The sequence below is a fragment of the Polyodon spathula genome, chromosome 3 (assembly GCF_017654505.1).
Source record: "Polyodon spathula isolate WHYD16114869_AA chromosome 3, ASM1765450v1, whole genome shotgun sequence".
In the NCBI taxonomy this organism is placed as follows: Eukaryota; Metazoa; Chordata; class Actinopteri; order Acipenseriformes; family Polyodontidae; genus Polyodon; species Polyodon spathula.
This window is the reverse complement of record NC_054536.1, coordinates 65,356,740-65,500,918: the sequence shown is the minus strand read 5'-3', so window position 1 is coordinate 65,500,918 and position 144,179 is coordinate 65,356,740. Positions and strand designations below refer to the sequence as shown.

General features: G+C 36.7%; 1 protein-coding gene across 5 annotated transcripts; it reads left to right on the top strand.

Moving 5' to 3' along the window:
• Window positions 1-53,923: 53,923 nt before the first annotated feature.
• LOC121313323 (zinc finger protein 516-like) lies at window positions 53,924-115,139 on the top strand. 5 transcript variants are annotated; one of them, XM_041245729.1, is made up of 6 exons: window positions 57,238-57,491; window positions 87,970-90,022; window positions 95,030-96,508; window positions 107,333-107,437; window positions 110,220-110,287; window positions 113,389-113,596. In XM_041245729.1, the coding sequence occupies exons 2-6, from the start codon at window positions 88,177-88,179 to the stop codon at window positions 113,428-113,430; spliced, it is 3,540 nt and encodes a 1,179-aa protein (XP_041101663.1). In that variant the 5' UTR covers window positions 57,238-57,491; window positions 87,970-88,176; the 3' UTR covers window positions 113,431-113,596. The 5 variants fall into 5 exon arrangements, with proteins under 5 accessions (XP_041101661.1, XP_041101660.1, XP_041101663.1 ...); XM_041245728.1 differs by lacking the exon at window positions 113,389-113,596 and adding an exon at window positions 113,620-113,775 and having other exon boundaries at window positions 57,239-57,491; XM_041245727.1 differs by lacking the exons at window positions 57,238-57,491; window positions 110,220-110,287; window positions 113,389-113,596 and adding exons at window positions 53,924-54,002; window positions 113,620-115,139.
• The last annotated feature ends 29,040 nt before the right edge of the window (window positions 115,140-144,179 follow it).

Genomic DNA, 144,179 nt, shown 5'->3' with positions numbered 1-144,179 from the left:
ATGGGCCCAACACTTTAGATGTTGCGTTTATATTTTTGTTCAGTGTATAAAATGCGTACCTATGCTTTCTCTATGATTTATTACACTTTGGTATGCTTTTACTATGGTCAACCTTTAAGTATATTTAAAATTAATTTTGATATAATTAGTTATCTAGCGTGCAACAGCCAGATTGTTTTTTTTTTTTTTTTTTTTTTTTTTTTTATGTTCTGAGGAAAAACAACTGTGTCTTTTATTAATACGCACCAGTGGCATCTAATGCACAGGTGTACATTGCCAGAAAAAACTATTGGAAACTTGATCCAAAGTGGCAGTTCACTAGATGGCGCTGGCTCCTAATTAAGATTCTTTGGCTGATCTTGCCTACATTACACTTGTCTATGGCAGGTGACTTGGGACTGAAGAGCTGCTTTGTTAAGGTGAAAGCACCTTAAGAAAGACTTATCAAATTAAATTAAATCTGAAGCTACTTGCTCTTCATTTGTTTTTGACTCACTTGTACTACCCAACATTTTTTAATTTTTTTTTATGAATATAAGTTGATACGGTTTTCTATTGTCAGAAACAGTTAAAATTCCAGACCCATAATTTTATGTCATTAATCAGAATGGTTAACATAATATTTAAATAAAACGCCTATTTTTGGTACAGTGATATCAGTGAAAATTATGTTAAAGGAAATCCATATTTTCTTATGTCAGCATTTATTAACAGTGCAGTACATCTAAAGTGTTGCAGCAGTGCATCAAGCTAGAATAGACTATATAGAATAGAATATAGAATATACTACATATACAGACTCATGTTCATGGCAATAATTGTCTAGAATTACACTCATATCATGTTATTTGCCCTGTGTAAAAGCTAAACTTAAATGGATATCTGGAATTGTATTCATATTCATATTGATGAGACAAGTTTAACTATTTTAACTTATGTCTTGTTACAAACGTAAAATGGTTTAAAAATAAATAAATGATGTATGCAGCTGCTATTCCTGTCCCTTAGAGATTTTACTTTTACAAACTAACAGCTGCAGTTGTTACAGAATGGACAGGAAACACATTTACACACCCTTTGTGGTCATCTCAAAGAACCACATTTCAAAAATCTAGTTTTTAGAAGTGGTTAAAAAGTCAATTTTTCGCTGGAATAGCCAGTAATAATATAAGCAAAAACAATGTAAGAGAATGACAGAGAACACACATAACAGGATACTAAACTGGAAATAAAATACATATTTTTTTTAAAAATAGAGATTTTGCAGCATTGTGAAGTATCCTAAGTGTCGGCACTTTTATTTTTTCATTTACAATACAAAGTGAATAGCTGTACCTTACAAGCTGACCGAACTTTCTTTTTAAATCAGCATTGATTTGTTTAAGACACCATTTAAAATGAATTGTGCAATAACTAATTCTCCATGACTGGCTGACATATTAGACTGTGACAGATTTGTAAGTCTTTAAAACTGGAGGCTGTTTGTGGAACTCTGATACACTCTTGGTGTATATAAAGATTAGACACATAAAATGTGCAGAAATATCATTGAACTACTTCATGTCTGAATCCTCTCGCTTAGATGGTGTTGTGATGGACAGCATGCCAACAAAGCTATGGTACACAGTGCATTTACTGTACAGAGGCAAATCAATATACAATACATTCAACAGAATAAACACCCCCAGCACCAAGTTCAAAAGGCTGAAAATATTGCATAACATGACATTATTTTACCTTGCTAAATGACAGCTGTGTATATTTATACATTTTGTTGCAATGACTTATTCTAATATCAATTAAAAACGATAGGTTGCGGATGCAACCCTGGTTCCCTGAAAGAGAAAATAACCATCAATGTATGGGACATTGCCGTCAGGCAGTAGGGATTGGCTGAGCTTTATAGCAAAGCTGCCGACAGGCCTCTGAGCAAGCTGCCATGTAAGCCCGCCCCCCTGGGAGCTTACTATACGCAGCGCGCAGAGACGAGAAGGCTTCTGGAGCGACCTCACGGGTTGATGGTTATTTTCTCTTTCAGGGAACCGGGGTTGCATCCGTGATCTATTGTTCCCTTTCAATTCGAAAATAACCATCAACGTATGGGAACAGTGTACCCAAGCCGTCGCGAGGGAGGATTCTCGGCAGTAGGACAGACTTACGCCATAACGAAACTGTGTAGGCAATACATCTAGGCATATGCGGAGCTGAGCCTTAGCGTCTATGCCCACAATGACACATGTCCTAAGGTGGGATATGAAACACTTACATTGGAATCCTGAGGTGCCATAGAGTGTAGTACAGATGCTCCAAATAATGGAGCAAAGGAATCCAGCACGTTCAGTCTGTAAAAAAAAAGGTATGTAGTTCCAGAGCATTGATGTGGGCTGACCCCCAGGGTCCTGACCACACTCCGCGGGTCCCTGAGCCGTTCCAGACTGTTCCCCAACCTTGGTCGGAAGCGTTGGTCGTAACCACTTCCCTCCGGAAGATGGGACCCAAGCGAACGCCCTGGCGGATGTTTGACGGAACTTTCCACCAGCGTAGTGCTTCCCAGCAGGTTCGGGATACCGTCAACCTGCGGTGTTTGTCTCTCCGCGGATGTAACGTGAAGGCATTGAACCAGGCCTGTAGAGGTCTCTGGTGTAATAAGCCCAAGGGAAGGGCTTGTGAGGTGGCAGCCATCAGCTCCAGCATGTGCTGACACAGCTCCATGCTGATTGTTTCTCTCAACCTGAACAGGGAGAGACACCGTTCCAGCGAGGCAACTCTTTGTGTCGACAGGGTCACTTCCATGGACACTGAGTCCAGATGCAACCCCACAAACTCGGTCTGTTGGCTTGGCACGAGGTGGCTCGTCTCTGAATTGACCTTCAGACCCAGCCGCTGAAGATGGTTCGTAACCATCACTGTGTGCTGTGCCAGCTGCTCCTTCGACAGCTCGCAGACGAGCCAGTCGTCCAGATAATTCAGCAGTCGGACACTTTGAGCCCACAAAGGAGCTAAAATGGCATCCATACATTTGGTTCGAGCAGCTAGAGACAGACCAAATGGGAGGACACAAAACTCGTACACCCTGCTCTGGAATGCGAAACGCAGATACTTCCTGTGACCCGGGCAGATGGGAACGTGAAAGTACGCATCTGTCAGGTCCACGGTGGTAAACCAGTCGCCATGTCGGACTGACTGGATGATGTGCCTGTGCGTAAGCATCCTGAACGATAACCGCCGTAGGTATCTGTTCAGTACTCGCAGATCTAAAATAGGGCAGAACCCGCCGTCCTTTTTGGGCACTAGGAAGTATTTGGAATAGAACCCCTGGTCGATCAGAGCAGGGTCTACTTGTTGAATGGCACGCTTCCTGAGCAGTGCCTGTATCTCCGCATTCAGAGTTGAGGATTGAACAGAGTCCTTCACTGCAGTTATGACCACCCCCCTGAAGGGGGGAGGCTTTAACCGTAACTGAAGGGTGTACCCAGTGGAAATGGTCTTGGGCACCCAGATGTCGTTGGCACACTGTTGCCAGAACTAGAGCTGTGGAACAGTATAGGGGTGGGCTAATAGCTGCCTGGGTGTCTCAGGGCTGCTTTGGCTGTGCACGCTCACGAGGGGCCTGGCCAGAGCCACGAGGACGTGACCCGCCACCTCCTCTAGGGTACCGTTCTACGCGCCGAGGTTTTGTAAACCCAAGCCGTACTGATAGACCTGAGGTCCACTGCCCGACCAAACGTGTGTCCGGGAGTGATTGGAGCGTCCAGCAAGGGGGTCTTGTCAGGCTCCTGCGCTCTCGCCTGCGAGAGCCAGAGTTGTCTTCTGGCCACCACCATTGAAGCAATGCTCCTGCCCTGAGCCCGCGCGTTAAGCTGGGCCAACCTTACCAGCAGCTGGCTGACTGTGCCTAGCTCTCTTCTAAGGGCCGCAGAAGGGCACTCAGGTAGGTCTCCTAATTAGCGCCGCCTGGTAGACTGTCAGTAGACTGGCTACATTAGACAGTCTGACTGCCTCCGTGGCCGAAGAATACCCTTTCTTAAGGTGTACCTCTGTGGTCCTGCACTGTTTATTAGGACACGCTGGGTCCTCAATAAGCCCAGACAGTGTCAGTGTTTTCACCAACGCGGCGAACGCAGCGTCCACCAGTGGAAAGGATGCTAGGCCGGCCTCGCTGGCCCCCTGCATAGTAAAAGCCGAAGCCTTGCGAGACATCGCAGGAGCAGAGGCCGGGGCCCTCCAAGTGGACTGCACCTCTTTAACAAAGTCCAGGAATGCTGGGAGCATCCTGGACTGATGGGACTGGGCTGAAGGCGATTCAAACAGAGATCGCCGGGGAAGCTCTGTCTGGGGCCAATCAATACCCAAGTGGCAGGTTGCTCTATCGACCACAGACCACATAGGGTCATCAGTGTCCATCAGCTCGGACTCGGCGTCCTGGTCTGAGTGGTGGGAGGCTACCTCAGCCTCTACACTGTCCCCTTCCAGGATGTCAGAAGCATCTCTGGAGACGGCATCTATATCCCAGTCCTTCTGCGGCTGCATCGGAAGGGAAACATCCGATCGAGGTTGTGGGGGGGCCACTGGTTGGCTGGAGACGGGTCCATTGGGCTGCTTTGGGGCTCGAGACACTGCAGTAGCCAAAGACATAAGAAGGGACTGCTGTCCCATCATGACCTCCATGAACTGGGACATCTTGGAGGTTAATTCCGCCACCTCAGACTTGTCTGTGCGTCGCCTGTCTTGACGAGGGGAACGAGAGCGTCCTCTATGTCGAGGTGATCTGGAGTGCGACCTAAACTCCCGACGAGGGCGTGCCCTAGAAGGGGAGGGGCTGCTAGCCTGAGCGCGTCTGGTGGGGGACCTCTGACCAGCTGTGACCTGGGAGGTCGGGCTCGTGGAGAGCTGCACCACACGAACCACCGTAGTCATCTTCTTTGGTGAAAAGGGGATTTTTTTTTAAAAAAAATTATGGGATGCTGCAGCAAGTGCCTGGTGTACTGTGAGAGATACTGTAGGGAAAACCGTACAACTACCACGCGGTGGGGAACACACAGCAGTGGAAGATTTATAGAGGGCTGCAAAGCAGACTCCACACACACGCGGTCTAGCCAGGCAAGACTGAGGCTGCATTATGCGCATGGCCAAAGCCAACAACGCGCGTCCTAAAAAAAAAAAAAAAAAAAATATATATATATATATATATATATATATATATATAATATAAATATATATAATGAAATAATAAATATTTATAATAATGAGGTTAAACAAAAATGAGACCATGAGGTTAAACAAAAACGCGATGCTGAAGCAAAGCGTGAAGGATATATAACGTAATATATAAAAATATATAACACAATTATATAACCCAAAACCAATAATAATAGCATAACTGAAATAAACTTGGAGAAGGGGCAAAAACCAGCTTCTCAAGCCTAAGCTTAGTGAGTGCAATCAGTATTAGCTCTAGTACCTACCGTTACCGATGCTGAAGACAAGAGGAAGAGAGTCTCTGCGCGCTGCGTACAGTAAGCTTCCAGGGGGGTGGGCTTACACTCCAGCTTGTGCAGAGGCCTATCGGCAGCTTTGCTATAAAGCTCAGCCAATCCCTACTGCCTGACGGCAATGTCCCATACGTTGATGGTTATTTTCGAATTGAAAGTGAACACTATTTTGTGACTATTCTCTCCTCTGAAATATATAGTTGAGTATTATGAAATATGCCAAGAAAATAATTAAATATGTTTGAATGGTTTTCTTGTCTTCTCGGTATAGTCCCTAGTCTATATACTGGTATGAAATACTACCTGACATTATAACATAATTCCAAGCTGTGCAATTATAATATATAACAAAATGGAAAGCCTCACATATGTAAACATCTTGAGCAGTGAGATGGTTTTTCAGGCTTGTGACAGAGACAGAATGCTTCTTGGTGATAAATCTCCCTCCCAACCTGTGAAGGTGCTGTGTAAAGGGAACAGAGTGCCCTGGACTGGATGGCCAGACAATTAATTCTCAGGGTTAGACGGAAGTCGGCCAACTAGAAAGGGGGTGGAGCTATGGTACACTAAATCATCGACATGGGAGGGAAACGATGTGGCAGCCGTGGATTGGAGGAGCGGTTTCAATCGTTAACCAAGGGGTCATGATTGACGGTATACAAAGGGACGTAGCGAAGTGATCTGTTCCTTTGTTATGATTAACGTTAACTGGAAGGAGAACTGTATTGTGAATCGTAAGTGTTTTGTTTGCTTTTGTCGTGTCTAATTATACTTGTTTGTTATTAGACGGCTAATACAATCCGGAGCTGTCGCTACAGGCCAGCACAAACCCCGGACAACACTGCACTTTGTTTCACGATAAATTGTATTTGCACCACGAGCACTACAGCACTCACTTTGGACTTGTCACCGTGTTTATATATTGTGGGTGTATTAAAGACTGTGTTTATTGTTTCAGGACTGAACCCCTGGGTTAAACTGAATAGTAAACAGCTTTGTGTACTACCATTCATTATTATTTACCATTTGTCATCAGACTTTGAATTATAAATAAAATATCCTTGCACCTGGATTATCGTTGTCTGTCTGTTTATTGATCACCACGTCACTCCTGCACCTGCACACTGTTAACCACTTTGCCACAAGGCGTAATTTTAAACCACAGAACTTTCAATCACCAATCAGATGACTATGGAACATTTACATAGAATGCCAAAATACGAACTAGAAAAAAGGAAAAACAACACAGAAATGTGTAACCTCTTCATTGAAATGTTTCTAGTAGCAATAAACAGAGTGTTTGTCTTTATTATAATCAGTACCTTTGAAAGTAATTACTGTACCTGGGCAGAGAATGAGCACCAACCTGTTAGCCTATGGAAACTTATGATGTTTACAATCATTTGGAGTGGTTTTGAGATTCCATAAATTTCCACTGGTTGTGCAGTTCTGTTTACTGTGTAGATTGTATATGTGCAGTTTTGAAAGAAGAGCATGTTATTGCAACTAATAAAAATGACTTTGGGTGAAATTCGTGACATAGCATATAATATGTGTTACATGATCATGTTATGAAAGAAAACTAGAGCATTTTAGTAACAGAATTAAAGAAAAGACAACCACAAAGGCATCAGAACGCCTAATCCATTATGCTACACAATTTATGCTGAGAATCCAGAGGAAATTGCAGGATTTAGCGCCAGTGGAAGAGTCCAATCGCACAAACAAAGGCGTGGCCTAGACATTCCTTATATACAGTAAGTTTACTGTGGTATACCAAGGTAAAATCATTGCAAAGCATACAAAAGTATGGTAAAGCAAATTGTAAAGTAAGCAAAAGCATGGACAATTATTGCTTTTGAGGGTGTGATAGCCTGTAATAAATTATACTAGTTAATTACAGCAATTACAAGAGTTAGCCAATGCATCACTCATTGAAATGATTCTGTGGCTTCAATTCAGGAGAGTAATGTGCACCTCAGTGTCACTAACTAATTCTTTCAAACACTGCTGTTATCGCTATAGTTAAAATGATATAATGCAGGTATATGTGTATAATTAAGATATGCCATCATTCAGAATAACCACAATACCTTTCTATAGCTAATTTATTCTACTTTATAACATATAGAGGGAGCTGGTTTGTTCCCTCATCCATGTGTCAAAATGTGGAACTGCATCACTGTTCCAAACTTTCAGTATCAAATATTAGCAATAATCATTCCATACATCACAGTGCATTGTTCCTGTTTATTTTTGCTCAAGGTAAGCTCTGAGCATCTCAGTATAGCTGTCTCTGGAGTGATCCCATTGGTATATCTCTAAATAGCACTCAAATCTATCTGACCAGAATCCATCAAGCTTAGGTCATGTCCAGAAATGGTGCAATAGAGTACCCCCATCACTTCTGCATTTATCATGTGTGGGGGAAATTAAAGGGAAAAGTCTATGTAGTTTTGTTTTAGAATAATGAAGTCTATGCATCACCTTGATTCGGATCAATTGGTGTCTAGCATTGACAGAGCAAGAGTGTATTCGTATCAGGCTTTCCTCCCATACCTCCTCTGATATCAGATGCTCCATCCTCCCACATGCTTTTGATAGAGTTTATAGAGTTATCTATTTGTTTAGAAAATATATCTTAGAAACACGTAATACATTTTTTTTTTTTTTTGCATCAGGGGGGCCTAACAAAAGTTTATATATTTCGGGATCTTTTGGTTTAGTTTCAAATTGGGGAATGTTTAGCCAACGAAATTCCTTATTTATAAATATCTGAAGAAAAGGGCGGCATGCCAGTTGCATTTTTTCGCAGCTGGTCAAGCGAGACCTATATACGGCTATCTATATGTAGATCTTTTAAAATAGTTGTTCCCAATGTTCTCCATGTCATAAAAGCAGCATCTGACTGTGATGGGAGGAAAAGTGGGATTAAAATATATTGGGCTGTGAATTGACACATCTGATAAATTAAGAGCCACCTTTATCCGTTTCCATATCCTCAGTGAATTGTGTAGCACAAAATTATTAGAATTTATTATTTTATGCGGTGTTTCCGTTGAGAATAACAGTGCTGGAAACAAGGTTTTAGTATTGACGTTTGCCTCCACAGCAAGTCATGAGGGAGTCACTGAGGCTGCACAATCAGGGAGGTCATGCCAGTGTACCAGAGCTCTTCAATTGGCTGCCCAGTAATAATGCTGGAAATATGTAAGCCATAGACCCCCCCCACATCTTTCAGCTTGCACAGATGTTTTTAGTTTTTTTTTAGTTATTCGGTGTGCCTTAAATCCCCAAATGATTGACATTACTATAGAATCCATAGTTTTAAAACATGGTTTTGTCAAGAAAATTGGTAAATTGTGGAAGAGGTATAGCAGTCCTGGTAGAGAGACCGTTTTAATGGCATTTACACGTCCTGTCAGAGAGAGTGGCAGTATTCACCACTGCTCTATGTTCTTCTTCAGTTTTCTCTAGCATTGCCAAGGAGTTTAATTTGAATATGAGTTTAGGCTCTTAAGGAACTGTAATTCCTAAATGGCTCATTTTGATTCCATGCAATTCTAAAAGGTGTTGGCTCTAAAAAATCTATCTATATTTACAGTGAGTGGCATGAATTCCCTCTTCTGCCAGAATTCCCCAAATGTTTTAATGAGATCTAGCAAGGGAGGGGGGGGGGATATATATTTCGGGTTGTGATATGTATAGTGGGATATCATATGCATATAAAAAGACATGATGTTCAGTTTTTCCTGCCTGTAAAGCTTTTATGCCTGGATGTTTTCCAATACTCATTGCTAAAGGTTATATTGCTAATGCAAATAACGGTGGAGAAAGGGGACATCCCTGTCGTGTGCCCCTGTATAAATAAAAAGTTGCCGATTTGTGAGAATTGATGCAGCTGGATATGCATGTAATGTTTTAATCTACTAAATGAATCAGTCTCCCAGCCCAGACTCACCAAGCGCTGTGACTATTTATTTCCATTCAACTTGGTCAAATGCCTTTTTTCTGCGTCTAAGGATAAGACTGCGTCTTTCACTTTTGTTTTACATGCTTTGTGTACACGATATTCAGCAGCCGTCTCAAATTGACAAAAGAAAACCTATTTGGAATAAATTTTGTTTGGTCAGGGTGAATAATAGATGAGATGTATTTGTTTAGTCTGATTGCCAGTAATTTTGTAAATATTGGTATATCTGAATTTAATAATGATACTGGATGACACAATGACATATTAGTTTTATCTCGGTCTTTCTTTAATAGTAGGGAGTTGTTCGCCTTGTATAATGTGGTAGGGAATCTCGAATTGCAAAGAGAGTTTTTTTATCATTATTAACAGCAGTGGGGCTATTTCGTTGTTATATTTCTTGTAGAATTCAATGATGAATCCACCTGGCACAGCTGTTTTAACAGTTGGAAAGGTTTTTATTGCGTCTTGTCGGCCTATTTCCTATGGAAATTAAGGGTCTGTCTGGCCATGTCGTCCAGCTTTGGCAAATTTAGGGATTTTATAAAATCTGTATATACTGTATATAGTTCTGAACAGAATTCTCTGCAGCAGTCATTAATGTATTTAGGGTTTATCACCACTGTACCATTTTTCATCTTAATTCTATGAATAGCCTTTGCCGCCTGTACTCCTCTCAGTTGACTCGCTAATAATTTGTGAAGTTTATCTCCCAATTCAAAGTGTTTTTGTTTACTTTTGATTCAAATATTTCTAACCTGTTCTGCAAGAATGATGTTATATTCATATTTAAGTTTAATTATTTTGTTTAAAGTAAGAGGTGACTGAATTAATCCGTGCGATTGTTCTAGTTCTGAAAGGCTGTGTCTATGTCTGCAAGTCATTTCCGTTTTTGTTCTTTTTAGAGAGGATTCATACACTATTATCTGTCCCCTGAATGTCTCCCATAGCGTAGCATCTAATACATTCTAAGTGTCATTAGTCTCTAAAAACAGAGACATTTCTCTACTCTGTAACTTTAATGCATAGTGTAACTGGGGCATGATCAGAAATCAAGATATTGTGATATATTAATTGGGATCAGTTTAGAATCTGTTATAAAATAATCAATTCTCGAACATAAATTATCAACTAGTGAGTAATCTCTATCAGCGGGATGTTGTAGTCTTCAAATATCCACTAAGTTCATGTTTTTTGTAAGATTGCTCAGAACAGTATTTGAGTTGGATTGCGGAGCAGGGCAGGTGGAAAGTCGGTCCAAGTGAGGATCTAATAGACAATTAGAATTCCCACTAATAATGTAATTATTCTTGGAGGGATCTGGCAATAAGTGAAAAACTTTCCGACAAAAAAGATGGATCGTCGATGTTCGGGCTGTATGTATTGAGAAGAGTAACATGTGCTGAGTATAGAAAACCAGATACTATTCTATTACGGCCATTGGGGTTGCTCGCTGTTCATGTGTTTAAACAGGACTGTTTTGCAAATATGAATCGCCACTCCTCTTGCCTACTGGAGAACGTAGCCTGAAAAACCTGTGATATCCAACGGCACCTCAGCCTGCTGCACTCTGTATGCTTGATATGTGTTTCTGCTAAATAAAATAACACTGTCAACTAAGGTTTTTAAATAAGCACCTTACCCCTCTTAACTACGTTCCATAATGCTAAAGTAATTCTGCCATGGCCCGATACAGTAGCCTGATTATGTGACATGGTTCAACATAGCAAAGAACTCGACAGTAATTTTTTTACAACAAATGAAATCAATGAAATATCGACAGAGTAACCATTGGAACATTTTAACATTTAATAATATCCCCATAATAACTCCCCTCCCATTCACTTCCCTAAATGAAGTGAAATAAAGAACCCTACATAGTTTCATATAGTATACTCACAGCGTCTCCCCCCTGTTCCCCTCTTGCATGAAATTTCAAACATATCCATGAACAATTATCGAATAGCCTTAACATGTCCAAACATATATCAGTTATTTGTCCTTTAGATTAGTCTTCAACAAACTTAAATGATGTCTCCAATGGTAGCCTGTTGTCCGAAAAATACTGCATTTCTTGAATTGTAAAAAGTTGCGAACATTTCCAGTCTAAGTGCTGAAAAGACAAAGCAAAATCAGACATTTATCAGTTATAAATCCCCTAGGATTCTTACTTTCATTCCTCAACAGGAGCTGATTAAGTGTTATCCTTCTGGTATGTGTCTCAGAAGCCTGGCATCCAAGAACTTCTCAGCTTCATGAGGTGAACTGAATAATGCAGTGTCCGTTCCATATATGATCTGCAGCTGTGCTGGAAATAAAATGTTGTGTTTTACAACACCTTCTCTGAGCTTCTTCCTGACTGCATCGAACATTTGTCGTTGTTTCATAACCTCTAGAATGTAGTCAGGGTAGATGCAAATTATTTTACCTTTGTCGTGTAGAGGGAACTTTTGACATGCCAGCTGTTAAATCTAGCTATTTCTCTTGGTAGTAGTGGATCCTGGCAATCATTGTTCGAGCTACCTCCACTGTTTTGGGGCCCAGGGAGCGGTGTGTCTTCTTGACCACAAGTGGCTTTTTAAAATTTTCCTGTCCCAATAGTTTAGGAATGAGCTCCATTACAAATTATGTAGGCCGGTCGTTTTCAGCCCCCTCTGAAACACCGACTATTTAGATATTTTGTTGTCTTGACCAATGTAGCAGGACGGCTGAGTGGTGACATACCTCAGACCAGGAAGCTGACAGAGACACACAGGCAGGTACTGCGAGTTGACAAGATGGAAGCATTCATTCAAAAGCTTAATATCTGGTGTTCAGGTGTGCAGGATGGCAGTTTTGAAATTTTCTCTCTAATGGCAGATTTCATGAGAGAATATTAATTATGTGAGTTAAAGGACATCAATTCTGTCGCACGTGCAAGACCTACAAAACCAGCTGTGGCATTATTTCCCTCAATTTACAGCAACAGGTAGCCTTTGGATAAGAAACACATTTGAAGAAGATGCTGTTAAATACGTAGCCTTACCCCCAGTAGTGCAGGACAAGATCATAAATTTATTGTGTGATAACACTGTGACGCTTACTTTTCCAAAACAATTACTTTGTGACTTTTGATTATCTCGGAGCATGGAATACTCAGACCTAGTATACGAACCCATGGAAGTGCTTGTGCCTTTTGCATCAACATGCCTTTGTGTGTCAGCGTTTTCGAATCTGGTTGCAATCAAAAGCAAATACTGTAACCGTCTCAATGCTGAAGGCGATCTGCGAATGTGTATTACTAGCAAAGACCCTCATCTGAAAAGCAGGTGCACCCATCACAATGAAAAGGTAGGATATATTGTGTTTTTGAATTGTAATGTTTTTTGCTTTTTTGGAGCTGAAAATGTGTAGATTATAAATGAGTCTTTAACTGGCAATACACCTTTTAAAGTGTGTGATTTAAATGTTTTGAAATCATAAACGTGTTTAAAAATATAGGTATGTATGTTTACATTTTACTTACCATACATGGAAATTGGGGGTCGCAAGTTGTTCACCCTCAGAAAAAGGGGGCCCCAGACTGAAAAAGTTTGAGAACCCCTGGTCTACATAAGCCGCAACCAAGTGTGAGAAATGTATGTTGCTCAGATGTGTTATAAATCACAGATTAGCTCACCACTTAGCACATGTACATAGGCCTTGTAATACTGTACACTCTTGGAAACATGCTTTTGTCGAGAGTTGTAGATTTAGTTTTAATGTAAGTTTCCACTGATAAAAATGTTAATTCTGGAACAAAAATGAACACGATTGCTGTAACTAACGTTAGCCACGATTACATTGTCCATTTTAGGACATCTTCAGTCGTCACCCTTCCTCGAGTCAATCCTCACCCTTCCTCGAGTGAGTCATCACCCCTCCTCAAGTCAGTCGTCACTCCTCCTCGAGCCAATGCTGACCCTTCCTCGAGTCAATCATCAGGCGTCAGTTCTCCTAGAATTTTTGTTTTTGTTTTTTTTCAGGGGAGAGCGAGGGGTTGGACGGAGTTATCTGAATCACCCAATCAAACAAGAGCAAAAAAACTTTTGGTGCTTCCATTAGATGAAACAGATGTCAGTGTAGCTGCTGATTGGTGCATGCGTTTTTACCTTTTTTCAACATTTAATATGTATGCTGTAAGCATTTAAAAAAATACTTTAAAAGTTACGATGTGCAATTTCATTATTTGAATTTGTTTGAATTTAAATTGTAAGGCAAATCTTCTCAGCATACGGCATCAGACATAATTGTTTTTGTTTGTTTTTTAAATTGTTTCAATGTATTTTTTTGTTTAATTAAATTTTGTTATGTGAAGCACTTTGAGAGGTCTTACGTGAAAAGCGCTATATACAAATAAATTGATTAATTGATAACCCCTTCATTAATCATGTTTTGGTTTAATAAAGTATGTGTTTCTGTAGAAACTGGGTGAACCCGGAACGGCAAAACAAACTTAAGTTTGCATTTTTTCAGTAATAACAAAATCATGTCTTCATATTGTCTTTTTATATTCTGAATTCTGAATTTCTTCACAGACACAAATGTCTACTTTCTAATGCTTTTCTTCAGAAAATGATAGATTGTTTTCTGTTATACAAAAAACAAACAAACAAAAAAACAGTTATGTCTGATATGCTGAGAAGATTGGCCTTATAGTTTAAATCCAAACAAATTCAAATAATGAAAATGCTTACAATATGCATATTAAATGCTGAAGAAAGGTAAAAATGCATGCACTTATCAGAAGCTTCAATGACATCTGTTTCATCCAATGGAAGCACTAAATGTTGTTTTGCTCTTGTTTGATTGGGTGATTCAGATGACTCCGTCCAACCCTTCACTCTCTCTGAAAAAAAAATTTAAAAAAAATCTGAGGAGGACTGATGTCTGATGATTGCATGAGTGTATAATTGCAGGCTTGTGATGGCCTGTGGTGGCTTAGCTGTGGTGGCCTATGCACGCGCAGCTTCAAAATACGTCATCGCTGAATACGCCACACCCCTAACATGTGACAAGTGAAAATTAATCCTGGAACCAATTTCTCTTTGCTCTGCTAGCCTTGCTCACTCCTTGTGTTGTGAAACAAAGAGGTGGAATGCTTCAAGAATTTAAAGTACATTTTAAAAAACTATGACTATTATATGTATGGTTATACTTTTCAATGAAACGATCATTGAAAAAGTCTTGTTTATATCTTTTACGCAAACATCCCAAACGTGTAGGCTGCTATATCTTTTTTTGTACTTGCCAAATTTCAAAGAAACATCCCAAACATTATTATTATTATTATTTAGCTAACACCTTATCCAAGGTGACTTCAAGTGTAAAGGGTAATACAAGTTTGTATTCAATAAGCCATTTATGCAAAAAGTACAAGTTATAAACAAATACAACATGAAGAAGTGTAAAGATAGGCTATGGCTTGGCAAAAATACACCTTCCCCACCAAGATTTGAAAAGTAGAAAGCTGCTGTTGATTTTATTTCCATTTCAAATGTCACGCCTATCAAAGCACAACTCCCTGACGTATTTTGAAGCTGCTCGCGCATAGGCCACCACAGCTAAGCCAACACAGGCTCTGAACCTGCAATTATACCCATCTCGATGATTAACTCGAGGAGGGGTGACGGCTGAGGATGTCCTAAAATGGGACAACTTAAATGATGATTGTTTTGATTTTAACACTACTTTATTATGTATTGGCTCATGAATATTCATGACACAACATTAGGAGTTGTCTATTGTGTCCAAAGTTGAGACCTTCTGCTTCCTGTGTTGCTGTGGTAAAAATTAGTTCACCACCTACTTGGAGACTGCTCATATGTGAAAGTTTATTTATTGAAATGAACATAAGAGGGCCTTGCCGTCTGTAGGTAATTTAAACACTACTAAATAATACAGCTATACAGTTGATATACATCATTTTATAAAACCAATATAATTTATGCAGTCTAAAAGATCCAGTGGTAAAAATCAGCTGTATAGACTTTAAACCACTTCAACTTTACAGTAAAATATAATTCCTCTGAGACTGGTTACTACATATTTCTACAAGCCTTCTGTGTGCTCTACTTTATTAGAAAACCAAAATTATATTCAGAGTCCAATCTGTTCCACTTTGCTGAAGATCATTGTGGTTGTTTGTACACAAGATTCCTCCCCTCTTAAAAATGTATTATCATTACATCATGGTGTGAGCCAATTGTTTGTGGTGTGAGCCAATTATTGTTGTTATTGCTCAAGGATCAAAACAGAAATTAAAATGAGTATTGCCTTTTTTTTTACCAAATATTTGTACTACCTGTACATACCTGATATTTTCAATATTGACTTATAAGGAAAAACCCTATATTCAAATATTTTTAAAACTATATGGTAATAATACCTTTAAATGTACAACCTTAGGTTTGAACCAAAACATTAAAGATCCTTGACTTGAGTTTCAGTAGTCACTGGCCATGCAACCTTGAGCTCCTTGTACATTAGTCTTAATCATGTGTTTCGGCTCGCTTGGCCTTCCCTCGCTTTCAATGGTAATGGCAGTTGTAATTTTTAATTGTATTGAGTACTGGTAACTGTGTTTCATTAATTATTTAGTTATGGTATTTATAAGTTACAGAAGAACTAAAAGCTCAAGCAACAACCTTGTGCACCCCAACACTTGCGTGAACGTTTTTAAGCTTGATTATAATCATATTAAAAGTTTTGTTGATAATTTTAATCAGAACTTTCACTTTATCTGGAAGAATTATAAGATACAAAAAATAATATTTAGTTACCTGGAATCTGGTATTTTGAATGTACATTGTATTGCTTGTTTGAATTCTTCAGGTTATAGAGTCATTAGCCTGATGACTTTTTTCAGATCGTTTAGAAAAAAACGTTACTCTGTGCAAATAGACAGGTCTAAATTTGTGAGCCGGTTCCTCTAATATGCAATGAATCAGATTAAATCAAATTTAGACTGGTCATTGGGGATGTGCAGAATAAGAGTAATAAGAGATAAGAAATACATACAGTAATCAGTCCCTAATATAGAACGTGTGTGTAGTATATTGCCCCCTTGCTATAACGAACCTGTGGGGGTCCAAGCCTTTTGTTCATTATATCGAGGGGTTCGTTATAGCGAAAGGACAATCAAAATGAACGATAAACTGTTAGAGTAAGTTAGATTGTGAATAAAAGTAGAATTACATGTACCTGTTCATCTCATGTATGCAGTATTCTGCCTTCACTTTATCCTGTTCATTAAAGAATTAAAATGCAAGCAGAAAACCCAAATTGAAGCTAAACTTTTTTTTCAAAATCAATCTGACATGAATCTTTTCAAAGTGCACCAAATCTTAATCCAGCATGCAAGAATCCCAAACTGAGCTTTTATTCCAAATCAACCCGACATGAAAAGTTCCTCAGATCCTCAAGTTTGTTGTTGTTGTTGTTGTTTTCTTTAATCAGTTTTGCTTTGCAGCATGGTTGCTGAACAAAAGTGCATTTAGACAACCTACATTCACGACTCGAGTACTTCTTTTTTAAAACGATCAATATAGTTTCCATCTTTGTTACAACGTAAAGACATTTTCATTTCAGTGGTTAGTTAAACAGTGTGTGACAAAAGAGTAGACTTCACTGAAGAGGTGGCATCTCATGCGCACAGACCAGGATGTTGACAGTGTGTGTTTTTTTATTATCTTTTTTTATTTTTTATTTGGGGTCCAGGGGCCAGGTTCGTTATATCCGAAGGTTCGTTATAATGAAGGGCTTTATAGCGAGGGCATACTGTAGTATTGTTTTTGCATTGATGGGCTGTTACCCCATCTCATACAGTCCTTGCTTAGATGAGCCTGTTTGACTTTTTCTCCACTAGGCCCCTCCACTACATCCCAATCTAAATAGCGCAGAGTTGCATTGGCAGTGTGTCTTTTTCTGAAACATAGGGGGTCCTTACACAGATGTCATGCCACAGGAATCGCCTTCTGACTAGTCATGTTGGTTGCTGCGAATGCTTGTATGGATCAAGTCCAACACAGCAAAACCCCCCTCTTTGAGACAGTTTGCAAAACAAATGCATAGGCATACCATAAGCATTAGTGTACCATAAACACCTTTAATTTAATAGGTGTTCTTGGAGGGAACATAAAAGAACAAGTCAAACCAAGAAGCTCATAAAATTTCATTACTGGTACATTTTAAATTAATAAATCTTTAAGGAACAGCCTTTTAGACAAATAATACATTGAGTTTTGTTAAAATTCTGTTTGTTCAATTCTCAATACCAACAAAATGGAAACATAAAAAAAACAATACCAAACAAAAAAAGGCAATTACTAAAGGACAAACACACCGATCCAATACTTAAGAAAAGGGAAATAATGTATTAAAGAGCTTTAAGAGCTTTCTAGCAAACCTGCCTTTAGATTATTCTGGATTGGCTTCTGCAGTTCAGCTCAGTTGAAGACAGCATGTGCTTGGGTAAGCATTAACTTAGATCCTGTTCCCCTGTAAGAAGGGAGGAAAAAGATAAAATGAGACTACTTTATCGTGCAATGTTTAAGATTATATGCATGTGTTGTGTGTGTCTTATGAAACCAGAACATATTATGTTTTTGTTCTATGGAATATATATATATATATATATATATTATATTTTATATATATAATATATATAGATATATATCTTATATATATATATATATATATATATTTTATATATATAAAACATTTTATTTATTTATTTTTTACAATAATAGAGTCCAATAGTCCAAGAAGCGCTAATGGATTTTCTAAAACAAACACTAGTCACCCGCAATAGAAGAACCGTCATTAAACAGTGCCTTTTATTTGAAACATTAGTCAGGGCTATGCTTTGTGTACCCTGAGGACTGGTCACTTTAACTATTTATAGATGCACAAACAAATGAAATATTGAAATATGAACATTGCATTGCTGCAGTCATTGTCTTCTTAAGTGGTAATATGATAAGCATTTGCCCATGATGACTTTTAGTAAATGTGAGGTAATGTGACTTCTATTTTGTTTCTGACATCTTAATAGGCTATTTATTTTTAGCAGTCATTTTTAGCCTTGTGACGAATTACAATAACAACAGCCTTTACAAAAACACAATTGATACAAAAGTATACTGTAGCAGCATATAGTGTATAAACTGTAAAAATATACTATAGCAGGATAGCGTCAAGAATGAGGCTCAGGTTTGGAAATCTGCAGTGAGAGTGCAGTTGCACAAGTTTATTAAGACAGGGTCTTCTGGTTTTTATTTCACCCGAGCTCTCAGTTACTTAATAGAACCAACTATTGGCTTAATTAGTCAAGATTAACATGCATTACAGATCTTTAGTAAAGACACCTATACAGCCTGGAGCATTGGGGCTCTCCAAGACCAGGGTTCGTGACCCCTTCTATAGATGTTTTTTGTTTTGTTTTAGTTTTTTTTTTGAACAGCAATTTCTGTGTGTGTGGTGTTTCAACATTCAAATTAATAAGGTAATGCTTTTCTTCCAATGACTGAAGCTGGGCTTTAAGGGCTAGTTTTACTAAAAGTTGCACAATCAAGTTTCTAGCAATCACAATGTCCAGACAATCAACACCAGATTGTGGCCAACCTTGTTCTAATCAGCCCAAAAAGTTTGTGCAGTAGATATCACACAAGGTAAGTATTAATACAGCACTATCTCATGAAGTATAACGAACGTGGATTTGTTGTGGCCCCCAGTTGCTCAACCAGTAATGACACTACAGTGTGGATACAAGCTTGCTGGTTTGAATCCTGGTCCTGCTGAGCTGCAGATCTTGACTTGGCTTCCACAGGGACTGCTGCATTGACCTTTGCACTCCAGTGGGTTTATTTTTAGTTTACAGCTTCACAATCCTTACTGGTCATGAACTTTAGGTCTGGCAGGTGGGAACACAAGATTGACAGTGGGAATGTCCACTGATCTTCAGTCCTCCTGATCGCAGCAGTGTGGTGAAATTTGAATTGGCTAAGAAAAGAAAATACTGATAGTGTTAATCCAGCATTGATCCACATGTAGGCCTCTTACTGTTAATTGGAGACCAGAATTGCTAGACAGTGACAGTGTTTCTCTAGAATTTTTAGAACTATTGCTTTCAGTATTGTATATAAGTGTCCAAAAAGCATTTATATTCTCAGGACAAAACAAAATGTTTTTTACACTTCTGTTTTGTAATATATACAGTATATAAAAAAAAAAAATTCTACATCAACTGTGTAGTTATTTTAATGCTGGGACAATTATTAGAACATTCTAAACTACAACTAGTCACAAAATCTGGATTCAGTTTTACTTGAATTTCTAGCCACGGCAATGGCGAAAACCTACGCATGTTGGTTGGTAACACAAGCAGGTATGTGTAAGCGTGGAGCTAAAAAATGACATTACCTTTTAAATGCTGATAGAAACTTAAATATATTTTAAATCAGGTCATGACGTTCCCTTAGAAAAAGGTTATCATGGTTTCCATATGGCAGCTTTACATTTTATCAAGTCTTAAACTAATCTTCATTTCTGTACTAAAAAAACAAGACAATGTCTAGATGAAAGAGATTAGGAAGTAGGAGTTAAAATATAAAAGAGAATGATGTATTCATGACCACAGTCTAGTCATAATCAAACCAAATTTGTATTTGCCCAGTTAACAAGTTATTTTCAGTTAGAGTTGCAGGCTTAGTTTCAGGCTGAATTAATTAAATTAGGGATGGTTTTAACTGGAACGTGTTTTATTTTTTGGCAGTGGTGCTCTCTGAGAGCACTAAGGCCAATCTGACAGCAGAGGGTGCTAATAATTAAAATGGAAGTCAGGAAAGGAAGTGAAGAATGAGTCCTGCCAGATAAGATCAAAATAGCTTCAACAGTCAAGTAATTCACCTTTGTAACACATTGGCCTCTGCAAGTTTCCTGATCTCAACAACAGCGATAAGAAGAAAATCTTGGCGTGCCTTCTTAAACAGCAGATTGAGATTTAAAAAAAAAGGTTTTGTTCAGTCTACTGCATAGTTTACATAAAGTTTCATAAAGTAAAATAAAACTGTTATTGTTTCAGAACCAGTACAATATAGTCATTGTTATATGTTTGTCTTTATTTGCTGAGATATTATGGATGTTTTTAACAGCACCCTAACTGTTCAGGCTGGTTGTGCAGGTTTTCAGAAATGTAACTTTGGAAAGAGTGCTCACTTATTCTTTATATCACTGGAGCAATCATGACAAATGACAAAAAACTAGTCAGTGCATAAAATGTAGATGTTTAATAAAAATAATAAGGGTCGGGCAGCTCCTCAAGTAATAGTATCAAAAATATTCATGGCAGCATGAGGACACTTTGGAAAGCAAATAGAAGGAATTACAACAAGTGGGTATAGTGGGCAGCCCAAATGAAGCCTTTATTCAATGCCATCTGACAGGAAAGATGCATTAGTGGCATCTCTACACCCGTATGTGTGTAGCTGATATTTGCTTCCTATGTTGCCATGGTGGACCAAAAGTCCACTACAGCTTCCCTTGTTTATACATTTTTTGTTTTTACAAATAGTCAATATTTCTATTGATTGCCTTGAGCAAATGAATGCTGTTATGTGGACATTGCAAATTAGGCTTCAGAGCTGATTTGGGAAACCTATTGTTATTGCAAGGATTTTTTTTTTTATTCTTCTTATTATTTTTCTTTCTGACAGAGTTGCTCAAAAACTCACTAGATTCAGTAGGTTTGTAGATATTTATGGGAAGATGGAAAATGCTAAAGAACTTATGTTGTAGGTCACATGGTTTGGCCACCATATTGGATTGAAACATAAAAATTCTTCTTTCGAAAACAACTTATTGTAGAGTGCTGAAAGCTGGTATAGGTGTTGAGGGATTGTCCAAAATTAACTGGTGTTCGTAAGAAGCTGATAGGTTGTGTGGTATGGAGACCATGCTGCATGACGTCATAATCACACAGTACAGACGTCATAATCACAAACTACAAAGATCTTCCCCCAAACCGCTAGTCCGGTTGAACCAAAAATTGGCACATGTGATCCTTATGTGGTTATCGTTAAAGGTTGTTCAAGGGATGTTGCTACAATAATAAACATGGCGGCCACATTGGATGCCATCATCAACATACAAAACTGGCTAATAATTCCTGATAGAGTGCAGATAGGGCCATGGTTACTATGGAACACATATAGTAACCCATGTATGCGCTATCAAAAAATGTAATTCCCTGTGACCTTTGACCTCTCAAAGGTCAAATGTAAAACTGACTCATAATAGAGTGCAGATATGCAGAGGGATATGTTTAGTATGGAAGTGTTTGGTACTAGTACTACATTCTGCATTATTTACTAAAGTGTTTGGTACTGGTAATGGTACTGGTACTGGAGGATGAAAAGTAGCTGGCAACTCTAGTTAGGCTTCCATGTTGGCTTGGGAAGCCTATTGTTATTGTAAGGATTCTTCTTCTTCCATCAACTTTAAACTGCTCCTGTTCACTCGCAGTATAACCAATCAACATTAATCTTGGTAGGTATCATCCCGTTCAGATTACAGTTCATATGAAAAAAATTGCACACCTGTATCAACCAAGATGGCATCCTGACGCAATTTCTGGAAAAATTGTCTTCTTGGGAACAGGTGAACTGATTGATGCATATGTCATCAGCAACAAAACGCACTTCAAGTTTTCTAAGTAGAAGTTGCTGTGATAATTTTTACTATCGAAATGGCTGCCACAAATTTTACCGAAACACACCCCTAACAGGAAACTGTGCTTATTTGAAAGCTGTTTGACCAACAAACTCCAAACTTGGTAGACATAGTCCCAGTGAAAATGAAATACAAATATGTCAAAATGGTGATGTTGTGTAAAACAATATGTGCGCCAAACGTACATTTATGTCTTCAATTCCAAACTGCCTCAGTTGACAAACAGTTTACTTGACTAACTCCAAATTTCACAAGCATCAACACTGTCACTGTATCAATACAACTGACTCTTAAAAATGGTGTTGACCAGAACAAAAATGGCCGTCTGATGCATTTATTTTTAGAAACCTTCCGAAATCCTCTTCTTGGGAACCGGTAAAGTGATTGATCTGACACTTGGCATATATAATCAGCAACCAAACCTCCTTCAACTTGGTGAAGCAGAAGTTGCTGTGATAAAGTTTATTATCAATGGCTGCCACAAAATTCGCCAAAAACATGCACCAAACAACAAACTGCTTCTGCTCAAAAACCATTTAACCAACTTACTCCCAACTTGGTAGGCATCATCCAAGTGACAATAGAATTCAACTATAGGAAAATGGTGTTGTTTTGTTAAACACAATGGCTGCTGGACCTACATTTTCTAATTAAATTTAAAACTTCTTCAGTTTAAAAACGGTTTACTTGATTAACCTCAAACCTGAAAACCATCATGCCTGTGTCAGTGTAATTAACATTTTCAAAAAAGTTTTTTGTGTATGAACCAAGACTGGCACATTTTTTTGAAAAAACTTTCAAAATCTTGGAGAACTGGTGAAGTTATGAATTTCTTCCAGTAATTGCTTAAATGTTTGGTACTGGTACTGGGGCTTGGGAGCCATACCAAACATCAGACTGCTTAACCAACTAACTCCCAACATGATAGGCATCATCCTGGTGATGACAGAATACAAATATGACAAAATATTGTTCTTCTGTAAAACAAGATGGCCACCAGACCTATGTTTTCTTCTTCAATTAATTCATTATCAATAGAATTAATATTAGTAAAAATGGCATTCTGCACTATTTGTCAAAGTGTTTGGTACTTGTACAGGTTCTGGGCTTTTTACATTTTCACTGGAACTAGTTTTTCATGAAAAAAGATCTTGGGTAAGGCTCTATGTCTAAAAATATGTGTTTCAATTACCAACTGTTTTGCATGACTGACTAACAAGCAGTTGTTGGAATTTCCAGCAGGGTGTGGTGGTTATTTTAAAAGAACAGACATGAACATTGAATTTGGTGTCTGGTCTTTTTTAAACATAGCAGATTAAAAGATAACCTGGCAGCATCTGGCGATGCAAAAGAGAGACCACTTTACTATAAATGGATATTTCTTTTGTTTTCTGTCAACTGTAATTATGCTGCATGCTCTTAATTTCTGGGTAGCAAGAGTGGCAGCTTAATTCCAAATTTTCATACACAGTTAGCCACATTGACTAAAAACTATTATTTACTTTTAGGAACTTCTGTGATTTAAATCTGCTAATACATACTGTTATTATTCACTACCGTTTTACTGAGGTAAACTTTGTAAAATCAAAGCAAAAGGCAGTAAAGCATTGTAAAACTTTAGTGAAAGTCTGGCAAAGCGCAGGTATTCACTGTGAATCATAGGGATTAATTGTAATAAAAAAATAAAAACTTTGGTTAACTATGGTAAATGCACAAAATATACAATGCAAATATTCAGAGGTAAATATTTTAATGGGGCTGATGTTTTGGGGAAGTTGACTGTGTACTTTGTGTACCCCGAAACCATTATGAAAATGTAAGCTATACTGGTGAACTTTAAATTAAAGTAAGCTAATAGAATATAACAATGTACTGTATTCTTCTACCATAAACCTGTAAGATGTCAATAAGTCCTATCATATAAACACTTCATTGCAGCTCACTCTAGAAGCTCCTTTACCCAAGCACCACCTCAAAATGACCTTTTAATAATGGGGGTTATTCAAATTTTTCATCAGTTCCAAGAGGCTGAAGATCGGTGTACATCCCGTGCCTGGATGATGAATGTGCGGCTCTGTTGAAAGAGTACGAAGATTCGGACCAACTGCTGGACTCATTGGATGCAGCCAGAACAGCTTGCTGGGAGGAATCGACAAGTAACCTCGATTTCACCCACTCAAGCAGGAAGGCATGGAACTTGATCCACCGACTTGGTACATCCCAGAAACCTCCTTCATGTAGCCGCCCAGGAGTGATGGCAAACCAGATAGCCACTCACCTGATAGAGGTTGGCAAAAACCCTCTCAAGAAACAATGGAAGAGACGTGTAAGAGACGAGTGACGCCAACTCCACCGAAGGAATAGTGGTCAGGTCTTCTGAGCAGGAAGAAGTACATGTGATCAAGTCCTGGCTCTAGCTACCGTCATCGAAAACGGTTTCCAGCGGAAGTTTAAAACCGGCACTGTTTTCTTGGATTTAACTGCAGCGTACGACACTGTCTGGCGCACAGGCCTCTTGTTAAAGCTGGCAAAATCCTTGCCAGCTTGGGTTCCAGATGTCGTGGAGTTCCTGCAGCGAGACCGGAGGATACGAGTACACATGGGTGAAGAAGTGAGCAGGTGGCGGATTCAGCAGAACAGTCTCCTACAAGGATCTGTTCTCGCACCCACTCTCTTCAATGTGTATGTCTCGGACCTTCCTCGTATAAGATCTAGCAAGTTCATGTATGCGGACGACATCTGCTGTGCCACTGGAACTGGAAGAGCGTCTCAACATCGATATGGCAATATTATTCGACTACTGCAAAAAGTGGCGACTCCAACCAAGCATCACAAAAACTGTCTCAGCAGTTTTCCATCTGCACAATGCAAGTGCTTCACGGGAACTGAATGTAGTCCTAGATAGTAAACGGCTTAAGTGCGATCACAGCCAGTTTACCTCGGTGTTACCCTGGATCATTCACTGACATTCCATGACCACCTGATAAAGACAGCCGCGAAAGTCCGCACATGAAACAACTTGCTGAGTATGTTGGCCGGCATATCATGGGGAGCACGAACACCAGTCCTCCGGTCCACAGCCCTTGCTCTCTGCTACTCAACAGCTGAGTACTGTGCCCCAGTCTGGTGTCGCAGTTCGCATGCAAAGAAAATTAACACTCAGTTGAACTCTGCAATGCGGACCATCTCCGGCACTTTTCGCTCAACTCCAGTCCAGTGGCTACTGGTGCTGAGCAACATCACACCTCCACACATTCGGCGCAAGGAAGCAGTGGTCAAAATCGTCAGCAAGATCCAGGATAACCCGGCACTTCCATTGCACGACTTTATCCTCCATCCACCAAAGGTGCGTCTGGAATCTGGACGTCCAGTCTGGCTGTGACTTCCTGACCCTGATTGGTCATCAACAACCCAGTGGCAAGAGGAGTGGTTCCAGAGCGACAGTCACAACCAATTCCTCATTGCCGACCCAACAGACCACCTGCCCGGCTTTGACCTGCCACGCCAAGATTGGACTTTACTCAATCGCTATCGTACTGGTCACGGTCGGTGTACGGCGTGTCTTTATGACTTGTAGACAGCCCACTCTGCTCATGTGGGCAGAAACAGACAATGCTTCATGTTGTGGAGGACTGCCCACTGACAAGTTTCCTGGGTGGACTCCGTGCTTTACACACATCTGTTAATTCAGCAGCTGCTTGGCTGCGCAAGAACAGCACACGCTAAGAAGAAGATTCAAATTTAACAAGTCAAATATGGCAGTGAAGTTTTTGGCAGGTTACATGTAAAATATACAAATGCATTCACACAGCTCCTGGAAACAGATTAAAAATTATACTTGACTGGCCAAGTCAGTTGGTAGGGATACCATCCACTACAAAAAAATATATATTGTCCCTTTCTTTAAGATACATTAGCTACCTTTGTTTCTAATGGGGATTCCTTTTCTTGACAGGAAATAAAATTATTAAAACTGAAAGAATGAAACAAAACCAGTGTTCATATTGTTATTTGCATGTAAATAGAGTGTGTGTGTGCATTAGATAAAGGGGAATCCCACAGCAATGTATTTTTGATTTGAGTAGGTTTTGAATATTAAGTATACTTTATTTCATTATGTAATGATTTTTGTTTTCAGCAACACTGAAAATGATATGTTGAAAATTATCTAGGGCTGCCACAGGGTGTTATAATTCTTCTGTAATGACCATTTCTCAATTTTTCCACCTAGTTTGAAATCATTAGTCTGTATTCATAAAGCTGATTGCTGTGGTACCTCTTCTGTTGTTCATGCAGTCTGTATTAATCTGTTTTAGTGAACACACCTACAGTACTAACTGTACTTTTGGCTACTATATAATATGCATTTAATATGGCATTTACTGTGCTACTATATACACACACACACACACACACACACACACACACACACACACACACACACACACACACACACACACACACATACAAGAAGAATGTGCCTGTGACCATAGGGATTTTGTTGTGGAAGACAGCAAAGGAAAGAAGGTACAACTTAAGCATGCAAGTACTGTCAAGTTGCTACTATACATATTTTGACAGAAAAAAATTCAAGCATTTTGAAAAGTAACCGAAAACACTAATTTCATACAGTATATCAAAAACGAAAGACCTGAAAAAAACGATTTACATAAAAATCAAATAGCTAAAAATAAACAACGAAAAATACAATTAATAAAACCTGCAAAACAGAAGCCCTAATTATACAGAACAGTAGTGCAGTAGCGTAGTTTGGGATTGGTGCTGGCTTTTAGTGACAAATACAATTATTAGTAGACTGACAAAAACAAAAAACACTCAAGGTTAAATCACAGTTCTCTTTTTCAGGTCCTATCGTAACTATAACAAGAAGAACAGATTGCTTCGCCACATCCCATGTATCCTCCAATCCATGACTGACACATCGCCTCCCACATTAAGGCTGACTTCTGGCATTGTGACTCCGCCCCTTTTCTGGATGGCCGATTTCCAACTGACCCTGGAATGAACTGCCAAACGCTTTGCACAAGTTCTTAACTATAACCAGAGGGTTAAGCCGTTTACTGGTGACCAAAACACTTGTTCCCTAGAACAAGTCACACACATTACCTTTCTTAAGGTTTGTCTCAACACAGACCTTCACCTTCACCTTCACCTTCACCTTCACACAAACTACACTTCCATGTGCTGCCCAGGTTATATACACCTGTCTCCCAATTACAGGCAGGTGTCCTTAATTAAATTAGTGCCAGGTGATTCCCATCATGGCCACAAAATACACCTTTCTCCTTCCAGCCTTATTTTAATGAAAGTTTCTACTAATCTCAAATAACTTTTGACCAATAACTACATTTCATAGCCCTTTCACCTTCATGAAAGTACAGGATATTTGCAGTAGAGAATGCTTCAGGCTTTGTCATTTGCGTTTCCTTGACACATGAGTGCACATATAATATACTGAAGCAAAGAAATGACATTCCTTCTCTGACTAACAAGATCTAATTCCTTTTGGGGATCAATTTTCTATATCCTGCATAACCATTGCAATGGATTTTTCAAGATTAATTTGTAAATGGCATTTTCTTATCATATATCAGAGGCCTAGCTAGGAATAGACCTTTACTTAGGCAAAAATCAAATTTTTGTCTAAAAAAACCCTGCATATCCTGTCTATGTTACGAAGGTGAAAGTTATCAAACTATAAAGCCTAGAGACTATTAATGCAAATTGCAAAGCAGTATCTCACTAAATCTTTAGCCAGTGACCCAACTTGGATGATGATTGAAATTTCATGACCCATATTTTTTCTAAAATTACCCTATGCACACTGTCAAAAATATGTTATTTCAAGGACAAGAAAAGTAGAATTTATACGTTTTTGCATGTGCGGCGCCCGGGCACTGCACCTGTGTCGAAGAGGAAGAAGGGGAGTTGTCGTCCCCTGAAGAAGGGGAAGAAGCCCTGCCACCTCCAGTGCCACAGTTGCCATGGCCAGAATACCCACACCCCTGCCAACGATATGACAGGAGAGCAACTGGGGGTCAAGGAAGATGTGGGACTGGCTGTTGGACCCTGAGGAGAGCATGAGAGAGGACCTCCCGAGGGTGTGACCTGCTGTGGGCCTGAGATGGGGATCAATGGGAAGCCTGGGAACAGCGACACCACCCCGTCATCTTGTCCCATCAGGAGGAGCCACGTCTACTCCAGCTCCATAGGAAGTAGGCACGTCCAAGCCAGGGCCCAGAAGAGAGCCGCACCAGTCCCCCGCGAATGTGGTAGAGCTGCACCAGTCCCCGATAGAGGGAGACTACCTGCTGCTTCCGCCTCCCCAGCCAGAGGAAGGCCACTTGTTGCTCTTGCAACTACAATCAGACGAGCTGAAGCTACCTCCAGAGGGTCAGCTCCTGTCGTCGCCTGCCAAGGGTAAACTCTTGCCCTGTCCTGCAACGCCTAGGGCTGCCGAGCCTGCACTGCCTAGGGCTGCCACGCCTGCAATGCCTAGGGCTGCCATGCCTGCAACGCCTAGGGCTGTTAAGCATGCAATGCCCGTGATAAATGGAAGGATCGGCCGAGCCAGGAGCCAGTGCCGCCCTGTGTGCCAGAAAGGGAGGAGCTGCCGTCCTGCAGGCCAGAAAGGGAGGAGCTGCTGTCCTGCGTGCCAGAAAGGGAGGAGCTACAGTTCTGCTTGCCAAAAGGGGAGGAAACGCTTCCATGGTGCCCCACCTGTGCCGAGCCAAGGCACTACACCATATGTTGCCCCGTTCACCCACCCCTTCAACCATCTGCCCAAAAGAGGAACGGGAAGATCAGGGAGGTGAGCAATAGGACCTGGCCGATGCCAAGCCTGCACTGTCTGGATATGCCAAGCCTGCACCACCTGGGGATGCCAAGCCTGCACCGCCCAGGGGATACCTGTTCATCACCACCCAAGGTTGTTGGTCCTGCACCACCTTGGGATGCTTGTGGGAGGCATGCTGGTGCTGCCTATGCAGCCAGGAGGCCAGTTCCCATCGCCTGGGTGTCCTCTGCTGCTAATTTCCGGGGATTTGTTGTTGCCACAGCTGGAGTGCGTTGCACTGCTGGCAGCATTGCCACTGTTACCATTGGCGCTGACAGCGTTGTCACTACCAGCATTGCCCGGGCTGGAGTGCATCACACCACTGGCAGCATTGCCACTGGTGGCTGCACATCTGGAGGAGACAGCATTTCTCCCCAGAAATGTACCAGCTGTACTTCCGGGCATACTGGATAACACTGGAAATCGACACAGGCCAGACTCTGCCACCGCTGGCAGGATATCAAACACCACACAGTTCAGCAAGCCACTGAGCTGGTTGTTACTGAGGTTGTTCCTTGATCATTTTTAAACATTATCAATTTACTTTTGGCATAAAAATATAAGTAATCTGAAACTAAAGCACCCTACTTAATCCTATTACAAAAAAACCACAAACACTGTCAGCTGTGCAGAAAAAAAATGTGACTAGTTAGCATAATCAGCAAAGTCTAAGATGACTGGGTGTAACCAATAGATTGCTTTTAATAAAATGTATGTCCGTTAGTCGTCACACAATAAATCACTGTGACTTGCTGTGGCAAAGTGCCCACCCCTGTGTATTTTGTGTTGTGTGTTAATGTTGGTGTATAGTCATTGGTACATGGGATATAAACAGGTCTGTGTAACACGAGTGTTTAAAATGTATATTTGTATTTAGGTATGAGGAGAGAGAGAGAGAGAGAGAGAGAGAGAGAGAGAGAGAAATGTAAACTATTTCAATTGCTATGAGTGCTGGAAGGACCAGCACCATACTTGTTTTGTATAGCGTTCGTCCACCCTGTTTTGTTAGTGTCTACTCATTTTGTTTGTCTGTTTATTTTGGCCGCAAGTGCCGTGTCCTGTTTTGGTGTCAGTGTTTTTGTACAACTGTTTTATTTTCTGGTAATAAAAAACCACGCAGCAGCGCATTCATTCATTATTTTACTCGCAGTGCTGTGTATTCATTTCTGTGCTGACATCACCCACTACAGCCGTCTTTGGGACACTTGCATAATGCAAACAGCTTTTTGAAAGTGCAGTAATTCGTTTACAGCATTTTTAATAAAATTCAAGGATGAAAAATGGACGTCAAGTGCCTGTTAATAAATTGAGCTTTGTTTCAGAATATGATTAACCTTTACTTTTTACCTTTAGAAATGAACAGTGGTAAAAATTACATTTAATATGTCAATGGTACTATAAACCATAAATCAATATTTAAGTTTAAGGCTGTTTTGATTTAAGGCTTGCATGCAAAATAAATATAATTAAATGAAAAGACCTAACCATTTTTTTTAATAAGTAATAAATAGAAGTGTAATTGATAAATAATTCAGTGGACTAATGTTTTCACCTTGTTGTGTTATGGTGTATAAGGAAGGAAGTTGAAATGTTTGTCTACTAAGGAGCTTATCCAACAAGCCAGCAACTGTAATGGATAGTCTTCAGCTCAACTACTGTCATAATTCCTGTGTGAAACAAAACACAGATGTGTGTAATTTAATTATTTTAAAAGATTATCGTTCCTTCTTTACATTCAGCCTGATTTGTCCATTCCTTGTTAATTACTTTCTTGGTGGTTATCTAACTTTAGAAAATATATCTATATTTTTTTTATTTCTTGGCATCTCATTGGCTAGTACTCTTGGCAGGGGGGTCCATAAACTTTCAATAGATGACCAGGAAACAAAAAGTACCAGCTTAAGTGCCTTTTCACCTGGACAGATATCACTGAGCCACCTACTAATCAAGTTTTGAAGCAAAAAACTGGTTTCTGTGATTTTTTGTAGCAGTTACCCTTTTTCTAAACACAATAAGACCCTCCAGGGTGGACAGTCTGGTATTGCCCAATACTGCCAATCTTGGAGGGTCTTACTGCTTAATTAATGCCACAAGACAAAGCGTTAGCTACTATGAACAAGCAAGATAGGAACGTAAACAGAACAGAAGACATGGTAACCAGATAACAATGTACTGTATAGTACAACATAGTTATCATTGTTTTTATATTACGCTCTCTACTACATAATTTTAATTGGTAACACCCTATTAACTGGATCAAGAACTGATATGCTTCTCTTTACTATGTATCAGAAATACATTGTTCATCAGACAGCAGCCAATAACAGAACAAAAAATCTAATTCTCCACATTTAGGGGTAGATTCAATCAAATAAAGTGTTGTTTTATTACCTTCTTTGTTTCCCTGTTTTATGGGCTATTCAATAACATTTCAAAATTTCCAGACTACCCAGAACACAACTGAACACACATTTACAAAAAGTGTCAAAAACACGGCTTAACATTCTATAGGCCTTGAATTTAAAATCCATATACACTTCCTCTGAACATTTGATTGAATGTAATTACTGAACAGGGAAATAACATGGTTGCCGTGGTTTTTTTTAATTTTTTTATTATTGAATTCCCCCTGTAGTCAAATTAAGGTGATTTTTTAAAAATGTATTTTTGACACAAATAACAAGATGTGTTTAATGTTGTAATTTTTCTCGGGGATTTCAGCTACACTCTTCTTGTTATTTATTTCTTTATCCCCCCCCCCCCCCCCCCCCCAAAATGTGATATATTGGCCCACTACATACAATAACAATAGTGAAAAAAGACCACAGTATATCAGGTTTGTAAATCTCATGGTGTCACTATCACGTTCCGATTATTACAATAGACCATTTTATATCTAGATATCTGTCTGTATACAGTATGTATATTGTGCATAATAAATAATAGATTGACAAGAACTCAGTGAGCTAATAACTGGAAGTCAGTGAAAATGCATGGTTTTCTGCTTTGCTGTAGGGTCAAAACTGCCTCTTGTTGCCCTACAAATCAATTAGCCACCCCCATCTCTTCTGACAACATATCTTCCCTCCCTTTCCTGCACACTGCCTGGCTATTCAGTTGCTGCAAACATATATATCAACTAAATGCTATAACATGCTGACCGTATTCTCCTGGGCAAATAGAAATGTGAATTATTGCATGTTTTTGTGGTTTTACAATTCCTATTCCTTGCCTCTAATCTGATTAAAGGTACATGCAAGCACAGATGAAAGCAGATATCCTATGATGGATGACGATGGACAAAAAGACAATTAGCATGAAAATGAGGGTGTGTTTTGCACAGATGCAAACATTTTGGAATCCCCCTGTTTGCTTGATATAGAATCTTCCTAAAATTGAAAAGCTATGTAACATAACCACAAATATATGTTCAAACGTTTATTTTTTTTTTAATTAAATGTACCAGAGCATAAGAAAAACTGAAAAACTCTTTGAGGATTAGTGTTTTCCCCTCACAAACGGCTCTTTAGTGCATGAAAAGAGAGCCACAGGAACAGCTGATCAGTACCTAGTGTTATGGTGATGGAATTATGCCAAAGTATTTTTTATTCTTCATTCTGCATTATATGTATAGATAATATGTAGGTTCCCATGGGATGTGAGAATTTATTCCATGACTAAGGAAAAGCTCTTAAGCGTTCAAGCCACAAATGAGCTATGAAAATCGTTCATGTGAGCTGGATTAAATAAATCCCCAGGAACAAAATACAGATTGTATTCACACAAAAGGCTATATATATATATATGTGTGTGTGTACAAATATTAGGATAATGTTTCAATTAATTGTATGTGTTTCTCCTGTACTAAGATGGTTTGGAGGTGGGGGTGGAGGGTTGAATAAATTAATTCTGTATTCATAATTGATATTACGAAAACCATTAAGGGATGGCGTCTACCAAGAGGGTCTGAATATTCCTGTAGAAATTTGGTGTGCAGCTCTTTTAAATGTTATCTGGAGGATAAATGGTGGTCATATTGAACAGGTAATGCTACCTCACTTATATGTGTAGCTACTGTACATTCCACCCTTTGATTTTCTGTACTCTATAGTCCACAGAATCTTGTTGTTCATCAGCTTCTTTCCGGTCCTTCACCTGCTGCTTCTGTGTGTATTGTTTTTACCACAGCAGCAGTGTCAAGTGGCTAAGTGACTTTTACTTCATATAGGGCAAGTTTGCTCTTTTATTTCACTCCCATCAGGTAACAATAAAATGCAAAGCTAACCAGGCTCCTTATTTTCACCGGCAGTCAAACAACTGGTGCTTGTTTCTGCATACCAATGTGAGTATCAGGAGCAGATTATAAAATAAAAGTAACGTTCCTGTATAAAGTTTATCTCACTACTTGATTGTATTACCTGCCGTATTCTGCCAACACCTACTTACCTCTCATATTACCTGCCCTATAAATATGACTGATAAATGATAGTAATGTCTCCTCATCGAACTTTGAGAAACATTGCTGTTCTAATTCATGCTTTGGGTTTATGACATAGACAGAGACAATGACATTATATTAGCTTAATTGTTTTTATTCAGTTCTACTTCTAATATGTGTAAGTGACTATAATGCATTATTTTTGTTGTTGTTTGGGAAGGTGCCATAATTATTTCTTGTCAGCATTGTCTCCGAACACAACCCACAATTTATCATTATACATTTGTTTTTAAATGTGTTGCATATGTTCTAACTGATTTAATAATTATTTAGTTAAATATTAAATTAGCCTTACTAAATAAATCTTTATTAGCCTATTTAACAGAATAAATTGTACAATTCAAAATGTGTAAATTACAAGGTAATTTATGCAGCACAGTATACAGTAGTTAAAAAATGAGGTGTTAGGTCATTTGAATCTGTAGTTTCCATCTCTGATATGAATAATAGATACACAAGTGCAGTTTCCATGAGCATTCTAAAGACATGTTTTCCTTGTGTTGGGTGGGGCATGCAGAATGGAGGTAGCTTTAGCTAGCTTACCTATGGTATTGAAACAGGACATTGAGTGCAATTTTATTGGAATGTAGAAATAGGAGATAACTGATCAATAACCTCTTGCATTTGTGGTTGGATGACACACTGTATTTGCACTTACAATTAAGCAATATAGAAATGAGAAGTTTATTTTTTCCCACTCCATTATTGTTTTGAAACTTTGTTCAGTTAGGTTTAAAGCTACAAGAAGCAAGGGAATCAAAAAGATTGATGCCGGACAAAACTGTGGGAAGTCCATGCAGGCAAGTACAAGCCAGTCCCTTCCTCCACTATAGGACTGGATTAAGTGCTTTCAAAGTAACATATGGAAACACTTTATTGCTGGCCACATATTAAGGAACTGAAATGCTGCCTAATCTTGTACTAAAATAGCATCTGGTCATTTCATGACTGACAGTAAGCCTTTTTTTATTAATATTAATATTATTAACTATGTATAGTAACTGAGACACCTGTCTGTAACGTTTAAATATCTTGAGATTGATAAAATAGGTTTGTCAGGGTTTTATGGTAATTCATTCAGATGTCAATGTCTTAACCACAGAGGCATGCAGCACACAATGTTAAAAAACAACAATTTGACCTTTGGGTGACCTTCCTCACCACACTGTTACTGAAGTTAAAATACTGTACCTGTCTTTCAGCTGTTACAGTGCTTTTAAAATGACACTGTACTAGTAGCAAAACAATAAATTGCATTCATTATTTAACTGATTATACAATATCCATCATTGACAAAATCTAATGGTTTTGCACTTGAAATGCAAAGAGAAGTTTTGCGAGTTGTGGTTTTCCAGTGTTTTCTAACAATAGACCTTCACAGGGGCTTTGAGAGAATCACTGAGATTCTCTTTCCGGTTTTACATGGTTATTGACAAAACAAAAGACAACTCCCCGGAGGCCATTTTGAAATAGATTGTCGAGGGAGAGACTGTTTGGGACACATACACACAAACACACACACAAAATAATCACAAAGCATTTACCACCATGCTAAGGTTTTTTTTTTTTTTTTTTTTTTTTTTTTGGCAAAACGAAGTGTTAAAGAACTAGCAAAAATATAGAAGTTTTAAATTAAACTTTAACATCAGCATTGTGTTTCATGAAATTAATTAATTAATCAAACAGCAACCCTCTAATTTACTGGAATTTTTATTTTTTTTTTACCCTTTTTAAACCTTGAGTTATAAAACATTTCCAGCCCAGTTCTTAATTTGCCCATTAGCACATAACCAGCTTTCAAATAAGGGGCCTGATAGATGCAAGAAAGCCTTGTTGCTTCTTCTTTCCACCTCAGATGATTCTGTTACCAATGTTCACACATTGCACACAATAAAAACATTTTAAAATGCAATTGGTTTTGAACACCCTTTCACACCAAAAACAAGCCAGATAATAATAGGGGCTGTAATTCAAATGTTCTATGTATCAATTTCCTATTGAATTTTTTTTTAATTTTTATAAAACATAAGAGCATTTACAAACAAGGAGGTACTGCAGCCCATCTATGCTTGTCCAGTGCTGGGCAATGACATGCAAATTTGACAACAGTATCGTGTATGTATTTTGATATCGATAATAATCTTCCGAACACAAAAACACAACTGCACTATATATATATATATATATATATATATATATATATATATATATATATATATATATATATATATATATATAGTGGCAGACTAGGGGTAAAAAGAGAGAAAAACGTAGTTCAGGGCCAAAAGACTACATCCCCCAAAATGCTACGGGAGAGAGCCAGGACGCGGTTCACCTGGCTCTAATTAGGAATGAATACCACCTGCCTGCGATTAGCGGGCTGGTTTATAATAGAAGGAAAATGTAGCATAGCCTTACGGCTGAGGTTTGTTTTGCCCTTTTAAAATACAGACCCAGACACAAGATTTGCAGCTTTAAGCACTGGCATAGACATTTTATAATTTACAATAACAAAAAAAACAAACAAAAAAAAACCTAATTCCGTTTTGGAGCGCTAACGAAGCTCATCTAAAATCCACTGCTTTCTCTGCTCACAGCTCCAGAACCCCCCGGACACTTTTCAGTGCCCGCCTGAATCACTACTTTCTCCGTTCACAGCCCCAGACACTTTTTAGCGCCGACCGGAGTCCAAAGCTCTCTGGTTGCATGCCAGCTCTGGTAGGTCTCCCCCTGGCTCCTTCTGTTCGTACCCAACACTTTCGTTCCATCCCACTTCTGATCACAAATGTCCGCTGGGAAGAAAAATAGCCAGACGACAGCAGCAAGATCACATTCTTTAATAACACAGCATAGCACAGCCCCGAGCTGCTCGCAGGCAGCTCCTAAATAGGGATTCCCCCCGATCCCTATTGGCTCACACACACAAGGGCACATTTAAATATACACGATCCAATCGCTCAGACAGGAAGCAATTGACTGGCGGAACCGAACTCAAATCACAGACCCCTATCTACATGTGACTCCCCAAGCAGCGTGCAAGCACTGCCTAGACACAAAACATGCTTCACTCACAGACTCATGCAGGGTGACACACAAACACACACATACTATACATACAGAAGCAATAACATCTATTCATAACTAATTTCACACCTACTCATAATAACTCTGTAAGCATTTTTTGTTTGAATACTATTGTAGTTAACATAATAAATTTGCACTGAAGTAATGAGTTTGACCATGTTTATAAAATGCATAGTTTACAGATGAGTTTTTACTATACAGTACCATACTGCTCAATGCTTTTCCAAGCTGCTTTCTTAACTGTACAATGCTTTTGCCATGGTAAACTTTTAAACACCTATTTTAAATCTGCAAAATAAAATGATGACAATGCCCCCATACAATTAACAGCTGTATTATTCATGTGTTAATAAAAAAGCACATTGAAATTATAGTGGACATCTTTTGGATCATATTAAGTTGAGAAATGTGTACATATAAAGGTGCCATTTTATCATTATAAAATGATGGTGTCTAAGGGTTAAAAATGAATACCTCTTGCGCTTCCTGTTTATTAATCCATTTTGTATAAAATTAGGTTCTTCTATAGAGAAAGGGGGAGAGAGAAAAAAAGAAGATGAATGCTTAATTTGCACATTCAAAGCTGATCTCTAATCCTGTTTTAAACTGTAGTGGCCCCTGTTACTTGCCTATAAATAGAAATTCAACAACCTGGCCTGGTTGGTTTCAACTGTGCAGTGTGATATTTTTACATGCTTTGTTCAGACATCTTGGCACAGTATCAAAACCAAATAATTCCTTGTAAATAGGTCTATAATGATGTGCAGCCAGTACCTAAGAATTAAAAAAATGGCCTATATATTGATATCCAAGTTGCTCAATTGCATTTTTTAATACTCCAAATGTTAAGGATTTTGTTTATATTTCTAGGTGTTTCCTGTTGAGGTGTATTTAAACTGATAAAGGCAACAGTTGGCCAAAATCTCCCATAATAAAATAAATAACCCCCAGTCTTTGTCCATGGTTGTAGTTTTTAGTAGGACTTCCTACTGAGCCTCATCTGAGTTCATTAAAGGGTTTAGTAGGCTGGGATCTGCTTATTCCTTGTGAAAGGAGTTGAGCTATTTCCAACCATAAAGGAAAAAAAAAACCTAATGATTAAACTCATTACGCAATTTCAATCCTTCAAATTCTAATCCTTCAACCCCAGTCATTACTGTGGTGGAATATCTCTGCTGAGCAAACATTTTAACACTTGCAACAAAGACTGTACACAAATGACTGTGCAAAGGTGGCTCTGTGCGACACTAATTGGTTTTCCCTTTTGTGTTGCTGTGAAGATCCAAAATATTAAATCAGCAAGAAGGAAAACATAGATCACACACAAGCGCTTATTATTATTATTATTATTATTATTATTATTATTATTATTATTATTATTACATTTAACTGTACTATTTTGTTATTTTGGAATTTACAATAAGTGTCATGCAGTGCAATATTAAACCCATATGACTAATACCTTGTTTAATGTTTCACAACACAAATGTCTCATAATGACTTTTGGTGTAGACAGTTAAAAAATACCGGTACTCGGTCACATGATTTGCCAAATTCTATTCTAGCTTGGGAAACTCAGATGTTTGTCAGATAGATTATTTATTGACAAGCCATTCCTTACAAATTAAATTTACCCACACAAATTCACTTTCACTCAATTTGCTGTTTCATCAACAACAATAAACCATTCGAGAAGGCATTATCTTTTGTGGTTCCCAAATGAAAACTCAAGCTGGTTGTAATTGAATGCACACATTTATCTGAAGCACGTGTTTGAGAAGTCAGTTATTTTTAGCAAGGATGTTAATTATTTTTACAGGTGACACAGAGTGCACATTTGTATATGCAGACATTAACAGAACCATTAGATGAAGAAACTGAAAGTAACTTTTTATAGTAAAGGACTCTGTGTAGCTATACAAAATAAGTTGTTGGTCATGTGACTGTTATGTAATCTGCTATATCCTACTTTAGTTGGGAAATCACCATAACAAAATAAACTGTAGTTGTATGTATCAGACACATTTTGCTGTGTGTTTGCGACGTGGCATACAGTATGTGTTAAGCTAACCAGATACTTTTTTTTGGACTAACTGTGTTATTTGTACTTGTATGATTAACTCTTTTAAGTACTTCTAAGAACCGTATGTCAAAGCAATTATTCCAGTCTTTAATGAATTCCTATTTTTAAAACACCTGTTCATTTTAAAAACCTAGAACCAAACAACTAAGTAATATTATCCAACTTCTTTTAAGCAGTCTGCAGTTGTTTTGTTCCTAATTTACATACTGTATACTATCTATGCATGTGTTAGTAGGACAATAGTCTAGGTTAATTTGACATTCTCATAGGGCAGTTTAGAATCCACTAAATTAAATAGTCAGTCATTTTTTTTTTAAAAAAGAAAAACTAATATTGTGGCAAAGATTGTCACACACACACATACACATAAATATCAGTCAGTGTACAGGGAAATCACAAAATAAAATGACACCATAACATGTGTATGTATGTTTATTGTAAGTGCATACACTATCCTTGTTCATTCCTTGTTGGAGTGTGTGCATATTTTCTTGCACAGTATTTTTTGTGTATTTGTATTTCAATATATATCCTTTAAACATGGTATACTGTTAAGGTATATATATAGAAATAAATCATGTTGGTTTGCTAGTTTGCTACTCCATCCATTATTATTAACCGCTTAATCCTTTACAGGGTCGCGGTGAGCTGGACCCTAACCCGGCAGACACAGGGCGCAAGGCAGGACTACACCCTTGACGGGACACCAGTCCATCGCAGGGCACCACACATAGAGGGCAATTTAGACTGACCAATCAATATGAACCGCATGTCTTTAAACTGGAAGGAAACCAGAGTACCCGGAGAAAAACCACGCGAACACGGGGAGAACATACAAACTCCACACAGACAGACCCCCTAGGCCGGAATCAAACCCAGGATCCTGGCACCACGCCACCATGCCACCCTAGTTTGCTTCTGGTAGATGAAAAAAATATGGTTTATGCAACAACACAATGGATTTAGTTTCAGTAACTGGGGAATTACAGTTACAGAGAAGTAATTAGAGATTAGGGAATAGAGTCAGGTCTTTCAGAAACACATTTGCAAAACTGAAGCTTTCATTAAATAGCAAGATCATGCATATTTACAAACTAGACCATGTGGAATCAAAAACTGTTACTTTTTTTTACATCACTTTTCTTTTATTTGTTTCACATTAGGCATTGCAATTTACAGTGTCCCACAACCACACAAGTTTTGCACTGGAATCCTTGGAGTCCATCTATTATTCCACAATTTAGCATATTGTTAACTTCACTTCATCAGGAATTTAATATTCCCTAAAGGTAATTTTAGTTGCAGGGACAAAGCTTCCATCCCCTTGAAACAGAAAATAAGTTGGTAGTATTAGTTACACTAGGTTTAAAATGCGATGACTACACATGTGAATGACAGGCTTTATGTATTGGGGTTGACCTTTATATAGGGGATACAGAAAGTGATAGAGAGAAACGTGAGTTAGACTTTTAAGGAAGATTAAAAAGCTACACTGTCCATTTTGTTTTGTACACCTAATACTATGTACTCTCCCAATTAAGACTTTTGAACCCAAAATAACAATTAATACACAACCCTTACAATAGGAGTACATGAAAAAAGCACATTCCCAGTAACATATCATTCCAAGTACAGTATCAGTTATTTGTCTAATAGATTGTTTGTTGTCAAATAGTTCCTTTCAAACGAAATGTACACACACAAATCCACTCCCACTCAATGTCCTGTATCATCAGCAACAACAAACCACCCATCAAGAATGCATTGCAGTTTGTGGTTCACAAAAGGAAACTCAAGCTTGTAATAATTTCATATGGGGGACATTTAGTTGACACATTTGTTTGTCAGGTTACAAGACTAACATTTTTGAGGAGGTTACATGTGACATCAGGTTTGTTATAATTCTTGAATTAACGTGTAAATCAAAAATACTGTCTTGATGATCTGTATTCATTTTTAATTTTTTTTTTTTTATAGAAAACAGCAACATAGGCAATATCTTTTACATGAGCTGCAATATGTAAGAACATAAGGTAGAAGACATTTTAAAATCTGTATTGGACAATAAGGGACCCCTTTTAGGTGGGGAAGTTTATAGCCCGTTAACTGATATAACATCATGTGTTATTGTGAATGTATTTACATTAATTAAATCATGCAGAAGGAGTAGAACAGTTGCACTAGCTCTAGGCACTAGTGGTAATTTCTCTTGAACTGTTGTAAAATGGGGCTCATTGTAGATGCCCCGAGGGGGGAAACTGCAGATGTTGTGTGAGAGAAAAAAAAAAAAAAACACACTTTCAAGCTTTTTGTACAAGCAAGCATCTTGCCCTCAGAAGGGCTCTTTATCATCTTATCATAGGCTTCGGTTACATGTAAAAATAAGTCTCAACTTTTTGTCACACTATTTTGGTAGCAGAGTGCTTTGTACATAGGTTTAAAATCCATGTATTATTTGTTATGCATTTTTTGACTACATATATACTTATATGCACATTATACACTTTATATATATATATATATATAGTTTCCTAGAGAAGGATAGTGTCAGAAATTCTTATCCTTTTGGTAATCTACGAACTGAACTAAAATCCAGCGCTCTAGGTAAATGATAAAAAAATATCCAGTCAAAATGTTTAGCAGAGTAGGCCTACATTTTCAAAATGCTGTTAGTAATTCTACAACATACTAACCTTCTTGCCCAATAATAATAATAATAATAATAATAATAAAACTGAATTCCAGAGGTATAGTGCAAGGCTCTATTTTTTGTCAGATTTCCAAACTTTTCATACTGTGCATACTGCCCAGACTAAGCTACCCAGGCATTTTTGTAACTTCCTGAAACTTCGTTAAGCCCCATATTTGTCTTCGTTAATTTTTGTATAACCTTGTATAAAACACCTAAACTATAAATAACTATCATTTTAGGAGTCACCTGTATATGGCAATAATCTAAAATGTTGAATAAATTATGTCACATAAGTATGCTTATTTATTTATTTATTTATTTATTATCAAATAAGATTGCCAGGGATACTTTTAGTATCTCTCAGCTGTTAATAAAGACTTGCTTAGTACAGCCTTTAGTTATAGTAGAAAGATGTTCAATGTTACATCACAAATGGAATCTTCATTGCTAAAGTCTTGTTAACATATGGTACAACTTTCAAAACGTATTGCCATGCAAAAAAACTGTTTACTTTGTGCTGCTTTTTAGCACGAGAAAGTGGTTTAGTCACCCTTTCTAGCAGTACCATGTTTTGGTCGCTCACTTGCTATAGTGTGAGGAATATGCATGGGATGTGCATCGCATTCTCGGGATAACGGAGAGAGAATTTTGAGTTTTTAACTGCATGTAAACCAAATCATTGCCTGACCTAAGCTTCCATTGCGTACATGCAATTAACTTATTTTGGCTTGTGGGAGGAATAGTACATCCATTTGCATGCACAGGCTTCAGGATTTTTTTTCTTTTGTGGACTATTGCTACACTCTGGAAATGCATCGTTCTTGTTTCGTGATGTTTGCAAAGCTGATGTTTTATTAACTAGAAAAATAACATGCTTGCGAGTCTATATAATAAAACACACCCTAGCATATAGCATTTAGCTAGGGATGTGTAAAATTGTATTTGACCACTATCTTCTTTTAGCTAAACACTAGTTTCTCTAAATGTTCTGTCCTCCAGCTCTTTACGTTAATTAGCTCCAGTTCTGACAAAGATTTAGCTCAGCAATGCTTTTTAAGCTTGCATAGTAAAAACAAACCCTTAGCTGTGGTATAACATTTACAATGGCTTGTTTTTATTACATTAAATCAACATATGCAAATATTACGCATAAAATGCAATAGATAAACTTCTGCATCCTGGTATCTTTGCTGTGGGCCACACGGTTGCAACTAGACTACTGGAATGGGTAGGAACAACAGCAGCATAAAGCGAATTAGCTACCAGGAAGCAACAGCAACTTGTAGTGTTTGTTGTCTTTGAAATAACTGCACACCAGCATTCCAAACTGAAGTACAATATACAAGCAAAGAACCAAAAGAACTTACTACAAAATAAGGGAAACTGATGATAATTTTGCTAGTGCTAATAAAAGGTAACACATTTTTAAATGGTTAATTTTAAAACCTTGGTTATACTTTGGTAAAGTTGAAAGAACTGCAGTAGTGTAACTGCAACAGACAGTTGTTTCAGTGTGACACCCTTTTAACCACAATCTAGAACATGTTCTTGACAACTAAACTCTCAGAAGTTTTCTCATTTGACCCCAATAGTGCTGCAGCACCATGGTCCCACACAGTGTTAAAACAAGATTAACTATTTAAAAAAAAAAAGAAAGCTGTATAAAAATTAGATTTAAAATAAGTAGTCAAAGTGGAAATATACAAAACGGTATCCAATACATTTTCATAAGAAGCAAACACAGCAGCACAAGCATTTCTCAACACAAACATTTATGACAACATTAAAGGAAGATACCTTTTGTAATTTTACCAGTTTCATTTTAACTACAAATATCCAAACAGAAAACCTTCCTGGGGAACAGTGTGATTGAACAACTTGCTTTACACTTTCATGCTGCAAACTAGTCAGTTTGGTTAATGTATTGTATTATGGGTCTGGTTTGTAATTAAATTATTTGAAAAACAGGTATACCTTGTTCTTTGTTTGATTTACAAAAGAACAGTGACACACTTTTAAAACCACAGATGAAAATATGTGAATCAGTCACAGCATAGGAAAAGTGATTCAAATGATTATATTGTAATTTTTTAAAATATGGTAACTGTAAAATATGTAATAAAAATTGGTTTCACTTTGGATATTAATAGACTTGACTGGAAATCCAGTGGGACTGCAAAGTGAATCATTAACCAGCGTGTTTAATAATAACTATTCAATAGTATTGGTGTTGTACATAATGGAACCATAAAACCCCAAATGGTATTTCATTTGAAGATATGTGGATGTGCAAGGTACACACCACCCCTGTGTGTATTTTGTATTATTATTATTTAAATGTATTGTTTAGTGTTTAAATACACAATGTTTTATTATTGTTGTTTTACAGCATGGATATGAATGTGACTGTCTCCAGATTGATTAATTTATTCCTAATCTGGAGACGGTCACATGTATAAAAACCTGCAGCTTTGGCTGCATGAGGTTGGGTGTTTAATGATGAAATGAGAGAGCGAGACAGTAAGAACTAAAGAAATATAATAATTGATACTTGTTTGTTTGTGTGTCTCTGTTTGGGGATTTATTTTATCCACTGTGGCATTTTGTTTTGTTACTGAAAAGTGTTTTTATGTTCAAACCTTTTATTTGCAATAAACTCGTGCTTCATACCCCAGTACTGTGTCCAGTCTCTTCCTGGTCTGACGTCACCCACAAACCTATCCTTTTCACAGGGCCCTTTTTTATTTTGTGTTTCGCTCCCTGAGTCATTAATAATAGGAACCTTCCTATTGTATTTAGTATGATGGGCATGAGAAGGGCAAAACACATTTAATATTTTTACGTGGAAAAAAATATATTGAGGCAGCATAAAAAATGTGTTTTGGAGCCATGAAAAAATATTTTCAAACCATATTGTCAGCTGTTTTCTATTTTCCAGTCAGTTGCATATGGATTTCCTATAGGACTACCAGCTCCTTAATCAGAACCTGCTCCTCAATCTCTTACCATTTAAAGAATACTTTAAGACCAGCAACATTTTTTTTTACTAGCAACCTGCAAACATGGTACACAGAATGACTATAATGTAGCATGGAGTGAATGTAATTTATTAATAAGCAAATTCATGTTTAAGCACTAAAGGCTATGTAGGTAAAATGAACATTTGAATTAGTACCATGACTGACACCAAGAAATTAACTTCATTTAACATCACAGAATCTGTGTGTCTACATTAATTAAAGTTTTCATGAATAATACTTATAGAGGATTACATGGTGGTCAGCTAATACGATACTATAATACAGGGGCCAAGTACATTGAAATATGTCATTCCAGTTGATAGGTGACGTATGTGAAGGGTGTAGATAGGTTATACCCTCACCATGAACATAGTATCCTTTTCAGATTCATACTCGGTATTAATGAATCATATTTTAAACGGGGTCATTCCTCCATAGAAACACACTTTAAATTGGTGGTCTCTGGTGCTTTACAGTATGCTGAAAAAAGAGGCAAATCAGCAGCTGACTAGAGAATAAGAAGGTGTCCTGTGAATACCATAGGCTATAGATTTGTCCACTGAAAAGGATTCTGGGAATGTCTACAACTCCAGGAGTAGGTTCATGAACGTCCCTAAGAGGTTTTTGTTGCTGCAAGCCTTTGAATGGCGCTGGGGGTTATGGTCCAGGACCTTTTTTTTTTAGAAACGGAAAAGTTATATTAACAATTCAAGATTATGTTAAGGAAATGTTTTAATATTAGTTACATATTTTTTTTTTTTTTTTTTTGCTTAAAGGGTAAATACTCCAGAAGCATCCTGGGGAATGAATGATTACACACAGAAGCATTGTAGAATTGTTTAGTTTGTGCATAGTTACTCCTGAGCCAGGCATATACCCATACTTTTTTTAAAACTGCAGGGCCATTACTAATCAGTCAATTCCATTTTTATATGTTTTCTGCTTTTATAATGTTTTTTTGTGCTGTAAAAATATTTTGTGCTCTTGAAATATTTTTCTGCTCTGAAAATATTTCTTATGGTCTTGAAACATTTTTGGTTCCCTAATATGGTAATATAGATTTGCATGCGGTTGAAAAGTGTGCCTAGTTTGTGATTAGTTTTGTAAGGTTAATAGTTCCTCTGCAAACGTGTTCCTTTTTGAAGTAGAGTTAACTAACACTAGAGTTCATTTCAACCTGATTGGGACACTATATCATTAAGCTAGATGACTCTTTTTAGAATGTGTGCATTTAATACTGAATAAAACCAAGCCTTTAGAAATCAATTGTACCTCTGCTTTCTTTGTATGGAAAATGATTACCTAAGTCATTAAAACTACAGGGGAAAAAAGCACTGGGATTTTTCTGAAGCCATTACTCCAAAGTAAAGATTACATTACAGGTGTTTTTATACTTTTGAAAAAAAAATGGTCGCAGCAAATTCAGTAAGAGATGTATTTTGTTCAACACAAGTAAATGACCTTGAATAAGCATCTGTAGGTCATGTTTCTAAAGCGTTTACTCTGAAATTGTTTTTTTCTTTCTTTTAAAGGTATCTCCTGCAATCCCAAGCTATTTGTAACATTAACATTTTGTATTTAATTTACAAACTGGTGTAAAGGTTTTGAAAATGTTACCCCATCTGTTTGAAGCAACCATTAATGTTTAATTTATGGTTAACTATGTACTATTTAACACAGACAATTTTATTGTGATAAGAATAATTTCCTTAATGGCTGAAATGTTGTTTTTTTAAAAACAATTTAAAAAAAAAATGAGTGAATCATTGTTTCCCATCCAAAAAATGGAAAGCAGAAACCAAAACAGCCTCCTCCCCACTGGTGAACAGACACTATGCTGTAACTTGACACATTACAAAAAGTCTTTCTCTCTATACATTGGTTTTTGCCTACAGCTGCTAAAGCTCCTTCCCCTTTGAAAATGTTTTTTTTTTTTTTTTTTTTTTTTTAAATAAGGCTTGTTTTGGGCATATTTGAAAGAGAAGCTAGGAAAAGAGAGTCTACATATTGGTAACATGATAAGCCCATTATATTTAACAGTTCACAGAACTCACTTCCTGTCTAAAGGTTTAAAAACAGGATATTTGTATTTAAAAAAAATCAATGGGTTAGTACCATGTTAATGAACCATTGTTCAGCCTGCTGTTTAAAATACATTGAAGATAAAATTAAATAAAGGAATGTACATTTGCAAATTTATATATATATATATATATATATATATATATATATATATATATATATATATATGCTGCTTTGGATTTTTTACATTGTTGTAGAATATTAACAAATATTAACGTAGGTATGTTAACACACCATTATATACATCCAACAAGTACAGTTTATCCGTTTACAAGAAGGCATCGATAACGAGTATTCCGGTTGTCAATCCATAATTAAACAGTTTTTTAAATTAATATACTGTATTTTAATAAAGAAGCATGTAAAAAAAAAAAAAATAATAATAAAAAAAAAAAAACATTGTTAATTTAAGGTTTTCCCTAAATGAGTCCCATTATCATTGGTTATTTGATTATCATTGAATCAAGCAGTTATGCCTGTATATTATTTTTAGCATATTACTTGTTGCAACGTGGTTTCTATTCCATATTATTAGACAAGATGTCAACTGTGTTTGGAACAGTGAGGACACATCTAAAATGACAGGCTGTATGGGTGCATCAGTAGTAACAGACTTCAGTGAACACAATGTGATTAACAGAAAAGAAAAGGCTAACGTATAGAAAATGGTTTATCTGGCAGTTTTTAAAGACAGTATGTTAAAACTTACTAAACATAAATATTTAAGAAATGTATCTCAGGTTCACAGTATTTCAGATGCCTGCCTTCCCCTCATCAGTCTGATCTTGGTTAACTAGTCACGGAAGCATATTAAGGCTAGAGTATTATTGATTGTCATTGTTCAGGGATTATTTAATTACCGTGGCATAGAGGTGCATTTGCTGTGTCTGAAACCACACTATTGTGGCTATGTACTAACTTTACAGTATTTTAACAGAAGGCATGGTACTACTTAGTAGAATATTATTGGTGTGCGGCAGCTTTTAGTCTGGAGTGAGACAATCAGCCGCGAGGTCACAGTATTGGTAGCAAGACTATTTAGGGCATTTTCTGCACAGATTCAGCTCCTTTTTTGTGGGTCCTTGGTAGGTGTCTTGTTTTTAATACTAATTAATTGTTTATATTTTCATTACTGAGTGTGGCAGGGCAGGGCCCTGTTTGTAAATATTGTTGTGCGGTGATTTGTTGGTGGTTGGCAGGGATGGGGTTAATTTCCTATCCCTGCCAAAATACATGTGAGAATGTGGCTGGGGCTAATTGAATAATTGATAATTAGGCTCCAGCCACATGTTATAAAAAGGGGGAAATTACTTTGTTTGGGGGAGGTGTTTTGGGGTGAGTGTTAGTGTGCTGGTTTGTTACGAAGTTCGATGAAGGCTCTGCCCAGCCTGAACAGTTTTTTGTTTGTCCTTTTATTTTTGGCTCTGTGAGCAGTGTTTGTTTGACTTTTTGATTTTTTTTTTTTTGTGGATTAAAACAGCGCAGCAGTGCTTTCACTACAGTTTTATTGTCTCCGAGTCTCTGTCCTCCCGGCTATCCTACCACACTGAGTCAATCATAATTATCAGTAAAACGGGTCTACATTTGCTTATATTCATCAGTTACTATGTTAAAATGAGCTTTGTGTGTCCCTTGGGTTATATTTGTATGTCATATCAGTATTGCTAACTATGTTGATGATGATATGCATAACTAGGAACAAGAACACACACTAGTTATATAATATAAAGCCACCAACATACTAGGTATTGTTTCATCCAAGAGAAAAATACCAATGATTATTAATTCTACCAAAAGAAAGCGCTCATAGCTACATCTAAAAGCATAGAATTCACTTTTCAGCAGGACAATGACCCCAAGCACAAGGCCAAAGCAACATGGGAGTGGCTCAAGAACAAAAAGGTGAATGTCCTACAATGGCCCAGTCAAAGTCCTGATCTCAATCCCATTGAGAATCTGTGGCACTATTTGAAAATTGTGATCCACAAGCGTCGTCCAACCAACCTGAACAACCTGGAGCAAATCTGCCAAGAAGAATGGGTCAAATTCACTCCGACACTGTGTGCAAAGCTGGTACATACTTACCCCAAAAGACTTAAAGCTGTAATTGCAGCGAAAGGTGGCTCTACCCCCCCCCCCCCCCCCCCCCCCAACTACCCATGAAGGGGGTTATACAGCTAATTAAGTAATTCCATACATCTGATGTCCTGCACTTCCTAGATTTACAGAGAGTGAAATTGCCCACACTGTATGAGCTACTGTATGAACTAATCAAGGCCCCCAATCTCTACTGTTGACAGGGAAACCTCATGCACAGTAAGCAGCCACCGCAGCCTTGGAAGATCAAAGTGAAAGCATCAGATTTTAAGTTTACCCAGTAGTGCACAACTGTCAATCCTCTTCAGCCCTTGCACTGCTTGCTGTCTCACCTCTCACACTCAGACTGTCCTTTAAATCCCCACTGTACCACCTCCCAAGACTTTACAGGCTTTTCTGACACTATTGGAATGGCCTCGCCATCAATACCTTTGGTGATGACGATACCTTTGGTGATGAAGATGCTCCTTGACTTGCGGGCTTGAACTGCATACTTGCTCATCTGATGTTATGTGCTAGTTTGCCAAGTAACCAATTGGTGCAGGCTACCATAGTAGTCGTTGTGGTCATCTCATCCATGTATACTCTAAGGGGTGGCAGTCTCGTGCCAAAAGCAAGCCATTCTCCTCCCACTATGCATTTTGAAGCTCTAATAATGACTTCCACTGCCATAGTGAAGGCCAGTGGAGAAATGGTGCAACTTGCCATGATTCCAACTTCGAGAAAGTAAACTTGGTAAACTTGGGAGTTGGAAAACAACTGCAATTCCCCAAAACAGTAATTATTTCCTAAGAAAACTTAACTAAACTGTTTCTCTTAACAGAGAATTTCATGAAATGTAATTGAAAAAAGAACTTGACTGAGAAAACGTATGTCTTAATAATGCCTCCCTCCACCCTCAATACAAAATCATATGGGTGTATTTATCAGCTTAATTCAATTGAATTTGCCGACAAACACAGAAACAGAGAATGACATCAAAACAACAACAAAAAAAAGCTATCATTAAAATTTTAAATAATGCATTATGGGTAGAATTAAAGCTCAACACACAATAGAAGTCTGTTAGCTTGTAACACTGCTATACTAGCAGCTTTATTTAGTGCTTAAATGTACAAAAGTTTACAAAAAAGGCTAGCTCTTCTTAAGCTTGAACATGCAATTTATAACATATGTCTGCTGTATGTAGTAGAGAGAGTATAACTGCTAATCACAGAATGACACAGATGCAAGTGTAAGCAAGTTTCAAGAGGGGGATGGGTTTGTTTGTTTCCCGGGAGCATAATCTCTATTTGGGGAATGTATACAAACCAGATTGTCAATCAAGGCTGAACTATAGGACGCACCAAAGGAATGCATAACTTTTTGCCTTTGCTTTATTTTATGTAGTATTATCTTAATCAAATAATAGTTATTAATCCATTTTTCCCTATTACATATTCTGTGAATGTGCTCAAAAATGCATTTGAACTGACAGCATCTGCCATTATTTGATCCACCTTGAAAAAAAAAAACATTTATTATTCAGAAGGTTATATTAAAATTAAAGAATAAGATGTCACTGAGTTTTCATTCAATGCAAAGAAAGGAATTTAATAAAAAAATTTAATAATTTAGGGGCTGGGAAATAAGAAATATGTTGTGTAATGAATGATCATAACCTGAGGCCATTTACTTAAATACAGTATAATACATTACCAAAACATACTTTGCCAGCATAGTTGGCCTTGCTGCACTAAAACTTACAGGCTGTTTAGTGTAAGCACTGGGAATATGTTATTCTTGTATGAAAAAAAAAATCCATATACAGTATAGCCTACACAGAAGGATCTATTTGTGTTAAAAGGGATTTCTTCCTTCAAAATTACAGGCATTGTTGCCCTGCTTCTCCACAAACATGAATTAATCATGTTAGACCTGTAAGCTTCCTTCCACACACAACTGATATTTTGTTCAGAAGAAAATAATTTACCCTACGAACTAACAGTGTCATTTGAATAGCTCCACAACAAATACAGGCATTTATGGGCTATATATATAGGTATATATATATATATATATATATATATATATATATATATATATATATATATATATATATATATACACACACACACACACACACACACACACACACACACACACACACACAGTGGCTTGCAAAAACGTATTCAGACCATATAATTCTCTCATATTACCGAATTACAAATGGTACATTGAAGTTTCATTGTATTTGATATTTTATTTTTAAACACTGAAACTCAGAATCAATTATTATAAAGTGACATCGGTTTTATGTTGGTAAATATTTTTAAGAAAAATAAAAAACTGAAATATCTTGCTTGCATAAGTATTCAACCCCTGTGCTATGGAAGCTCCCAGTTTGCACCGATGAAAGAAATTGCCCTAACGAGGACACAATTACCTTACCATTGGCCTCCACCTGTGAACCATTAAAGTTGCTGTCACATTTTCTGGATAAAAACTCCACTGTTGAAGGATCATTGGTAAGGCTGTGAATCTGAAGGAAAATGAAGACCAAAGAGCATTCTATAGAAGTTAGAGATAAAGTAATACAAATGCATAGATTAGGGAAAGGGTACAAAATAATATCCAAGTTTTTGGATATCTCAGTGAGCACAGTTGGATCAATAATCAGGAAGTGGAAGCTGCATCACACCACCCAGGCACTGCCAAGAAAAGGCCGTCCCTCAAAACTCAGCGCTCAAACAAAAAGGAGACTTGTGAGAGAAGCCACAGAGAGGCCAACAATCACTTTGAAGGAGCTACAGAGTTCAATGGCTGGGAGTGGAGTAATGGTGCACCAGTCAACCATATCAAGAGCTCTGCATAACACTGGTCTGTATCGGAGGGTGGCAAGAAAGAAGTCATTACTGAAAAAGTACCATCTGAAATCGCATCTGGAGTTTGCCAGAAAGCATGAGAGTGACCCAGCTGCGATGTGGGAAAAGGTTTTGTGGTCAGATGAGACCAAGATAGAGCTTTTTGGCCAAAACTCAAGCGCTATGTGTGGTGCAAACCTAATACTGCCCATGCCTCAAGACACACCATCCCTACAGTGAAGTATGGTGGTGGCAGCATCATGCTGTGGGGATGCTTCTCATCAGCAGGGACTAGGCATCTTGAAGGAAGAATGGATGGAGCAAAATACAGGAAAATACTGCAAGAGAATCTGCTTCAATCCGCTAAAAAACTGAATCTCGGGAGGAAATTCACTTTTCAGCAGGACAATGACCCCAAGCACAAGGCCAAAGCAACATGGGAGTGGCTCAAGAACAAAAAGGTGAATGTCCTACAATGGCCCAGTCAAAGTCCTGATCTCAATCCCATTGAGAATCTGTGGCACTATTTGAAAATTGTGATCCACAAGCGTCGTCCAACCAACCTGAACAACCTGGAGCAAATCTGCCAAGAAGAATGGGCCAAATTCACTCCGACACTGTGTGCAAAGCTGGTACATACTTACCCCAAAAGACTTAAAGCTGTAATTGCAGCGGAAGGTGGCTCTACCAAATATTAATGTATGGGGGTTGAATACTTATGCAAGCAAGATATTTCAGTTTTTTATTTTTCCTAAAAATATTTCCCAACATAAAACCATTGTCACCTTACAATAATTGATTTTGAGTTTAAGTGTTTAAAAAAAAAAAATATTGAACAGAACGAAATTTCAATGTACCATTTGTAATTCTGTAATATGAGAGAATTGGTCAGGGGTCTGAATACTTTTTCAATGTATATATTGTACAATGTATACCACTGCACAAAAGAGCCGGCTCCTTTTCAAGGAGTGTATATCGGGCTTATGTCTTTATATGTGATTACGTCACCTACCAGCCCTGCTGCTGCCTACCCCCATGCACGCTACAATAGATAATATATAGCGAAATAGGTTAACGTAGGCAGGCGCATCACACAGGGCAAGGCAAACCACACACAGCGGACGCGAACCCAGGACCTCTCACACTGAAGCATAGCGCCAATACCACTGTACAAAACAGCCGGTGTCTTTATATGTGATTACGTCACCTACCAGCCCTGCTGCTGCCTACCCCCATGCACGCTACACATATATATATATATATATATATATATATATATATATATATATATATATATATATATATATATATATATAATACAAAAATGTTTACTGAAAATGTGCATTTGTTCCCTTCCCATCCCACTCAGTCAGGCAGAGACCTGCAGCGACCTTTTGCAGGAATGCTATTCAAATTTGTAAATCAGAAACCTGTCATGAAGAGAAACTATAGATATTCGCAAATACTTTGTGTGTGTGTGAGTGTGTTTTGTTTTGTTTAACAACAGAATGTAGTGCGTAAGGTTGTAACCTTCGTGTTTGTTAAAGTAACTTTATTTACTGTATCGACGGTACGTCTTAAGTAACAAAAACGACATTGCTAGCTAATTCGACGTCATCATTTAACACGAGACAAACACAAGTATACTCTCCATGCCTAGTCCTTAATAACGTCTGGTAACATGAGCTTACAAATGCTTCCTTAGTTCCCACTGTGAACGTCAGAAATATTTTAAGGTCCCCATTAAACATCACATCACCATTTTATTTTTTAAAGAGGGATAATGTAAAAAATTTAACTTTAACTTTAACTTTGATTTAATATTTTACCTTTAAAAAAAAAAAAAAAAAAACCCCTATCATATTTAAAGCCTGCTTTTAATGCTTCCTTAAATGTATTCCTTTTTTTTTTTTTAAATGTCAGAAATACTTTTTGATATGCATGGGTCTTAAAACAAATAACAAATGTATAGCACAAGAACCCATTGTAAATGCAATTCAACGCATATTTACAGTCATTTCCAGGATACAAAAATGATGGCAAATCTAAGAATAAAATGTGTCAGTTCTATTAATGGCATATTATTTTTTGAGTGTGACACATTTTCAGACAACAATACTTTCCCTACATTACACGAACTTTGTTCTGATGAGACAACAGTGTGTGTGTGTGTGTGTGTGTGTGTGTGTGTGTGTGTGTGTGCGCGCATTTAATACGGGAGAAACCATTGTTGGTTCAGGTGTAAGTTAAATAACCCTAACGGCAACAAAACAATGCATTATTAAACATCAGTTTAAATGGCATAACTATTCAACGATATTACTAGTTTTGTGCATTTATCTTACATCCACGATGTTAAAAGCGGCTGCTGGCAAACTGTTTTTACCAGACAGTTCGCTTCTGATTTAAAGAAATCCCCTTTGGAAGAATGGAGCAGGCGCAGGCAATCATGGGCAGATCTTTCCTTATACAGCGCATGGTTTCACCTTCAGCTTCTTTATCCCTCTGTCCTTACTGAAATGTTCAATATACACAAAGGTAGGTTTAAATATCGAATTGCAATAATGACGTTATTGAGCGATTGAAGCTTAATTGAAATATGGTTACGGGCGCTATTAAGTAATTATCACTTTGAGCAATGGTAGCAAAAAATAAAATAAAATAAACTTTCTATTGCTTTAACTAAAAACACATCATTAAACTGTAGCTGTGGTTGAGAATGTTGTTACCAGTAATAATCCTTCTGAGAGCGGTAGAGTTCGTAGCAACGGCGCTATTTTTACATTATGACATGGAATGGGTTTCAGTACTTTATTAAAGTACATATGTTGAGACAGTGTTGATGTCTTACGGCAACCGAACTAGAATAGCCCTTTTAAAATTATTAAGGGACACCAAATTTAATTGATTCAATATGTGTATGCAATGTATTATGGTTATTTATGGAATTATATTACCTTCAGTTGTATGCATTGGACTGTAAAAACAAGTGAAGAAGACAGTTTGTAAAAGGAAGCTGGAGGTTGACAGATCATAATTTTAATAATGACGGTGGACGCTAAAGTAAAGGGACTGACCAAATAACATGTCTTAATTTACAGACATGCTAAATGCATGTAATAATACGTCACCGTGGAAACTCAAGCTGTAAAAAATAATGGAATTAGCTGTATGCAAATTCTAAGGAAGTAAAGTATTCTGTATGATGTTTCAAAGAATGATAACCAGTAATTGAAAATGTTGAAAATGTTGTGACTTGATGTCTAATTTGATGGAGGTTTTGGACGTTCGCATTAATCTTGCAGGCAAAGTCCTGTATGTATTTAGATACATTTGTTGTGAGCTAAAGGATGAGATATTGGAGTTAGGGTTGGTATTGAATGGCAATCAGTCCTTGTTTGCTCAAAAAAGCAACCCTTGTGCATTAGGTATGATAATACATCAGGGCAGTTTTATTTAGCTGACGCCTGGATGTTTTATACGATAGGCGACTCTTATAAATAACCTACTGAATTACATTTGTATGCCGAATAATGCAATTATGCTTTCTTAAAGTGATTATTGGCAAACGGAATGTAGTATAATATTATTCAAATGTATGTTATACACCGTATATAAAAAAACATTCTAGCTGTTGTTGTCCAAAGGCTAACCATATGCATACAGTAGATTATTATTTATAACCAAGTCATTGTTCGGTTACATTTTTCTGAGAAGGCGTAACCTGTGGAATTTGTAATGCAAATACATAAACGCCAGTGGGAGTTGAGGGAGAACAAATTAGCATTTATAAAGTAAAAACTATTTCAGATTTTTTTTTGTCAAGGCCATTTAGCTGCTCGAAACACGTCACGCGACGCTCAAAATTGATATTGATGTTGCAATTGATGAAACTCGGCCATCTCGCGCTTACAGGAAAAAACAGATTACAAGATAAACATCTGTCATTTAACAGGACCGTTTATCTCTATCCATAAATAGGTCAGACCATTTAAACACATTATTTTAGTTTAATGTCGTTATTAAACCTTAATTTTCTAGCAATTATTTTTCCTTAAGAAAGGTTGCTTTGTGATAAAATGTCATTTCTCTAGGTGATTATTACATTATTTCAAACACATTTGGGGATCAAGTAAAGGTCAATAGACCCTTTGTTATCGACACCCTGGTATCACTTTATTACCTTTGCATACTAAATTTGTTTTTGGAGATTGAGAGCACGGAGGAATACTAAAGCAGCAGTTGCCTGTGTTTACTTAAATATGCTGATTCTGCATGCTGTCTAGAAAGATTAAAGAAACGCAATGTAAAGAAGTGCATATACCGCCTATTCAAGTGAAAGACCGACAATACAGCCAACAATGCTGATTGCTTCTAATACTCTTTACTGTGATGTTCAGTGCTGCCTGACTGAAATACTAGTACTTGCTTTGTGGGAATTATTTCACATCCTACACGTCATAAATCAATATTATTGTAAAAGCTGAATACTTATTCAAACGAGGTGCCGTTAATATGTTGATTTATTATATATCAAGTTTTATGACCGCATGATTCCAGCAATCGGGAGGGCTGGGTTCAAAGTTCCTATAGATTCAGGGAGTAATCGAAAACGTATGACCACTGCCCCTTCATTTTTTTTTACTTTTGTGGAGACAAGCTCCCTTGGGCTCTTTCTTCTAGCAAGGCCCTAGTGTGGCCCTGATACACGTAGAGGAAGATGCATTGTTGGTAATTATTGTTTCTTCTTTATTGCGAATAACAGTAACTCAATTCAGTATTTATAGCAAATAATAATAATAATAATAATAATAAAAAAAATGTAATAATAATTAATGTTTTTGTAACATTGGTTAGACCTACGGTGAAGAAATGAGGTGTCGAGGAGTACATTTCAGGTCACATATAATATTTTTAAGTAGAATGTGTACAAGTCGTGATGCATAGCTAAGCTTGTAAGACTTGTGAGCACAGTACATTATATACTTTATTCAACAAGAAAGCAAAAACGATTCTGTGCCTGCGCAGAGCAGCTTGTTGTTAGGCTATGAACAAGGCTGCTGACCATCAGAACCAGACATATTGGTATAATGGCCATTTCGGCACCACAATGGACTTATTCAGTAACATAATGCTGTTCCAGGAGAACTCTGGCTGGGTTTTGCTCCTTGAACACCTCTGCACTCGCCCAATTGGCCTGTACTGTATGCTGTGGGCTTGCACTGCAAGAAAGCACATTTATCATGACCAGTTATACTAGAGACTAGTTTTAAAATGAGAACAAAACTTAATTTACACTACTAAAAGCAATACCAATACAGTATATTTATGTGTGGTATTGACTGGGCTCTAAGCCAGAAATATGTTATTTTTTCATTGACTTTAGCATTGGATTAGTATTTAATATTTTACCCAGGCTGACTTTGTAGATCTTTTTTTTTTTTTTTCCTAATGTATTAAAACATGACTACAAACGCTCTGTGTACAACAAATACATGTTAAAAACTGATTCGTGGAGATGTTTGGTGAGCAGTAGTTTATTTGAAACCACATACTGTATAAAGTCTGAAGCAGTGGATATAATTTTGGTTTATTTGTTCAATACTGAGCTGGGCATTAGTAGTTACCTGGCTGTAGCTATGATTTTGATTGCTCTGAGTCAGTGTAAGGGGTGGGACTTGAATTGTACAACTTTTGGAGTGACTTGTCCTAGCAAAAAGGCCGCGGGAACGTCACGCAGTCTCATGTACTGTAATACAACAAGTGAAACAGCAGGGGAAAAAGAGTACCAGGAAAAACAACCTAACTTCTAACCTTTACATGCAGACAGAACACAGCAGGAATTTACCAAACAGTAAGAAACATATATCTTTTTTACGATAATAAATAAGTTAGACTGTTGGGAGACATTTCATAACGAAAAGTACAGACGATAGAGTAACTCACTAAATAGGTCGATATTTAGATACAATACATGGATTTTACCCGTAGAGACCCCTTTGTCTATTGCTGAAGAGGCGGTGCTTGGTAAGATCATTTACTTTCTATTTTTAAGCTTGTTTGTTATATTTTGAGGGGTTGTGTTATGTTCGTTGTGATAGCGTTCATTTCATATAATACTGAAAGTAAACAGTTATCAGAATAGAGCTGGTTTGCTATGTATGAAAAGGTGTCCAAATGTGTACATTCATATCTGTGAAGTAGGTGTTCAGATGAGATTAGCATAGCCTTCGTTTCTCTTTATTCATTTACTGGGAGGTGTCCTTAAATATAACACAGGTCGTGTTTTATTTGTTTACTGTATTGTTTGTCGAGGTTAAACTAAACGTAGGGCAATAATTAAAAAAAATCATAAATTAAGCTCACTATATATATATATATATATATATATATATATATATATATATATATATATATATATATATATATATATATATATATATAAACTGGCATACATATTTGGAAAGGAGCTGTTTGCCAGGTATTAAAAACAACAGCGGATATACTGTAGAGCAAAGCCTTTGAAATTGATATTTTGTTAACTTTTTTTTTTTTTTTACTACAATCGCTTCTTTCTTTTATTGATCACGTTTTACATATTATGTTATTTCTACTGTCAGTGTCTACATAAATCGCTCTCCCCTGATCTTGCTTTTTAAGCAATACAGTAACCTGTATAGCTTAAAATACTGAATATATGTACTGTGGATTAAAAAGTAGTTGGGCTGTGCTAAAAGGTAAGTATAGAATTTCATAGTTAAGAAAACATATTTTGGGATTTCAAATGTAACACCCAATGAAGAGTAATATGAACTGGTATGCTTGGGAACAACTAAAGTAACATGTCAGCAACACAGCCCTAAGCATGCAGTAGATGATTCCATTCTCCTTATAAAGGGCCTTTCACTGGTTTCTTTCTGTAGCTTTTTAATATGTATAGGAGCTTGTGCTCTAAGTTGGAGAATCCTAAAAATGTAAGTGGATATTGTACAGGGCTCTGCTGAACTGTAAACAGTAATAGTTTACAGAATGAAAGTCTGCCTGGTGTACTACCATTGGTTTTATTTTCTATTTTAAGGAATGCTGGGTCTGTGTTGAAGAGACAGGTGAAGTTAAATGTAATTTTAAATCTGCTTATTTTACACTGCCATTGAATATGTGGTACTTACTGTAGATTGTTTTAACATGTCTGTTAGCAAGTTTAATATATATATATATTTTTTACTAGTACAAAGTTCTGTTCAAATATATCTATGATAATCAATAACGTTTTCTTATGAATATTGATACTTGAATGATTTTATCTTGTATATTCTTCTATGTGTCTTGTAAGTATGGTACACGACATGTGCGGTGTGACATGTTATTGTAATATCTATGCTATCACCAACAGTTTGTGTTTTCTTATTCACATCACATACTCAACCAAGCTTTACAACACACTTGTCGAAACAGGTCTGGAAAAGAGTCTGTAAAGGTGCAGCACATTTAATTAAATGAGTGAATTAATTTAATGGAATATGCATTAAATGCCAGTGGCAGGTGAGTTAGCCATCAACACAGCACATTAAGTCTGTCAGGTCTTGAGGAACAAGGAGAACAAAGATATTGATCTCCCGAGCAATACATGTCCTGTTTTAAAAAGCCAAGATAGATGTATTGCATCTATTGTGGAAAAAGCTGTCATATTTCTGAATTTGTTCTGAAGAATGTTCACTTTGAATTTGTATTACTGGTGTGCAGCTTCCTGGTCACATCAACGGGAAGCTGTTGTCCTGTAGAAATGTATCGCCTTGAGGCAAGCAAGCTGAAACTATAACTGCATGGATACTTTTTAATAATTCAAGTGGTTTCTTAAATTTAGCCTCCTTATTTCTTTCTCCTACATTACATCAACATGCATACAAAAAGTATGGTGTAGGCCTACACTGATTTTGGATAAACTATTCTTACTGTACCAATAGGATTGCAATTATGTTTTTTTCTATGGGGTGCTGCCCTACTTTTGATTTATACTTTCTCTTAAGAGGAAACAGACATCTCAAAAAATTAAACAGGAAAACCTTGACGGAACCTCAGTTTTTTAGACATGCAAGTATGTGCCTTGCCCTAGAGTGATTTGTGTGTACCCTTTTATTTTTAAGCAATGAGTTGTCATACTTAAACATTCAATTTAAACTATTTTTAAAATTGCTGTTAGAATCTGCCTGAATAACAAGCTAACAGTAAAAACTAATATTATTATTCTACACTCATGTTATTACTGCAGCAGTATAGTTTAGAAGCAGGTATCAAAAACTAAATCCTTTAATAGCCCGCAAAACTTTATGGGGAACTACGTTTGACTCTATATTGCAATCTTTGGTGAAACCCTTAATTACTCCTTTTCACGGTCTGGGTCACTTGATTGATTGTCCAATAGTAGTTTACTGGATGATACATTAATTACACTCATGAAACTTTCTCAAGTACACATAGTTTCCTATTTCCATTGAAGATAAGAGTAAATGCCAGTAGTTTTAGTTTGGTATATTTATGATGTTGTTTATTATGTAAAAATGTATGGGATTCAAAGGTATGTGCACGCCTGTAGCGTACCTGATTAAATATGCTCACAGTTTTAATAGAAACAGAACAATGGTACGAATAAAACATGCCTTATTTGGCCCCATAAATAGTAGCATTAAGACCCATTGAAGAGTGGTGTTATGTGCTTTTTGGACCCTGACTGAAATATCATTGTTCAAAATGTATTTCTAACTGTACTTTCATAGCAATAGAATGACTAAGATCAGTCTAATGTTTTTGCAGTGGGGGATTCACACTTTGAGTAATAAAAAATCATTTTCACTCTTTCTAGTAGCAGGTGGGCACTGCTGTCTTGTTTAAATGTTTGCACTGATCAGCTGGGAAGGTTGCACACCAGTTTTGAATTGATTTTCCAAAGAAACATTATGATAACACTGAGGTGTGGTGATCGTAATTTAATTTATGAAGGACGGTTTTCCAGTTATTTACAACTAGGCCCTATAGATTCCTATTTTGATAACATATTTTTAGATTTAATTTAAAGAATGTTGAATATATTTAATTTTGTGGTGTACAGTAGGTGCAGTTGTTGCTTTTTAAATAGATATGTTGTTAAGATTGCTTAAAAAAGCCATTAGAAACAGCAATTATATTAAGGGTAGTCATTGTAAAAGAAAAACAAGTAGGATGGTCAACTTCAGGCTGACACTACAGTTTTACACTATATTAAGAGGCAGCATTTCCCTAAGACAAACAAAAAAGTTGTTTGTTACTTTAGTTTCAGTACGATTTAAAGATGACATTGCTACTGCAACACTTTTAACTCTCAAACTAAATTAAAATAGTTTATTAAAATGCAGTCACTTTTTTATAGTAAATATGCAGCACTCAGGTTCTTTCCATGGTTAGATAACAATAATAAAGGTTTGAAAAGATAAGTAGTATCACACCAATTCAGGGGTTTCATTGCTGTATGTGTTACACATGACCAAACGACAGTTGCTGACTGAAGTGATCCAAGAAGGGTAAGTAAACTTCATCCTGTGTTTGAATAATTAAATACTGGGTGTGGAACACTAAGAATAGAATTGCTTTCTACAGGGGGTGGAGGACTGCACAAGTCAAAGCACATTTGAGGGGAAGAAATAGGATGGCTAAGGCTTATCAATATGCTATGTGCCCATTAGAAATTATAGTTGTAACTATTTAAATAATATTGAATGGAAGACTAGGTAGTTTATGGAAATTACTGTTTTTCCGTAAATGTGCATAAACAAACCAAACATTCTGTATTACTGGAACAAATTACAGTAGCTTTAAGAAAAAAAAGGTTTGTGAAAGTTGGAAGATAATATTTAGAAATGAATACAGCTTGAAAACACATTCCTGCCACCCTTTCCTCATGGGAACGTAGCTGTGATTAGCATTAAAAAGAACATGTTTAATTCAGGCTTAAGATAGGAAAAAAAAAAAAAAAAGATCTATGTAGCTTTCATGCAAAGTTTCCATAGTTTATGAAAGTGTACTTCAGTACATAAACAGGATAAGACAGAACAATTGATTTGATTGCTGCTTTCAGTATAGGATTGGGAACTTGGAAGAGTAAACGATGCATGTGGGATTTCACAGCCACAGTACACAGCTTGACCCTTTGTCCTTAACAACTAGATGATAGAAAATCTTTCAGAGGGACTTTTTAAAACAGTTGCCCTTTATTTTAGATTCTGTTTTTTTAATGTATATTAGTATTTTACAAGAAAATATGCAAGTGTAATTTTCTACCCCCTGTTCAGAACTAAATTAAACAAAGCCATTACTGTAATTAATTCACAGTGTAGTCAAATGAGTTTTTATTACAGCTGAATGGCCTTTCTATCGCATTCATTTAAAAACTATTACAATAGTACTTTAAAATAAAAATAAAAAAAAGTCTTATTCCTTACATTCTGGTATACAGAAAAAAAAAAACTAAGTAAATAATGAGTATGTTCACCATTATGAATACAGTACTACAAAAAACCAAAAAAAAAAACTAATTTAATATCTGTTTATTTGTGGTTCCTGGCAGGCTTTCACATTTTCTTAAGCAACTGAATTATGGTTTGAAACAAAACAGAGCTTATTTCCAACGGGACATTCAAAATGAAATTGTAAGACATGATGAGAAAATATAAGCTACTGTGGAATGAAGTCATGCTAATTACATTGGGATATGCTAGTCATAACTCTGGGCTTAAATAAAATGAGTGGATGGATGGCTACTTATGACAGTTAATGAACGCTGAAGGATATAGTCCTTAATAAAGCATTCAATTGTGTGTTACAGTACATTATGATGTGAGGTACAGGATAGGCATACGGAAGCAAAAGTTAACAAGTCTAAAAACTGGATGATTTCAAGATGAAAGAAAGCATATTTTACATCAATGAAAAAGGCTTTACATCTTTCCTTTAATACATAATGAAGTATATGTTATACATTAGGAATTTCATGGGATTTTTGTTGTGCAAAACAAATGTGTGTCTGGGTAATATTGTACCTTCTGTAGGTTTCACATGCTTCTCCATTTTAAAATGATCTGTGGTCCAAAGCATGCATCAGCTTAATCCTGTTATTGGGGCCATCGTCTTTTGATCCGTATGGATCAATACAAAACATGTCCAGTCACTATTGAATAATGTTTCATGCAAAAAAATAAATAAAAAATAATAGAAATAGCCTGGATTAATGGGTTCTGGTGGGGATTTAAGATGGTATATACAAATTGCCATGTTGATACAGGAGCCAGGACCTATTGGTCTTAAAAGCAGATTGGTTGATCAGCGTTTTCTAGGTTGAGTGGGGATTATAGAGTATTTTGTCCCAGTTTGGTGTAGGCTTTTATCATAGAATCTAATATAAATGTAATGTGCCACCCTCTCCATCCAGTAATTTATTTATCTTATGTAATAGATATTATTATTATTATTATTATTATTATTATTATTATTATTATTATTATTATTATTATTATTATTATTAATAATTTCAATGACATAGTTATATAAATACATATTTTATTAAGGCTTACATTCTTCACTTGAAATAAAATTGAATTTGTTATGGACTAAATTTATTTTTAATTAGGAAAGTTTTTTTTAAGGTGAATGTAAAAACTTTATTTGATTTGTAGGCACAAAAGCAGATTACCAAGTCTGCAGCCTTTCATATATGCAGGATCTTCCAGTTTTACGTTTTTTCAAGTTGATTTTTGTTACAAATGAATTATATTTATTGAAGTAAATATGTGAATAAATACAGTAGTAAAACTGCTACTGTAATAAATTATGTTGCTAAAAGGTGTAGAATTATGTATGCCTGATCATTGAAATATAAACTTGATTTCATGTTTACTTTTGATCAAATGAATGTTTTGTTTCCTTATTTCCGGCACATAGACTGCAGTGTTGTATGTCTCTCAGATACATTGTTAAATTATATACAGTATATCTTTTAAAATAAAGAAACTGTTAATTCAGTTGGTGACTCTGCATTAGATGGCATATATTCAATCATCAAAGAGCATTTGTTACAGATTTTGATACCTTTATCGGTCCTCAATATACCCAGTTGTTGTTCTGATTAGGTCTGATGCAATAAAGGGATGAAGACAATATGTATAGGCTTTTTAAATAGTTTCCCAAAGTACAATATCTCAGGATAGATGCTCCATTTTAAGACAAAATATGTTCAAGTTTCAGTACGTTTAGCCACTTTTGCTTTTTTTTCTGATCTTCTTCAATGCGGAATGAGGAATAACTGTGTGTGACTTGGAGTGCTGACATCACCGCAGCCAGACAGTAAGGTGTTAGTGGGTGTAAAGTCAGGATCAGTTGATGTGCTCTCATTCCATGCATCGGCAATTGAAAGGAGTGCTGCAGTAATACACTGTGCAGGAAATGAATTGAGCACATTTGAAACATGTGGACATGCCATGACATCATCACACGAATCAAAAACGAATATAGCAACGTGCGCAGGTCAGACAGGTTACAGTAGTAGATACAGTATATAACTCGTGTGAGATGTCACTTTTTAAAAATAAAATAACAACACAGTGCCTTAAATGAGTTGTTCCCTGCAAATCAGTTACAGGTGTCAGTAGAACCAATATATGTTTGTTTGTTTTTTGTTTTTTTTTTTGGGGGGGGGGGGGGGGGTTAAGAAAGAAATGGCCATGCAGAAACAAATTGATTGTTTTTTTAAAAATGTAAATTAATTGTACTTGTTCAGTCTCCAAAATGTTTAAAATGTGTTGGACCTATACAATTGATGTAAGTACTGGCAGATATAATATCAGTACTGTTTGGATCATTAAAATAGTTGTAATAGATTTTGTTTTTCATGCCATATATTTTATTTGAACAGCAGAGTATTCAGATACAATCATTTGGATAAACATAATGGTAATATGGAATGCCTGAGCTCCATGATCCTACAACATTGTGATGTCTAAATGCCTGACATTTGGTACTGTATAAGCTTAAGATCCAGCACGCAGGCAGAATTGCAACGGGCTGTCAGCTTTTTTCCAATCCCAGATGTCGCTAGTGCACTGTATTGATTCGTGAGAGATTCGTCTCCAGTGACCGTTGGATCTAAGTTTCATTACAGAAGGGTTGCACAAACATGAACATCATTTTAGCCTTTTCTGATGAAGAGAGAAAAAAAATAAAGCCTTGCATGAAAACCTTTATTGCTTATTTTCTTTTTCTTTTTTTTTTTAACAATGTCTTCAGGTCGTCTTTATTTATCTAGAAAATTAACAGTTCATTTTTACTTTTAAGGACGTCTGTGATTGGGATATGTAAAACAAACAAAAGAGAACAGAAAATATTGCTTCATGTTCTTCAAATGCTTGTGCCATACTGTGGATTCAATTGTTAATTGTTGCTTCAGAGTCAAGAGGGAGGAAACCTGACCATTAAAAAAAAAAAAAAAAAAAAAAAACTTTCAGATGTACAAGAGTGGAAAAGTGTTGCATTCCTGAGGCCACATGAGGGCATCACATTTTAAGCATACTGGTTGAAAGGTTAATTGTTTTTACAATTAAGTTTTTTTTTTGGAAAGTAAATGGCCACTGTTGACTACATAAAATTCAATAAAAAAAAAAAAAAAAAAAAAAAACTGTAGAAAAATAGAATTCTCGATGAAATTTGATAAACTAGCCCATATTTTAATAAAATGCATACACAAATCAATTCCCTATTTCTACCAGTCAGTGCACAGTAATTCAGTTGCTCCAGTTTTGAGATCTAATCGTTACATGTCTATACCTGGCTTTTAACCTGCTTGGAAAACCCCTTGAATTTTACACCATGACCTTTCAACACTGTTGTCCCCATCTGCTCTTTGATATAGTATAGCAGGTGGAGTCGTCATGCAAAAATTATTCATCGAGGAAGCATAAACAGTGGCTGAAAAACATGGATTCTCAAGGTTAGTTTAAACCTAAGTAGAGCTGTGTATTTATAGAGCATGGGCATTATTATATCTTACTGTTGGAGCAGCAGATCTCCAAACCATAGTTTGAATTTGAAGCAATTTACCCATTTAATGCTATGTTTCTTAATATTAGTAAAACTGTTATTTGTAACGAGGTATTTTTTTCTACAGCTAATGCGGTTTGATAATTTAGTCAGTCTTCCTGGGCCTCTTATTGGTTTTTGACGTCTGTTTGTAATTGTATTGAATAATTGTGGGATGTATGTTGCTGTGCTATTGACTCACAAGCCCCGCAGGGTACTAATGCTGCAGACTTCCACTTTGCTGGCAGTCATATGTTTCTAAAATCAGATTCTTTTATTTTCATTTTATAGCAAAACAGATCAGAAACAAGACATGCTTGATGCCTCTCTTGTCATTGTATTGATGGGAAAGTTTGATTCAGTCAGATGGCTTCCTGTTTAGAATGCTGTGTTCTGTTGCTAGTGCAAGCAAGGGTACATCGCTGCAGAACGAAGGCTCTCACAGCGTAGCTCCCACAGGGTAGTGCTGCGTGCGCAACTCGCAGTTTACACAGTGCTTCATTCACCCACAACAGCCCTACCTCGTGACCATAATATCCCATGAACCTTAGGTTTAGGGTTAGATTATTGTTGTGTGTAGTTAAAGTTATGGCCAATAACCCACATACTTTAGATTTAGGGTTTGGTTATTGTTATGAAATAAACTTTTTTTTTAGAACCCAAATTTATCACCCTTATCATGTGATCGGGCTGTAGCATATAATGATGACTTCTATTACAAGTTGTGCACGCAGCACCACCCTGTGGGTGCTACGCTGTGGGAGCCTTCATTCTGCGGCAAACCTTCTCAGTGCAAGGGCTGGAAATTAGACGAAGCAATAAGCAACTGTTTCACACTGACCTTGAAGAGCCTTAGTTGCATTTGTTGGCACAGCTGATGATTGCTTTTATTTATTTATTTATTTGTAAGCTACTAACACAGTCATTACATGTTCTCACACGGTTGTGCAACTGGGTGATTTTGTGCTTAATATGATTGGACTAATATCTTCCAACAAGGGATTATTGACTATACATACTTTTTTTACAGGGTGAGTTTAAAGTCATGCCTGTTTTATTGAATCAAACTAAATGTTAAATTACATTATTGTTGAGGAGGTGTTTGTGTATAATATTAAATGCATTGGCTGTACATTGGAATATACTCAGATTTATGTAGCATACTTAAAAAAAAAAAAAAAAAAAAAATTATATTGACATGACATCAGTGCATTTCAAATCGAAATTTCTGGTTTGTTGATATCAAGGGATTCCCACAGGCCTTGTATAACCAAGAAAACTAAGCCTTGAAGAATGTGCCCTTTAGATGGAAAATGTATAATATGAAGAATAGCTATAATGAATTTAAACTACCATTTCTGTCATACCAACCTACTATTTTATGTGTTGGTCCTCAGTTATTACAGTCCCCCATGCTTCCTCTACTACTGGCAGAGGGAGATATTTTCTTCATTGTGATCTATCTTTCTTTCATGCGCTGTATTGTAGTTTACCAGAGAAAAACACAGCTGTAAACCATACAGTACTGTGAGAAAAAAACGCAGTCACAGTTGCATTCAGTTGAATTATTTAAAATAAATGTACAAGAGGATGATGTGTTGTACTGTAGAAGTAATATTACGTTGAGCCTTGATGTATTGTTAAGCTACTCAAAGCCTGCTCCAGGTACTCAAGGGTGTGAGCAGGTATAGGTGGAAATGACTGCAGCAAATAAATTATTTTTCTTGACTTGCCAACAAAGATCACAACAACATATAGTATGACTACACTAGAGCTTAATGGGTGATGTTACAAGCATTATGCCTACTAGCAGATCATTCAGCTTCAGTGCAGCAGCAGATTTAGACGCTTTCAACAATGGCGTGACAGGTGGCCCTCTAGTGTACTGTAGATTTGTTGTGGAAGGCTTCTGCATTTAACTGTAAGAATTACAATAGACTCCCTTCTCATCCAGCTGTTAAGAGAGGGGAGTCCTTTAGCTGATTCACTCAATTGCTTGCTCAGTGCCTGCATCCGCATTTGTGCTGTTTATGAAGATCATTATCCACCTTTGGGTTCTTTTATCCTCAAAAATACAGTACCAATAATTTCAGTTTTGAGGAGACAAAAGGTGGTTCGACGGATTTTAGCAAAAAAAAAAGAAAAAAAAGAAAATGCTTTGTTTAATGGGCTCTCCCACTTCCAGTACTGTACATGTTTGCTATATGGAATGTGCCTTGACACATATGCATTTCAAAAGAGCAAAACAATCACTTTCTGTGAGACCCAATGTTTCTGTCGAGGGTTTTGTTCTCTGCAATTTTAATGTTTATGAAAGAGGAGTGTCTTTACTTGTTTACATATCTGAATAAGAGTATGTCAAGCTCTCATAGAATTTCATTTTGAAAATCCTCATGTTTTGTCTCAGTATAGGGACAGGGCAAAACAAGTTGAGCACATACACTGCGTGTACAAAACATTAGGAACACCTTCCTAATATTGAGTTGCACCTCCTTTTGCCCTCAGAACAGCCTCAATTCGTCGGGGCATGGACTCTACAAGGTGTCGAAAGCGTTCCACAGGAATGCTGGCCCATGTTGACTCCAATGCATCCCACAGTTGTGTCAAGTTGGCTGGTAGTGGATCTCTACTCCGAATAGCTTGTTCCATCTCATCCCACAGATGCTCAATTGGATTGAGATCTGGTGACTGGGCAGGCCACTGCAGTAAGCTGAATTCACTGTCATGTTCGTGGAACCATTCCTGGACAATCCTAGCCTTGTGGCATGGGGCATTATCCTGCTGAAAAAATCCATTAGCAGATGGATACACTGCTGCCATGAAGGGATGCACCTGATTGGCAATGATGTTCAGATATCCTGTGGCATTCAAACGTTGCTCCACTTTTATCAAGGGGCCCAATGTGTGCCATGAAAACACACTCCACACCATCACACCATCACCACCAGCCTGCAGTGTTGACACGTGGCATGATGGATGCATGTACTCATGTGGTTTTCTCCATACCCTAGTCCTCCCATGAGCGTGAAACAGCAGGAACCGGGATTCATCAGACCAGGCAATGTTTTTCCAATCCTCCAGTGTCCAATGTTTTCATTCCTTAGCCCACTGCAACCGCAGCTTCTTGTGTTTTGCTGAAAGAAGTGGAACTCTGTTAGGTCGTTGGCTGCCATACCCCATTGGTGTAAAGGTACAACGAGTTGTGCATTCTTTTATGGGTCTTTTGGAACGAATATGGAACTGGACTGTCAGTTGACTAACTGTAGCCCGTCTGTTGCTCTACACAATTCGTGTCAGTTTTTCGACCACTGGCCTGCCGTTGGCTGGATGTCCTTTGGGTGGTGGACCATTCTTGATACACACTGGAAACTGTTGAGCGTGAAAAGCCCAGCAGCGTTGCAGTTCTTGACACACTCAAACCGGTGCGCCTGGTACCTACTACCATACCCTGTTCAAAGACACTTTAATCTTTTGTCTTGCCTATTTACCCTCTGAATGGCACACATACACAAGCCATGTCTCAATTGTGTCAAGGCTTAAAAATCCTTCTTTAACCTGTCTCCCCTTCATCTACACTGATTGAAGTGGATTTAACAGGTTACATCAATAAGGGATCATAGCTTTCACCTGGATTCACCTTGTCAGTCTATTTCATGGAAAGAGCAGGTGTTACTAATGTTTTGTACACTCAGTGTATAGTAAGACTTTTTAATCAGATATATGAAAGCACTGTTTTAAACAATCAGCTATATTCAAATGAAAAGTGAACAGTTGCATACTTTATTGTACTTACAATTAAAAAGTAACCATATTTAAGTGTTTGAATTGCTGTTTTTAGAATTCCTGTCATGCCTGAGGCTAAACTGGAGCCAATTTAGAATAAACAAAGTCAGGCTTCATCTCATGCAGTTCATGGCAGATATGCTGTTCATGATACTTAAAAGATGGGGAACCCTACTGTCAAGTTCCCACTCCCCTCCTCTTTTCCTGCTTTACTGCCCAGATTGTCACCATATGAGATGAAGAGATGTGAAGACCAGTCAGCTCAAGAGGTAAAGATGACACTGTATTCAGATCTCTATTCATCATTATTTACTTTATTTTAAGCAGTAGGGGGTTGAAGATGGATGGGGGTGTGGAAGTACTTGATACAGACAGAAGTTGTTCAGGTTAGTGAGGTGGGTTACTCTTTTTTCTTGTTAACTGGACCCTTCACTGCAAATGGCATTTAAAAAAATTACAAATTTATATAATTTTTATATATAAAGAATATATCTATATATATATATATATATATATATATATATATATATATATATATATATATATATAAATGTTGTTTATTTTTAATGTGCTGCCCATTCTTTGTTGACACATACAGCTCAGCTAGATATTTCTACTGAGGTTAGGATAAGGATGTAGACGATCAGAAATGTTTATGAAGTTTGGGTTTGTATGTTGTGCTGCCATGTTTACAATTGTTTATAAACATGTGCACTAATTACAATAAACTAAACGCTACCGCTTACAATTATATGCATACTTGCATGATTGGCAAAGAAACAGAACCAGGGACCAACTGAAGCAATGAAAGTAATATTCAGTTTAATTTAAATTTCGGCTAAACATTTAGTGGTGGAAAACTAAACTGAAGCATGTACATGTTTACACTTGATACCAGCACATTTGAGAAATGCGCCTAGTTGTTTAACATATAGAAAACAATATTTAATGATGTACAATATGGAATATAATTACTGAATAATAAAAAAAAAATGTATGCATAAAAAATAAACATGAATATAAGTGACAGTGTGTTCTTACCACCCCAACTAAGGGGATCCGCCTCCGCCAGGCCTCGCCTCTCTATGGGGACAGAGGGGGACCACTTGGACAAATATTAAAGTCTATTTGCAAACCTAAACTGAGATTTCTCCTGCCTTCTGTAGTTGTAAAACCTTTATTTACAGCCTTGCTATCAAAAAATAAATATAAAAATATAAAAGGTTAAAAATTAAGAAGTTGTTCATACAGCCATTATACCCTTTACTGTTGATTTCATAATCAACTCTGGTTTTGTCTTTTACAGTGATATCATTTTTACATTTTTGATCATTAAAAATTATTGCAAAATAGTTTTTGTAAGAGCGGTGGGGCGGGGTCGGGGCACTTGGTATGCAGAGAAAATTAAACACATTACTTTGCTTTCCAAGTTACATGTACCGTAAGTCTTGCTCTAGTAAATGCCCTTGTTTTGTAGTATATAATCACATTCCCTGAATATTATTGATTTGAGGCCACACCATTGCATTCTGTCCTTCTCCAGCACAAAGCAAGGTCATTAATCTCTGTATAATTCGAAATGCACTTTATACTGCACTGTGGCATCCTTTGTAGACAGCATCACCCATATGGAAAAATAATGTAACATTTATTGGCCCTTGGTTACTAGTTTTTGGGGCGGGGGGGGGGGGGTTGTCGTACCAAAGTATTATTAAGTGAGATGCTGGTCATTTAAAAAGGTAACTGTAATGGCAGTCGGAATGTAGTTATCACACACTCTTTAGCAATCGGTTCTAAAAGCCTGTGACAGATGTCAAAGAGTGAAACTTTTTTCAGAGGGTGTACACAATATCCTTGAAATGTACCCATTGCCGTGCAATATGTAGCTCCCTGTGAAAATTCCTATTTCTGAAAGAAGTCATAGATAAGTTCAGTACAGTAATCCATTGCATATCCGACTGCAGTAGGACCAGAGTAAGACCGGATATGTAAAAAGTTGGATGAATGAATCCTATTTTAAATACTATATATATATATATATATATATATATATATATATATATATATATATATATATATATACACACACACACACACACACACACACCAATAACAAGATCCAAAACTGGTAATAAGGGGTAATCTGAAGTTGTTGTGACATAGATGTGCTGATCTACAGGTAACGTATCAAATATCTTGATAACTGCATATAGACTGCAACTGCAAATAGTACATTACAATTCATAAACGAATACACAGGGCCACTTATTTTTAACTAAGGGTTACATTTGAAATTATTCTTGGAAGCACTGCTAAACTAATGAAAAGCTCCCCACGTCATTGTTTTGGAAGGAACACTGGGCAGCAGCAGCACTCGCTCCTGTCTAAGGCCCCACGTTGGGTTCAGTTACAAAGGCATTTAAATACTCTCCAACACAAAATTGTATTTAGTATAAAACACCAACGTACAGGTACTTGCCTTTGAGAAATGTTCGTTATGTCAGGGTGTTCACTATAATAGGGTTTGGCATTTTTCAGTATCAGAATAATGACAAAACTGCAGCTTTGAATTAAACATCAATATAGTACTTTTATGAAGATTCCATCACATTGAACATCATTTAAACAGTACTGTGACGAGGTACTTGTGTCATTTGTGTGGGTAACCACATTGCCAAGCAGAGATACATGGGAGTTGGAGTTGAAACGCTGGCACAGGGGCGCAGGAATTATTAAACACAAAACAGAACGTAAACAAACAGGTCATGTGACGCTACCAACAATGGTATATATATATATATATATATATAATATATATATATATATATATATATATATATATATATATATATATATATATATATATAGTAACAGGATGTAGCAGGACAGGGGGCCTGCAAACTGAAAAAATTGTTTAAGGCAGGGACAGAGTTAAAGCCTCCCTGCCAATGTAATTGTTTAATTGTTTAATTATCACCTGCACCTGGCAATTATTAAAAATTAGAGCCAGGTGTAGGATATAAAAGGAAAGCAGTCAGCCTGCTCGGGGCTGCTGCTGTGGAGTGTAGAGCCCAACTGGAAGTTGTAAAGGTCTATGTAAAACATACGTTTGGTTTTATAAAAATCTGTATTAGTGTTTTGTTTTGGTGTTATATTTCAGGTAAACAGCTTAGCTGTCCTGCCTGTTAGTCAGGGACCTGCATATGTTTAGTTAGTGCACCAAATAGGAGCTAGGTGTTTGTTTTATTTATTTCATTTTTGTTTATTAAAAGTGTGCGTGAGCGCGGTTCCTTTCAATCCTGTGTGTCGTCGGGTCTTTACTTTGAAGGGAAAAGAACCTGTGTGAGCCTGTGTGGCGAGCCACAAGTTTATATATATATATATATATATATATATATATATATATATATATATATATATATATATATATATATATATATGTAATGTGTTGAATCAGTGGCCTGTGATTGGTTAAAAACTCATAGGAGGAAAATTAGACTGAACTACTGCCCCAACATCCTTACACCACCGGTCAATAGTCTCGGTCTATATTTAAACAAAACATATGCTGATATGCTGTACCAGCTATATTTAAACCAAATGTATAAAGTCATATTTACTATACAGCCTTGCCTCACTTATTTTCTTGACTGATTAATATATTAAATATATAGTGCAGACTCAGCCATAGTGGAAAATTAAATTCCTGTAGCTTTCGGCATTATAGGCCCCTATCGGTAACAGTAGTCTTTCCTCAGGTCTACTATATTGCCCCACCCAAAAGGTAATCATGTTTATCATGAAATATAGTAAGGTTGGTAATGGTAATAAAATGTTGTGTGAAAATATTTTGTCTGCATAGTAGTTTAATAAACAGTATTGGTTTTGGGTATTAACATTATATATATATATATATATATATATATATATATATATATATATATATATATATATATATATATATATATATATATCTCACTCGATTCTAAACCTCTGACAATGACAGTCTAGCTCATACTCAAACCTCTGCAGATTTTACCTTATTATTTATGAGTTGATTAAATGTGATCGCTGTAGCTTTTTTATATGAAGTGCCTGGAATTAGTTTTTTGTTTAGCCACAAATCAATTCACAACCCCTTGTAAAGGGAAACAACCTCTGTCCACATACATTTATTTTTAAGGATGGCAAAGGAGTTTAAGTCATTAGGCAGCAAAGGTTTGCAGTGTGGACAGGAAGGCGGTGCATCTTTTGTGTGCCACAGTTTTTTTTTTGTGTCCGAACCCTTCATATGAATAGAAGGGGAGCAGGGCAGCCCTTCTCTGTGATGACAAAGACAAAAAATGGGGAATTTAATTAAATCTGGTTATCCCCACCAAGCTCAGTACCTGTCCATGTCCTGGGGCTCATTTAACAATGTAACAAGCCTTGTGCAAGTGTAACATGGAAATGCTGTGGTCATAAGTAGACAACGTAGAAGTAGGACATATATAAAAAAAACAGACATTTGAAAAAGGCATATTTTCAAGTTGCTATAGGTTCTCCAGCTTTTAGCAAACTGTATGTTTTCCAACATATTAAAATGTAAAGTTCTGTATGTAGCTATGCATGTCGAGTACATGCTGTGTGGGTTAATTTAGTTTTCTGACATCATTCAGAAATAAGAAACTAAAGCGATATTTAAGTTATCTTGTTTTAGCTGGCTTCCATTTACATTGCACAAAGATAACCACTGGCAATCTGTAGCAATGTCTTTGATGTATTCTGACAGCAGTCTTTGTCAGGTCTTGCTTAGGGACAACTGTTTATCATCTATTTTGTTCAATATGAATGACAGTTACTGTATTGTTCAAACTGCTCATATATGAATTATATCGTCTCTCCTATGTACACCTTCAGGGTAATCTTGCGTTGCAACAGCTTTATTGCTTATTGCAATAAATGTTTTTATCTATGCAACACGCTTTGGGCACTATATAAATAATAAAGACTGACTGATTGAGATGCTGCTGCCGCTTTATCCACTCATTGGTCTTGTAGCAATAATATTGTGTAAAAGCAACTTTGCGATGTTGACTTAACATTCCGCTTTGGAATCTACAAGTGTTTGTAATTACGGACATCAAGTTTAAACATGTAGATTAAATAAATGTTCAAAGACCAAGATGTCAGCACCAGTACATTTTTCATTTGCTTTTTTTATGTTACTTTTATTTTAGTACATCTCAATCACAAAATTTATGAAAGTTAATTTTACCTTTTCATTGTGTGATTATTATGTCTCTGGTGTGCTTTATGAATCTGGTACAATTAATAAGTGTCTTAAGTACTGTTTTGTTTACTGCATGTAGGGTAATGTTTGTAAGTGTGAAATCTGTATTCTTCCTAATCAAACCTATCAGGGTTTCTGTTCTTCTAAGAACTAAATAAACAACAGCTGCTAACCAGCATGTGAAACTCTGAAGTGTTTACCAGAAAGTGTTATTGCCAATAACTTATTGCATAAGTGGTTTAGCTTACAACATAATTCTGTCACACAGCATTATCGAGGCCTACAGTATAAGGGAATTTGATTTTTGATTTTTGATTTTATGCAGTTAAGGATCAATGCAGCAACCCCATTACACACAATGTGTACTGATTGCAGTTAGTATATTATGGAATAAGGTTATGTCGACGTGTTGCTGAAAAATACATTCTGGTTATAGATAATGGTTGTTTGAAGTTAGCTACAATTTTTTATGTGTTTTGTATTTATACTGCTGCTATGTTTTAAATTCAGTAAAAAAAAAATGTGAATAATAATAAATAGTCATGAATCATTATGGACTTGTATAACTGTTAGTTGGATTGAAGCTTACATTTTTTATATAAGCTTATGAAAAATAAAGTTTTAGAATGTAAAGCAATTGAACAGTTCATTTTATTAACAGTGGGATACCCAGTGAATGGTTGGGGTGTTTGAATGGGCTTTCTATTAATTAAACTGTAAGAATTTTTACTTTTAGGTGAACTTGGTAAACAATGGTGAATTCATATGCATTTGAACTTCTACAGTATTTATACTGCATACACTCTCTATTAGAGGTGCAATCGGCACCCTCATTTCGTATTTAATTATTGTGTAGACATTTATCAAGGATAATCGATGCATTGATGTTTTATTTTTAAAAATAAACAAACGTTAGTTATTATTTTAATAGAAGGTCTAATAACTAATAACAATAACTAATAATAGTTAAACAAAAAGGCACGACTTGCATTCGAACTTGAACACTTTTGATTATAAAAAAAGAAAAACAAAGGACTTAGGGTTAACAACCGAATAGAATATGCGTGCGTCCGCATCAGGTTAACATTGTAATAATAATAATAAATACTATATTGTAACAGAATTAATTTCTGAACTAAGGTTGTTCAATACTGTTTACATTTTATGTCCAAAAGCAAAGCATTTGAATTAATCTCACAAACCCTGACTAATGTAACTATTGTACTAAATTCAGCTGCTGCTTCTATAATATTGCTATATAATCCAAACACAACATGCTATGAAACAAAAGGTAATTTGTAGATTTAATAGATCAAAACTAAACCATGTTGCCTTAATTTTTAAATAATAATAAAAAAAAAAAAAGTGAATACTTGGCCTACTGCTGATCCTGATAATCAATCATCGATGCATCGATTAATTGTTGGACCCCTACTTTCTTTACATTTTTACCCTGACCTTTGTTCTCAGGTTAAGATCCTGGCAACTCAACCGTCCTGTTTAGCTGCCAGGCATTTCAAAACCTAATTATGGATTACCATTATATTGTTTTGTCTTTATTTGTTTTTCCTTGCAAAAGGTTCAAACCAATTAGATTTTTGAACTGCTCAAAACAGATGCTAATGCATAGCTTGTTCTGTTCCTAGAGGAATAACTCCATAGGCTATTATTTAACAGAATGTTCTTATAGATCATTGCTCCAAAATGAAGGCTTTAAAAAGCCCTGGCTGTTCTCTGAAGTTTCCTAGTAAAAATAACTGTTCTAACCAAATAATGGTGCCTTAGGCACAATAGTGCATACCATTATTTTCTTTTTAATTGTTTACCAAAACCCTTTTCCTCTGTATCTTTACTCGGCTCTGAATTCCACTTTTAAGTACTCATCACACTTACCGTAACATACTTTTTAATAAAAACACAGAATATGTATTTTAACTGTGGAAACTTTTTTTTTAGAATGTTGCACTTTTACCAGTATTTTGTATCTGAGTGAGAGTGAGTGGTTTAGTAATGTAGACTTATGCCTATTAGGAACTAATTTACGATGAAACGACCTGTGCCAGATTTGAAAACAGACCTCCACAGAGGTATGCTACCAACATGATCTGTAGACTCTAGAGACATACTGTACATCTAGTGTTGGTAGAGGTTTGTATTTACTCTTGGATGTGAAGCGCAGCACAGGGAATAAGGATTAAAGGAAAATACTTATTTAAAAATAATAATAATAATATTAAGACCCTCAGAGTATGTCATCAGAATCACTGAAATCAAAAATATGATATATCAAAAGCCAGGTGAAATATTTGTAAAGAAGGTTCAATGCCCTTTAAGATAAAGAAGTTAGGCTCAGTGACATCATTAATACATAATTCTGAGGGCTAACATTAACAGCAGCTTTCTACATTACTAGAAGAATCTGGAGAGTAGTGCTTTGCCATTAGTGCTTTATAAACCCAGATGATCACTGAGAGAATAAACTAGGTGATGCTGATTTAATATTTACTGCAACCTTCCCCTGGAGACTGCTAGAGGGAAAACGTTAGGTTACGGATGTAACCCTGGTTCCCTGAAAGAGAAGACCACCAACAACCAATACTTTTGGGATATGCCTGCCACAGGTCAGGTATTCACAGAGCATTTTATGTCAGAGCTGCCGATAGGCCACTTGAGTGACATCCTTGGTCCCACCTAGAACCATGAGTGGTTTGCGTGCTTGAGAAGTAATGTATTTATTTCTTGTGGGCCCCTGAGGGCCATGCTGGAGCTGCAGAGGCTGGAGTGGAACCTGCTTTGGAGTCTGCCAAGCGTGTTGTTGAAACTGCCTCCCGGAGCGTTATTGAGCTGGAGCCCGATGTCCGGCGTTTCCCCGTCCTTGCGGGCGCCCCCTGTTATTAGTTGCCATGGAAGCCTGAAAGCGATGCCTCAGGTCGCCACGTGGTGCAGTGGGGATCTGAACCATCCAGGTCACAGTTTGTGTCATGGGCGGATGCCATTGTGTCATCTTCTCCCGCACTGGAGTAGGTTGCAGGATCTCCTCCACTGCTGGCCCGAATGTGTGGCCAGGGGAGATAGGCCACTATAAGACCTGCCAGGCTTTGACCCAGGGCTAGCCCTTGCAAGCCTGATATTTGCAGCAGTGCGCCTGATACCAAGCGCAGCTCTGAAGCTACTGATTCAGGGAGGGGCGCTGATTGCAAATGCCATCCAGGTAGAGCATGAGGAGACCTGCCGTGTTGGCCAAGCGTGTAACTTGATGCCTTCTTAAGGTGTGCCTCTGTTATTCTGCATTGGCCGTTGGATCATGCAGTGTCCTTAGACAGATCTCCTACTGGAGGGGATCGCACCAAGGCCACACTGGTAGAATCCACTGGTGGGAATTTCGCTAAGCCCAGTGCCCCTGCGCTTTCCAATGAAGCCAGCGGGGCTACTTGCTTCGAGACACTTGCCACCAAGGCCAAGACTGTAATTCCTTACCCTAACTTGTGTAATCTCCTATAAAAGTGAAATTGATACCTGTTAAGCATTTAGTGTATCTCAGTCACAACTGAGAAACGCGTTAATAGTAAAATTGATTTAATTGACTTTTTTTCTGTGAAACAACTAAATGTGCTTTTAAATCTTAAGGCTTACTTTTTCATTTAAAGCAGAAGTGACTCATCTGCATTATTAATATATAGTTACACATTGGAGGGTGAGCATTAATTGCATTATTACAGAAATGTTATGCAGTCTTGTGGCAGGGCGAGAGCCCTGCTTATAAATAAAGTGCAGTGTTTTGTGTGTTTTGGTGGTTGTTGGCAGGGATGGAGTTAATTCCTGTCCCAGCCCAAAACATATGAAAATGTGGCTGCTCCCAGATAGAATAATTGGCGATAATTGGGAGCAGCCACATGCTATAAAAGGAGAGCCAAGAGCCGAGAGCGAGCGAGAGAGAGAGAGTTGTATTTTTATTTAAACTTCACCACGATAGTGCCATAAATCTGAAAGAGTGGTTCTGCTTTTCGACTCCTTGCACTATGTCCTGCTTTCACAGAATGGCATTATGTTTTCACATCTCTTGCACTTCTAATCAGGTATTTTGATGTTACTGCTGTAGGTGACAGCCGTTTAACAGCACTACAAATCAAACTGCAGTTAAGGTGTTGGATGTCTCTACAAAGCAGTCAGCAATGGCTGCTTTTGACAAATTAAAACTCAAGAAAAGAAAACCCTTGCACATTTCACATGCTCATTATTTTAAAAGAATATGAGCCCTATTTTTAAAGCAAATGCAAAGACAAAGGGGCGGTTTCTGAGAGGAACAAAACAGTTGTAACAGTTTAGAACTGGCAAAGTACAACTAGCATTGCGGGAAGGTGCGGTTATAACTAGCTTCTTTTGTAGTTTTATTTTGTAAAAGTGTTTTTTATTCCTCTTCAGATTTGCTTAAATGCTATTGCACTTGCTTTAAAATGTCTTATTTTGAAGTTTTAAATATGTTTGACAGTATTTGCTTGGTTTGCTTCTTGTCAGTTTGTAGGAAACACAGAAATACCTTAGCTTTCTCTGCTGAGGGCACTGCTGCTCATTTGGACACATGGAGTTTGATTTAAAAGTTACAAAATGCTGTACAGACAAGTACATTTAGGAGCAGCCAGGGGTTAACTAGTTCTATGAGAAAAAAAAAGTGTAGGAAATACTATAGAGCACGCTTCCCATTACTGCATGGCAAACTTGGAAAAGGGTGACATATAAAACTTGACTGTTTGGTGTACTTTTTATGGTTTCATAACAGCTGCTTCATACGGGATACTCATCTATTGTTTCTTTCACAGAAGGTTAGTCTGTGTATACAAAAGATAGATATAATAGGAAAAATATATATATATATATTATAATATATTAATATATATATATATATATATATATATATATAAAATATCATTTCACATGTAGTATTCAACTAACTGGTATAGTTTCTAACAGTGTGCTGTCTCTTTTATCTCTGGTATACAGACATATTTCTGGCAGAAATCCACAGCTAGCCACACCCGTTCCTCCACAATAAGATTTTCAAGTCCCCTGTTGTTAGTTTAGTCTATGGTCCTGACAGTCCCTGCCGTATCAACACAATAGTTTCAATTTGGTAGGCCACGCATCAAGTTGACCTTTACTGAGTCACAAACCAGGTAACATGAGCTGACATATTACATTGATACTGGAATAACAGACGACACTTGCTTCATGACACATGGCAGCTTCTTGGACTCCCAATATGTTTACAATAGCTGTTGCTTGAGTCCAGTCTAGCTGACTCTTGCATTGAGCTACAAAGCCAAAAAACACTAAATCACAGTACTTTACACTGACACTGGCAAATCAGTTTGCCTAGCATTAGTTACTTGCTTTTCCATAAAGGTAGCATTAGTATGTGGCTTGTTCTATGGTTTAAAGACTTTCTGCCCAGTTGGCTACAGATGTACCCATTGTCTTTTCTCAAACCAAAAGCCACACTCCTTGAGGAATATTCCTGGTAGACAGCAAAGGAACTGTGTTGGCGAACCACCTGCCAGCATTTAGGTTGATGCCCTAGACTAGCCTTAAGACAAAACACAACCTTTATTGTTGCAGTTACACAATACTTCTTGTTTGCAGAAGCTAATTATATATTCTGGCTTAATTTCATTGACATAGGTAATACATGACAGAGCAAAAGGGTGCAAGATGCTCAAGCTTTTCTGTGAATCAGCTCTGTTAACAGTTTCCATAGTACTCCTGTCAGAAGTTAAGGCAATCAATGACCTAATGGGACATATATTGGCAAGGTCATTTTAAACAAGAATTCAATATTGGGGGAGGCAGTAAAAACTTGTACAGGGGATTGCCAATAATACAGGAAATGTTTTGTTGTTATACAGGTCTGTGGCAGGGTGGAAGCCCTGCCGACGTAATGTGTGTGTGTGGGGAATATTGGGTTGGCAGGGAGGGGGTTAAATTCCTCCCTGCCATACTTGAATAATTTATGAGTAGTTAGGCTCCAACCACAGGTGTATTAAAAGGGCAAAAACTATTGGTGTTATGGTTGGTGTTTTGATGAGTGCTGTGCTGTGTTGGGCTGTAAGATGAATGTAATTTTGTTATTTCTTTAAACTGTTTATTTTGGCCACTGCAGTGATTTTTTGTTAGTGTGTTTTGTTTGGTATTTGTGTTAAATTAAAAGGGCATAATAGTGCTTAAACTGCAGCTTCTCGTGTCTGAGTCTCTCTGTGACAGTAACAAGACTTGCCAGTGAAGCTGCCCTGTCACAAGGCCCTACTGCTTTTCTTTTCTCTGTTAACCCAAGCAACTCTCATGGGGAAAAATCAATTCCCTTATTTACTTTGCTGAGCAGTATAAAACAGTGCAGATGTCTGATAAAGATGTTATGTATTGTAAGGGCTTTTGAAATTAAGTATTCTCTAACTTAAAACAATACAGATGTGTTCACAGTGGTATTTCTAATTTGGTAATGTTATGTATGATTTATTTATTTTTTTTAATTATGGTGAGCTACAATTTGAAACAAAAAGAATGCAGAGAAATATACTGGCTCAGTAAGACTGATATGATTGATGCATCCCTGAATGCATTGCACTGTGCTTTAAGTCCACTGATTTTTATTCTTTTGTGCTCATACAGATACTAGTCCTCTTTGTCTATTTCTTGATGTAAGAGTGAAAATGCAGTTTGTTCATAATGGATTATTGATTGGTCAGAGACTAGCAGAGCCCCTGAGGACCTGTCATCAGTGGTACTTACTTTCCCTGTGGTGAATGCATCACTTCATGCAGTCAATTTAGGACCCCAGTCTATAGAATATAAGCCTCTAATTGTTAATTCTCTTAAGAGAGTTACAGAGAGTGGCATTGACATGTATGTTAATATTGAAAGTGTTTCTTTTATTAGTTTAGCTTCCTGATTGTAATTTAGTTTTACTCTGAAATGTGTCAGTTACTGTTAGTCCTCTGAGTACAGGTATTTAAGAGTGCCTAAAAATGGGTGATCTAAAACTTTGTCGCCTGGAACTAGTATCGGCCCAGCAGTTAAATTTGTTTTGGCAACAGCATTTCTAAGTCTACATACTGTAGCTCAATAGAAATAGCTTCCCTTTTGTTGCATGTTAAGAGAGTTTATGCTTCAATGTATATACATTTTTACATAATGACAGGATTTCCTGAAGGGTGTACTTGATACTTAAAGAATATATTTCCTCTTCTATCAAACTGAAAATATTATTTTAAAGATTTTGGGAGCCTAAAACAGCAAAATAGTTTATTAATCATCAAAACCCAACAAAATCATCTGGAGGTCATTTTCATTGATCTCATGTGGCTTTACGCAGTGTGAACTATAGTTCAACATTATCTAATTTAATCTAACAGTGTTCGTAAAAGTACAATAATAAAAATACAATGAACAATTTTAGACCAGGTATTGATAGATAAGCAAGACTTGTGCGCAAAGACCATTGCGTTAAAGTTAATTTTATTATAAATTATTTTTCAAAGCATGTGACTTTCAAGTAAACAATGTGTTTTAGCTCCATGGTGCTAGTTATTGCAATCTCTGATCTGTTAATAAATGATGTAGAATGGAATTGCAATAAAATGTGTGTAGGTACAAAAAATGAAATATATTGCAAAGTAAAGCGTCTCTGGCATAGAACATTGCTGCTGTGCACTGAAGAGTGTAAAGACAATAGTAAGTCACTTAACATCAAAAGTGTTCCATCGTGTTTTATCAAGTACAATGAAGAGTTCTTGTTCAGTCACAGCGGAGAGCAGGATTCAGGGTTGTTAGTGTAGTTAGGTTAGGGTCCTGTATGTTGTGTGCTTTCAGTTTTCAGAACTTGTTGAAACATTTTTCAAAGTGAAGTAATACAATTGTAATAATGCTATTAAAACTAACAAAAAACTTACTTGCAGGAAGGAGCATACATTACTGTAGTGTTTCTTGCTAGTTAAACTGTTAAAATGATTCATTCACTCTACTGAAATTTCACATTGGCAATTACTTCCAAATAGGTCCTTCTGTGTTACATCCCAAAAAAATCAAGTCCATTTAAAATGGCCTATATAAATTATATATATAAAATATAGATTATATATATATATATATATATATCATATATCTAATATATATATTATATATATATATATATATATATATATATATATATAATACAAAACTCGTAACATAAAAGTATATAATCACCAGTATGACATAGGAAAGGCACCGACGTTCCTTCCCGTGTAAAACGGAAGCTTTGGAACACCATTACTGAAATGGAGGTTCCCTCCAAAAATGGTTGGAAGTTTGCCAATTTACTGTTGTATGTCAATGACAACTACTTTGTATATTTGATGTTTATATTTGATTGATAATCCTATTATTTTACAGGTAATCCATATAAATGGAATAAAACATCCACATGTAGTTTAAAATGTCATATAGAATAGTAATCATGTTTTTATAATTTAAATAAAAATACACTTTGTTTATTTTCACGTAATTGATGCTGCTTGCGATACCGTATAAGTGTACAACCGCAGGGGACTTACGGAAAACAAAGCTTTATTTAACAGTCAACATTCCAAGCAGGTTATCAGTCACATTTTACTAGGACTGTGTTTGAAGGTTAGTTCGTTAGCCAGAATTCGATGGTAGTTTTAAACCTTCGAAGGTTAGTCAGGTGGCATTAACGCACTGTTTGTTTTTTTTTCTTTTTTGTTAAATGCCCAGGCGACCAAAAAATAGTTGAATGCAAGCCTTGCAAGCGACTGTTGATGTATTCATATTATTATTAGTATTATTAATAATATTTTTAGTAGTAATAAAATGTGACTGTGAATGATAACCTGCTTAGAACAGTGATCCTTTGTTGCAGCCGTCCATTTTAATACTACTAAAAATATTAATAATAATAATAATACTAATAATAATATGAACTTGTCAAGTGACCCCGGGGATTGGCCTCCATGATACATCAACAGTCGCTTGCACAGTTTGCGTTAGACTTTTTTTTGGACGTCTGGGCATTTAACAAAAAAATCAGAAACAGCAGAGGGGTTTTGAGACATTTCTTTCAATGCAGCTTACATTGTACAGTGCTTTGCTGTTGAGATGGCAAATGAAGAAATTAAAGGTTAGCCTCTGGGTAACACGAGCTGGAGTGGGGACGGTGCTCAGTTTTCAAAATTAAAGTTGTTAGTGTTAGCATATATTTTGTATCTTTCAAACATATTCTACCATAACACTTATCTTACACTGTCTTGTACACTAGGTATTCAGTTCATATTTACTGAAGCACTACAACCACTATAGGTAACCCCCCCCCACCCCCACCTCACCTCAGTGCTTTGGCACAATATACCCTGCTCCACACAGCAGCGGCGCCATACAGGGTTGCTATGTATAACAATTTGATAGTGGATCCACACATTGTCAAGCAGAAAAAAAATAAAAATACAGTACGTGAATGCCCGACAAACCTTTGAAGGTTTAAAACTATCTTCAAATTCCTGGCCAGCGAATGAACCTTTGAACACAGCCGTAATCTCAAAAGATGAGTAATGAATAATGTTTTAATATTTTTAAAATTAAACGGGTTTACTTCTCTTTAGTCAACAATGATTTGAACTTAATTGAACAATGTTTTTTAAGTAAAACGATACACAACACTTATAATCACAATCATTCCTGTAAATCCATTGTCTTATTTTTTCATATAGAAAAGGACTAAATCTGTGCTTTTAAAAGTAAGCATGATTTTTGAGCCTCTGTTAACTTAAAAGAAATGGAAGCTATCAGTGCATATTGCTCACCAGTTTAAACATAAAAAGCTTATGAAAACACACTATTCCAGTGGCGCTGTAAAATCCAACACTTGAAAATCCTCACTCTATATTGTGGGCAGTGTGCCATGCAATAATAACAACTCTTATCCCTTCCCCCCACAGTACAAACTGATGCAGGGTTAGACCTGTCAGTGGAGTCGGTTTGGAATACCGGAGTCGTAGAATGAAAGCTATAGCTGGAGTTAGTTAGCTGTTGGCCAAGCAAGAATCGTTTTGTTGTTGATGGCAATGTAAACTGCTTGAGATCTAGCAAGTAAAACAAAACACCAAAAACAATTCCGATCTTGCATTACAGTGTGTGTGCAATTACTCATTTTTAATAACGTGTTACACCACTTAATTTGTTGTAATGCAGGGTTTATAGGAGGCTTCTGTATTTAATCTGGAACAACAGCACTGTGTAACTCTTAATCTACTGGGTGATTCTCTGACTGAAGCAGATAACGGGATTGGCTTGTTTTGGAACTGTATAGCAGTATGGTTAGCAAAACAGCAGCAGTTCATTTAGTGATTACCATTTTGGGATGGAAGCTTTTTTTTTTTCCTGTATTTAAGTTAAAAGTAATACTAATCTGTCTAGGCTTACATATTCTGGGTTGTCTGGGTCAGAATTATTTCTATTAACTTTACCTCTGTGTTATATGGACACCATTTACATTAACAACTAATTTCAAAGGAGCAATGAATTACCATTTGCTTACACTGTATGTTGTGTGAAAGTTGACAAGCTTCCAGCAATCCATCCTGGTTATAGCTATCTTCCCCAGGATTTAGGATGTGAACCTTATTGACTGACATGTTCTGGATTTATAATATACAAATTATACCAGGAAAATCAGTCAAATAATCATGTGAAATCAACAAGTAGTATGCAAGGCAGCATAATAGCATTATAAAGCTTTGTGAGATAGATACATTCAGAAGCACATTCAGTACAGTATAATGCAATTTTTTTTCACAGGCAAATTTGGTTAATTCATTTCATTTTCTTAAGAGATTGTTAATTGTGTTAATTCAGCGTGTTGTCCCAAGCTGTTTGATTTACAGTTCATACAACTAAGTTACCCAAGACATACGGATATAATCAGAAGTGATCAGCCTTTAAGCTCCAAGTTGAGTATTGGCTTTTTGTAAAAATGCGGACCAGAACTCTGTTTAATCATTGAACACAGAGGACCTTTTCTTTCCAAATTTCTATGTACATTACAGACAGTGGGTTGTATTCAATTGATCTAATCAGCAAATCTACAATTAATAAGACCACTGTTTAAATATTTACAATAGGGATCCTTTAAGTTTAACCCATTTACACTAGCCTCTTTAAGCCAACTCTGAGACGGCTTAGGTCTTTTTTTTGTAGTGTAAATGCAGCTGGCCCAGGTCCAGTCAACCTAAACGTGGCATGCCTAAAAGTGGGCTCTGAGACAGCTTTGGTCTGTTTTATGTTCTATGCTGTCAATGCAGAGGTGTCTGAGTCAGCTCACGTGTGTCACCTGTTTGTGGACTACTGCAGAACCATTAATAGCAAGTAAATTATTAGGCTTTATTAAGATTGCCAATATAAGTGAAATAGGTTATTGAAGGTGTAGCAGGAGTGTTGTAATTGTAATATTTTGACACTGGATCATTTTTTCGCTGTGGAAGCTGTTTGATCAATGTAGGAGTATTGTTTTCCGTATTGTTATAATGTCATGAAACTCATTCTAACGCTACACGAATATATTGCAATGCCAGCAATGACATCCCTTATGTATATATATAAAAAAATAATATTCAAGTAAATATGTCTTTCATATGTAAAATATAGGTACACAGTATGGATTTGTGATTATGAATTGTTCAGTTACAAAAGTTGTCAATACATTTTGGGATTTTTCACGTGTCCCACTTAGTATATAGAAAGGGTTAGACTAACTTAGTCTCATACTTAGTATCCTCTAGAGGGCAGCAGCAGTTATTTTGGGTTTGTTGCAATTGAGATCATTTTTAGTATGCAGCTGGGGTCTATCTTGATCTGCCAAGTTCATTGCAATTGGTATTAACTTGCGTACTACTGTAGTAACCACAGGAATAGTATGGGATTAGTACGCTGCTTTCAGTTCGTTGCAATTGAGACAGAGGGTTTAATGTTGAAGCATCACTCAGGCATCCAGGCTTTTTTAATACAAAAGGTGCAGGCAGTTGTAGTGGTTGGTGGCCACCACTAGGGTACCAGCAATGGTAGCCCTATTGCAGAAGGAAATACATGCATATAATTACAAAATATAACACAGTGGGTAAAACAGCTAAAAACAAATGGTTGCCATCCAGTGGCTCAACGCTGCTCCTACTGAAAGGGAGGTCCCGCTTCAGGAACCTTCTCCCTAACACAAACTAAATAAACTGGGGTGGGATTAAAATCCCCTAAATGAATCCCTACCCTAGTTGTGACAATTATCCCGTTTTGACGCAGCAAAGTGGTTGTAGCTGTCGGTCACACTTTCAGCCAGTCTGCATTGCTGCCGGTTTCGACTTGTGACTAGGGTTGCCAACAGGCTCCACAAGCCCTTGACACTTTGAGACGGGAATGAAGTGAATGTGTAAATTGGCTCATATGTATTTTTATGAGCAGCAAACAAGTAAAACTGATCAGCTGTTCTCCATACAGCCTCCGATCAGATGTATTCAACAACTGAGCAATGTTACTGATTTGATGGGGAAAGTAATTGCATACAGAAAATAACTAGCGACATTAACTTATTAGTGACTCAAATATATAAAAAGAATAACAGTAATACAAATAAAAATACATTGTATTCATTATTATTGTTATGATTATACAAGTGGTTGCTGCACATGGTGGCCTAAGTAAGAACCAATATTGATTTTAGCAAAGGCTCATTTACACTTTAATTTAATTCAGTTTAGAGGCAAGTTTAAAATCCTGTTCTGTTGTTCATGATTATTGGGTTCCTCAAAAACTTGCTCTATCGTGCTTCACTGGCTAGAGAGTATGCTGTATGATAATAAATTGATTAACATATACTTCCAATTCTTTTTATAGATATTCTTCTAACCTGACTGAAGTTAAACTGTTCAAAAATTGACCTCTTTTACAGCAGTTGGCTTAATAAAGCTCTCAGTGATTGATGATTGTAAGGAAAGCAGTTTCCTTTAATAAGTAATGTGTTCAGTAACAGCTGTCAGTATTTTTTTTTGTTTTTATAATTATTTTTACCAACATGTAAAATGCTTTGAGATACTTCAAATTGAAATTTAAATAAATACATTTAAATTAATTAGATTTGTAATCATGCATGTATTAGGGTGTTACAGTATAATAATGCTCACACCAAAACTAGCTAAATGTAAAGGCTTGTCCTCTAATTAAAAGAAAAACTTGTACAATTATGAATGTTTAGCCATTTTAATTGTATTGTGTGCCGTTTAGTTTTAAAAAAAAAGTTTTGTAAAACCCTTTTTTCTTGTTTTTCAGATCTGAAGATTAAGGATATCTCTAGTTGACTAACTTTAACCATGCAAACCGAAGTTAAACAGCACTTTTGTATTTAAAAGAAGAAAGGGATAAAAAAAAGTTCAGGAACAATGATGAAGAGTTTGAGTTAACAGAGTTTTAAGTGCTGCTCCCCTGTCCTCTGTTGGGCTTAATATAGCATTGCAATTAACCAACAGTTCTGTTGCCATGGATCACAGTGATAACACAGAAATAATGGAATACCGTGATGACTCCACAGAGGAAAGCAAGATGAACAGAAATGATGCTGAAGCAGACAAGTCCCTCTTCCATGCCTGCAATATCTGCGGCAAGAGTTTCCCCTTCCAGAGTTCTTTGTCACAGCACATGAGAAAACACACAGGAGACAAACCTTACAAATGCCCTTACTGTGACCACAGAGCTTCGCAAAAGGGGAACCTTAAAATCCACATCCGTTCCCACAAGATGGGGACTTTGAGCCATGGTCACAAGGAGGAGGAGGAGGACCTTGGAGGGGGCCAGCTGGAGCCTGGAGTCTCAGACGTCCTGGATAACTGTAACAGCTCTACCAAAAGCATGTCAGCTTGCAATAAGATAATGAACAGGGCGGCCAAGGAAGAAAACAGCAAGATCCTACTTAGGAGCATCAAAAAAGGCAAAACAGGGGGCAGTGATGGTGGGAAGTCTCCCACGTTTCAGTGTTCAATCTGCAAGAGGAAGCTCAACAACAAGGAGGACCTGGAGCAGCACATCCAGGTCTTGCATAAGCCCTATCGGTGCCGGCTGTGCAGCTTTGTGGCACTGAGGGAGGACCAGCTTTTGAGCCACATTGAGAAGGTCCACATCACAGTGGAGGCACCCATCCGGGATGTGGTTGACGTTGAAGCTGTGAAAAGTGAGCAAGACACTGGAGAAGGAGACTTTTCCTGTGAAGTTTGTGGTCAGGTGTTCACCCAGGCTTGGTTCTTGAAGGCACACATGAAAAAGCATGGTGGCACCTTTGACCATGGCTGCCACATTTGCGGCCGTCGCTTCAGGGAGCCCTGGTTCCTTAAGAACCACATGAAGTCCCATGGCACAAAGACTGGGGGCAAAAGCAAGCCGAAGAGTGATTCAGAGCCTTTGGCCACAATTAACGATGTGGTTCAAGAGGAGACAGCAGTGATGAATGGGCTGTGCCTCTATGAGCTCTGCCCCAAGTGTGGAAACATCTTCCACAACAGGGAGAGCCTCAGGCAGCATGATAAGGTTCATACCCAAGCCAGCAAAAACTGCATTGAAAATGAAACAGCTATTGATTGCACAGCAGAGAAAAATAACTTTTTCATTGAGTGCCTGAATCTTAGACCAGCCGGGACCTTAGAAAATATCACCGGCAGAAAGCTTGGAAAGAGAATAGCAGAGCTTGATCCAGTAAGCAGCTACCAAGCCTGGCAGCTTGCCACCAAGGGCAAAGTGGCTGAGGTTTCAGAGTATGCAAAGTACATTGGGTGGGATGAAACCCTTGCCGAGGCAGATGTGGCATATGACAGAGAGAAAGAGGAATACATCCTTGTAGGCCAAGAAAAGCGCAAACGAGAGCCAGACTCTCACACCGCAGGCAGTGGCAAGCGACGAAACAGCAGCAATGTCATCAGCAACAGCAGCAGTCGTAGTAGCTACCAACAGCGAGCTGAAAAATACAACAACCTTTCCCCAGGAGACCTGAGCCCAGAGAGGCACAGCGACTCTGACTACAGGCCCTCATCTCGCCAGAGCCGGAGGTCTTCCCAAAACAAGAACACAGAGTGCTTTGAGTGTGGCAAGGTGTTCCGCACCTACCACCAGATGGTGCTGCACTCCCGGGTGCACCGCAGGGAGACGAGGAACAGCAGTGAAAGCAACAGGGTATCCAGGGAGAACCGGTGTGGCTTGACCAGCGAAGGGGAGTCAGGCTCTGCCAGCCGACCCAGCACCCCAGGGTCAGCCTCTGTAGCTGAGGATTCACCAACCTCTGCCATGGTAGAAAATGTGGCAGAGGATAGCTCAGAGGAAGGCTTGCCATTAACTCCAGGTGAGAAGCTTGCCTTACTGGGGTTTAATGCTGCAGTGTTCAGTGTGGTGTACCAAGAAGAAGGGTAAAGAACTTTAAAAACCTGCAGGTACCAGGAACTACAGTATGTTGAGCACAAGAGGTTGAGTACATTTTGAACTTACGTTTATTATTATATAAATTTAAGCATGAACCTTATATTTAACTTTAGAATGCATGTATCTAGCTATGGTACAATTGTATCAATTGGGTAAGACTGAGGTGCATGATGTTTTTATGACCCAAACGCCCACTATCAATGTCACATATTATAGTATGCTAAAGTGGAATGAGAAACCACAGCTACAACCCCACCTACTTTTCCACAGAGCCAAGATTAACGAAAACACAATTGCATGTTCTCTTTTTCCATTAGATTTAGATTCCACCTGTCCCCAAAGTCTATCTTTTAATTATTTTCAGTAAACAAAAAAATATAATAAACTCAGTTGTTTTAATATGATTAAGACTAAAATGTAAATGAAGTCAAGTAGACAAAACATTTTGAAAGTGCCTTCATCAGCGTAAGTTTTATCTAAATTTTGATTGAGCGGTTTGAAGTAATGATACCTTGATATACTTGAACGCCCTAAAAACAGAATCAGTTTCATCGAAAGAACGTTGACTCAATTGTTTATTTTCTTAATAAACTGTAACTCTAACTCTGAATGAATAGTGATGTTTCATGCACTTGCCTATAGCACTTCATCAAAGTGTGGCATACAAGATATTAAATCTAACATATGTGGCACACATGTACCAGGGAAAACACTTTACTACAAATAGCATTCTTGTTTCAGCAGGTCAAATTCAAAAGCCTAACCTAAAAAAACAGCAAAAATGCAGCAGAATTATTTGTTTTTTGTAAAAATAAATACATTTAAAATGTGAGTCTATTCAGCTTGATAAACATGGCAAGCTGCGTTGTTAACACACAGTAGATTTCCTTGTACAGATTATGTGATGACAAATACAGCAGGTTTCTATAAACAAGGAATTATACAAGATTAACTAGGTGGTACTTGCATCCCAGTTTTACCGCTTGATTTATAAAAAAATATAAAGCAAGTGGAAGGAAGGAAAATAAATATTCAGCCACACTTCAAAATTTTTACAGCAATGACAGGGTGGACATTTAGTTTCAGAGATGGGGTGACTGGGTAAACCTAATTTGATAAGATGTATTTTTTTTTATGAGATTCCATTTACAGCACAGTCATCTATAAACTACTAATTTGTAGCTTAAAAAAAAAAATCTCAATAAGTCAGTTCAGTGGAGCCTAGCATTAAATTAAGATCAACTACTTTAATTTTGGAAAAGCCAGGTAATATCTGTATAAGTACTGTCTTAATTTGCAAATCAGTTTCCCTGCTAATCACGGTCGTAAATCAGTAACCTGTAATTGGTGAAATAGGCCAGTTAATCAAATGCACACAGAACAATTAGAATCTGGTTTTAAAACATGGAAAGTAGAGACACCTTGTGGTGAAGTGTGAATGTGCAGGTAAGCAATTACAAATGTACAGGCAATCTGGAAATCCTAAACTACCAGCCAGCATTTATGAAAAAAAAAAAAAAATCTGAAAGGTGAGTTTATCATTATGTTTTATATCACATTACACATTTTGTACAAATCACAGGATATTTGTGTAAAATACTGTAGGAAAGTGAATTAAAAGGTGTTAAAAGTTATGGGTTAATATTATTGCAAATATGTTCTGTTCTCAGAAAAAAAAAAAAAACTTCAGGTAGCAATGCCTAGTAACCAGCTCCCTAAAAGAGGTAGATGGGGGCTAAAACATTTGCCCCATATCTCTGCAAAATGGATGTTTAATCATATAAACTATCAACAGTGTGATGAAACCTGGTTAGTACACTTTTTACACAAGTTAGGAGAGCATCAGTATCTGTGGCTATAAAGAGCAGTCTGTCTGTCTATACTTACTCTTACAGACATGCATTTTTACATATCCATAGAGTATCTTTAGAGTATCTTGGAGAGACAGGGAAACTGCTGTATATCCCCGCTCATAGCTGTAAATACAAATGTTGTATTTACAGCTGTGAGAGGGAATATACAGTAGTATACTGACATACTTGTTTATTTGTGTTTTACTTAGATAGTTTGGTTTTATGATGCAGTTTATTTGTTACAGTAAAAAATTAAACCAACATTTACACAGATCTACTGTAGAAGTGCCAGAAATAGAAACCTCTTGTTGTTTCAAGTATAACATGTAAATCATGTTTCAAAATTTCCTGTCTCAGGAAACCACTCTTTTTTCAAAAAGTACTTGTCTCATGTCAAACATTTAGTCATAGGCAATTGTTTTGTTTAAAAAATAAGATAACAAGTAATCCAAACACATTTAATTCACTGTTTAAATGCGTACATGCACCTGGATTTACACAGCAGTTTGCTTTTATTTACTTAGACAATTGGGTATAAAGGTGAACTTTGTGCTATTGTCTTGAACACCTGTTTCACGCATTAGGACTGCCATAGTTTAGTACTGCAGGCCTAATGTTAAAAGTCATATCAAATACAACCACAAAAATATATAAACAAAAGGTAAAGATTCACAGAAAACAAGCTTAGACTGAAAAGCTCTGTTTTTCAGTTCTGATTAATGGTTTTGTTGTTCATAGTGAGCTTATAAATGTAACCATATAACAAGAGAGCAAGATTAGGTTGAAAAAAAAAAGAAGTAATTACTAGTAACTGCAGAAGAAAATGATTAACAGGAAAAATAAGCTGTGTACCCTTATGTACTAAGCTGTTATTGTATGTAGAATATACCAAATATTATTTATTTGAAAAACAAAATGAATAAGGTAAGATGCATTTTCATGTAAATTATGACATGGTGTGGTAGGGTTGCTGTGAGCTTCACTTTGAACTAATTTGTATCAGTTCTAGAAGATATTAAGATATGGAGGTAAAAAACAAAACAAAAAAAACAATGTAAACATCTTTCATTCAGATTCTGAATTGAAAATGATGTATATTTTTTTTCAGTAAATATATCAAGATTTTGAATATATTTCTGCCTTTGTTCAAAATTTGCCCACATTATCTGCCCAAATGAAAACCAGATGGCTGTCGCCTCACTTTTATTGAAATTGAGCTTTTTCCCCATCTGTTAAACCAGGCTGCAAAACAACTACACATATCTGTAGAATGTAAATGATTATGTGGGTTAAGAAATAATTCAATATAGAAATGCTTTTCTGAGGCCCTGGTTCACCACAAAAGCTGCTTGATATGCTTTCCTGCAGTGCTCCTCAGTGGCAGTTTTAGGCATCTGTAGTTTATTAGTGAATATGGAGCCACCTAGTGGAAAAATACTGTAGTGTTGATGAAGATTTAACTAACTCTGGAAAATACTTGTTGGCTTTAAAAGATCTAGGCCTAGTTTTTCTTAGATTTTTTTCTAAATATATTCAACTGTTGTTGTTATCCAGTCTTTGATGCTATTCATCTATACATTCTGTAGATTTATTTATTTATTTATTTATTTATTTATTTATTTATTTATGCTAGAATTAGTAATCATTGAAAAATATACTGCCTATTTGCATTTATAATGCAATTTTGCACAGAAGAAAAACAAATAAAGTTAGTATTTCTAAATATCTAATACTGGTCTAGTTTGTAAATATCAATGTATAATACTACTACTAATAATAATAATATAAATAATAATAATGTATATATTTTTCAAAGACTGGTAGTGGTCTGTGAAAAAAAATCCTTGAACATCAAGGTGGGTTTTTTTCCTTGGAAAAGGTCGGGAGCCACTGTTCTGCTCCAAAGCATTGAGTGACATAAGAACTTTTACATTAAAAAAAAAAAAAAATGATATGAAATACAGGGGAAAAAACTGCTGTTTTAAAATAATTTAAGGTATTGACTTTTATTTGACTTTTGTATTTTTTTTTTTTTGTTTGTTTTTTAGTTTCATTTTTTAAAATGTAAACCAAGATAAAAATTACAGTAAATGTGCAAGTCAGGAGTTGAAATTCTGAACTATTAAACAGTGTGGATTTGTATTCTGACAGCTTTACATAGATTTGGTGAGAGAGTGCCAGCTACTGGTCACATATCAACATTTCAACAGTTTATCTGAAATCACTATAAAGCATTTCTGTTCATTTAACCAGGTCTTATACTTTACATGCATTTGCTTTTTAGACAAACATTTGTACTATTATGATGAAATACCTATCCATATTTTAAAATGTCATTTAATGTTTGTGTCTCAAATTTACCATAGTTTACAATGTTTTTTTTTTTTTTTTTTTTTTATTTTTTACATGCTTTATCATACTTCTGTTCTTTACCATGATTTTGTATTATTTACCATAGATACCACAGTAAACTTTAATAATTTGGTCTTTTCAGATGATAACATTTGATAAAGTATAATTTTGATGTATTATGTATTGTGAATTGAATACACACTTTTTTCAACAGTTCTGTATATATTCCTGTTATGGTTCTCTTTTAGCATAACATTTTAGCATTGGTGGTGTACATACCAAGACTGACAATGTGTTTGACCTTTTATAGTATACACAGACAAGCAGCAGCTGACATGGACACCAGAAGATGATTGCCAGTTTAAAATAATGATATAGGTTAAACAGTGATTTAATCTGGTTCAAAAACTAAAAGCAAATATCGTATAGAAAGTGTAGATCAACAGGTAGCAAGCTACTAAGTTAAAGTCTCATAATTGGCTTCTGCAATTTTGCAGTTCACATATACAAAAAGTAAAATCCCTTATCTACAAACTACCCACTGTTATCCAACAGTGTCCCACAAAATGATCCACTGGTGGGCATAAACTCTCCTTTATATAAGCAAAATGGGTTCAGTGTAACTTATTTCTGAGAAAATGTATTTTTTTGTGTAAATTGTAAGTGGGAAAGAGTTGATTGGATATTCTTTAATAAGTAAACATCTATTTTTGTCTTTCTTCCAGATGAAAAGCCAAATAGGTGCAGAAACTGTGATTATGCAACTACCAGTTCCTCCTTGTTAATGTCACACATGAAAGACCATCACATGGGAGACCAGGATGTTGCCTTTAAGTCCAGAGATGCCAACCATAGAAATGATACGTCCTTGGCTGAATCACAAACACATAGTGGTGACTCCTTACCACGGAACAACGTCAACGGGAACATAGTAAAAAGTGGAGAATACCCTAGTTATCTGGAACTACAAACAGCTGTAATGCAACAGAACTTAAAATTTACAGACTCTTTTAAATGCCTTGAAAATACAATATCTCCCAGTATGGAACAGGCCGTATCCAACAGCATTGTCAACCTTCGTACATCAGCAGAAACACAGACAAAAGGTATGTTGTCAGACAGCGAGAAAGAAAGGGTATTACAAGAAAATAATGCATGGGACAAACTGGCAATTGACACCATCCCATTAGATCTAACATCTAAGTCAAACAAAAGTGACTTTGTGCTGAAAGATTTACCTACCTCGCCCATAGAAAATACTTTGATAAAGCACCAGTGTCCGTACTGTTCTCACACAACCCATTACCCTGAGGTTCTGTGGATGCACGAAATAATTGCACATAAGGTTAGCTGCAACGCAGCTGCGCCCAAGTGGGTTCAGAGAAACGTATTTAAAGGCCCGAAAAAAGATTTAGGTTTCTCAAGCCGAAGGAGCAGCACAGGGCCTCCCTTAGTATTGGATGGCAAAGACTGCCAGCCTCTTCCAGTTACCAGAAGTGCCCGCACCCAGGCACCACCACGGAGCAGCTTGCAAGCACCAAAGTCAAACGCCACCACTTACAGCTCCAATTTGCCTGGTACTTCCCAGGCAAGGGACACAGCAGCTAGAGAGGCTCCCACAGACTCAGGCCTACATAACACAAAGCAACCGAAACTTAACTACCACAAGGGGCAGCATGGAGTACTAACAGAGCAGTCGCACGGGAGGCCCAAATTGGAAATGAATCCCAAAGTAGCACCAGCTGGAACCATTGAAAATAACTTTATGGCTTCGCATCGGCCACTAGCGACATTCGGAGACAGACAGGAGAAATGCTTGTTTCCTCTGGAAGGTTTAGGCTTTTCTGTCAAGCACGGCCTCTCTGAGCACAAGGTCAAAGCCTACTTCTCGCAACCCCCTTCCTATCACTCACCAATGAAAAGCAGGCAGGAAACTCCCCCAGCGCACGCTCAGAGGGAATCTATCAATGATCCTCGCTCAGTAGGAAGGAACAGCATGGGAGGGAGGGTGAACAGCAGCTCACACAACTCTGGTTCCACAGGGTGGCCCCCTTCCCTACAAGTACACTTAAAACAGGAGCCTCTGCCCGAGGGACCCGAGACACACTTGGATATCTTAAGCTTCTTAAAGACCTGTAACACACAGGACTTAACCACCCTCTACCACTGCTGGGGCTCCAACAACCCCATGCTAGATCAGACAGGTAAGAGGGAAAGCACATCTTTTTTCATACCTTTTAAAAATGCTGTATGCATGATGCAAGGGATAGCCAGCTGGAGAGATGGATGACTGCCTGGAGGTGTGGGTAGGTTAATGAACTATTGATATCTTTATAGATTAGTAATATATGTGTATGCCTGATAGATAAGCAGGAGGAGATGGGAAAGGATAAATAAATCCAGCTTTGTGATTGTGGAGGCCAAGCATTAAATTAACACTGGAGGCATTAAAGGGATAGTAAATCATGAAAGCCAAAATAAAGCATTCTGTGAATTTACATTTGAGCATTTGAAGATCATTCCTCATGAGACAGAAGTTTCAAATTATTTTACAGAACCTCAGAGTTCAAGAAAATTAATCTTAGTCACATCTAGGTTAAAACAAACTAGACCTCTGCACCATCAGAATACATAGTCTGTGCTCATCTCAGTTAGATCGTGATCAAACCCTGTATATTAAATAAGTTGTACCAGGGCCATTCCATGCCAACTCAACCAGAAAAGGGACATTTTGTTGCCCGTCCGTCTCAGATTTTCCTAGAAAAATTTTCAGACATGCTGAGTTCAGAAATGATAGCCATTGTTTTGTAAAAAAAATTCCCCTGCGACCTGTGACCTTGCAAAGGTCAACCTAAAGTGAGAAATGGACCTTAACCAGAAAAATCACCCTGGGTGCAATTTAGATGCTACCATCATGTGTAGCACCTCGTTCTACTCGTATTGAACAGGGCTTTTAAGAACAAAAACAGCACCTTGCTCACTTCAGGCAAATTGCCAGACGAGGGGTAACAGACGAGTTTTATTCGAACTTCAGTCTAACCCTTTACCCTGTAGAGGATGTGGGTCCTAAAATGTAAGTATTGCTCTAAGACCCTTAGGAACCAGTCTTCCAAATTCTGTGAGAAACTTTTGGTTTCAAGTCCCACCACTGGTCATTAAACCCCTGAAATTTGAATTTTTGCTATTTGTAACACGTGTAGGCCATAATAACTTGCATGGGGGGAATCCAAAAAATCAACCAAAAATATGTTTGGATAGATGTTGATGAGATCTACAAGCACCAAGCAAAATAATATGGTATCTGAGGATTTTGGATTTTTGAAGTTGCATTTGTCATGCATTCAAGCACTGCTTATGGACACTTTGATGAGGCTAAAGTGCCACATAGTCCTATCCTATCTTCAGCTTTGCATTATCTGAGGACTGAGCTAGAGAAAAAAGTAACAGTATGTGCTTCCACTGGCACTACCTTGGAGCTGAGGGGTTATGAACTTGCATGGGACTTGAGACTTCTTTCTTAAGATGACACATTTGAAACTACCAAAACCTTACTTAGTTGGGTTTTAAAAATTAAATTCACAGTTTTTCTTAAAAAAAAAAACTTCCCTGTTTACAGCACCGTTTAAATACACCTGTCTGTCATTGAAGACCTCCTAAACCAAAGACTTTCAGTTGTGCCTGAAATTGACTGACTGGCTAGCATGAGAATGCAGCAAATAGCTTTTTTAACAAATGGTTGGTCAGTCAATCAATTATCCCGCTAGGTAGGCACCACAACTTCTTTACTATCACTTTTTGTTTTTTTAAATCCAACTAAGTAAGGTTTTGGTAGTTTCAAATGTGTCATCATAACAACTAAGTCTCAAGTTCCATATGCAAGTTCATAACCCCTCAGCTACAAGCTGTACCATTGGAAGCCCACATTGTTACTTCTTCTTCTAGATCAATCCTCAAAGAAAGCACAATTGAAGAAATAGCCAGTTTGGATAGAAGTATGTGGTACTTTAAGCTCACTAAAGTGTCCATAAGCAATGCTTGAATGCATGACAAACAGAACTTCAAAAATCCAAAATCCTCGGATACCATATTATTTTGCTTGATGCTTGTAGATCTCATCAGCATCTATCCAGACATATCTTTGGGTGATTTTTTGGAGTCCCCCACGCAAGTTATTACGGCCTACACTTGTTACAAATAGCAAAAATTCAAATTTCAAGGGGTTTAATGACCAGTGGTGGGACTTGAAACCAAAAGCTTCTCACAGAATTTGGAAGACTGGTTCCTAAGTGTCTTACAGCAATACTTATATTTTAGGAAACACATCCACTACAGGGTCAAGGGTTAGGCTGAAGTTCAAATAAAACTCGTCAGTTATCCCTCATCTTGCAGTTTGCCAGAAGTGAGCAGGGTGCTGCTTTTGTTCTGGAAAGCCCTGTTCAATAAGAGTAGAACGAGGTGCTACACATGATGGTAGCGTCTAAATTGCACCCAGGGTGATTTTTCTGGTCAAGGTCCCTTTCTCACTTTAGGTTGACCTTTGCAATGTCACAGGTTGAAGGGGACATTTGAAAATAAATAAATAATGGCTATCATTTCTAAACTCAGCATGTCTAAAAACCCCCAGGTGAATTTTTCTAGGAAAGTCTGAGACGGACAACGGCACTGGTTGAGTTCACATGGAATGACCTACCATGAAATTGAGATTTTGACCTACTACGGCTATCATATAGAGGCAGTGCGACTAAATTGTTGCTGTGTAGAGACTTTACACTGAGTTATAAAGCTTGGTACACAGCTATATTCGTTGACTTTATTAGTTAGGTCACATTGCTGCTATTGTTGGTAAATAGTGACCTTTTCATTGTACATTATCAGTAGTGTTCAATGTTTCCGGTTTATTCCAAATTTTACTGAAAAATTACAGGACTTCTTTTTTTTAACTGGATGTCGTTTTTTACTGATTTATACCCGATTTTTGTCTATAATTCAATGTTTTCGTGGTACTATTTTCTAGGAAATAGACAATATTTTGATTAAAACACTGTTTTATTTTGACTCCGACATTGTAATAAGCAGCTCTACACTGTATATCCTAGGATAGAGTAAACGTTTAGACATAAGATGATCAAATAACATTCAAATGTGGTTCTCTGTCGACAATGTCATGTTCATAACTTCTGTAGATACTATTTCCATCAGCTCAGCGATTGCCCAAACGTTCATAAAGTACCAGCTAACTTGGGAAAATGTGGCTTCGACTTGCACAGATTCTGCTTCATCAAACATCCAGGGACATTATTAATCAGAAACCAGAACTGCTATTCATCATATTTCACATGTAAAGTGTTTTTTTCTGAGATTTTTTTCCCCCAATTTTTACCAATGCCAGTTATAGCCAGCTTTAAAAGCCATTGTTATTCAATGTAGTGTTTTACATTACAGCATTATACTTGCACCAGTGTACTTGAGCATTAAATTCATACTTGACATTATGTGCCACATTACAGAGTTTTGTATTTGTGGATGAAATATTGTTTTCTCTGCTGTTGGTTTTTAATTTTTTACACTTTAATGCACATTTAGCCATAAAAATCAAGGGTTATCCACTTTGTTGTATTAATTTGAAATCCTGGGAAAAGGGTTTAAAGTTGTAGAATGAAAGAGCTACACAGTAGAGAAAACAACCCTGCAGAACAGAAAACGCCAAAACACATCATCAGCCAAGTATTCCGTTAATATTGCTTTAATACTCTGTTGTTACAGTGAACACAGACAAACCTGTATTCCCGTTCTGCAACAATAACATTTACTAATAAATAGAATTAACCTTTAAAACCTTTAAGAAAAATGTTGTATAGACCTGCTTTATTTATCTGCAGCTGCCAATTGATTATCAAAAGCTTCATTATCCTAATCCCTTATTATCTAAACACATTTTCAAGATGACTAAATCTTTAGTACAATACAAAGTATATATCATGCACCATTATTCCAGCAGAATATCTGTACAGAAATATGTCCCAGAAGGAGTTCTAACAATTGTTTAATCTATTGCTAAAGGCAGGCTCCATGCACAGTATTGTTATTGTTATTTATTTATTAGCAGACACCATTATCCAGGGTGACTTACAATTGTTACAAAATACCACAGTACAGGTAAGAGCAGTTTAAAGGTACAGTAAAATCAGAGCAGAATAAAGAATACAGTAAGTAATTACATTTAAGAGTGAATTTGACTAGGAGCAATTAACTTACAGTAAAAAATATTTGCTTATACAAGTAAAGTCCGTTAAGAGCATGTAGTAAGTATGATAAGTGGAAGAGAACAACTTCAAATAAGAGCAATTACAAAAAAACATGAATAAGGATACCAATAACAGTAAAATCATGTACCAGATACAGGAAGTAGTTATAATTAAGAGCAGTAATAGAATATGGCAAGGTATGGAGCAGTTCAGTGCAAGCACAAAATGATGAAAGTACTGGTACAATTGGGTGCCTTATAGTCGAGAGTTGTGAGGTTACATATGTCTTTTTAAGGACAATCTTTTGTAAATCAGTCCCTAGACATTAGCTTTAACATAGCATACTACAAACTACTGTGCTGTGCTATCATTTAAGCCATGCTAAATGCTAGACTCAAACTAAACAGTATTCTTTGTCTTGCTGACAAACATTTGACAAAAGTGCATACTAGACTGTTTCTTTGAATTGTACTCTTTTGTACAACAATGCTTAAAAATGAATATAATGTGTACACTTAAAATTACTCTTAAGTAAGTTAAGGGTACAATGATAACTCTTAAAAGGTTCAAATAGGGAAATTCCAACATGTTGACCCTTTTATATGCCCTTGTAATATTAAGTAATTACATAAAATTACTCATTGCATAAGAATCAAATACGTAACCCCATGATGATTGATGAGAAAGTATAGTCGTAATCCAAACTTCTTTTTTCTTTTTATTTAGCTGCTTTTTTGGGAGTAAAATACAGGTAAACTTCACTATAACAAACCCCCATGGGAACTGGAGAAATGTTCATTATATCAGGGTGTTCACTATAATAGGGTTTGGCATTTTTCTGTATCAGAATATAGTACTTTTATGAAGATTCCTTCACATCGATCAACATTTAAACGGTGCTCAGTAGCATTTTTCTGGTACCTTATGCTGCAGTATATAACCGACCCTTAGTGAACACGTAATACCTGTATTATTATTATGTTTTTAAACACATACATTATTAGTATTTTTCATAAAGCGAGAAACGATTGCCAATAGAGCTTCCCTATTTGTAGATGACTGTGGTTTGTACCGCCTCGTGTAGACACGAGCAAGCCCCACAATGCAAATCGTATTGTTTGGACAGTGGAGTACAATAGTACCAGAACAACGTGGACACAATTTAAAGTTATGAAGTTTATTTTATAGACCAAAAATTAAAATACTGTTAAAAACATTACGATTTTATAAGATAATAGACAATGACCTAACATGTTTATTCAGTGTATAAAATGCTTATTTAATCCTGTCATGAAGAATGTCGGCTCCGATTTTGTTATAATGCTAAAAGTGAACACAGATAGAAAATTATTACTTCATCAAAATTCTGACTATGAAAAAAAAAAAAAAAAACGAGCATATACTTAGCTATAACATTACTGTGGTCCAAATAACGGCTTCCTTGTTTTGTCAGTACGAATAATAGGTAAAATACAAACCTGAGGCACATTAATTTATCTGTTTTTTTTTTTTTTTTTTTTTTATAATAGAGTATCACTACCTTGCATACTTCTCCTGTTTAACTAGTGAAACGTGTGCTTTAACAAACAGTGTTATACAAAATATAACTTACACCTTGCTAACTAATGTCACTGTTTAATAAAATGAACCCAGCGTGTTCTTTTTTTTTCTTGGTTGATATCCCTTTTAATTTCTTAATTTCTTCAAAATTGTACAGCATTCAAAAAATCCATTGGAAAGGCAGGGTGCGAGCTGACATATTTATGAACAAACCAGTTAGTATAACACATTGCATGAATCTATTAAACATAGCGGTACCGTGCTGGAATTAGCTTTTATTTTCAAAACAGCTCGGTTGTGATTGTAACCTTACAACTTATAAGTTCATACAATGCAGGATTCAACGATAATGTGGCACTTTTTAAAATAACTGTCTTTATAGGTGTGTATGATTTGTTAGTTACCGAAATCTCAGTACCACTTAATTTGCACCGATGAAACACAACCTGAGCCGTATTCCCACAAAAAATGCAGGATCAGTGCCTGCACTGACGCCATATTTTGTTTTCTAAATTCACCTTTTACACACAACAATATTGCCAGGTCAGTGTCTGGAATTTGCCGGCTTACCCCCATTTACACCGAAGGTTCACACCATGATCAAAACAATGATGCCTTTGGTACTTGCCGTGGTATGCGTGATATTTTTCACAACACTTTTTGAATTTTTTTTTCACGACAGACTATCATCACATAAATCATAATGAACCCACCCTTTGGGGGTTCGGCCACTCGTCTTGTTGTGATCTTTTATTTTATGGCACTTGATTTTAGTGATTTTAATTTTGCCATCACTAATTTAGCCGTCATTAACTACTACTGTGGAATACACGTTAGCATCTCGCACAGTTCCATCAGGTTGTGCATTGAGGTCTTCTGCTCTGGTGGTTAAAAGCTCCCCTACTTTTTTTTCAGACCAATTACCGCCTGGGTCACTTGCCATTTTGTTGGATTTATTTATTCAATCAACACGTGGCGGAACAGGAAATTGTGTTTACTTGGGGGGAAAAATCCATCTTAAACGCAAAATGTGGTGTCAGTGGCGGCAGTGCAGTTTACACAAAGAAAAAGCTGTTTCAGTACCGGTGTCACTGGAAATAAGTTAGCTGTGAAATAAGTTAGTGTTTGCCTTTTTGAGCCTTTCTACGCATGCGCGAATCTTAAAACTTAAAGGCAAGATTCTCTGTGTTCATCGAAAATTACAGACTCCATTTGTATTTATTTTTGAGAAACGAAAACAAGTTTTGCATTACAGACAGTAATTTTTGTTTAAATATGTTGTCATCTTATTTATGGAAGTGTATTGCAGACAGTATTTTTTTTTTTTTTTTTGTAAATCGTAGTGTATATTTACGTTTCATTTGTATTATACATACATTTTATCTTCAGGAAATTGCTCGCTGTATTTTAGGTTTTTTTAACATAAATATTTTAAAAACATTATTTTGTCGGTATAATTTATGTCTACGCATAGTTAAAATCACTGCTTGCCAAATGTTTATTTCCTTTAAAAAATGTTGTTTGTGGACAATGTCGTATACTGTGGGGTAAGCAAATACGTCTTTATTATTATTTTCATAGTAAATTGCTCGGTGACTTTGAACCTTTGCAATAAATTGAGTGGGAAAGTGGGTACAAACACCTTTTTTCATGTAGAGAATAATGTTTTTGACGTTGTAATCATGTCTACATGGGATATCTAAACCTGTAGAAAATGTACACGTTTTTAGTGGAAGATGGTGTTCTAAGGTGTATATATAATTTGAAAAACGCACAAAACGACTGGCTTCCTATACATACCGTCCTAAAGTGCAGTTATATTATTTATATGAACATCTGTAATCCGAGTTGACATAGTGGATGTACTCGCACAGCACCAAATGTATTGTACTAGTAATTCAGATAGCTCTCCAATTTAATGTAGTACCCTGTGCAAATCTCTGATCCTCACTTCTACAATAAAGTCCCCACTCATCAGTCGTTGTATTTCAGGATAAATCGTCATACCACAGGTTATACTTTTTACTTGTAGATTATTATGTGAAACTGCGCGTGAGGGCTTGCTCTTAACGTTATCTGATTTAAATATAAAGATATCATGAATATAATGTAGATATCATAGAGCATTCATTGCATACCATACAGTAATACGTATGTCTATACACATTTCTGAATAACAAATATTTTTAAAAAATGCACTTAAAACAAAACAATGCACAATACATGTACACAATTCAAAATATACAACACAAAACAATATATACAATAAAAACAAAGGTGAAAGGGTGGGTATGGGAAGGATATATTTACAGAAGGTGTGGTTTAATTCCATGCTGAAGGTTTTTTTTTTAGGAATACATCATTACCAGTGTCATTCATGTGGACAGCACCCCACCTAAAAAGCAAAACCTGATTTAATTTCAGGATGCCAAATTGCACCCCCTTAGAAAATCCAAAATTATGTTGTTCACCCAGTTACGTGTTTTGTTTTTTGTTTTTTAACTTTTCAGTTTACCTAAATCATTGCCTCCGTCATGAATCACCGGGATATCAGGTTTGGAAGACGGGGAATTAAAAAAATAAATTATAAACAAAACTGAAAAAAAAAAAAAAAAAAAAAAAAAAAGGCCACCTACACACACACACACACACACACACACACACACACACACGTGTTTATGGTGAAACACATTTTAATAGTAAGCAGCAAAAATGCCTGTTCTCAATAATTTGAACAACATGGAATCGTCCTTTGATTGTGTTATAATAAGCTATTAGTGAGATTTCTTTCACACTTACTACATTTTTCATTCTTTTTGAAAATGTATGAAAGCGTATTTCAGCGCTCGTTTTATTCTAGTGCAGTTCTAAATATTTCAGAGTGAATAATTTCACTGCTTGAAACAGGGAAACTATCTATACAAATTAAGCGTTTGATTGCGAGGTAAGTGTCTGATACTTGACCGGCATTTCAAAAGTGGCTGATAGGTTTCAACACCGACCGCAGTATATAATTGCACATAAAAATAAATCGCACAACAAATAATAAATTATTTCTGTTTGTCATAACCCATATACAAAATAATGCACGTATTGTATTTATTTCTCTTTCGCTAATACTTGCAAATATATTGCAAGTACATGTACACTTAAACCTATAATATAATAAAAGTAGCCAGCGATTAAATGTAAACTGTGAAAACTACGTAGCTAACGTAAAGTTAATCTATTATTAAATAATATGAAAAACATGGTATTAATATTACAACGATGTGTTTCCGATGTTTACCACATATAGTGTAACTTTTAATTAAGATCCTGACAATATTAAGAGTAAAACTATTTACTAGACACATTGGAAACATCGCAATAACAGTCTGTTCTGAATAAAAGTACACAGACAGAAAGTCGACGGCTTAACCTTGCCTTTAAGCTCTAAGATTCGCGCATGCGTAGAAAGGCTCAAAAAGGCAAACGCTAACTTATTTCACGGCTAATTTATTTCCCGTGACACCGGCACAGAGCCGTCTCAACCACCTCGAAAGGTAAAGTGTGACAGCTTTTTACCAACATTTCCCATTTACACTGAAAGTGATACCGCATCAGTGCCGGCACAGACACAGCAATGTGCTTCTGTGTAAACATGCCTTTGGTTAACCCTACTGGTAGCATATCAAATGCTTAGATGACAGATATGGTTGCATTCTTGTAGAACTTAAAGATAAAACAAAATACATTTCGACAAGGAATTGCATAAGTTGGATTCAGTTAATACTTTCTGATTTAAATATAGGCCTACTATGTGATTTGGAATATTCAGTCTATTTAAAACAGTAGGTATGTGTTTATTTTTTAAATTTTTATCTATAATTATTAGCCAAATAAATTGCTACCAGATAAGACCATTTTGCTACCTACTTTCCAGGCAGGCAGCAAATTCTCACTGTTGCCTTAAAAAGTTAACTCTGAGACATGATTTATATAAAATAAAATACAAATATTAAACCTAAATTATTTAAGATGTACATTTTGGAATACAAGTACTGGTAAGATGGGTAAATATTGTTACCATGCATTAAAGTACTGAATGATTTTGTTTGTTATCTTATACTGTGAACTGTGCAAACATATCTGCATTTGAAATTACTTCAAATATCTTTTTGCCTTAAACCAGACCCTGTGTCAGGAGCAGACAGGATGCTTACTGTAGTTTCAATAGCCTTACAACACAAATATGTAAAGTAAAAAAAAAATCAAATTAAGCCACCAGCTGTTTTGAAAAATGGCTGTTATAAAATCTGTCTTTTCAGTATGTTCCCTTTTTTTCTTTTTCTTTTTTTTAAAATATAGTTGTTCTTGTTGTATGTTTTTCTAAGGTCAAATGCTAAGTGTGTATCGCTGCTATGTTGAAAAAAAAAGGAATGTAATGTAGATAGATGAAATCTGTGTCACATGTCAGGAAAGATATCATCACTTCCCTTTGTAGCCCTTTGAGTCAGATACAATAAAGTGACCTTTTGGAAATGAGGATGTTTTAGTAGTTTTCCATGAATGCTAATGGCTCAGAAAACATGTTTACCAAGGCCAGCAGAAGGGCGTCTCGGTGTATGTCCGGTGACACTTTCATTCATAGATGTCTTTAGTCCGTGCCTTCGAGGTCCGAGGTCAAAGCAGCACCAGCAGGCAGGTAGAAGGCAGGTTTGATCAGCCCATGATTGCTCCACTCACTCTGCATATCTCTCCAAGATATCCCTGCCCAGGGGGGACAGTCGAGCTCTGGTTCCACTCACTTTCCATTATCTGTGCCGCTTGTCACTGCCACGCTGGCGTCACTTTGATTTGCCTGATGTACCACTTGACAAAGCTGGGTGATGGCTGGGAAGTGGATCCAGCTGCTCTGAAATGTGCACACCTGACATGCCAGTCCTAGAGCGGGCACATCACGGGGCGAATCTTTTAATTCACTCTAATTTATGCATTCTCGCAGTCCTGTGTGTGTTTGGCCTGTCAGCGACTACAGTGATGAAGGCTGACAGTTGTCATCCAGGGCCTGAAGGTAGCCTCACATAATGACACATTAGACATACTAATGATATATATATATATATATATATATATATATATATATATATATATATATATATATATATATATATATATATTTTCCTTGATGTCTGCTATAATGTTGTCTTCTTTACCTTTTTTTTTTTCCATGAACCACAGGGATGCTGAGGTCACAAATACGACAAGGAGACTATGTCTGCAAAGAATGCGGGAAAAGCTTCAGTCAGACCAGCCACCTCCGGACCCATGTGAGATCCCACACAGGTAGGGGTTTTTAACCATCAGAAACATGAACTTAAACACTAAGTATCCAGCTTTTTTAAAAACACAATCATAAGAGGCAAAAAATATAACTTCAGTTTTAAACTTTTAACAATGACTGTTGTTGCTTTGATAACCAACATTTAGAAACTGTTTTTTGTTTACTTATTATGTTTATTTTTGCCATCTTTGTCTTTATTTGTATCTTTATTTTTTCTTCTTTACAAATAACCTCCTGTTCCTTTGTGGCGGAGTGTCTAAGAAACTTACTAGCACAGCTATAAAAGTGCTACTTTAGTAAAATCAAATAATCCTGTTATTGTTTGTCTAATTGTCCTTTTGAAAAACATTTAAAGAACATCTATTGTGTATATTCTGTACCTGTGTTCTGTGATATAACCTGTGTCCTTGGAATGCAGTTTTATAACAAACATCATATTTGCTAGTGATACCGACCTGTGAAAATGGTATACATTATTAATCAGATGTCAGTAAGGGAGATGTAATTGCGCATGTTAATGAAGTGCATTGCCACCAGCACTTTGAAAATCAGATGTCGATTTCAACATATGTCACCCTTTGCACAGACTTTTTGAACTTGAGCCAATCTTTATATAACCATCACAAAAATAAAATAGTCTTATATTATTTAAAAGACTTACTGTTTTCTAAAGGATATAAACCTGTGATGGAGTTAATACTAGCAGGTACAGTGGCTTGCGAAAGTATTGACCCCCCTTGGCATTTTTCCTATTTTGTTGCCTTACAACCTGGAATTAAAATTGATTTTTTGGGGGTTTGTATCATTTGATTTACACAACATGCCTACCACTTTGAAGAGGCAAAATATTTTTTTATTGTGAAACAAACAAGAAATAAGACAAAAAAACAGAAAACTTGAGCGTGCATAAGTATTCACCCCCCCAAAGTCAATACTTTGTAGAGCCACCTTTTGCAGCAATTACAGCTGCAAGTCTCTTGGGGTATGTATCTATAAGCTTGGCACATCTAGCCACTGGGATTTTTGCCCATTCTTCAAGGCAAAACTGCTCCAGCTCCTTCAAGTTGGATGGGTTCTGCTGGTGTACGGCAATCTTTAAGTCATACCACAGATTCTCTATTGGATTGAGGTCTGGGCTTTGACTAGGCCATTCCAAGACATTTAAATCTTTCCCCTTAAACCACTCGAGTGTTGCTTTAGCAGTATGCTTAGCGTCATTGTCCTGCTGGAAGGTGAACCTCTGTCCCAGTCTCAAATCTCTGGAAGACTGAAACAGGTTTCCCTCAAGAATTTCCCTGTATTTAGCGCCATCCATCATTCCTTCAATTCTGACCGGTTTCCCAGTCCCTGCCGATGAAAAACATCCCCACAGCATGATGCTGCCACCACCATGCTTCACTATGGGGATGGTGTTCTCGGGGTGATGAGAGGTGTTGGGTTTGCGCCAGACATAGCGTTTTCCTTGATGGCCAAAAAGCTCAATTTTAGTCTCATCTGACCAGAGTACCTTCTTCCATATGTTTGGGGAGTCTCCCACATGCCTTTTGGCGAACACCAAACGTGTTTGCTTATTTTTTTCTTTAAGCAATGGCTTTTTTCTGGCCACTCTTCCATAAAGCCTGGCTCTGTGGAGTGTACGGCTTAAAGTGGTCCTATGGACAGATACTCCAATCTCTGCTGTGGAGCTTTGCAGCTCCTTCAGGGTTATCTTTAGTCTCTTTGTTGCCTCTCTGATTAATGCCCTCCTTGCCTGGTCCGTGAGTTTTGGTGGGCAGCCAGGTTTGTTGTGGTGCCATATTCTTTCCATTTTTTAATAATGGCTGTAATGGTGCTCCGTGGGATGTTCAAAGTTTCGGATGTTTTTTTATAACCCAACCCTGATCTGTACTTCTCCACAACTTTGTCCCTGACCTGTTTGGAGAGCTCCTTGGTCTTCATGGTGCCGCTTGCTTGGTGGTGCCCCTTGCTTAGTGGTGTTGCAGACTCTGGGGCTTTTCAGAACAGGTGTATAAATACTGAGATCATGTGACAGATCATGTGACACTTAAATTGCACACAGGTGGACTTTATTTAACTAATTATGTGACTTCTGAAGGTAATTGGTTGCACCTGATCTTATTTAGAGGCGTAATAGCAAAGGGGGTGAATACATATGCACGCACCACTTTTCCGTTATTTATTTTTTAGAATTTTTATTTTTTTTATTTTTTTCGTTTCACTTCACCAATTTGGACTATTTTGTGTATGTCCATTACATGAAAACCATATAAAAATCAATTTTAATTCCAGGTTGTAAGGCAGCAAAATAGGAAAAATGCCAAGGGGGGGTCAATACTATCGCAAGCCACTGTATTTCGTATTCAGCACTGTTGTTCATTCCTTGCGCTCGTCTAACATACCTCATCGGGGTGGGGGGGGCTTACTAGTATGATAGGAGACAGTGAGATAAGTAAGTTCTTTATTGAAAGTGTGAATGATGCATGCATAAGCCAGTTTGATGCAAAGTGACAGAGGCCAAATGGTAAGTAATGCAAGAAGTGGGCCCCCTTTGCACATACAGTTATAATTCATGTTGTCAGTGATTGCCTTCTTCAGCATATATGTCCAAATTAAAAAGGGCAGGGGCCCCAGGCTTCCATTAGCATACTCTAACTGTAAGTGTCATGTTAAGTTGGAATGTTCAGTCCACAGGCTACTTTTTCTGGTGATGGTAATCTGTAATGGTCTCAAATAATGTTCGCTAACTGAAGTCTTAGATTTTAACGAGCCCCCTTGTTCCCACAGTGGTATTTGAGTCTAATGGACTCCGAGGTACTGAAGTTCACACCACCTCTGCAGATGCCCCAAAACAAGTATGTTTTATCATTAACTGGGTCTTTGGTTTCATGTATATGTTGGGAAGAAGGTTTTATTACAGATATACTCATCTATTAAAAAAAAATAGAAACACCATTTTCAATTTACCTTAAATTGATCTAAATGTCTGTAAATAATTAATTCATTTGATAGTACTCCACACACCTGGTTGATCGATTTGGAATCTGTACGGTCATCAACTATAGTAATCTTGAAACAAAAAAAAAACATTGTAGATAGGAATACATGCTCTCATAGCATGTCTGAGAAATGTGAACATTATATCAAAGTGAATTTGAACATGCATTTTATGATGACCCTTGACCTTGACAGTAAAAAAAACTATTTAAATTAAGTTCCACTAGGTATAACGTAGGTATATCATGTAGTTATTAAAGCTAGTAAAACAGGTATGATTTTATATATATATACATTTTTTTTTAAACCATACACATCAGGACTTGTAGTCTTACTAACATACAGTAGACTTTTATATGGTTACAAGAATAAGTTTAAGAACAGCAAAGGTCAAAATATGATTTAGATCTTGCTACTTTACAGGATAATAACAGTGATATTTTAGGTTTTGTTGAATGACTATGCCTATATATTAGGCACAAAAAAAACCCCAAAAACCTCTTATACCCAAGATAATAAACTATTTATTCAAAGGTGCTTTTGTACATGCTTATTGTTAGCACAACTACATTATAGTCTGTTTCAGATTACCATGATTTATTGTTGTTATATTAATTTTTTCAAGAGATATTTACAAATAGTTTTCTTTTTTTTTATGGTTGGAAACTAGCTATTCGGATTTCATTACTCAAAATAATAATTGGGTACAATTAAATGGCAACCTCATTTGTTTCACCTAGGTCTTTTATTTATGTAATCAATTAAGGCATTGTGCAGGTCAGTATAATAAAAGCAATATGTACTGCATATAATATTCATGTTGAAATTAACTAGCATTAAAATAGAAGTAATAAATGTATTTCTATATACAGTAATCTCTCAGGTCACCCACTTCTGCTTGATAGAGACTGTCTTGAAATGCATGTCTCCTCTAGGAGTGTTGTATGTGGCTTTTGGGGATTCTATAACTTTGCAAAAATAAATTTGTTTTAAATTGTTTCAACTTTTGAGTTAAGCTAGGTCTCATATTTTATGATCAAATTTGAATGTTTCACTTTTATAAAGACAAAGGTCTCTGATTTCAGCAGTTTCAATGATTCACTTTCCCCTATGAAAGTGTTGTTGCAGTAAATTCTTTGAAAATCTGAGATATATGTTAACATTTGGAAGTAGTGTTAGATTACTAACAATCGTGTTAAAAATGATATGGAAAGGAGAAATGCTACAGTCAGAAACTGTTTATGTCCAAGCTATGCAGTGCTTAAAACAATAACTAAAAACATAACTTTAACCAAACAAAAGTAATGTATTTCCTCTGTCAGATTTAATACATGAAATAATCTGACATTAAAAACAGCGTTCAGATCAGATTCATCAGAGCAAGCAAATTCTTGCTCTAAAGAATCCACTGTGGACATTAATGGCCACTGGGTTAGGACACCTAACTATTGTTTATCAATTACACTATATAACACAATTTTTGTTCCTGGGTAGTAAGTGTTATTTCCTAATTGCTTATGCCTCAAAAGTATAGAAAATGGCTATTATTCCCCACAAAGTTTGCTTTTGTGACCAGGACAGTGATATTTTGAAATGTACCTATTTCCAATGAGAAAACGGTCTTTTCGTTCACATAAAGTTAGAAAAAAACAACATATGAATCCAAATTAACATGTATTTATACTAAAGTAATACAAAAACGACTACAAAAGATTTAGAAGTGAGTAGTTTTTCGGGATTTATGATTATACTGTAAATCACTTTCACGAATCAGCCCCCAAATGTAGTCTCCCATCATGTTCTCGTTATACTGTCCTTGGTAGCGGCGTTCAAAGTCCAGTATATCCTGGTGGAAGCGCTCGCCTTGCTCCTCCGAGTACGCTCCCATGTTCTCCTTGAATTTATCAAGATGAGCATCGAGGATATGGACTTTGAGGGACATCCTACAGCCCATTGTGCCGTAGTTCTTCACCAGAGTCTCAACCAGCTCCACATAGTTTTCGGCCTTGTGATTGCCCAGGAAGCCCCGAACCACTGCGACAAAGCTGTTCCAAGCTGCTTTCTCCTTACTAGTGAGCTTCTTGGGGAATTCATTGCACTCCAGGATCTTCTTTATGTGGTCCGACGAAGACACCGGCTTTGACCTTTGCCTCAGACAGCTTAGGGAAGAAGTCTTGAAGGTACTTGAAGGCTGCCGACTCCTTATCTAGAGCTCTGACAAATTGTTTCATAAGACCCAATTTGATGTGCAGTGGTGGCATCAACACCTTCCAGGGGTCCACCAGTGGCTCCCACTTGACGTTGTTCCTCCCCACAGAGAACTCGGTCCGCTGTGGCCAGTCCCACCTGTGGTAGTGCGCCTTGGTGTCCCTGCTGTCCCAAAGGTAAAGATAGCAGAGAAACTTGGTAAAACTGCCTTGGAGACCCATCAGGAATGCCACCATTACAGCCTCTTGATGCCATCTCAGAAAAATGCAGATATGTATCCACTTAGGCAGCTGGAACTAAACTGAACTGGTGGGCTTAAGGCCCCTGTATTTATACTACTATTTATATTACTGGAAAGTTCTAGAAGTTACTCCAAGTTTACTCAGCACTGAATCTATCTGGAATGTTCTGGAAAATAGGTAAATTTCAAAATATCACTGTCCTGGTCACAAAAGCAAAGTTTGTGGGGAATAATAGCCATTTTCTATACTTTTGAGGCATAAGCAATTAGGAAATAACACTTACTACCGATTTAGGAAATACAGAACGTGGCAGAAGCAATAAGAAAATAATGTTTGGTCTACTTCAGTAGACCAGAAACTTGATGTCCAAACACCAGTCAATTATTAAGGGCATTTCAACAGCCATGACTGCAGCAGCATCCTTGTTTTTCTAATGTTTATGATGAAGGTAGTTGCAATAAAACCTGTATTAACGTCACCTGAATTAAGCATTCATCTGCTCTTTCCAGGCAGTAAACCCCCAGATGTTTTTCTTCTTCCGATACAAGTGAATGAAAGAGACACCTTTAAAAAGCAGCCACAATAATATGAAGTCCCTTCGGTGACCTGTTCATTCAGGTTTCTCTGTAACAAACTGAACATTAATATAGTTTAAACTGAATTACTAATAGCAGCATTTTTAAGATAGATCTTTCAAATAACACATGCGCTTCTGTTTTACTATTTCTTGTCTGCTGCAGGGGAGAGACCATTCCAGTGTAGATATTGCCCTTACAGTGCCTCTCAGAAGGGGAACCTAAAAACACATGTACAGTGTGTGCATCGCATGCCTTTTGACAACACTCAGTACCCAGACAAGAGATTTAGACAACCCGGAATTGTTGATCTTAACCAACCTTTGGATGAACAGATGGAAGATGTCCTAAAAGATCGCAAACCGTCAGAAACAACTCTCCTGGACTAAGGATATTAATTTAAAGAAAAAGAAGGGGGGGAAGCAATAGTCTACACTGGCATCCATGACCTGAACTTAATGAAGATATTGAAAAGGACTTATTGATGCAACACATTTTGTTAGATTGAAGATTTGATATGAGATTTGGTTTGATAATGGGTGTACAGCATATACAGTATATGTGTATGTATATTCAGTATAAATATAATGACACTGTGAAATAGAGCACAGTATTCTTAATGATTTTCTGTTGTGTTTTGCTAGATGAAAGCAGCCACATTACTGCTTTTGTTTATAGGTTATAATTTTCATACAGAGGTGCATGTTACAAATTATACTTACTGTACTAAAAAGGCAATTATTTACAGGCTGCTGTGGATCACAAGTTTACATTAACAAATGTGAAACAATGGCCATTGCTTACTTTGTATCTAAACAAACTTGAAAACCATTGGGTTGGGGAACCCTATCAAGAACTCCTGCAGTGTTTGAACAGCACACTTATTAGAACTCACTGCGCTTCACCAGGTGTTTTAACCCTTACACACTGCGTTAAAAAAAAGAACATTTAAAACACCAAATCAAAATGCAAACTGTTGGGGAAAGAGTTTTGGAATGCCTGTAGAACACTAACAGAAGGACATTTCTGTTCTCTCCTCAGGACTTGCATATTACACGGCTAGATTCCAAAGCCTCCATTCACAAATACTGTATGGTGGTACCACTTTAACAAGTAAAGCCTAATTATTAAAATGTTCTATAATATGAAGGGTGGACAGCACTACAGGAACCATAAACACAGCAACATTGCTATTAAGTTTGTGAGGAGCAGGTTCAAAGCCTAGCAATGGGCAGATACAAAGAAAATGTTCCGAATGGCCTCAGCTGACTACTCCCATCATTAAAGCGTGTTGACTTTGTGACTAAAGATCAACCTTTTTTTCAGTTTCCTTAACAGTCACTTGGTTCTTGAATAGTAATAATAATAATAACAAAAATCAGATACCTCCTCTGCAATAAAAGCTTTATGAGTTTATGACACATTAGGACAAGAAGCCATTCTATATATGCAATTAGAAAGCTAGTTTTAGTACATTTATTTTCTTCTTTTACTGTGACACTATACTGAGTGTAACCGACTAATATCTTTACAGTTTCAGAATTTTGCACATGCGATAATGAGTTTTTTTTATTAGTAAAAGTTACAGCTGCCTTGAGAGTTTGTGGGAAAATGAAGATTTTTGTAAGTGTTGCTAGAAGTTTTTTTTTTATTTACTCTGTACCATTTTGTAAAGACAGAAGCAAAACTAGCGTGAGGATCGGCATCCGCATGCGCATATATATATATATTATATATATATATATAGTATATATATATATACACACACACACACACACACACACACACACATAGTTTTGTAATGTAAAATGTTCTGTACTGAGGAGAGTAAAACAAAAAAAAAAGGTAATTGGCTTGTAACACAAAGATTTATATGACATAACTACTAATGTGATTTTGCTATTGTACTAATGCTGATTAAAAAAAAAAAAAAATCACTTTAGGTTTCCTCTAGTTTCTGTACTTGAAATTTACTTGAAATGTTCTTACTAGATGGTAACAATTGTAGAAATGGTAATGTGATTTGAACTGTTACTTTTTAATGAAACCTTTGTTGCATCTGTTATAAAACACACTCATTGGTAACCGAGTTGCATTAGGATTTACTTTTTGTGCTTTTTTGGAACGGGCAGGTCTGTATTCTTTTTTAATGAAAAATGACTACCCTCATTTCAGATTGCATTTTTACATGTTTTAAATATCATTTAGGGGTTAGGATTCAACTTTTATTCCATTATGTATTTTTAAAAAAAAAAAAAAAAAAAGGTCAGTCAGTTAAAACATTTTAAATGCTGGTAGACTACTAAAAAAAAAGAAAGAAAGTGGTATATATCAAGAGGTCTAGGGGTGCTATGGATTAATCTTTTATTTTTTGTCTAGTGAGAGAACCTACCACTATTATCCTTCTTGCATCACTAAAAACAGGTTTTTGGCAAATATGTGGTAGCAGCAAAAATCCAGCATTTGCTTTAAACTGTTCAGAGACCATAACACAAGAAATGGCTCTTCAAGACTATTTCTGCTTTAGTACAGTACATGCAAGAGCCAGGTACAGCGTTCACACAAAGCTGATCATTTTAGTACCAGTGTAATCCAGAATATTATAGCAATCAATAAAAGATCTCTCTATAGTGCTGGCCATAAAGTTTTTATAACTTCCTGGAATCAAGCCACTTGTGAATGCCATCAGTGTGTAATTTAATATTGAACATCACACAAAAAAATAAAATAAAAATCTGCTACTTGATTGATAAAACAATAGCGGGAACAAAATAAAAAGTTAAGTCTAATAACAGAATGGAGGCCACCCCCTCACTTTTTGGACTTTTGAGATCCTGGTGTTTGTTTATCAGCAGTATTGCATTGATTTTATTTTAGTGAAGATGGATAGGAAATAGTATTTTTTTTCTTTTGTTATAGTATTTATTTTCAGTCTGTACTGATCAAAGTTTAAAATAAACCTTTATTATTTAGCAACCATCCTCCGACTGTTACCAATGAGACATTTTCTACCTCTGCAGATCTGATTTTTCTCACTTAACAGTTGTTTTGTACATTGTTCAAATTATAATTGTTGCGGTAGTTCTACATTAAAGAGTTCAATATCAGCTTGTATTTTACTGAGCACAATTGATACGATTTCATTGTTTTTGCTTAACAATTGCTTATACAGAGGGGTGTCGTACATGTGCTAGGTGAGTCATGCAGTCAGTCAGAGGAGCACATGTTTGCATCCAGGCTGTGCGAAGTTACCGTTTTTTGCTGGTGATTTTACTGAGCGTCACATTGGCTCTGAAGCTCCTGCAGGGAAGGGACACAAAACACCAGGGACTTTTTCTTCACATAGCACTACGTATTTGTACACCAATGTAACGGACAGTATATATATTTTGAATCTGTTTAACAATCCCCCACTCCCCTTATGCAGTGGGTGTAGCCACAGATACCTTGTGTCATAGTATGAGGAAGCCTATCAGAAATATTAAAAAAAAAAAAAAAATCTTGCTGCTTTGACTTGCCTTGTGGTGATAAAGGTAAGAAAACTTGCTCAATTTTCTGATAAAAAAAATAATCAAGTTATTTAGCATCTTTCTGTATTTCAAAAGCAAGTGCCCCATACAATCACTGAGAAGCTGATTTTATTACCTGTCACTGTGGACATTGTTGAAGATAATGCTAGTTAAGGAGGCTGCACACAAAATTGCATGTGTCCCTCTGTCAAATAATACTGTGCCAAGCAAAGGCTTTGAAGACTTGTCATAGGAAAAAGGTTTGCAGCTGAATAAACGGCTTTGCTCTCCAAATTCATTCTGAACAACAGTAAGAATTTTTATAGGTATTGTAACGACTGTTAATCGTACATTTGATTGATACAGTGAGTATGCTGTATTCGTGTGGTTGAACTTTGACATAAAATTGAAGGCAGAAGTATTAGCGTCGGTTTGCATTAGTTTCACAACAGCAGTAAAAGTTTGTAACGATAGAGACACATTGTAAGTGTGATTTTTAAGTGTTTTGTACGTTCTCAAGTCAAACCCTCTCATCAGTTTTACTCCCTAAATTGTATAATTATTGTTTCAAAATACAGCCGTTTATATGTAGCTATCTAATTAGTGAGACTTGTTGGAATTAATGCTTGTGGGCCTAACATTGTTGACCAACTAATACAGTACTTGGTGTCAAGGGAGGGCTTCGGGAGGCTGAAGCCTCCCCAAATTGTACCTTATTCTCCGTCTATATACCTCCAAGCAAAATTACTAAGTCAGGCTTCTTTTTTACCGCTGTTTTTAAGTAAGTGAAGACATACGAAGTTTCACACTGTCTCACGTTAACCTAAGCAAGCACAGAGAGGGCCGGCTCTTCACTTGTGAAAATATATTGATGCACCTCTACCTTACCTTAGAACTACATAGAGTTTTAAGGTAAAGAAACCACTACGGTACAGTGTTAAAATGTCCATAATGTATGACAAATGTGCTGCTCCATTTTATTTTGCATAACAGCTGTACATGGTAATGTTTTGTAATATTTAGCTTGATGAAGTACAGGTAGTTCATTTTTAAATTACTAAAGTTGATTTTCCCAGAGTTAATGCCCTGGTGTTATATGTGTGCGCAATAGATTTTGTTTCCTGTTTCTACTTTCAGGCATCTCCCTTAATTGTATTTCTAAAGTATTTAGATAAATAATTAGTCCAAGTAAAAAATAACTGCTAAAGTAGGAAGTGATTTAAAAACGTCTGAGAACTCCTGGTTTGACTTGAAATGTAATGAGGCTGGTCCCCTTTTTTGTTACTGTAGGGAATGCTACCAAGTGATACACCAATACATCTTGCAACCTTAGAATAGTTAATCCCAAAGCATCACTTAGAACTAACCTGCTTTTGTAAAGAAATATTGCTGCCATTAAGAATTATCCCTTAAAACAGTCTGCAAATGACACACTGTAAATCCTTAATGGATGCAATCTTATAGTTTTATTTTATTTAAAGGCAATAAATCAATTTAGCATGTCATAACTTACATTGTAAAAGGCTTTGGGACATAGAACTTTTGTAATTTCCTGTAACTTAATGCGATTTTATTCCAAAAATTCAGTTACTTCCTTCAAAATTATCACCTTAAGAAATCAAATATAGGTTTTCCATGAAATATGGTTCTTTCGTAAACTAAAATGTGCAACTAGCATAAAGAATAGTGCTGCATTTCAAGATAAGTCATCTGTTAGCTGGAACTAATTTATTTAAGGTAATTAAATCTGTTGTACAACATACACTTTCAATTTTTGTCTGCATAACAAATTATTTTAACTGGTAAAAACAGGCTTGTGAATTGTAACTTACTGCCATGGATAGTATATAAGATACTGGGCCTCATTTATTAAAGGGCACTAAATGTAGAGTTTCCACGCACGCAAAGTAGTGAGCCTAACGTGCACGATAAATCAAAATTTACTGCCCCATTTACTAACAGGAAAAGCATTCATTTTTGTGCACGCTATTTAGCTCATTTGCATGCCAACATGAAAGAACTATCTTTACTTTGCGGAATGATTTAATATGCACGATAATGTCTGAGACTACACGTGACCACCTTCATTTAAAAAGCCCTAACAGTCCAAGCGTTTCTTTTGGTCAGTAGAAAAAGGTGGAGGTGGCTTACATTGACCGAAAATTAGCGTTCAACAGACACAGCACTCGGCACTGGACAGGCAGAGGCAACGTAAAGACAAACTGCACTGCTTACCTTTTCATTTTAACATGCATTCCTTTGTTTGATGTTATCATTTAATGCATACACAGTAAAAGTCATGTTGTGCAATGGCATATTTTTCTTTTTGTTCTGCTTACTTGAGAAATATTGATTGGATGAAACGTAGCCTCAATTCTCTTCCATGTCAGCATTGTCACCCTGCAGAGCAGACTCCGTGGACCGGGGTGACCATGCTATAAGAGTATAATCAATAGCACCCATCACATTGGGGAAGCCATGCAGCAACCAGGGTATAAGCCCACTTTCACATGTGGGGAAATTTTTTTATATAATTCCCTGTGAGCTTTAGCAGGGCTTTTTTTTTTTTTTTTTTTTGTGAATTGCAGGTTATTAAATAGGTTGCAATTAAAGTTGAATGACATAATTTAAAATGAACAGTTAATACTCTAAAGCAGTGGTGTCAAACATATGGCCCGCGGGGCAATTTTTGGCGGCCTGCTCATTAGTTTTTAAAATTGCATTTTGGAATTCTTTAAAACTTGCCTCTTGAATATAACATGTGTATTCAACATGTGCAGCCTGCATTGTATGACTGACATTCCCATTAAGCCAATCACAGCTCACAGAAGTAATAAAATAGCCAATCAAATGACACACAGGACCCGTTTCCTCATGCACATGTGTAACAGCACAGCACACATCATTTTGATTAGGTCAGTGAAACAAAGGCTTGTTAAACTGTTTATTTACTTTGTGTAACATTTAAAATCAATAGTCAACATTTAGTTGGAGATGCCATGGAAGCGAAAGGTGAGGGCGGAACACAGAAGATTAGCCAGATTATTTTTTCACAAAATAATTTTGATAGCAAGGCACTATGTCAGATTTGCAGTGCAAAAGTTGCAGTTATGAAAGATTATAATACAATACGTTACAGATATACTTTTATATAGCACCCTTCACACCAAGGCATCCCAGAGCACTGCAACATAACATACGTCACTACAGCAACGTATTCTGAGCTTACTGGAAATAAAAGAAGCTATGGCATCTCATCGAAAGGTTTTTCTGAATATGAGAAGAAACAGTGAGAGCTGTTGATGCCAGTTTTATTGCTATCAAAGAGATTGCATGTGCTGCCAAACCTTTTTTCAGATGGTGAAGTTGTTAAAGCTGATGTAGTATGCCTTGAAATTATTATTATTATTTTTTCTAACGTCTGTCTCGTAACATGGTTGCTGAGCATATTACTGAAATGGCAGGTAATATTAACGTTAGCTTTTAAGTTTTAAACATGAACAACACACCACAGGAAAGGGCTTTTTGAACTTCAAGAAGCCATGGAAAGTGCATCACCTTGGAAGAAACTAACTGGGATTACAACAGATGGTGCACCACTGGGCAAAAGAGTGGACTGGCTTGCAGACTGCTGGAAAAAAGTAAAGAAATGCAGAAGAACCAATTCTCTTACACTGCATTTTGCATCAGCAGACATTATGTGGAAAAGTTGAGGAAATAAAACACGTAGTGAGCATTGTTTTCAAGTGTGCGAGAAAAGAAGTGGCAAGTGTCTGGACAGAGGTCATGAAAAGGTACATTTCATAGTGGTGCTGTTTCAGTGCTGTTAAAAATGTTACATTTTGGAATATATATTTTCTTTTTTATATAGCACCTTTCATGGTGGACCACCTTCACAAAGCGCTTTACAGAAGTAAGCTGTGAAGTGTGCATTATATCCAGAGTCATTTACAATAGGACATTGATTTAACATCTCATCTGCAGGATGGCGCACAAGGAGCTTAAGTGACTTGCTCAGGGTCACACAGTAAGTCAGTCAGTGATAGTGGTGGGATTTGAACAGGTGACCTGATTAAAAAGCCCTGGACTTTAAACACTGGACCACACTGCCTCCAATACAAGTTAAATATTGATACTTCGCATTATATACTGTGACATCCATTGAAATAAAATACTTGTATTTCCTCCATTACATTTGTGATATTGAGTTTTTTGTCAGTGTTCTAGGAAAGCTGCTTCTAGTTATGTCTGCCTATTTTTGTACTATAAAATACACTCATATGTTGATTAATTGATTGAAACTGTGCCAGCATACTTATTGATGAGCAGGGATCATACTGTGGGGGTAATGTGTTTTGTTAAAGTAGTATATTTGAGTATAGTGACCTACGTACAATTTCAATAGACATTTTCAAGTACACAACGATGTATCATTATTTTTGTTTTTGTTTTTATGGTGCAGCCCACCGAGTCAAAAGTCTTAACTTAAATGGCCCTTGCTGTCAGACTAGTTTGACACCCCTGACCTAGACAATCAATTAGCATTTCTGGACTTTATCCATTCAAATGCATTTTCATAACCAAGTAATTCAGCATGATGTATTTATTTCACGTTACTGAATCAGTGAATAAAACGAGCAAATCTGTTGAATTGATTCACTAAACTGAATGAATCAAATTAATTGAATCAGAAGAATTGAACTGCACACCACTAGTTTTCAGCTTAGAAAAAGAGGTTTAAATAGTGCACCTGTCAGGGATTAAAGCCTGGTTCCCATACTCTCTAATAAATGATCACATTAATGCGCCACTAAAATTAACGGCCTTTAGTAAATACGATGTGAATACAGCTCATCTCATTATTCTGAGCTGGATGCTCATTTAAATACATCAGCATGCTTTAGCATAAACATCACAAATTAATTCTGATTATCATAGTGTGAAGCACTAAATTTAGTGTGTGCTACATTATGCCAAGTATCGCACGTGATAATGAATAAAATTGCAATAGTAAATATAGAAATATTTAACGTGCACACTAATTGCAATTATGGTGCACCATAATGTTTAGTGCACTTTGGTAAATGAGGCCCTTTGCATGGTAAATGACAAGTTTTATGGTGCAGCTGATAATGATTATTGCAAATAGAATACTTGCCAGAACCTGCTGCTTAGATTCCAGTTGCCAGCAAGCCGACACGTGCTTTATCATTCATTCTCGACATTCACACAGAAAACCTGTTCTCTCCTGCTGCTTCAGATAGTCACCTGTACTGCAATAGATTAATAGTCAAGGATTTACAATGAGGCTCAAATAAATTGCATTGATCTGTTCCATTTGTGCATGCATACAAGCTGCTGTCTGTACACATTATGACAAATGACCATGGCAATAACAGCCCTTCAGCTCTCCTTACAAACAAAAAGAAATAAGAATCTTCTTCAAATTATACAATTGTTCTTGAACTGGGTATTTCAAGTCAAGTCATTCACTGTTTTATTTCGAAATCTTATTTATTGCATCTTCATTAGCCTTGTGTTGCCAATCACTGCACTTGATAGCACATTCAATTCCATTTGCTGTGTGCATGAGTACTAACCCCAAAAATGAAGCAGCATACACCAGTGCCAGGATTGCCTTAACAGTATTAGTATAGTTAAAATGAAGATGGAACAGAATGCATTGTACTTTTACATTTAACAAAAACAATGTTATTTGGATTCTTGCACATTTGCATGCATAGACGTTATCTTGTATCCCCAACCTTCACCCCCAAAAAGCTTTTCATAATCGTACGGTAGTCCCTCGCTAAACCAGACATGTTTGTCCGACATAAGGAGGTGTTGGGTTTAAAAACACATACGTTTATATCATTGGGCTGAAATAGCACTATTGTGTTTTGGGTAGGCTACACATTACATTATGTAAAAATATAAAGCTGTTCAGTAGGTCTATATAGTATTCAGTACAGCAGTAAAATCAAATGAATACCTAGTGCACTTTTTAGCATATTATTTTATTTTAATTATTATTCTTTTTAACTTGGCCTACTTAGTAGCATAGACAATCATATACAGATGCTCAGAATGAGCTGGAAGGGGTTAGTAGCACATGTGTGCAGTCTGTTGTTCCCAACACTTTGGGGAAACCAAAAATGTCATAGAAATTTGTTTTCAAGGCTTGTAAGTACACCCTGACTTTAGTGAAAATTAGGCACTCAAAAATGCATTGAGCACAATTGGCAACACGCAAGAAAAAGCGGATGGGGAAATGCCAGCAACAATACAACTGTTTAAAACGTGCTTTCAAAAGTTCTTAATAAATTGTCGCAATTGCTGGCCGCTTTAGTACATCTCATTATAATATTTGAGAACACTTTTTGCAAATTTATGCAGGAACGCCCATAATTACATATTTATGTAAGGTTGAACCGCAAAGAAAAACTGCTGCCGCAAAGCATTCCCTAAAAAGTCGCTAATAGCCTTGTTTAATACATTTCACCCTAGACTTCTGACTCGTTTGCAACTGGTTTGCGACTATTAGGATAGGCGCAACACTTTAGTACATCTACCCCTGTCCTGTCTTAATGATAATATTATAGTCCGGAAAGTTGCTGTTCTTGATGTAGTTAGCTACTGTGCTTATTAAGTCTTCACCCACTAGTACTAAGCTGTTACAGTTTTTATAGTTACTTTCCCTTTTCAAGTCAACAGATACTATAAAAAAATTAACGTTATTTCAATTTTTTTTAAAAAAAACTGTACTGATACTGTATTAATGCAAATACAGAAACAATAATATTGGATGCCGTATTGACTGCCTTGCTATTATAATATCAAGCATTATGATATTGTATTGATTATATAGATGTACTTTCCAAAAATCCAGTTGCTTATTTCCCAGTCACAACCAAGCATTGCAAGTGAATGGATTCAACCGTAAGTTTTTTATTATTGTTTTTATTTTATTTTTTTGGAAACCCTGACTTATTGGTCATGTGTTTCTGGCAATTCCCAGGCAGGCTACAATTAGCTATCCTGGCATTTCTACAATCCATTCTCTAGCTACCGCTTGCAGTATCACAACTGACCATTGAGATGCTGAGAACCAACAGAGAACAAGAAGGTTAATAACATGCAAACCATGCTGTGTATAAAAATTGCTATGTGCATTCTTGTGGCAAAGTGGGTAAGTGTGTGCAGGTGAAGGCAATACAGCAGTGCAGAAGAAACGATATCCAGGTGCAATGGTGTTTATTGATTGTATTTTCCAAAGCCTGATGGCAAAACAACAGTAAACAATAATGATGTAAAGTGATACAGCAGTGTGTATCACTTTATTTATAATCCCTGGGTTTGACCCTTAACCAATAGTCCTGTTCATTATACACCAACACGTAACACAAAACACATACACAGGTTCTTTAGCGAGTGAATTAGTGCTCCTGATACAGTTCTCCCTGAAGCAAGGGAAGTGCTGGTGTCCGGTTTGGTGCTGGCCTTCGGCTACAGCTCTGGCTCGTGTTAGTAGTCTAAACAACAAACAAACAGTTTTAGCAAAGCAGTGCGAAACAAACACAACACTCACTTTTTTCACCTTTCTCCATTTAGGTTCTCTCTAACCATTTACAAAGGAAAGGATCACTTTACTACATCCCCTTTTTATACCCTCACTCATGACCCCTATGTTAAAGAGCGCATTCACTCCTCCAATCCTCGGATTGCCGTTTTCTGTCCGGGTCAGAGTTCATTGAGTTTGTGTACCTTAACTCCACCTCCTTTCTAGATGGCCGACTTCCACCTAACCCTGGGAATAAACTGTCATGCCATTTAGTCCAGGGTACTCTGTTCCATTTACACAGCGTCCTCGCAGGTCGGGAGGGAGATCTAACACCAAGAATCATTTGAGCTTTGTCACAATTCATTATGCATTAAATTGAAATATCATACGTAATTCGTATTTTTTTAATGCATAAACACCCAGTAGGCAGCTTATCTGGAGCGCTGAGTATATGTATAGAAATGGGAGTGATACAATCTAAAATGAAAAATGCTGATTTCTCCCTTTTTTCAAATAAGGCAAATCTGGACATTTTAATTATTCTCATGACTTTCATAGCATACTGAGATATCCTACTATTTTTTATGGGGAACTTGGTTTCACAGCAGTGTGAATTGACTGATGTCAAATGAGTTTTGCAAGCAAATGCCATTTGACACTAATGCTTTTGAACCCCTAGGCTAGGTAATGAATATTAGCTGACACACTTTCTTGGTCACTGAAACTGTGACTGCCTTTTGGCACAGAATCACATCTACAGATTATTCTTGTTATTTCGTTTTTTCATTTTTTTAGGATTAGGCTTCATGCTTATTAAACAATGTATATAATTTGAAATATATAAAAGCAATAATTAAAAGAAATACAAAACATACAGATTATATGTAACATTTTAGGATTTGCATTATATATGAGGCATGTTCTGTACTTGAGTGCAGTTTAACATAATGTGTAACATAATAAATCACAACAGACATGAACACTTGCATAGTTTTCTTGCAGCAAGCAGCAAATGCTAATGTTACAATTAAGCCTTCATTAATGTTTGAGAAAAAAAATACATCTACATTTTATACTGGGATTTTCTGACTTTATAGCAAGTGTACAGTTTATGCTTGATTGATAACATAGTATAAATAAACCCAGGTTAAAGTATGATTAATCCTACTATTATTTTTTGTTTTACCCCTCTGCTTTTAGCATATCAGAGGAATGTGTGTTATATAAGGTGTGTTAAATTAAACTGCTCAGTCATGCGCACAATACACATTCAGGACAGAATCCGCAATGTGGATGATTTAAATTGCAATTGAACAGACAATTTAATAATAAATGAGACCTTGCCCACAGGTGCTGACAGCTATCCGCAATTCTGGACGACTAGCGAATATACAATGACATCATGTAGTCTAGTGCCGTGGATAGGAAGTGGCTCGTAGGGTCACCCCCACCCAAAAGAGAAAGCCGCCAAACCATGACTGGATAAAATTAAGATGGTGAATGGATAACTCAACAACTGCAGTGGCGCAATACTACCTACCCCCAAAATAGGAAAAGCATGAAGGAAAAATAAGCAGGCCTGAGCATGAAATGAGGGAGAACCCAGCCTATCTGTCCTGCCACGCACCCGACAAACTAAATACAAACCGCTCAGCACTTGGGTAGGGAAAAAAAACCCTACTCGGTGGTAGGAGGAAACTTTAGGTAATCCATGGCTGAGGGTAGCCCTTCCTCCAGACTCCAGATGGCTGGCTCCCTATTTGGCCTTGCCGCGTGTGACTATGAGACAAACAAAGGAAGCAACAAGAATGAAACCCACACTGTTTTTATGGTGCTTGGATATAATGTGTTGATTAGTGGGCGGATTCTCCTTCCAGAAATGCAACCAAGTTTTCCAAGGTGAGCACAATACACAGGGTGAGTACAATACATGGGGTGCACATTATAATAACCCTTTGCGGTCCTATGTCAGACCAGGTTCGACATTACAATTTTCCCTTTCCAGTCCGATGTTGGACCCTGTCCGACATCATCTAAAAGTCATAAAGCACTGGTCTTTAGATGTTTTTTCTCAGGAAAAAGCTGAGGAAACTTTTCAATGGCTGAGTGAGACCGATAGGAGCCGAAAGAAACCGAAAAAAAAGGGGCCGTATATCATAGCCCCATGCAATACAGAGATAACACGGACATAACAAATAGTTGCTTCTGCATCCAGCGCTCAAAGAATATCATGGACATTTACAGAGCTTTTAATTGATGTTATAGTAATAAAATTATGACTGGATCGCATTATTGAGGAGTTTGGTGAGAAAACAAGTGATCAGGAAAGGATTTATCAGTATGCACGTCTATAAAGAGGTTTGTGAAAAATACAACGAACAACGGGTGGGGCATGGCTGGAGATGAAGTACTGACTGTCCTTTTGTGATTCAATGCCTTTAAACCCGTTTTACTCTGGAAAAAAAAAAATTAAACAGTGCGTGTAAAATAAACAGCGCGTGTGAATAGAAATTGGACCTGATGCGTCTGACAAGTGCTGAATAAATGGACTGCAAAGGGTTAAAAATTATGGTACTGGTATATATGTTACGGCCAAAGTCCAAAGTCCGAGGTTCGTTGCTCCTTTAAAACCAGACCCAGGACATGGAGACTTGATGTTTCAAAGTGCTGATGCGGTAATTTGTACTAAACAAAATAAATAAACAGAAACAAAAACAAACACCTAGCTCCCTCGGAGCACTAACTAAACAAAAGAACTGCCCTAACTGACATGGGGCAGCTAATCTGTTTTCCCGTCCGAAAACAAAACACAAATCACACACAAAGTTTCACACCACCTTCTTTTACGATTGAACACAACCGGGCTCTTCACTGTGCAGCCTCCCCGAGCAGACTGACTGCACCCTTTTTAAACCCCCGCACCTGGCACTAATTAGCCATACTTACCAGGTGCGGGTGATAATTAAACAATAACACAATTACAAATACGATAAAATTAAACAAAACGTGCATACGCCCTCTTTTTTAAGCAGGGAAGAATCCACCCTCTCCCTGCTACCTTACAGTGGTCATAAAGATCTAAATAACAACACTGACCTAGTACTAGGCCTGTACTAGGTGGTCAATGTTAAAACAATCGTAAAATCGTAAAAATAAATATATATAAGCAACCCCTGTATATTTTAGAATACTTTGTTGCTTTATTCAACAAAATGTATTCAATATTTAAAAGAACCAACTATATAGATTTAAATTAACAACAATGCATATGCCATTTTAGAAACTATTGACTGTCAATTTATAACAAATAGCTCTATAAATCACAGATATTCTCAACTATTATTTCTAAATAAGAGAAGAACAGAAAGATACAATATAGACCTCACTGAAAATAGAACTGCTTAACAGCAAATATGAATCGGAAAAATGTATCAAACTCAAAAGATTTATTTACACAATATTTGCAGATGCTCAGAATGAAAAGAACGAGAAAAGTAACAAAAACATGTATATGCTTTGAAACACAAAACCAGTAAAACAGTAATAACAGATTACTAGCAGACAAGTCAATTGGGGGGAAAAAAATAAATAATAATAATAATAATAATAATAATAATAATAATAATAATAATAATAATAATAATTCCGAAAATCTAAATGCTGTATAAATCAGTCTTTGTTTAAACATCCCGAAGTCCCCCAAAAATATATATTTTTTATCCCAAAAATAACTGGGAAAAAAAAAAAACAATGTAAAAAGAAAAAGCTCAGTCTCACTGGTAATCCAAATTGAGAAGGATGATTCTTCAGAGATAACACTGTTGCTGATCACAGTTTAGGAATGAAGAGCCAACAGCAGGACAAGGCGTACACAGTAATAACACAGCTGCATTGTAGTTTTTTTTTGGTTGTTGTCTATATATTTTTTGTATCTTTCCATGAGCTATACTGACTGAACTACAATGGATTACAAACTGTACAAGCATGACCCAGGATGTCTTTTTTAAAGGGATACACTCCTAAAAGAAAAACAAACAATGGGCTCATTTTTTTTCTTTCTGAGTTCCTTTTTCTTTAAAAAAAAAATGCTGTTGTCTGGCCAGGCTTACTGCTGCTAAAAATAAAAGACAGCTGGTGGAACGCTTATTGTCCCAAGTTATGAGGTATTTGCTACAGATTGGCATAATTACACACATTGACACATTGGTTCACTGGGAATTGCTGCTCTACATTTATGTTAAGAAAACAAAATGATTGGCTATTGAAGTCAATGACCGGGCACTGTTGTCAAAGCCCAAGAACAACTCCCAATGACAGCATTGGCGATTTTCGGTCTTTGTACCATTACATTGTAGTCAGGGATCCAGACAACCTGAAATGGGATGTACCTTATTCGTTTTTTGTTTTTTAAGTTTAAACCCTCAGGAAATGATATACATAAAACAAGTCTGATTCAATTTTACTTTCTGAAAATAAAGTCTTCATTAATTTAAAACGGCCCGAATAGCTTGTTGCTAAGGAATGCCCATATCAAGTTTCATTTTAATTCAATGACCATTTCTTAAGACATGATTAAATATGTAAGTGTGACATGCACATGAATGTACCGCAGGACACATGGAAAGGCCCCACCACTGTATCTCCCAAGCTAGAGATAATAATAGTATAACTTAGTTGCAACACAATTCAGATACAATGCCGTGAAAAAGTATTTGCCCCCTGTCTGATTTTCTGCATTTTTGCATATTTCTGACACTGAATGTTATCAGATCTTCAACCAAAATCTAATATTAAATAAAAGGGACCCTGAATGACAAATAACACAAAACTTTGTTACTTATTTTATTTATTTATTAAAGAAAGTTATGTAACACCCAATGCCCCTGTGTGAAAAAGTAATCACCCCCTTAGACTCAATAACTGGTTACGCCACCTTTAGCAGCAATAACTGCAACCAAATGCTTCCTGTAGTTATTGATCAGTCTCTTACAACGCTGTGGAGGAATTTTGGCCCACTCCTTTATGCAGAACTGCTTCAACTCTGTGACATTTGTGGGTTTTCGAGCATAAACTGCCCGTTTCAGGTCCTGCCACAACATCTCAATGGGGTTTAGGTCTGGACTTTGACTAGGCCATTCCAAAATTTTAAATTTCTTGTTCTTCAACCATTCTGATGTAGTCTTGCTTGTTTGTTTTGGATCATTGTCTTGCTGTATGACCCAGCTACGCTTTAGCTTCAGCTCACGGATGGATGGCCTGACATTCTCCTGTAGAATTCTCTGATACAGAGCAGAATTCATGGTTCCTTCAATATGGCAAGTTGTCCAGGTCCTGATGTAGCAAAGCATCCCAAAATCATGACACTACCACCACCATGGTTGACCATTGGTATGAGGTTCTTAGTGTGGAATGCAGTGTTTGGTTTTCACCAGACATAACAGGGCACATGTTGACCAAAAGTTCCACTTTTGACTCATCTGTCCATAGAACATTGTTCCAGAACTCATAAGGATCATCCAGGTGCTTTTTGGCAAACTTGAGACGAGCATTCATGTTCTTAGTGAGCAGTGGTTTCCGCTTTGCTACTCTGCCATTAATCCCATTTTTGCCAAGTGTCTTTCTGATGGTGGAGTCACGAACACAGACCTTAGCCGAGGTGAGAGAGGCCTGCAGATCCCTGGATGTTGTTCTAGGGTTCTTTGTGACTTCCTAGACGATTTTACACCTTGCTCTTGGACAAAATTTGGCAGGACGGCCACTCCTGGGAAGATTCACTACTGTACCAAACTTTCTCCATTTGGACAATATGGCTCTGACTGTGGTTTGGTGGAGCCCAAGAGCCTTAGAAATGGCTTTGTAACCCTTTCCAGACAGATAGGCATCAACAACTTTTTTTCCAGAGGTCTTCAGGAATTTCTTTTAATCGTGGCATATGTGTTTTTGGAAATGGTTGTACATTTCATCCACTTAACGACATGCAAAAGGATTATGCTGTGGATTTCCAGTCACTGGATTTCCCAGGATTGCAGACATTATAGATGACAAGGTAGCTGAGTGGATGCACATGCAGAGGTGATGCAGTGCAGGAATGAAACAGAGACTTTTAATCCGGTTTGGTAAGGGGTACTTTATTTTGTAATCCCAGGTCTGGTGACCTAACAATTATAACAATAACAGATTTTGCATACCCAAACAATAATGAAAACACACATATCTGCCCCACAATAATACATACACTGTTACCAGTCCTGGCTGAGTGCAGTAGTGCTCTTGGTGGGTAATACAATTTAGTTTTAAGTGACAATGGTGCAGTGATGTTCCAGCTTTAGTGCTGGCCCTTGGCAACAGCTCCAGAAACGTATTAGCCATCTAGTGTTCAAACAAGACAATTAATGCAAGACAAATAAACATACAAAACTCATGATACTTGTTATTTTGGTTTTTGTTTTCTTTTTCACTGGTTCGCTCTCAGTCCTTCTCAGTTCTCCATGTAAACCAATGTGAAGGAACACATTACAATTCTCTGTTCCCTTTTATGCTGTCATGCATGACCCCTTGGTAAACAAGGGTCAATACATTCTTGCAACAGAGTCTCACCTTCTTCCAGACTGGCTGACTTCCCGGCCCTGGGAAAGAACTGTCAGACCAGCCCATCCAACAAACTCTGTTCTCGCTGGTTACCGCCCTCGCAGGTTGGGAGGGAGATTTACAACCAAAAATCATTGTATTTCTGTCACGCACCCACATCAGAATACAGGCACCACATGAATTTGGGGAAATCTACGTTAACAGAAACAATTACCATTCAATTAACGTACAATGCATTTGCGATCCAATTACCAATATCGCTGCCTCTTGGCCTGCGAGTACCCATGATGCAAGAATTTTAAAGAAGAGCAAGATAGTCAGAGATTTTAAAGAAGGGACAGTGGTTACCCTTACCGCCTCTGGCTGGTGACACCATTTTTTAACCCTTCAAATCCTTTTCAGGTAACTTCATGTTATTTTAATTAATACAGCTACATATTAATGTATTTACATATTCATTCTAGATATTGTTATTATATTGGTTTTGTGTTCTTGATTTTATCTGTTTTTTTTATATATTGGCACAAATTGTATTTACTTAATTGTAACTATTGCCAAAACACATGTGATCAAAGAATGGGTTTTTGGTCAGCTGAAGAGATGTTTTCACTGCTTTCATGCGGTGCTACATGTAATTCCAGAATGAGCCTGCAGAATAATACTATTGCATGTGCAGTGCTATTCAAATTTCAACGAAACACAGTCTCCCGGACATCGAGGAAGACAACGGCCATAATGAGGAGAAACGGGCACTGGGATGCAAAGAGGGGTAAGACTTTTGCACTCAAGGAGTCGGCTTATTTATAAGAGATGTCATCGTAAATTCATTTTTTTCAGTCGATCAGACATTATATCCAAAGGATTTTCTCTGTCCCTGAAAATCCTCCTGCACTCAAATGTGTTAACAACAACTCATAATGTTTTTTGTTTTTTTTATTTACATATTACTGAGTGTGATTAAGGACAACATTGTGTGTTCATTTTAACACAGGCACTGTGTTGGAATATTAGGAGAAACACAGGCACCACATTCAAATGTTTAGGAGAGACACAGTATCCTACAAAGACGGTGCTACACAAAATGTCAGTATTATTAACACATATTTTGTGTAGAATTAGTTTTAAGAGTGTGTGAACTAAGTATTTTAACCTTATTTTTATGTTTACAGTAGGTCTGAGAAATAAACACTATTACACTATTTAAAAAGTAAACAACAGTTCATAAACCCATATTACATATTGCATGTTAACTGATTGAAAAACACTGTTTTAAGACAATTAATAAAATGTTAAAAATATTACTGAAGTTTTAAATTGTATTTTTAATCACAGGAGGATGATAAACAACATGCATTGCTTTACTGAAACACATTATTGCTCAGGTGCATTTGGGTTGTCAATTAACAGTTCCCCACTTTTAATTAATTTGTTTATTTTTTTCATTTAGAATGGTAGATTGTAGATTTAAATTACTTTTTTTCAATTTAATTTTTTTCTGTTTCTGATTTTATTTTCTGCCTCTATAAGATTAAAACTTCCTTGTGAAGATTAGTAATTTCTTCTCTTGATGTTTTCAGTTCTGCTTTGTCTGCCGTCTGTGGCTCTTTCCTGATCTCTCTGTAACATAATAAATGACTGGTAACATACAGTGTAACAATGTCAGCTTGCCAAACGCACATTTAAAAAAGTAAATAGTATGGGATTAAATTAGTATAGTTTGTAGCGAACTACTGGACACTCAAATTAACATCCCATTGCCTTACTTTTATGTATTTATTACAATTGTAATATACTGTATACATTTCCATTGTACATTAGATCTCACATAGCTCCTAGTTGCTACCTTCATTAAATAGATCTTGCTTTCCATACCACCAGGAATCCTGCTTAAAATGGGGAGTCCACTCCAATTATATTAACCAGCAGCTGGGTCGTTGCTGACTATTCTGGAGGTGGTGACCCGCCTCCTAAAACAGCAAGGGGGAGAAAATGGGTGACTGGGGGTGGGGGGTGATGAAGATGATGAATATTATTATTGTTGTCGTACAAGACAAATTTCTTATATTATGAACTTAGTTGCTATACAGTCACAAAGGATGTAAGTTAACTATATCAAGTTAACTACTGTATTCAAGCACATCTTTTACAGACATGAGTGTTTTTATTACAATAAAAACATATACTCAAAAAAAACACATTTGGCCAGTTTAATAACATCTTAAGTGAGATTGTAACGGTTAATTCCACTAAATACAAGATACTGGTCTCACTTTTTTTTTTTTTTGAGAACACAGCCATACAAATAGTGTTTAAACAAATATGTTTAGTGTACATTTTTTATAGACTTACCTGTTTTTTGTGATGCTCTTCTGAAATCAGAAAACTCCTTTTTTTGCGGCAACTGACATATTTTCATTTTTTTTATCTCAGCTTTTGCTAACCATTTCTTCTGCTTCATGACAGTTGTCAAATTTGGACATAGTTTTCCTGTTATTGTTTGCTTTCTTTTATTCTATTCCTCCCAAAGTATTATTTTTTCCTCCTCTGTCCAGTTTGGGTTTTTTTTTTTTTTTTTTTTTATCAGCCATTCTGTAGTTTAACTTAACTGCCCAAACATTGCCATGGAGACAGAATTTACAGCATACAGCAAGCTACTCGCCTATTGGTCGAAATCTTTAAAGATTCCAGACACACTTAAGTGTTTCCCCTTAACTAAGGAGAGTGGTTAAGATGTTTTGTGCCACACCCTTAAGTTTTTCCCTTAGCTAAGTGAAAAAATAAACTTAAGTGAAATACTGAAGATGTTTTATGCAGCCGGGCATAGGGTTTCATGAACTGTCGGGTAGAATGTTTAGTTTAAGCACCCTTAAATTCCACCCTATAGTTCAGTTGACTTGGCATGTAGGACACTGCAGCAGTGCAACACAATGGTGTTTGTGGTATCAGTGTCACCACCGTGTAACAAGATACAGTGTGTCATCTCTTGGATTATGCTATGGGGTATGCTATGTTTTTGTTCACAAAAGCTACCATTTCTATTTGAAAATGCCTTTACAAATGTTTGCTATTCAAAACAAGCACAGATTTAGTGTTTAAAAGAAGAATTTATGAAGTTATGAAGAGCTCTAATAAACATTTGTGAAAAAATGGGTAAACATTGAAAAAGACCCAAGAAGTGTTCTATTTACTATATAAGAATATGTAATTTGATGTTTTTATTGACTCCTATCTTGGAAACCATGTATATCTTTGATTTCAAACAAAGTTGAAATCAAAGAAAACTTATTTGCCTGAAAAATAAGTTTTTCATTTTTTTGATTTTCAGTATTTTTTTTTTCATATTTCGCAAGAGTTCCGGCAGAGCAGGCCTCTTGATTCTTATTCCTGAGGGTCTAAACTTAAAAAAAACCTGGATTGAGGAGTATAGCAGTATAGCAGTATAAGAGTCGGGTACATCCATTTTCAGACCATTTTTATCTCCCTGGATCCCTGACTATAGAGTATATATAGGGCTTCTGTTTTTCTCCTTTTATTAATTTCATTTTTTGGTGATTATTTTTTATAGCTATTGTTGAGCATTATGTAAATCTTTTCGCTTTTTATACTGTATGAAATAATTGTTTTTTGGTCACTTTCCAAAATTCATGGGTGTTTTTTTCTGCCACAATATGTACATTAACTCGACAGTACATGCACACAATTGTACCCTCTTTCATTTGCTGTCTTCCACATCAAAATCCTTTTTGTCCTGGGATATTCTTCTGGGTTTTTTGTGCAAATACTCCCTATTGAACTGTAATATAGCTTTAAATCTTACAAGCAAGAACAATCCTTTGTTTTTAATTGTGATCTCGTTTTAAACCTTGCAAGTGTGTATAGTCCTCCAATAGAAATGTAGAAATCTGCTGCTACTCGGGTTTAAATTATTCAGAATGAATCAATGTGAGATACAAGTCAGGAAGGACGGACATTGCCCAACTGCACTGTGGAAGTTTCTTTTTTTTTAGGTTATTTTATTTATTTATTTCATGGGGAAAGGAGTCAAGTCAACGTGAATTGAGTAAACATTTCCAGTGTTTTTCCGGTGTTTATTGGCGATACACCGATTTCATTTTTTAGTATGGGAGGTGTTTTATCGTTTTCAATCAGTTAAAACCCAAAATCAGATGCCCTGAGTATATAGAGCATGCCCAAACATTATCTGAAATATGATCTGATACATTTGAAACATTTAAGTTTGAGCTACTCAAGGCAACAACAACTACAAAGCCTACTTGTGGGCAGCCTTTCCGACCTGTCATGGGGTGGGTATTAATCTAGATGTCAGCTTCTGTATGCTGAATAATGGTTGGTGAAGTGCCTTTTTTCATTGCATATTGGTTAGTATAACATATGGTATAGCATGCATGCTACCTTTTTTGTATTTTAATTGAAAATGGAAAGGTATAGCTGTGAAGTCACTAGTTATGGATCTTCTGAATTACAATATTCTAAATCTTCAAAAATTCACAAAAGACAAACAGGGAGAAACAAGCATCTACCATTTGATGAAAATAATTCTAATCAAACCTGATTGGGTGAGGTTTTATCAATGAAATCAATATACAAAACTAGTACAATTATAGTACCACGTGATAATTTTGTTGGGCCAAAAAGCTCCTCAAATTGTGTCGATCCCAGGTTGAATAAAGTACTCTAACAAATCAAATGCTGTGAAATTACACAAACAGCATGCCTGCTGTAAAAAATAATATTTCATAAAGAAAATTGTCCATGGGAGCAAATCCAGAAATAAATGCTGCCAAAAGAAACATGTTTATACTGCCAAATAATTATAATGAGATGTAAGACATAGATGTAGTAACACAAAATCTATTCTTAAATTTACTAATAACCATTCATGATTGAGAATTCTAAACTATTTGGAACATGTTCAAGTCAAAGCTGATTAATGTGCTAATTATTATAACTGGGTATACTGGGTATAAAGTTAGTAAAACTGGGTATAAAGACTTGAGCAGAGATACACTGGAACCTTTTTCTCAACAGAACTATTGTTTTATTTATCAGACAGACCTGTAATATTTAGTAATATTTTTTCAACAAAGATTGAAACCCCTTTTTTGTTTAAGAAATTACTAAAACATGAATAAATATTGAACATTAACAAAATGAGCCTTACTGAACATGTTTAAAAAATAAGGCTACAATCTACAGAATATTAGATATGTATGTTTCTGGCTGTATTTTAAACTTCAAGCACCTTTATGTAATTCACAGTCTTCATGCACAAGTTAATATTTTCCGTTTGTGATAACAATAACACCCTCAGATTGCTGACCAGCCAGATAACTGACCTTGTCTTTCATCCTTCACCTTTGACCTGGCACCCTTAATTATACTTTTACTTATTGGTACTTTCTTTCAGTAAACTGTACAGAATTTCACCAAATTAAACATTAATAATAATACTATAGGAAAGCATTTTATTTAACTACTGGGAAATCAAGCAAACAAAACTATCCTAATAAAACAACAGTCACAACATACAGTGCGCAAATTAACATGTACACTTTAAAGTTTAAGACTTAAAGATGTAAACGCACTCCTCATTAAAGACTGAACAACCAAATGGCACGCTAATACAGACAAATAGGGCCCTGTTAGCATTTGAAATTATGTATTCCAGGCAAAAGGCCAAACAAATTTACAACACTTCAAGTGTTTCTACATAAGAACATTTCCACTGAAAAATATGTAAATACTGCACTAATCAAAGGTTCCAGAATTGCAAATGCCACAAAAGGTTATGACCTGAAGCCCTGCTAGTAGACGACTGAGGGCGTACTCAAAGCAGGAACGAGTGACAGCTACCACAGGGTGTTTTGCATGAAAAGGACCTCTGCTAAGTGCCCTCTGCTTCCTCCTTTTCAATTCCATGACAGTAATGAATGTAAAGGGGTGTTTATGCATATCAACTGTTATTTACACCTAAACAGAACCAAAAAAGGTGCCCTGTCCTCTGCTTATCTTAAGACATTATGTGGACAGTCTTGTATTGCGTTTATAAAACAAGGTGAACATATCAAGAGTTTACCCTGATTATTAAATACCCCTCACAAATACCCCCTTATTTAAGCCCCAGTTACTTAAAGTTACTGTTAAATGCCATTTGCAAACTTTGTTCATAGAGTTAATAACAGTACTGTATTTGTATTTATTTATTTATTGATTACATTTTCTGTATTTTTTCAGAATTGTCTTTTTTTGTGTGCTTCAAATAATCATTAATTTGCTCAAAGCACTGCCTGGGTGCATGATTACTGAGATTACTGGGCTGTACAGGGCATATAAAACTATCTGTGCCATGGAGAGTTTCTGCAGGGGAAGAGGCAAATTGAACCATATGAATAATGTGAAAAGAAAGGAGATTGGGTATTGTTAAAATAATGGTAAGTAAAGTTAAAGGTCACACATACATTGCTGTAAGTAACAAGGTTTTAGAGGAGAAAAGCATCCAATAATGTTGCAAAACACCATTAATATTTTATAATTATGACTGTTGGTAATAACTTTACAAAACATGGAATATTTTGGAGTGGTAGTCTGCAAGCCACATGGTTACCATTTTCTATTTCTGTCACAGATACGCAGTATTGAAAAACGTGTGTTTTAGTATATTCTGCTGCATCTTTTGTGATAATACAACATTCATGTTATTAGCTAGGTCTTCTTCACTTGTGTGAAGATAATAATTTCCTATGATCATGTAATGTTGTATGCCGTTAGCATATCAGACTTTTGCGGCTTCAGAATTAGTTAGATCTATAGCATGCAAATAACTGGACACCACTCAGAAAGTGAAAATTACTCCTAGGACATACAATTACATTTAACAGCTCCTTTACTAATGTGTACTTAATAGCCAAAAATAGTGATTAGAATTAGAATTAATTACATTTTGTACATTCTCACAACATTAGTTTCCCTTTGCTAATACTTAGACACTAACTTATTGCTGATAGACGTACAGCTTAAGCAACACTTTGGCAAAAATCCTTCTCTCTGATATGACTTTGAAAATGTATTCAAGAAAACGAGAAATATGTAAAGTAATTCCCTCAGTTTGAGGTTTATGTTGGCCAGTGGGCTCCAGCATTAAAATAATGATCATTCAAGTTAACAGATGTTAACCATCACCACTGTGCTTGAAAATGCTACCTTTACATTTTTCTTCTAGAATGAGTAAACAACCATAGTTCTGCTGTTTTTCATAGGAAATGTTGGAAATGAAAAGAGGCCATTCAGCCCATTGAGGCTCGTCCATTGCTAGAACACCATTTTCCTCAAGGCAGTAGCTACAGTAATTTTTTATATTGTGTTTTAGCTGTTACAACTTCACCTGAGCCACGTGTTCAATGATGCAAATGTTAGCCCCAAGATGTGTTCTCCACATGCTAGTACTTCTCCATACTGCTAGCTTCTGTCAGCAGGCAAAACACTCTTCAGAAGTCTTTGTGTAGCTGAACGCAGCGGTATCTTCCCATCTAGTATTACTCTTTGTAATTGCCAGTTCGGGAATACTTTGACTCTACTTCCATTTGTGTACTCTAGTCCTGCTCTGTGCTTTTGAAATTTGAATGGGTTTAACCTTATCTATAATATTTGGTATTGTAAATAGCCATCTTTTCTCTAGACCGAAGAGATTTGATTATTTTACTTAGTATGCACAGCTCATATAATTTGTTTTTTATTTTATAGAAAAAAAAAAAAAAACTTGCACTCATCAGATAATAGACTTGTCAACTGTAAGGTTGGCTTCTGCTCTCGTCCCTTTCCCAAGGGAGAAGTCGCCTTCAAAAGTTGAACTTGTGCTGCTGTCAATAAAACAGTTTACTTTTGAAACTTTTTATTTCACAGGATGGAAGCCAGAGCTGCATAACGGTTAGGTAGTGGCTTGGCCTCAGGTGCGTAGAGGTTAAGGCTTGACCTCAGGGATAAAGTGCTTAGGAACGTGTAGGGTAGAGATGCTGAAGGGAAGAGCAAAAGGACAGGCCTGGACCCACCCGGGGGAGCCTTCTCGAACGGTTCAAGGCCAGACGTTGTTGGTCTACCGGGACCCTGAAATGACAAAAACTTGGACTCTCGAGAGCTGTTAATAGGCGTTGCCCCGCAGATCGGTATTTGAATAAGTCAAAGAGACAGTTCCCTTACCTGTGATTCTCATGGAGGTCGTCACAGGAAATGCAGCAAGACTGTAAACTGTGAATAAAGGAATTATCTTTTGTTTTAGTTTAGGCTGGGACTAGCCCTGCCCAGACTCTTAGTGAGGGCCAGAAGAAGTGAGCGTAGGGCCCGGGAGTGGGCTACTTTTTATTTTCTTTATTTAACCCTTGTGGTTATTGTTATTTTTCTCTTGAGTGCACTTGTAAATAAAACCCTCATTTTGACTTCATTACTGCCTTCTATATATATATATATATATATATATATATATATATATATATATATATATATATATATATATTCCTCTGGGTTTCCTGGAGTTTAAAAAACAATGGCACTTGGTGATGAATCCGTAACTACTCCTAACCTCTGCAATTCTTCCACGAAATGTCCCCAACCCTTAAATTATAATAAGCGTCTTCGAGCACACTCCATTGAGTTGTGGAATGAAATATTAAATAGCATCAAATTACACGTTCAGCACTTTTTCATGTCCCTTACCTTTTTATGATGTTTTCAATCATTTTGAGTTACGATTTTATAGTCTGTATAACATGCTTTTACTAGTGTCAAATAGCGGGTATACAGTTCTAGTTGTCTGCCATACATAGTAAATATAGGATTTTATTAATGCTAATAAAAGGAAAGAAATGACTTTTAAATGTATTACAGATTAGTGACTAGGGTTCATTAGTTCCTCTCAGATGAGCATCTGTTTCAAATAATAATGTTAGGACATGAAGATTAATTTAATTTAATTACTAATAACAGTCTAAGGTATTTGGAACAGCAAAATGTTGATGTAGTTTGACCCAATGAGTTCAACTTTCGCAGTTTTAACACATTTCTAAAGATTAAAGAGTTTTTATACAGCAAAATGCAGATCAGTGAAGCACTAGTAGCACTATGCAATCACCTTAATGCAACCCAAGTGGAAGCTAGGTCTGTAGTCACCAGATCTCTTACTGTTTATTGTAATTGCCAAAATCCCACACCTCCAGAGTGATATATGAGAAATGAGCCCAATGTTGATGGACAGCCCAATCTCTCAGCCAGATAGTTTAAAGAAGGACATGTCATTCTGTTCTACCACCAGATGTCACTGGCATCGTTTTGGTGCTAAATGCGTATTGGCAAAATGTCTGTGCCAATGTTGTGAGCACACAGGCTTACAGTTCCGTCTTGATTTCTTGGCCGCTTATGATACGGAATGGATGTTTGTCCTAATAGACCTGAATGGTAATTAAGCCTCTCATAGTATCATGGCTTATCGCCAAGATAAACACACACACACACATTTACACTCCCCTGTAACAGGTCGTTTTGAAGTAGTAGTTACTCCAGTTCTTTTTAGTTGTGTAATTCTTATTTTACTTCTGTATAGACAACAGTGTTGTAAATGCTTAGCGGTTTATGGGTTAAACATAAGTTTCAGATCCAGATATATACAGACTCTGGTTCATTCCATTGGTATTACAGTAGAACCTCAGAGTTACGAACACCAAACTTATGAAAGGGACCGATCTACCGAACACCCCCAATTTAGCCAAAAGTATGCAAATCACTTAACCAAGTGTGCAGTGTAACCAGATATGCTCTCCTATAAGTGGTGTGCCAGTAATGAAGGCAAAACTGCTGTATCAACAAATGGATCCAGACAGAGGTGAGGCAGATTGCAAAGCAAGTACAGACAATTTTACTACAAACATTTTAGTTTTAACCAAAGACATACATACATACATACATACATACATATATATATATATATATATATATATATATATATATATATATATATATATATATATATATATTAAAGCCAAAGGAGGCTGAATGACTGAGCAAACTGCATGAATGCATTCTGTTTAAAGCACTACGTTAACCCACAATGTCCTGGATGTTTAAATCTGTATTTTTGCTACAGTAACAGTTTCAATGGTAACTTAAAGTTAGCCTTTTCCATGTATAGCACCGTTTTAAAGACTTTAGAACCATAACAATATCATTATTGCATTGCCTTGCTGTATCCTTGTATTATTTACCAGATTGAGGGTGTTGATGGCAGATGTATGCATTTATTAAAACCATTGAAAACTGATATTAAGAGTTATGGATATTTCAGACGTACGAATAGCCAAGGTGTTCCTAACTCCAAGGTTTTATTGTACTTTGAATAGTGTAACTGAATGTGAACCGAGCACAGCAAGTGGTTATGTATTACTGGTAACTGTAAGACGATTTATTACCATCAGGGGGTAGTATCTCACCACTGTTACGAATTTCAGAATTAGGGAATAAACCCACATAAGTTAGAGATAGTCAGAATCAAACCAGCTATCCCCAGTGCTAGATGTCTTTTTGGCTGAGCTGTGCCTTCAGGGAAGCTGATATACACTATGAATCATGAACTGTGCTTGAGAAGGGGTCAGCTCATCACACCTGGTATATTAGTCAAGTTTTGAATTGGAATAAATAATATGGTCTAATACTAGTCAATTTTTGCAAAAAAAAAAAAAAGAAAAGAAACAGGTCAAAGGAAACAAAGACCCTTAGGATTTAAAGACAGAATTTGTTAGATAGGAGACTTGTTAACTATGATGTACTGTACCTTGAAGTTGGCCCTTTTTCTTTTATCTTGCAGTCTCAGCACCAGCAGGTAACTATTAAATAAACAGCTGAATATTGTAACTTGTTGACATGTAAAGCTCTATGTCGACCGTATTAACAGCCAACTTATTGAATAACTGTTCCTATTTGTAATGCCACTCATGTTCTGCATCTAAAACATAGTCCTCGCTACTATCTTCACTTACATTAGACACTTTTGCTGCTTAAGTTAGATTTCAAACTCAAACTCAGAGGAACTCACAACAACATTCCTACAATGTGAGAGACAAACATTTTAACTGTTTGAACTAAGCGTAGCAAAAGAGCAAAAAACAAATCCAATTACCAAATTAACAATCTATTGAATCTCATTATCAAATGAGTATCAATTAAGAAGAAAGGTTTTAAGTGGCAGAAACAACTCAAATATTTAATCATTAAGAAAATAGTTCAGTTTCTCATGCTTAATGGTACTTGAAGCTGTGAATTATATTTACAGATTCAACACTTATCCCTTACATACATGATGCATTTTATAAACTACAGAAACAAAAATAAAAGCTTGTTATAATGGAATTCTTAAAATACTTTATTGTCTAGTATTAACACAAACCGGTGTTTCATGTTTTGTATAGAGTATGTTGTCATTACGTTTGGCTAGTCATTTTCTGCATGTCAGTTTTTATGTCATCAGAAGAGTTAATTGGCTTCCAACCTTTTGCTCTATTGTTCTATCCTTTGACTGGGTGCGGTGAGTGTATCCAATCACTTTTCAAGGAATCTCCTTACTAGGTAGGAAAAGTTAACTTATCAAAGGATATCCATTTATTCGCCGTATATTATAGAGTCCATATGGATATTTTATATAAAGCATAATATATATATAATATATATAGCTTTTTGTAACAACACAAGCAAACCAGATACAAAGATGGCAACAGAGATAATGGTAATAACCATGCAATCAGCTTTTGCTATTTGTAAAATAAAATAAAGGCAAACCATGTCAACTGAATAGCTGGATAGTTTATTAGAGGCACATAATATTATGTAGAAGTTTTTTTTCTTCATTTTTTATAGATGGTTTGAATTTCTGATGACACAAGCTGCAGTGTGACACTATTGTCTTGAATGCTTTTATTAAATTGTAAGCAGCGCTCCAGATAAGGTTTTGGGTCTGGGAGTAATTTAGCATCTAATTTTCAGGGAGTAAAATGCAACATTATCTTGAAGTCATGAGTAATCTCAATAAATACTGTACAATATTTAATGGTAATGGGGTAGCCATTAAAAAAGAGCCTTCCATTTAACTGCAATGTTACTTTGAACCACACATGTGTTCTACAAGGTTCTTTGTCAGCTCAGTGTATTTTTCGAGGTATCACACTGACTACAAATGAATTATGTTATTTTATATTTTAACAGTAAACTCTAGAACTCTAGAACAGTTTCTTTAATATTATAGAGTTTTTCTTTTTAGTAGCTGGACTGGGGTGTTTATGCTTCAATCTCTGTAGCTTTGAATTTTTTTTCTTCTTACTGTGATTGGCTGCAAAGACAACAGTGCTAGCCAGAGACTGGATAATGTTCGTTGGGTTGATTTTTTTCTCGTGTACAGTTTCCTAGTAACTGAAGACACTGTATTCTGGGAGATGCTGTTAGTGGAAGTTTTAGGGGAGGCAGGTGGGGAAGCAGACAAGCTCTTCAGCATAAAACTTAGTGTGGATTTGAGATTCTTTTAATGTGTAAAATGGCAGGAACGCAGCTTATCTGGACTGCTGGTTGTAAGCAAATGTTATAATTGTTCATAACAGATGAATTTGACTCCTATGTTCTTGTGACATGACGACGTGTGTGGTGACTTCAGACCCAGATGAAACACTCAGTACTGCCAGGTGAAATGTGAATTGCGCTGTTGCGCAGTTTAATCAATAAACAGAAAATAAAAGTCTGAACAAATGAAAAACACTTTGTAAAAAAAAAACGGCATAGTAGCCAAAACGAACAGACAAATGGTGGACGAACAAACAAGTATCGTTCTGGTTGTAAGCCAGCATGTAGTAATTGTTAATCTTTTAGTTTTTACCTCCTCTCCACACCCGTTCTCCACTCACAAACACCCAGCCCCGAGCGAGTGAAAACATACTGCTTTTATGCAGCTGTACCGAGACTTGACTGCTAATCAATTATTCAATTGGAGTCTCGGTACAACTGCATGTGAATTAATGAAGTGC

Coding starts and splice junctions, on each gene's coding strand:
- LOC121313323 (XM_041245727.1), top strand. CDS start 88,177: ATGGATCACAGTGATAACACAGAAATAATGGAATACCGTGATGACTCC. Junction 96,509..107,332: donor CCCCATGCTAGATCAGACAG/GTAAGAGGGAAA, acceptor CATGAACCACAG/GGATGCTGAGGTCACAAATA. Junction 107,438..113,619: donor CCATGTGAGATCCCACACAG/GTAGGGGTTTTT, acceptor TGTCTGCTGCAG/GGGAGAGACCATTCCAGTGT.